At 61.6% G+C, this 136,631-nt stretch overlaps 7 protein-coding genes across 12 annotated transcripts in view; 4 read left to right on the top strand and 3 right to left on the bottom strand.

Annotated features, from left to right (window-relative positions):
* Positions 1-18,766, bottom strand: part of TMEM145 (transmembrane protein 145) — a 22,403-nt gene extending 3,637 nt beyond the window's left edge. The window contains exons 1-13 of the mRNA XM_074938968.1: positions 18,623-18,766; positions 16,130-16,204; positions 15,960-16,037; positions 7,285-7,371; positions 6,608-6,709; positions 6,443-6,527; positions 5,565-5,636; positions 4,501-4,569; positions 4,088-4,168; positions 3,442-3,520; positions 3,072-3,165; positions 2,565-2,737; positions 2,022-2,142 (exon numbers count right to left, since the gene is read on the bottom strand). Coding sequence (XP_074795069.1) covers positions 2,022-2,142; positions 2,565-2,737; positions 3,072-3,165; positions 3,442-3,520; positions 4,088-4,168; positions 4,501-4,569; positions 5,565-5,636; positions 6,443-6,527; positions 6,608-6,709; positions 7,285-7,371; positions 15,960-16,037; positions 16,130-16,204; positions 18,623-18,748 — 1,242 coding nt within the window. The 5' untranslated portion in view covers positions 18,749-18,766. The remainder of the gene's footprint in view (positions 1-2,021; positions 2,143-2,564; positions 2,738-3,071; positions 3,166-3,441; positions 3,521-4,087; positions 4,169-4,500; positions 4,570-5,564; positions 5,637-6,442; positions 6,528-6,607; positions 6,710-7,284; positions 7,372-15,959; positions 16,038-16,129; positions 16,205-18,622) is intronic.
* Positions 18,767-21,537: 2,771 nt separating this feature from the next.
* Positions 21,538-25,758, top strand: LOC141977453 (uncharacterized). Its single transcript, XM_074938967.1, has 2 exons — positions 21,538-21,543; positions 22,021-25,758. Exon 2 carries the CDS (start codon positions 22,066-22,068, stop codon positions 24,928-24,930), a length of 2,865 nt encoding a protein of 954 aa, XP_074795068.1. The 5' UTR covers positions 21,538-21,543; positions 22,021-22,065; the 3' UTR covers positions 24,931-25,758.
* An 8,290-nt stretch (positions 25,759-34,048) lies between these two features.
* On the top strand, positions 34,049-55,839 carry PRDM9 (PR/SET domain 9). The gene is made up of 11 exons (XM_074938623.1): positions 34,049-34,126; positions 34,970-35,086; positions 35,559-35,682; positions 36,165-36,269; positions 37,271-37,344; positions 40,619-40,751; positions 42,540-42,665; positions 43,369-43,640; positions 51,237-51,304; positions 51,894-52,084; positions 54,490-55,839. Exons 1-11 carry the CDS (start codon positions 34,049-34,051, stop codon positions 55,635-55,637), a joined length of 2,436 nt encoding a protein of 811 aa, XP_074794724.1. The 3' UTR covers positions 55,638-55,839.
* A 2,517-nt stretch (positions 55,840-58,356) lies between these two features.
* CD79A (CD79a molecule) lies at positions 58,357-62,365 on the bottom strand. Of its 2 annotated transcripts, none has more exons than XM_074938632.1 (5): positions 62,051-62,365; positions 60,205-60,728; positions 59,741-59,859; positions 59,445-59,513; positions 58,357-58,906 (listed from the first exon to the last, which is right to left on the bottom strand). In XM_074938632.1, exons 1-5 carry the CDS (start codon positions 62,176-62,178, stop codon positions 58,793-58,795), a joined length of 954 nt encoding a protein of 317 aa, XP_074794733.1. In that variant the 5' UTR covers positions 62,179-62,365; the 3' UTR covers positions 58,357-58,792. The 2 variants fall into 2 exon arrangements, with proteins under 2 accessions (XP_074794733.1, XP_074794734.1); XM_074938633.1 differs by having other exon boundaries at positions 58,358-58,906; positions 60,205-60,675.
* Positions 62,366-64,460: 2,095 nt separating this feature from the next.
* Positions 64,461-85,464, top strand: ARHGEF1 (Rho guanine nucleotide exchange factor 1). 3 transcript variants are annotated; one of them, XM_074938620.1, is made up of 32 exons: positions 64,461-64,543; positions 66,027-66,154; positions 67,072-67,143; positions 67,380-67,463; positions 67,623-67,736; positions 68,139-68,237; positions 68,542-68,584; positions 70,177-70,282; positions 70,497-70,637; positions 71,174-71,203; positions 71,590-71,692; positions 72,031-72,124; positions 72,623-72,661; positions 73,084-73,242; positions 73,418-73,499; positions 75,420-75,604; positions 76,546-76,692; positions 77,710-77,792; positions 78,006-78,131; positions 78,962-79,076; positions 79,208-79,308; positions 79,476-79,553; positions 79,679-79,754; positions 79,971-80,138; positions 80,529-80,616; positions 81,557-81,667; positions 81,992-82,059; positions 82,375-82,533; positions 82,719-82,886; positions 83,791-83,942; positions 84,378-84,474; positions 84,795-85,464. In XM_074938620.1, the coding sequence occupies exons 3-31, from the start codon at positions 67,117-67,119 to the stop codon at positions 84,453-84,455; spliced, it is 3,024 nt and encodes a 1,007-aa protein (XP_074794721.1). In that variant the 5' UTR covers positions 64,461-64,543; positions 66,027-66,154; positions 67,072-67,116; the 3' UTR covers positions 84,456-84,474; positions 84,795-85,464. The 3 variants fall into 3 exon arrangements, with proteins under 3 accessions (XP_074794721.1, XP_074794722.1, XP_074794723.1); XM_074938621.1 differs by lacking the exon at positions 72,623-72,661; XM_074938622.1 differs by lacking the exon at positions 82,375-82,533.
* A 1,741-nt stretch (positions 85,465-87,205) lies between these two features.
* On the bottom strand, positions 87,206-120,598 carry ERFL (ETS repressor factor like). 3 transcript variants are annotated; one of them, XM_074938627.1, is made up of 6 exons: positions 120,519-120,598; positions 95,846-95,927; positions 89,525-89,759; positions 88,656-88,836; positions 88,419-88,542; positions 87,206-87,882 (listed from the first exon to the last, which is right to left on the bottom strand). In XM_074938627.1, the coding sequence occupies exons 2-6, from the start codon at positions 95,907-95,909 to the stop codon at positions 87,350-87,352; spliced, it is 1,137 nt and encodes a 378-aa protein (XP_074794728.1). In that variant the 5' UTR covers positions 95,910-95,927; positions 120,519-120,598; the 3' UTR covers positions 87,206-87,349. The 3 variants fall into 3 exon arrangements, with proteins under 3 accessions (XP_074794728.1, XP_074794726.1, XP_074794729.1); XM_074938625.1 differs by lacking the exon at positions 120,519-120,598 and adding an exon at positions 97,431-97,527; XM_074938628.1 differs by lacking the exon at positions 120,519-120,598 and having other exon boundaries at positions 95,846-96,028.
* A 2,358-nt stretch (positions 120,599-122,956) lies between these two features.
* Positions 122,957-136,631, top strand: part of LOC141977248 (cornifelin homolog A-like) — a 21,615-nt gene continuing 7,940 nt past the window's right edge. Inside the window, exon 1 of the mRNA XM_074938638.1 lies at positions 122,957-123,011. The gene's annotated coding sequence lies outside the window, so the exon portion shown is untranslated. The remainder of the gene's footprint in view (positions 123,012-136,631) is intronic.

The raw sequence follows: 136,631 nt of genomic DNA, 5'->3' as shown, positions 1-136,631 counted from the left end.
GCACTGGCAGTGCCACCCCCACCGGGCCGCCGAGCTGAGCACGTCAAAAAGGGGGCCTGGGGGCTCCTCCAGCTCCTCGGCGCAAACTGGGGCCTGGGGGCCAACCCCCTTTAAAAGGCCCTGGCGTGGCCCGTGGGACCATGGGCGGGGGCCCAGTAATGGCCTTATCTGGTGAGGAGGAGGGAGCAGGTGCGGGTGGTTCTGTCACCCCCGAGACCTGCTCAACAGGACCCTCCTTCAAGATCGGGCCGACCAGACGGGTCTGTTGCACAGTTGTATCCATGTCCAAAGGCAGGCGAGGGGCCGGGGCCAACGGGTTCCCGTGTCCCTGCGATGGCTGCAGAAACCCCCTGGGATTCCAGGGATGCCGGGGTGGGACATTGGCCCTGGGGCCACAGTACGAGTGGCGGTGCCATGGGGGGGTCGGTACTTCCGACGACCAACCCTGTCCTGCTGGTAGCGACTCCTGGCCCTCTGCAAGCCCGACGAGGAAGGGCCACGTCTGGGGGACCAGGACGGTGCCGAGGCCGACGATTCACCATGGTCCCTTCAAAGCCAGCGCCGGAGCTGCGACTGGGACCTGCATGAGGGCACCAACCAAGGTTCCCAGGACTGCCAGCTTCCTTCACGGGACCACGGGGAACAGCTACGGTGTTCTTGGTGCCGGGGTTTCGGGGATGGGCGCACCGCAGCGGGCCTGCGCCATTCCACCGGTGCCCTGCGCCTGGAGCCAGATGAGCAGTGCCCTGAGTCCGGGGCCCGACGCCGGGATTTCGCTGGGCTGGCTGTCCCGTTTCCGAGGCGTGGTGGCTCTGGGCAGGCGAGCGTTGGCGGAGGCTCCTGGAGGCGAGCAGCGATGCCGCACTGAGGGGGACCGTTGGAAGGGTCCCAAGACAGGCTCACCCCTGGACCGGGGTGCTGCCGGCACCGGGAGGGACATAATGTCCTGCGCCGCCTGCAGGGATTCTGGGGTCGACGGCACCACCAGGCGCCGGACTCCCGAGCTGCTGTCTGGGGTAGCAGCCGCGTCCTGGGGTGGGCCCCAACTCCCGCAGGGAGGTGACGAGCTGCCCCTCACGGGTCTTTGCCCCTCTCCTTCCCTTCACAGGACGTGGGAGGTGGACCCCACGTGGCCTTCACTTTGCAGCCGGTGCCGGGGGGGGGGTGATGGACGCCGGTCCGAAGACGGAGCCGGTGGAGCACTCCGCACCAAGGCCACGGTGCTCGGTGCGGAGTCCGAGCGGGGCGGTCCCGGTGCTGGTGTCACTGCCGACTCCATCAGGAGAGCTCGGAGACCAACGTCCCGTTCTCTCTTCGTCCCAGGCTTGACACTTTTACAAATTCGGCACTTGTCACTGCTGTGGGCGTCCCCCAAGCACCTTAAGCAGCTGCTGTGGGGGTCACTCACCGGCATCGGTTTCTTGCAATGGTCACAGGGGTTGAAGCCCGACTGGGACTAACAACTAAGTAGCTCACACACGAAGGGAAACTACCTAACAACCTGAATAACTGCACAGGAGAGAAGTTCACACCAAACCGATCTGGACAAGGAGCTTTGCCGAAGCAGGGAACGTTCCCGCACCGGCAGTGCTGGCAAGCAGGAACCGAGGGTGGGGGGAGCAGAGGGGGCCCCTTACACCGCGCTGTGCGGGCGCCGCTCCAGACGGCGCCAGAGCCGGGAAAACTCCCAGCACCGGGGCACGTGGCCAGCGCACCCCTAACACGAATGGACCGGAGCAAGCACTCGAAGAAGGACACGGCGTGCGCGTACAGGGGGCAGGGGGCGGCAGCGGGCATGGGGAGCTCACCAGGAACATGGCGTGCGCATACAGGGGGCCTGGGGGCCTGGCGGGAACCACAGGGGTCTCACCAGGAACACGGCGCATACAGGTATGGGGGGCTGGTGGGGGGCACAGGGGTGGCAGGGGGCACGGGGGGCTCACCAGGAACATGGTGTGTGCGTACAGGGGGTATGGGGGGCTGGCGGGGGGCACAGGGGGTGGGGGGCATGGGGGTCTCACCAGGAACACGGCATGCGCGTACAGGTGAATCCCCAGCTGGATCCCGTTGACGATTTTCTCGCGGGCCCAGCGGGGGATGCCGAAGTTGGCGATGAGCGCCGTGACCGGCACCGCGAAGAACCTGCAGGGGGGGCAGGGTGGTGAGTGGACAGAACTCCCCCTCCCTCAGGTCCCCCTACCCCAAAACCTATCCCCTTCCCCGGTCCCCCTGTGACGCTCTGTACCTCGGGGGAACACCCTGCACCCCCATGTTCATCTTTATAAAATGACTGTACGGTACCCAATGCAGTGTGTCATGTCGGGGGTCTTCGGCAGACTCCTGATGCCCTGGGCACGGCTGTAACAGGGATCTTGTCATAGGGAGGCCGTAGGTTATCATTTCATGTATGCAGTTATGAGGTTGAAAGTGAACCCCCATGGCGTAAGGCAGGGTCTCAAACACGCGGCCCGTGTTTGGTTTGAAGAGTGTCAGAGACTCCCTGTGCAGGGTATGGGGGTTCCTGGGGGGCTGCGGGGGTCCCTGGAGGGGGGCCGGGTACTCACCAGAGGGTGTAGGCAGCGAAGAAGGGGACATAGAAGGGCTGTTTCTCGGGGCACTGCTTGAGGGTGGTGAGCACGGCGTAGCAGAACCAGACGTAGGCCAGGAACTGCAGCGCGATCAGCCCATAGCCGGCCGGCGACTCATACGTGTACAGCACCTGCGCTGGGTCAAAGAACTGCCCCCCACCTGGGTCAGCACCCCCAGGGCCCAGCACGGGAGTGGGGCTCCGCCCTGCACCCCCAATTTCCGGGGGCCGAGCTCTCGGGTGGGGCTAACGGGAGAAATTCAGGGGGCATGGCCCCATCCCATCCTGGGCTAAAGCCCAAGCTGGGGGCTACAGGGAGATGGGCCTGGGGAGGGGGAAATCCTGGGGGATGGGGGGGTGCCAGGGAGAGGGGGACAGGCTCGAGGGAGGGTCCCTGGGTTGCGAAGGAGTCCTGGAGGGGGTGCAGGGGTGGGGTCAGGGAGGGGGTCCCTGGGGTGAGGGGCGTCCCTGCAGGGGGTCTCACCTCGGCCTCGTAGATGAAGAGGACCACATGGGTGATGGTGTAGAGCGTCATGTACACCGACAGCTTGATGGAGCCCGTGTGGCTGATCCGGCCCCTGGGGCGGGGGGGAACCATGAGCTGGGACCCCCACCCCTCACTGCTCCGCACCAGACCCCCTTCACTGCCCCCACCCCTCACTGCCCCCCACCACCCCCCCTTCACTGCCCCCACACCTCCCTGACCCCCACCGGCCCCCCTTCACTGCCCCCACACCTCCCTGACCCCCACCGGCCCCCCTTCACTGCCCCCACCCCATTACTGCTCCCCACTTCTACCTCCCCCACACCCCCAAGCCCCGGGCGGAGCCGGGGGAGCCGGGGCCTGGCGGTACCTGGTGACGGTGAACCCCTTCCCCAGCAGGATTAGCATCAGCAGGAAGACGAGGAAGCTGACGGAGAAGAGCAGCTTGGCTGGGGAGAGAGGGGGGGTGAGCTGGGGGCCAGGCATGAGCCCCCCACATCCCCCCAGCCACACTCAGTCTCCATCCCCGGCCAAATGGGACCCCGCGACCCACAGCACAGGCCAGGGACCGGGATGGAGCCCCGTTACCCTGGGAAAGGGCTCCTGAGGGGGAAACCCCCAACTAACCATGGGGCGCGTCCGGCCTTTTGCTGCTGGAGCTCCGGGTGCCGGGCCAGCACCAGTTGTGGGGATCGTGGGGGGCCCAGCACCAGGCCCGGGGGCCACGGGGGGCCCAGCTCCGGGCGCAGGGATCGCAGAGCCCACCAGCGGGCACAGATCCAGCCGCGTGGCCCCCAGCCCAAGCCCAGATGGGAGGTCCCCTCCCTGCCCTGCTCCAGGCCCCGGTGGTACAGCCTGGGACAGCGCCAGCCCCTCTGGCATCGCCGGGGGGTCGTGTGCGGCTGGTGCCTCCCAATGGCCCCCCAATCTCTCCCACCGCGGCTCCCCCGGCACAGCCAAGTCCTCCCTTCCCGGGGCCACGTCCAGTCTGGCTGCAGGACCCGCCCAGCACCCACCCAGGATCTTGAGACTGCCGTTCCCAACACCGTCGCAGGCGTATTGACCCCAGTAAATGCAGAAGAAGAGTAGGCTCAGCACTGGGGGGGGAGAGACAGTGAGTGAGGAGCCCCCTCCCCACCCGGCATCGACCCCCAGCCCTGCGGTGCCCCTCACTCCCGACCCGCAACCCCCTGCTCCCCCAGCCCTGCTGGTGCCCCCCACTCCCGACCCACAACCCCCTGCTCCCCCAGCCTTGCCGGTGCCCCTCACTCCCAACCCGCAGCCCCCTCCTAGCCCAGCCCTGCCCCCCCCAGCCCTGCCAGTGCCCCCCACTCCTGACCTGCAGCCCCCTCCTAGCCCAGCCCTGCTCCCCCCGCCCCGCTCTGCCGGTGCCCCTCACTCCCGACCTGCAGCCCCAGCTCAGACTCACCCTCCACGCCGGCCGCTGTCATGAACATTTTGTAGGTGGTGTGGAGCAGCTGGCGTCCCTTGAGCAGATCTGAGGCAGGGGACGGGGGTTTAGCGAGAAACCCTCCCCCCAGATTGTGGCTCTCCCTCCCTGCAACGTGCCTCCCTTGCCCTCCCCTCTCCCACTTCCACCTGGGGGGGGGGGTCATCCCAGATCACAACAAGCCACCAGCTGGGAGGAGCCCCCAATTCAGGGCTTGATCTCCCCTCCCCAGCCCCAGTTAAAGCCCCCAGCAAAAGCTCCCTCACCCCCACCCCCCGGGACAAAGACATTGTGTGACGAAGTGGGACCGTTCTTAATATTTCCTCTGAATACTGTAGGGTGCCTCAGTTTCCCCTAGGCAGTTCGTAAGTCTCTAGGTGGTGGGATAAGGGGATGTAATTGTTGGAGAGCAAAGGGCCAGGGTACATAAATGGCTGACACTCTGTCTCCTGGCCACTGATGGCCTGGGCCCTTCCCCCCTGCAAGGTGAGAGCTAAAGGTTTGGAGAACAAAGGAATCTGGTGACCTCCTGGCCCGGGAAAGGGACAAAGCCCAGAGGAGAAGGGGCTGGAGGGAGTTTCAGTTTGGGGCTGGCTGGGACATGGAGTGAAGGGCAGACGGGGTTGTCTGGCTCACTGCCCCCCAAAATGGACCCAGCTGAGGGGTCCTGTTCTCTGCACCTACAAGCTCTGTGTTAGAGGTTTATTAGACGACAGGGACATGGTCTGTTTTACTGGCTGGCTGAGAGTCCCGTCTGACTGCGGAGTTGGGGGGCAGGACCCTCTGGCCCCCCCAGGACCCCGCCTGGGCGGACTCGCTGGGGGAAGCGCCCGGAGGGGCAGAGGAGGCTGAATGCTCCGAGGTCAGACCCAGGAAGGTGGAAGCCGGGTGAGCTGTGTGTCCAGCAGACAGGCTGCTCCCCAAGAGGAGACTCCCCCAGAGTCCTGCCTGGCTTCGTGGGGAGCAGTTCCAGAGCATCGCCCAGGGACTCCGTGACACACTGACCCCTCCCCACCCTCCTCCCCTGCACCCCCAGCACTCACAGCCGAAGTAGCAGGAGATGAGGAGGATGAGGAGAAAGATGAGGAGGAAGGTGATGTCTGTCTCCAGGATTCCTGGGGAAGAGAGGAGGGGGTGACGGGGTGTGCATACCCCGCCCAAGACAAGAGAGGGTTGACCCCACATGACGGGCGGCTAAGTCCCACGCCTCAACCGTGCTGGGCATGGTATAAAAGGGAGCAGCCCAGGCAGGCAGCTGATTTTGGGCTGACCCCCGGAGGGGAAGGACCCTGGGCGGGGACTGCAGCTGAAGAACCCAGGGAGCTGGAGACCCTGAGAGCCGGACTGGAGATTGGAGCCTGGAGACCCCGGTGCTCCTAGACGGCTGCCAGTGACCCAGGGAGGGGGCGCGAGCGGTTCCTCCCACCCGAGCAAGGTCCGCGGGTTCCGGTGGGATTCCCGGCTGACCCATGGGGGCCCGCTCCACCACTGCAGGGCCCTCGGTCGAGGCCCAGTGGAGTTGGGTGGGCCCGGGCCCCCCTACCCGGGCCTCCACCCCCCTTGTGGTGGCCCCTTCCTTCCTCCCCCCCAGGTACTGGCCATTGGCCCACACTGCAGCTACGTTGACTCTGGCTGCTAGGCCGCGCTGCCCTGAATGCAAAGGCCACCATACGGTCTCCGGCCTCTGGGCCGCCCCACTTTCAGCTTCAAGACCATCAGGGAGATGGTAACTGCGGTGGTAACACTGCCCTGGCATATCCTGCGACAGGGGTTAGTGCTGGACGTGCTGGACCCCCCCTCACTCCGTGGGCAGGAGACATGGAGGGGCAGAGGGAACCAGTGGGGCAGACCGGGGGGGGGCAGCACGCTCTGCCCCCCCAGCTCCTCTCCTGCTGACCCCCACCCCCAACTGAGGACCCACCGAACTCGTCGGCAGAGAAGTGCCGGGTCCAGAAGGATTTGCCGTTGGTCAGGATCATCTCGTACTCCAGCTCCAGCCCATCGCCCTGCGGGGAGAGGTCAGAGGTCACAGCCGGGGAGGGGGGCATGGCCAGAGGGCTGTGGGGGGGGACACGGCCAAACTCACCCCGCACTTGCTGAGGGCCACGTACCACCAGCGCTCGCGGACCGAGCGGAAACTCCGGCCGCTGGCACAGCTCAGGTACCGCACGGAGTCCTGGCTCAGCACCTGGGGGCGAGATGGAGGGACCGGGCCGGGGCGGTGGGAAGGGGGCAGAGAGATGAGATGCAGGGGGCAGCAGAGCCAGTGGGTGGGTACCCGTGCACCCGTCTGTTGCCCCCAGGTCCGTCAGGCCAGACACCTCCCACAAGCGCTGGCAGCTGCAGGGTCCTCCTCTCGCGTCGAGGCGGGGGCCTGGGCTGAGCCTCTCCGGGTCCGGGGTCCAGCCCTATGGCTGAGCTGCTGGGGGATGCTTGGTCGGGGTCCGGCACAGGGCTGAGCTAGACCCAAGTCTGGGATTGGGGAGTTTCTTACCCCCTTGCTCCACTGCAGGAACGGGCTCCAGGGGGCCCTGGGGGGTTACAGGGCCTTACCTGGCACCCGACCAGGCTTATGGTGGGGGGGAGCTGCAGGGGGAACCTGGGGAGTTATGGGGCCCTTACCTGGCACCCCAACCAGGCGTACAGTGCGGGAGGCCTGTGGGGGGACCCTGGGAGGTTATGGGGCCCTTACCTGGCACCCCAACCAGGCATACGGTGTGAGGGGGGCTGTGGGTGGATCCTGGGAGGTTATGGGGCCCTTACCTGGCACCCTGACCAGGCGTACTGCGTGGTGAGGTTAATAACCTGGTTGTTTTCTGGCCGAATCACAGACTCTTTCATCAGGCAGTCCTGGGGGGGGAGTAGAGGCATCAGCACTGGAGATCCCGAGCCCCCCAGAAACCCACTGCAGTGAAGAAATTTGCTAACGAGTGCCTCCTCGTTAATGAAAGTGTGTGTGTGGGGGGGTGTCATAGACTCCAAGGCCAGAAGGGACCATCTAGTGTGACCGCCTATAGGACGCAGCACTGGAGCCGGTCTCTCAGGGAAACATACCGGCTGGATTGAAAGCCTGCCCCCGATGGGGGTTAATTGCCCTAGGCCTTATTTCCATCCGGGTGGGTCTAGCTCCCACATACGGCAGACGTTCTCTGCCCTACATGGGACATCAAGGTGTAGCTGTGTTAATACCCGAGTGATCCCGCTCCTGCCTCTTCAGTATTTACCCCTCGCCAGATCTTTAGCCGTCTGCAGCTGGGAGGATTTTGGGTTGGTTTTTTTCCAGGACACTGATACAAATGTGAACTGGCGCAGGGCCAAGAACCGACCCCTGCGGGCGGCACTGGAAACCCACCTGCGTGAAGACGAATCTCTGAAAGTGACGTTTTGAGACCATTTTTAACCCAGCTAACGAGTGCTGGGTTCGTTTTATATCATTCTGGTTTTTTAATCCAACCCTTGTGCAGTGCCACGTCGAATGCCTGACAGGATCTATCACGTCAACACTGTTAACTTTATCCACCAGACTTGTACATCTCACACAACAGATGTCAGATTAGCTCGACAGGCTCGATCTTCCATGAACCCTTGTGGATTTGCATCAATTATATTACACTCCTTTTGTTCTTCATTACTCGAGTCCCATATCAGCTGCCCCATTATCTTGTCCAGGATCAATGTCAGGCCAGCATGCCTATAATTACCTAGGTCATCCCATTTACCCTTTTAAAATATTGCCACAAAATTTGCTTTCTTACAGTCGTCTGGAACTTCCCCAGGGCTCCAAGACTGATTGAAAACAAAAATCAACATTAATGGTCCAGCAAATGCCTCAGCCAACTCCTTTAACACTCTTGGATACAAGTTATCTGGACCTCCTGATTTAAACATGTCTAACTTTAGTAGCTTCTGTTTAACATCATAAGAACATAACAGCTGCCACACTGGCTCAGGCCATGGTCCATCTAGCTCAGTATCCTGTTTCCGACAGTGGCCTGTACGAGTTTCAGGGGGATTGAACAGAACAGGACAATTATCAAGGGATCCACCCTTCTTCCACTCCCAGGTCCTGGCAGCCAGAGGCTTAGGGGCACCCAGAGCATGGGGTTGGATCCCTGACCATCTTGACTAATAGCAACTGATGGACCAACCCTCCATGAACTTATCTAATTCTTTTTTGAACCCAGTTACACTTTTGGCCTTTACAACATCCCATAGCAATGAGCTCCACAGGTTAATTGTGCACTCAATGAAAAACTACTTCCTCTTGTGCGTATTAAACCCGCTGCCTACTCATTTCATGGGGTGACCCCTGGTTTTTGTATTGCATGACTTCCCTATTTATTTTCTCCACGCCATTCATGATTTTATAGACCTCTGTCACATCCCCCCTTTGTCCTCCCTTTTCTAAGATGAACAGCCCCAATCTTTTTAATCTCTCTTCATGAGGAAGCCGTTCCATCCCCTCTATCATCTTTCTTGCCCTTTTCTGAACCTTTCCCAGTTCCACTGTTTCCGGTTTTGAGATCGGGTGCTCAGATCTGCGAGCAGCATTCCAGGCGTGAGCGTACCATGGATTAGTACAGTGGCATTATGATATTTTATCTTATTTTCTATCACTTTCCTAATCGTTCCCAACATTGTTTGCTTTTTTGACAGCTGCTGCACAGTGAGTGGAATGTTTTCAGAGAACTCTCCACAATGACTCCAAGATCCTTCTTGAGTGGTAACAGCGAATTTAGACCCCATCATTTGATATGTATGGGGGGGATTATGTTTTTCAATGTGCATTACTTGCATTTATCAACATTGAATTTCATCTGCCATTTTGTTGCCCAGTCACCCAGTTTTGTGAGATCATTTTGTAGCTCTTCACAGTCTGCCTGGGTCTTAACTATCTTGAGTAGTTTTGTACCGTCTGCAGATTTTGCTGCCTCACGGTTTACCCCTTTTCCCAGATCATTTATGAATATGCTGAACAGGACTGGGCCCAGTACAGACCCCTGGGTGACCCTGCTATTTACCTTGTTCCATTGTGAAAACTGACCATTTCTTCCTCCCCTTTGTTTCCTATCTTTTAACCAGTTACCCATCCATGAGAGGACCTGCCCTCTTATCCTGCTTAGTTTGCTTAAGAGCCTTTGTTGAGGGACCTTGTCAAAGGTTTTCTGAAAGTCCACGTACACTATAGCCACTGGATCCCCCTTGTCCACATGCTTGTTGACCCCTCAGAGAATTCTAGTGGATTGGTGAGGCATGATTTCCCTTCACAAAAGCCCTGTTGACTCTTCCCCAACAAATTATGTTCATCTCTATGTCTGACAGTTCTCTTCTTTACTATAGTTTCTACCAGTTTGCCTGGCACTGAAGTCAGGCTTACTGGTCTGTAATGGCCAGGATCACCTCTGGAGCTTTTTTTAAAAAAAAAACAAAACAGTGTAACTTTAGCTATCTGCCAGTCATCAGGTCCAGAGGCTGATTTAAGCGATATTTTACATGCCACAGTTAGTAGACCTGCAATTTCACATCTGACTTCCTTCAGAATTCTTGGGTGATACCATCTGGTCCTGGTTGTTCATAGAGGTTCGGCTGCGTGTGTGTGTTCTCCCCATGTGCTGCCCCAGCTCTGCGCAGACAGCCGGCACAGCAGACCTTGAGCGACCCGCCCAATGACCACAGGATCCGAACGAAGGCGCCAGGCCAGGTTTATTGTCGACAAAGCACTGTAATAGCCCCTGGCAGACTCTGCGAGGAGACGACGACACGTCTGCCCGTGATAAGGGACGCAGATCAGTCAGTGGTGGGTTTTTCCATGCCCCCCGTGGCTGGACAAATACACCCCCCCTGAGATACATCTTTATACCCTGATACAAACAAGTCACATACGGCCCCTGACATTAGTTAGTTACGGCCCCCTGACCTGGCTAGTTATCACCCAGCTGCTTGTATGTGTTGGTTTGATCAAAACATCTCTATTCATCACCCTTCACCCTGACCTGAGCTTTTGGAAGGGCCAGTGTGTTCCTTGGGGAACAGTTTTGTACCATCCTTGATCGCGGGGTACTCCGGGTCCGCTTGATCGCGGGGTGCTCTGGTACCACTCACAGCTTGACTTCCGCTCACTTTGCTTTATAGCAGCAACGCTTGCCCACGGCTTTAGCTCCGGCCTCTGGTACAAGGGCTTATCTCTCAGGTTCTCTTCCTACTGCACTGGTGACTTAATGCTGTTTAGTTTATCAATTTGTTCCGAAACCTCCTCTACTGACACCTGAGTCCGGGACAGTTCCTCAGATCTGTCACCTGAAAGGAATGGCTCAGGTGTGGGAATCTCCCTCACATCCTCTGCAGTGAAGACCGATGCAAAGAATTCAGTAAGTTTCTCTGCAACAGCCTTGTCTTCCTTGAGTACTGCTTGGGCACCTCGCTAGGCCAGCCGCCCCACGGCCTGTTTGCAACCTCCCTGCTTCTGATGCACTTTACAAAAATTTACTGATCGTATTTGCGTCTTTTGCAAGTTGCCTCTCAAACTCCTTCCTGGCCAGCCTCATTAGCCTGGTACATTTTACTTGCCAGTGCGTGCGCTGCTTCCTATCTCCTCATGTTTTACAGGGTGCCTTTTTGCCTCTAACGGCCTCCACCACTCTGCGGTCGCCATGGGGCCATTCTCTTGGGCCTCCTCTGGTCTTTTCTGCTTTCGGGGAGACCTGTCGCCAGAGCCTCTATGCCGGAGTCTTTCAGTAGCCTCCATGCTGCTCTCTGGCATTTCCCCGGCGGCTGCTCTTCCACATCTGTCTAACTAGCCTCCTCTGTGTAGCGTAGTTCCTCTTTCTAAAGTTAAACGCTGCTGGGAGGTTTCTTTGGTGTTTTCTCACCGCCGTACGAGGATGCTAAATTTATTTACATGATGGTCACGGTTACCAAGCAGCCCTCTTGGACCCGATCCTGCACTCCACTTCGGAGTGAATTGGGAATGGCCTCTCGTCTTGCGGTTCCAGCTTCGCTGCTCCAGGAATCAGCCATTTGGGATGTCGAGACGCGGCCTCAGCAAGTGTCACGCCGGCGCGTGTGACCCAGTCAATAGGAGATCAGCAGTGGACCAATCACCACATGATGAGACTACGGTGTCCCTGGCCTCTGTTTGCCAGCAGCTAGGAATAGCCAACGGGACGGATCACTGGATGATTCCCTGTTCTGTTCATTCCCTCTGGGGCTCTTGGCACTGGCCACTGTCAGAAGACACGACACTGGGCTAGATGGACCTTTGATCTGACAGAGTATGGCCACTCTTATGTTTTTCCCACAATACAGAACAGAAATATTTACAGAACACTTCTGCCTTTTCTGCATTATTATGGCTAATTGTACCATTTCCATCTAGTAATGGACTAACACCAATGTCAGGGTTCTTTTTGTTCCTAATATATTCCAACTCCTTATTTTCTTTAACTTTGCTGGCCATAGATTTCTCCTTGTCTCTCTTGGCTTCCCTTATCAATTTTCTACAATTCCTAACGTCTGTGTTCTGGGCACTAAAGGCCTAGCAGGAATGCTCTGGAAGAACGAGGCCTACACGCAGCAAAGCAGCGAGTTATTGGCTTTATTGAAGGTAAGTGACACACCCGCAACAGGGACTCCAAGCATTGATGCAGGTGATGCTGGTTTTGTGAAGTGCCACCACCTGCCCTTTCACCCGCCCGAACCTTCCTACTTAGGTTATAACCATCAATGTGAACATTCCAGTCTTGTCAATCACCCAACCAGGTCTCAGTAACACCAACTAAATCAAAATTTATGCTCATCAATCAGCAATTCCCATTCCTCTTGCTTGTTACCCAGGCTCCCAGCACCAGTGTCCAGGCAATTAAAGAATTTCTTCTCTTCCTGTTGTGACGAAGCGGGACTGTTCTTAATGTTTCCTCTGAATAGTGTGGGGGTGCCTCAGTTTCCCCTAGGCAGTTCTTAAGTATCTAGGGGGTGGGATAAGGGTGTATGATCATTGCAGAGCCCTAGAGGGCAAGTATGTGCAGGGGTCTGGACACAGACAATGGCCGACACCCTGTTTCCTGGCCACTGATGGCCTGGGCCCTTCCCCCCTGCAAGGTGAGAGCTAAAGGGTTGGAGAACAAAGGAATCAGGTGCCCTCCTGGCCCGGGAAAGGGACAAAGCCAAGAGGAGGAGGGGCTGGAGGGAGTTTCAGTTGGGGGCTGGCTGGAGACATGGAGTGAAGTGCAGATGCGGTTGTCTGGCTCACTGCCCCCAAAATGGACCCAGCTGAGGGGTCTGGTTCTCTACACCTACAAGCTCTGTTTTAGATCTGTGTCACGGAGTCCCCGGGCGATGCTCTGGAACTGCTCCCCATGAAGCCAGGCAGGACTCTGCAGGAGTCTCCTCTCTGGGAGCAGCCTGTCTGCAGGACACACAGCTCACCCGGCTCCACCTTCCTGGGTCTGACCCCGGAGCATTCAGCCTCCTCTGCCCCTCCGTGTGCTTCCCACAGCCAGTCCGCTCAGGCGGGGCTCCTGGGGAAGCCAGAGGGTCCTGCACCCCATCTTCGCAGTCAGACGTGGCTCTCAGCCAGCCGGTAAAACAGAAGGTTTATTAGATGACAGGAACATGGTCTAACACAGAGCTTGTAGGTGCAGAGAACAGGACCCCTCAGCTGGGTCCATTTTGGGGGGCAGTGAGCCAGACAACCACGTCTGCCCTTCACTCCATGTCCCAGCCAGCCCCAAACTGAAACTCCCTCCAGCCCCTCCTCCTCTGGGCTTTGTCCCTTTCCCGGGCCAGGAGGGCACCGGATTCCTTTGTTCTCCAGCCCTTTAGCTCTCATCTTGCAGGGGGGAAGGGCCCAGGCCATCAGTGGCCAGGAAACAGGGTGTCGGCCATTGTCTGTGTCCAGACCCCTGCACACACCTGCCCTCTAGGGCTCTGCAGTGATCATACACCCTTACCCCACCGCCTAGATACTTAAGAACTACACAGGGGAAACTGAGGCACCCCCATACTATTCAGAGGAAACATTAAGAACAGTCCTGCTTCGTCACAACCTGTCCTCTGGTTCCCTAACTCTGTTCCCAACACCTTGCTTTGCAGCTGAGTTCTCAGATCTTCCCGCTTTTCACCCTGCCCTCTTGCTGTTCATTTATCCCCCTCCTGACTACGAGGGCCAGCCTGGCCCCGAGCAGTTCGGCCCTCCTTCTGCTGAGGTGGAGGCCAGACCGACTACGCAGTCCCTTTCCCCATAGAAACTGGACGAAGGCGCCACAAACCAAAACCCTCCACCCTGCACCACGATTCGCGTCCACAATCCTCTGTCTCCCTCTGCTTGTGGGACAGGAATGATCTCCAAGAAGACGACTTGGACCATCATCCCCTACCTGCGAGATTCCCTGCCACGCAGCGTCTCTGGTGCCGGCACAACCCGTCGCCAGTGAAGCCTGCCCAACCTCAGAGTGAGGTCTCCTGGCTCCGGGAAGGCTCTGCCCTGGTGCCCACCTGTCCCTCGCAGAACATTCTTTCCATGGTCTGAGCATGGAAGCCCCAACAAGGACCATCTGCCGGCTGGAGAACCCTTCGTGGGCAAGTCTGACTCTGACAGGTTGGGCTGAGCTGCCATCCACAGGTGTCTCGAGAGGAGTCTTCTGCAGAGTCCACGCTGAGGACCTGGCGTCGATTTGAAACGTCTGGCTGCATGGAATTCGTCCTGTTCTCTCTGGGGCCCACAGCCTGCTCCCGCCCCTTGCTCGTCTGCCTGCCGTGGCTACAACCCACCAGGCCTCTCTGACTTCCTCTCTCTCTCTAACTCCTTGGTGGCCAGCTCTCTTCTTCCTTCAGCCTGGGCTACTGGGGTCTCCTGAACCTGGCTGTCTGGGAGCTCCTCAGCCTCGGAGTCTCATCCGCGTCTCTGCCCACCCCTCAGTGCTCCAGCACATCAGGGTCTCTCTGTGGGCTTCACGCAGGAAAGAGAACATGGCCGGTCCGTTGCGTGGCCATCTCGATCACAGGTAGGGCTGATCCTGCCTCCCACTCTCCCTCCCAAGCTCCTGTTAGCGGCCTCTGTTCACGGCTCTCGAGTTCACCTAGCAAGTGACCAAATCTTCCAGCTTCACTCATCTGCGCCCCTTCACTACTGGGAGATTTCGAACAGCGGGCTGATCAAAGCGCCAGTGCCTCGCAGCCTTTGGCAAGGCACCTGCTCACTCTGGGCCCACGTACCCAGACCAACAGCCAGGGAACCGAACAACCCCCAGCCAGACCGAACGCACCTGCCCTGAGTCCCACTCCCGCAAGCACTCTGCACCTCCGCCCTTTGTTCCTGGCTGTATGGGTGTTCCAGGTGTGCATTCAAACACCTCCTGTCTGCTGGAGCCCAGCACTCAATCAGTGGCCCGGCTGCTTCGTTAATTACCAACCACCCAATTTTTGTGTCATCTGAAAACTTCATCAGTGTTTGAGTTTTTCCAGGTCACTGATACAAGTGTGAACTAGTGCAGGGCCGAGAGCCAATCCCTGTGCCCCCCCGCGGGATGCACCATCACAGACTGAGAACATCTGAGAGCCAGCTTTCCGTCCATGCCATGTGCGCCTGTCACGGGTGCACAGGGCCGGGGCTACAGCCCAGCTTTGGAACAGGCTCTGAGAGGAGCCCGTCAGTGGGCCAGGCGCCGTAGGGGTCGCCTGCTTCACCGCCTCTGATGGGACCTCTGGGCCATCAGCCCCCCAGCTCCGCCCGGTGAGCTCCGGGCAGGGAGTGTCAGGGAGTCCCAGGGAGACAGACCCCAAGGGCAACTTGTACCATCTTTGGGAGCAGCGCACCCTCTGCCAGGGGCTGCAGGGACTCCCAGCCAGCACGGGCCCACAGCCGGGTTCATTAGCTGCCTGGAGCCCTGGCAGGATGTGCTTCGTTAGCAGAGAGCAGTGACCGTTCCAGCAGAACCGGCCCGGTCAACCAGAGCCCAAAGCTCTGAAGCTCACTCTGATCTCCGGCAGCCAGCGCCTAGCTCCCACCTCCCCCCACGCCTTTGTCCCCGAGCTGGGGGACACGGCTCAGCACCCTGCAGAGAGCCGGGAAGTCCGTCTCTCTCCAGGTCCCTGGTTGCCAGGTGTCCATGTGCAGACAAGTGGATTTGCTGTTGTCTTCTCACTGCTCTCCTGATACGGGGATTAAGGCCTAGACAGCAGGGCGACACCCACACCTGCATGTTAGCCTGCCCGAAACACAGACCTTCCTCTCTCCCCCCCAGCCCAGGGACCAGTGCTGCACAGGGGAAAAGGAGGCACTCAGAGGCTTCATACCAATATTACAAAAAATTCCCACTGAGTCCCAGTGCCACGTTCATTTGATATCTCTCTAGTTTTCATGCCTTGCAGAAGGCTGGAAGGTCTCCCTAGACACCCCCCCCCCCAAAAAAAAACCAGCCCAGGCACCCCCTGTCCCTGACCTTGTTCCCCTGCTTGTAGACGGCCGGCCATTGTGATGGGTCATCAAAATACAGCAGGATATTCTCACAGCACTTGGCCTGCAGGGGGGAACCAGAGAGAAGCAGCTGGTAAATAGGGGAGTCAGGCTCAGCAGGGACCCAGGCATCCAGGCGACTGGACCGGCACTCACCTCGGGGTAGCGGAACCGGAAATCAAGGCGTCCATAGTCAGAGAGGAAGCAGAATCGGGTGAGGAACACCCAGTCCTGGGAAGACAGGGAGAGGCCTGGTACGGGGGGGTGGCAGGGAAGGGCCAATGCACACCCCCTACGAGCAAAGGGGGAAGGTCTCACCCAAGGTCATAGAACCCAGAAGTCCTGGCTCCTAGCCCCTCCTCCCCCTCTACTCCTCTGGACCCCACTCCCTTCCCAGAGCTGGGGCCAGAACCCAGGAGTCCGAGCTCCCAGCTCCCCCCCCCCCCGCTCTAACCACTAGACCCCACTCCCCTCCCAGAGCCTGGTAGAACCCAGGAGTCCGAGCTGCCTCCCCCACCCAATCTCTGTCACCCGACACCCAGTACAGGATCATGTCACCAAGGTGCAGCTTAGTAGGACAATATCATCACCATGACGACCAGGCCTTCTTCCCCCCCCTGCCCCCCAGCACAGGCCATCCTAGGCCACAGGACCATTGGGGGCAGGCAGCCTCGGGGTGCGGGGGATGGGGATAAGGGGTACAAGGAGTGACCGGGGTGCAGGCTCCTAGGCGAGGGGACCTGGGGGGGTGGGGACTCAGGGACTGATGGGCTGGGGGGGTCCCAGGATGTGGGCCATGGGGGGTTGGTTTTGACCCGGCTACGCTGCCCCCCCAACCCCCTCTCGTTCTCATGCTCCAGGTTTCCACGGCAACCGCGCCGCAGGCTGAAGAAGGCAAAGAAAATACGAATAATCCGGGAATTGGGGGTGGGGATCCCATCGGCCCCACGGCCCCCCCACCCCAGCCCCCGATAGCCTCCCCAACCCCCCGCCTCAGCCCCCTGCCTTGCACCCCATAGTACCCCACCACCTCACCCCCGATAGCCTCCTCAGCCCCCTGCCTTGCACCCCATAATACCCCACCACCTCACCCCCCACCTCAGCCCCCTGCCTTGCACCCCATAGTACCCCACCACCTCACCCCCGATAGCCTCCTCAGCCCCCTGCCTTGCACCCCATAATACCCCACCACCTCACCCCCCACCTCAGCCCCCTGCCTTGCACCCCATAATACCCCACCACCTCACCCCCTATAACCTCCTCACCCCCCACCTCAGCCCCCCTGCCTTGCACCCCATAGTACCCCACCACCTCACCCCCTATAACCTCCTCACCCCCCACCTCAGCCCCCCTGCCTTGCACCCCATAATACCCCACCACCACACCCCCGATAGCCTCCTCACCCCCCACCTCAGCCCCCTGCCTTGCACCCCATAATACCCCACCACCTCACCCCCTATAACCTCCTCACCCCCCCACCTCAGCCCCCCTGCCTTGCACCCCATAGTACCCCACCACCTCACCCCCTATAACCTCCTCACCCCCCCACCTCAGCCCCCCTGCCTTGCACCCCATAGTACCCCACCACCTCACCCCCTATAACCTCCTCACCCCCCACCTCAGCCCCCCTGCCTTGCACCCCATAATACCCCACCACCTCACCCCCTATAACCTCCTCACGCCCCGCCTCAGCCCCCCTGCCTTGCACCCCATAATACCCCCCCACCTCACCCCCTATAACCTCCTCACCCCCCGCCTTAGCCCCCCTGCCTTGCACCCCATAATACCCCCCCACCTCACCCCCTATAACCTCCTCACCCCCCGCCTCAGCCCCCCTGCCTTGCACCCCATAGTACCCCACCACCTCACCCCCGATAGCCTCCTCAACCCCCCACTGCCCCCACCCCGCCTCAGCCCCCCCACTGCCTTGCACCCTCATATACCCTGCCCCCCCATAATACCCCACCACCTCACCCCCACCTCAGCATCCCAACCCCCTCACTGCCTCGCACCCCCATAATCCCCCCACCTCCCATAATACCCCATTGCCTCTCACACCCCATAGCTCCCCACCCCTATAACCCCCACGCTCCCCCCATTCCCATAACTCCCATGTCCCCATTCCCCTCCACCTCACACCTCCATAACTCCCTTTTGGCCCTGCTCCCCCACATCCCACCCCTCTAGCCCCCCCAGACCCTCTCTGGCTCAAGTACCCCCCCCCCGGCCACCCCCTGCGGCCCAGCTCCCCCCGGCCAAACAGAGCAGCAGCAAAATCCTGTTTCAAGCAATATAAACAGTGACTCCCCCGGTCGGGCCAGGGGGGCCCTGAGCCCCCTGCGCTGGGGACAGGATTTGGGGGCAGCTCTGCTGAGAGCCCCCCGCTGCAGGGACCGCCCCCACCCCCGTTCCTGATGCAGTGATGGGGCTGGGGGGGTTGAATGAAGCCCCCTCCCCGCCTAACCGCAGCCAGGTCCCTCGCCAGGCATCAGCCCCACTGGGCGCTGCGTCCCCCCCTCCACCCCCAGCTGTGTGAATGGGGGGGAAAGGCCCCGGGGGGGCAGGATCCGCCCCCGGCCGGGGCCGTCGGCCCGGTCCCCGCAGAGGCGGGGCGCGGGAGAGCGGGGCCCGGGTCGGTCCCGCACCCACCTCCTTGGTGCTGATGTTCCCGGTCACGTACTTGGCCCCGCAGCCCGCGGGCAGCAGCAGCAGCGGGAGGGCGGCCAGGAGCCGCAGGGCCCGTCCGGACCGGCCCCGGGACCGGCCCCGCTCCATGGCAGCCGCCCGGTCCAGCCGCCGGCTCGCTCCCTGCGCGCTGCCGATTAAAGACCCAGCCCCCCCGCCCCCCCCATGCCGGCTGGTGCAGAGCCTGGCTGGCAGGGACTGCCCCCAGGCCCCCCCGCACCCAGCCCCCAGCCAGGGACTGCACCCCCCCGCACCCAGCCCTCAGCCCCCCCCCCAGGGACTGCCCCCCAGTCTCCCCCGCACCCACCCCCCAGTCAGGGACTGCCCCCCCGCACCCAGTGACTGCCTCTTAGCCCCTCCCCAGACTGCTCCCCACAGTCAGGCAATGCCCCCATCACCCAACCCCCCCGGGACTGTACCCCCAACATTCAGCCCCCCAATACTGGGCACATGCCTGCACAGCAGAGACAAGGTGCCCTCTCCAGAGCAGAATGGCCCCCCAAAGGACTGCCCCTTAGCCGCCCCCCATGCACCCATCCCCCCCAGGACTGCTCCCCATCACCCCACCTCCCCTCACCCAGGCACTGCACCCAGCTACACCCACATCTGCAGCTCCCCCCCTTACCCAAATGTCTGCCCCTGGCATGAAGCCACTGGCCCTGTGCTACACCCCCAGATCCAGAACAGCCCCTCGCGGGTCCCTGCAACATACCAGACCCTCAGGAGTCCCACCCTTCCCTCAGGGTCGCCCCCATGCCCCCCATCTCTGAGACGGGCAGGAGTCTCGTGCCCGCAGTAGGGATTGAAGCCTAGGGGGGCCCTGACGGTTGCCAACTTTCTACTCCCACAAACCCGAACCCCCTTGCCCCGCCCCTTCTCGAGGCCCCGCCCCTCGCTCACTCCATCCCCCCTCCCTCTGTTGCTCGCTCTCCCCACCCTCACTCTCTCACTCATTTTCCCAGGCTGGCTCAGGGGGTTGGGGAGGAGGATGAGGGCTCTGATGTGGGCCAGGGATGAGGGATTTGGGGTGCAGGAAGGTGCTCTGGGCTGGTATCGAGGGGTTTGGAGGGTGGGAGGGGGATCAGGGCTGGGGCAGGGCTGGGGATGAGGGGTTTGGGGTGCAGGAGGGTGCTCCGGGCTGGGACTGAGGGGTTTGGAGGACAGGAGGGGGATCAGGGGGATGGGGGGGCAGGCTCCAGGGGGCACTTACCTGAAGCAGCTCCTGGCTCCTGTGGAGGCATGGCCAGGAGGCTCTGCGCCCTGCCCTGTCTGCAGGCACCGCCCCCGCAGCCCCCGTTGTCCGTGGTTCCCAGCCAATGGGAGCTGCAGGGGTGGCGCTTCGGGCGGGGGCAGCATTCGGAGCCCCCTGGCTACCCCCTACGCATAGGAGCCAGAGGGGGGACATGCCGGCTGCTGTCTGGGCGCTGCGCGGCACTGCCAACCGGACAGTCAAGGGCCTGGTCAGCAGTGCAAGGTGTTCACCCCGGTCACCTTAAGGTCAATGCAGAGTCCGGCCGGGTCAGCCAGAGCCCGGCCAACCTGCCACGACCCCAGTCAGGCTCCATCGGTCTGATCTCCACGGTCAGATCCCAGGACCCCCCCTTGCCTCTCTCAGGCCTCAGTCTCCAGCTGGGCCGGGCTCAGCTTCCCTGCTGATTGGGGGGAATCCAGGGGCAGCATCGTCTCTTGATCTGGGTCGGGTCCAGCCAGTTCCTTAAGGCCCCTTTACTTCTCTCCCCTATGTCTGTGAGTCTGCCCTGAGAGCGGACACAACTAGGGTGACCGGACAGCAAGTGTGAAAAATCGGGACGGGGGTAGAGGGTAATAGGAGCCTATATAAGAAAAAGACCCAAAAATCGGGACTGTCCCTATAAAATCAGGACATCTGGTCACCCTAGACAGAACCCCTCTCCCCCGCTGGGCAGCCCTGCGTCATGCAGGGGAAACCAAGACACACCCAAAAATGCAACAGAAAATTCCCACTTTGTTCCCCCCGCCCCCGAATCAGCTGCTGTGGGAGCAGGTGGCCCCTGCACTCGGGCTGCGGTTTGCCTGCCTGCAGCATGCTGGGTCCTGTCAGCGGAATCGCAAGCTGCAGTGGGAAGGCAGGACCCCGCAAAGGAGAAGTGAAAGGGGCCGCAGCTGAGGACGATGCAGGATTCCCTCAGCCTGTTCCCAGAGCGCATCACCCCTCCCAACAGGTGCTACCTGGCCCCCTCAGAGATGGCAAGGGAGGAGTGGGCCTTGGCTCTGGAGCAGTAGGGTCCACAGCAGCAGGGTGCGGGGGAGGAAGCTCTCCTGGGGGCAAACCCACATGCCAAATCCCCGTCTTCTATCTGTCCCCCAGCCACTGCTCTACCGAGTGCTTCCTCCCTCCCTCAGTCATGGCAACACAGATCATTGCACAACCGTCCCCTCCCAGAGCCAGGTAGAGAACCCAGGAGTCCTGGCCCCCAGCTCCCCCTGCTCTAACCCACTAGACCCCCCTCACCTCCCACAGCCAGGATAAAACCCAGGAGTCCTGACCCCCAGCCCTCCCTGCTCTAACCCACCAGACCCCACTCCCCTCCCACAGCCGGAATAGAACCCAGGAGTCCTGCCCCATTGCTGTGGGCCTTTCTGCAGCATTGTCCCTAGCTCTGTGCAGCTGTAACCCCACTGAGTGTCAGCTCAAAATGTGACTGAAAATGATACTCCCAAGCACTTCCTCATTCAAAGTCTCAGACGCCTCCTTGGCAAAACTCCCAGCACCCCTCACTGCCTCCTCCAGCAAGGAAGAGAGACGGACCGTGCCCTGGCGCTCAGCTCAGAGCCTGCCAGGATCCCGAGCCATTCCCCAGCCCTGCGCCGGGGAGGGAGGGAGCTGAAGGCGTGGGACACACCAGGTGAGAACCATCCCCCAGTGGTACCACAAACATCCCAGGGGCTGCTGGGAATAAGACAGGAATTTGCAATGGGGTGCAGCTACATAGAAGGCCAGGGCTAGTACCCAGGAGTCCTGAGTCCCAGCCCAGCCCCGCTGCTGTAACCCACAAGATCACATTTCTCTCCCAGAGCTGGGAGAGAACCCAGCAGTCCTGGCTCCCAGCCCCCCTCACTCTAACCACCAGCCCCCATTCCCCTTCCAAAGCTGGGGCAAGAACCCAGGAGTCCTGGCTCCCAGAGCCCCCTCTAATCCAGCAGATCCCACTCCCCTCCTAGAGCCAGAATAGAACCCAGGATCCTGCCGCCCCCTGCCCCCTCCCCCCACCCCAAGGGAGTCCTCATTCAGTCTCTGAGGCCCCCCAGGTCCCTGTGCTCAGCTCTGCCCCTCTGTCCCAGGCAGTTCAGAGCAGAGGCTCACACTGACCGTCTGGTTCTAGGTCTCTGTGCCAGTGTGGAGAGCCCCCAGTCCCCGGGGAGGCAGGATGGGCCCCGTTTTTCCCCTCCTGGCCTCATTGCTGCTCCTCATGCCCGGGGCGTCTGCCTATGGCTTCAGGAACTGTATCCAGTCCATGGAGGACCCACACAGCTTCCGGTGCATCCAGCGCTTCCTGAAGGACATAATCAGCGCTGTGGGCGACCTGCCTCCCGACGCCACGTTCGTCAACGTCTCCCACAACTCCATCTGCCGCCTGCCTCCGGCCAGCTTCCACCACTTGCCACAGCTGCAGCAGCTGCAGCTGGTCTCTAACCACCTGGAGACGATAGAGGACGGGGCTTTCGAGAACCTCAGCGCCTTGGACACGCTCAACTTGTCCGACAATCGCCTGGCCAAGCTGTCCAAAGGGGCCTTCCAAGGTCTGGGTAACCTCACCCACCTCTCCCTGCGCAATAACCCCCTGAGCACGATTCACCCCCGCGCCTTGCAGCCCCTGGGCAACCTCCGCACCTTGGACCTGTACTCCTGCCGCCTGGTGAGCTTTGCCGACGTGGCCTGCAGCCTGCAGGGGTTGACAAGACTGCAGGTGCTGAACCTGTCCTGCAATAGCCTGCGTTCTCTCAATTCCAGCTGTCCACTCCCCCCATCTCTCTCCACCCTGCATCTGTGCAACAATTCGCTCCGGGCCGTGGACGGTGGCGGCCCACAGCTCCTGCGCCACATCAGGAGCCTGGACCTGTCCTATAACAACATCTCCAACGTCACTTCCTTTGCCGGCGCTGGGCTCCAGAACCTCAGCTACCTGCTGCTGAAGGGGAATCCCTTGGATGTCTTCCATCTTCTAAATGTGTCCAGCCTGCCGCCGCGCAGCCTGGACTACTCCGGCCTGCACTTAGGCAACGAAGGCGTGAGCAAGGTCTGCCAGCGTTTGGGCAATCACCAGCTCAAGCACCTCCTGCTGCAGAGCAACAACATCTGGGAGCTGAGGAACGTGTCGTTCTCCCTGTGCCCGCCGATCCGGACTCTGGACCTCTCGTGGAACAAGCTCAAGTGGCTGGACTGTGTGGACAAGTGGCAGCACAACCCTCTGGAGAGCCTGGTGGTGGAACACAACCTGCTGAACCGACTCAGCACCTGCCAAAACTCCTCGTTTTTGGAGGCATTGCACTTCATCAGCTTCCGCTACAATCGCATCCTCTCAGTCAAATACTGGGCATTCAGATACGCCCCCAATCTGCGCATCCTCCACCTCAACATCAACACCATCTCCTACCTGCACAAACATGCCCTGAAGGGGCTCTACAACCTCACTGAGCTGCGGCTGGATAACAACCTGCTCACCGACCTCTACGAGGCCAGCTTCACGAACCTGGTCAGACTCCGCACCCTCAACCTCCGCAATAACCGCATCTCCATCCTCTTCCCCTGCGTCTTCAGGCACCTCAGCCTGCTCCGGATCCTGGATCTGGGGGGCAACAACATCCGCCACTTGACCAGTAGGTCGTTCAGTGGGCTATGCAGCCTCTCCAAACTCTACCTGGATGGCAACCGCATCAAGGAGATCAGCAGTGACATTTTCCACCTGGTGCAGGCCACGCTGGAGGTGCTGGATTTGACGGGCAACAAACTGCAATACATCACCAAGACACAGCACAAGAGCCCACCCTTCAGGCACCTGCACAAACTCTACGATCTCAAGCTACAAGCTCAGCAGCCGTACGGCATGAAAATAATCCCCGCCAAGTTCTTCCAAGGCCTGGCCGCACTGCGCTCCCTCTATCTGTCAGAGAACAAGCTGCTCTCCATCTCCCCGGATGCCTTTGACGACCTTGCTCAGCTGCAGTACTTGAGCTTGGCTGACAGCAGCAATGGCATGCAAGATCTGCCACCTGGGATCTTCAAAAACCTCAGCCGCCTGCAGAAACTGAACCTGGAGAACATGGGGCTCCACTCGCTGACGCTGGAGGTCTTCGGGAACCTCAGCAACTTGACCTCACTGCTCCTGGCCAAGAACCAGCTGCAGACCGTCAATGTGAGTGTGGCCAATGCCCTGGGCTTGCTCAGGTACCTGGACCTACGCAAATGCCCCCTGAGCTGCACCTGCGAGAACCTGTGGTTCCAGAACTGGCTGGCCAACAAGTGGGTGCAGGTGGTCTATCTCTACAATTACTCCTGCGACTCCCGCCAGCAGCTGGGCTACGTGTACAGTTTTGACACACACGTCTGCTTCCTGGACGTGGGGCTGTACTTGTTCTCCGTCACTGCCCCGGCGCTGCTGCTTCTCATGTTGCTGCCCCTGATCTACCACCGGGCCTACTGGCGGCTTAAGTACCATTTCTACATCCTGCGCTCCTGGGTGAACGACCGCTGGAGGAGGCAGGATGGGGAGCACTTCCAGTATGATGCCTTCATCTCCTACAACTCCGCTGATGAGGGGTGGGTGTTGGAGCAGCTGGTGCCAAGCCTGGAGAGCAGCCAGGGCTCCTTCCGCCTCTGCTTGCACCACCGGGACTTTGAGCTGGGGAAGAGCATTGTTGACAACATTGTGGATAGCATCTACAACAGCCGCAAGACCGTCTGTGTTATCAGTCGCAGCTACCTGCAGAGCGAGTGGTGCTCTCTGGAGATCCAGCTGGCCAGCTACCGGCTTTTCGAGGAGCTCAAGGACGTCTTGGTGATGGTGCTCCTGGAGGCCATCCCCGACAGGGAGCTATCCGCCTACCACCGCATGAGGAAGGTGATGCTCAAGAAGACCTACATCAGCTGGCCCCTGGAGCCTGCAGCTCAGAGGCTCTTCTGGACCAAACTCCGTAAGGCTCTGAAAGGCAGCTACGTGGAGGAGGAGGAGGAGTTGTATCCATTTGATGAGGAAGATAAGCCGCTCCTAGAGTCCACATCCCAGCTTGGCTAAGGAAATGGGAGTTTCCAGTGGTTCTATACCACTGCCAATCCCCATCCCCTGCAGCCCATTACTTCCTCTATCACCAGCAACTTCCCCACCTCACAACCTCACCGCCCACAGCAAGCAGCCCGCCTGTTTCTATCTCTGAGGCTTAGCCTGGCCCTGTCCCTTGGGAGTTTTGCCACTGGCTTCCCTGGGAGTAAGAGTCTCCAGTCCCCACCTGGCCTCGTGGTCGAATGAGCCTCCATGAGTGACAGAACTGGGCAATGGGACCCGAGCCCAGTTTGAATTCATCTAGGGACACGCTGGAAGCAACAGCACGAGAGGAACTTGTAGGTAAATTCTGACCTGGGATGTGGCAGCTGCCCACTGGAGACAGCCAGGACCTGCGGGGAGGACAGGAACAGAATTCCCTCTGACAGCTGAACTGTCCACAGAGTGCCTCAGACAGGAACTAATTAACCTTCCCCACCCCCCCACCAGGAGGTGACTTTATCCTGTTCTATGGAGGTGACTTCTCTGAGGTCACGCAGCCAATCTGGCGTAGAGGACTCCTGGACCCTCCTGCTCTACCCCACTGGACCCCACTCCCCTCCTGGAGCTGGGAGAGAAGCCAAGACTCCTGGCTCCCAGCCCCCTCTGCTCCAACTCACTAGACCCCACTCTCCTCCCGGAGCTAGGAACTGAACCCAGGAGCCCTGGCTCCCAGCCCTGCACTCAGAACAACCTGCCTTCTGTTCCCTCCATCTGGGAATTCAGTATCCCTCAACCCGGCCCCTTAAGCTGCTGCTGGAGTCCTCACCCTGCCCTCGGCTCCTATGGAGCCAGCAGCGTGCACCTTCCAGGGCCCCGGGGTGAGTGACGGAAATGGACCCTGCAGAGGAGCGCTGTGTGGCTCAGAAGCTTGTCTCTCTCCTCCACAGAAGCTGGTCCAATAAAAGAGATCCCCTCCCCCACCCTCTCTCTCTAATTTCCTGGGACCCACAGCCTACTGCTACACTACATCCACTAATGGACCCGGCAGGGGAACTAAGAGACAAACTCCCCAGGAGGAGCAGGTGGGCCAAGGCCCAGGCAGCTTCTGGCCTGGGGCTGGCCCCGGGCTGTGAGACCTGCTGTCTGCCTGGGCACATCTGACCAAGGTCCCCCCTGAACCTGGAGGACACAGGCTGGAGACCTGCAGGGGAAGGGTTCAGGCACTAGGGGCGATGCATGGCAGTTCTGTGAGGGGGGCAAAGGGAGCTGGATCTATGGTGGGGGTCCAGGGGCTGGTGGGGCGGAACGAGGCAGAGCAGGAGAACTGAAAATTACAGTTCCTGGGTGCCCAGAGGGAGGTTGAGCAGGGTCAGAGCGGTCCCGACTCCTAGTTAATACCCTCCAGGGGCAATGGGGCTGGGGGAACAGCCACTACGAAAGCCATGAGTGATCTGACCCTGACTGGGGGGAATCCCAGCGTGACGGCCTGGTCACGGGGACTCAGTGATTGAGGATCTGTACAGGGGCATAACAGAGCATTCAACCTGAGGGGAGATCTGTCTGTCTGTCTATCCCTCTGTCTCTCCAGCCAGCCAGCCCCCAGCCCTCTGGGTCCCTGGTTTAGTTTATGGTTTGGAAGGCCACTGGCCCTGGAGAGGGGCGGGCAACTAAGACGACCCCAGCGGGAAAGCAGAGTGGGATGCGCTCAGCCAGCTATCTCCTTGTGCGGGCGGGAGGACAGGTCATGCTGCCTATGGCAGCAAAGCATCAGGGGTGGAAATCCCACTGCCTGAGGCTGCTGCGGACCCTCCAGGGGGCATCTCGGGGGCGATTTTCTTAAAGGCAATTCTCTGCAACGGGGGCTCATGGAGGGGGAGTGACAGGGTTCATGCAAGGCTCCTGGCCCCAGGCCTTGCTCTGGCTCAGAAGGACAATGCATCCATGGCTGCCTTGGCCTCAGAGAGCCTCTGGGAATGGCCCGCACTCCTGGGGGCTGGAGGCAGTGACGCTAACCCCAAGGGGGCGCCTGGGAATGGGGCTGGTGAGAGGGAGAAGTGGAACCTGCCCCCCAGCCTGGCGTGGCTGTGAATTCAAGGAACTCTCTCACCTCCAAGGAAACCCCCACAGTGCCGCTTATTGACAACTGGCCTTTATTGAGGAGCCTCTAACATGGCCTCGGCTCTGGGGGAGCCCCCTGCTTGGGAGGTGGCCTGGGGGACCCAAGAGGGGTGGATACCCTGACCATGACAGAGTTGGGCTGCGCGCAGGCCCCTAAAGCCGCACAGTTGATCCCAGTACTGACTGACGCCGCACAGGGCTCCGAGGAAAGGCAGCTGGGAGCCGGAGGGACCAGTGAGTGCCCCAATCCAGCCAGCGGTGCCAGGGCTCCCAATGCATTTCCTCCCCCTGCCAAGATCTCTCAGTACAGCTTCATGCGGGGGAAGACCCAGGCCTCAGGGCTGCCCTCCTCTAGCAGGTATCCGTGCAGAGTGGGCTGCGGCGAGCGGCTGTGCTCCAGCGCCTCTGAGGGGGGGAAGAAGGACATGGGCAGCTGCTGGAGTGTGCGTAGCTGCTGGGCCCCCCCCAGGGGGAACCTGCTCTCCCACCCCCCAGCACGGGGGCAGCCTTCCCCACTGGCTTCTGGCAGATCCCAGGTTCTGGGAGCGGCGGCTCTGGAGTCCCATGGCTGATAGCAGTTGGGGGCTCTCACTGGCTCCATGGATGCCGGCTTCTGACAGTGGTCTCTGGGCTTCACCAACAGCCTGTTGGCATGCCTGGGCTTTTGAGCTTCTTTGGGGGGCAGGAGCGGTTCCAGGTGAGGCCCCTGCCTATCCAGCGAGCAGACCTGCGGGAGGAGTGCTGGTTCTGAGCACAGCTCCCAGGAGACAGCCCTGTGCCCTGGACAAGGCCATGCCAGCGCTCGGGGGGCCAGGACCTCTGCTGCCTGGCTGGGCTGGTTGGGGCTCCAGATGCTTTTCAGGACATCGAAGGAGGTCTGCATCTCCGAGGCGGCTCTCTCCATGGTCTGGGAAGTGTGTAGCTCCAGTGGGGGCCGCTTGCTCTGGGTCTGGGTCTGGGTCTGCAGCACCTGCCACAGCTCTGGGCTCAGCCGGTGGGCACAGGGATGCTGGAGGGGCCCAGCCAAGGGGCACTCCGCAGGGCTCCTGCTGTCCAGACCCAAGGTCCGCACCGAATCCCCAGCTGCGAATGGCATCCAGTGCCCTTGACCATGTCCCTTGGAGGCACACTCCTTTCGGGCCAGCCTAAAGGCCATGCTGGCTCTCTCGAGCCTGGTCCTGGGCTCCCAGATGGCTTCCCAGGATCTCCCGCAGCACAGAGCAGCTCTGGGCATGGGGCCTGGGGCTTGCGGGACGAAGGTGGCTATTGTGCATGAGTGTAGGGCCGAGCCGGACAGGAGCGCGTGGTGGGACGGAGCTGCAGTGGGGTGCATGCTGTGCTGGCCAAATGGCTCGCATGCGCCAAGGGATTCCAGGTCCTCCCTTCGGGTCGCTCTCCTCTCTCCCTGCATGGAAAGAGAAGGGGGCTGGCTTGTCCAGCCGGAGGAGGACAGCACGCCAGCTAACAGGGCAAATGCTGGGAGTGGCAGGGGCCATCTGCCGACTCTGCCCCTTGTGTGGGCAGTGTGCTCTGGTGTATCTGGCTCCGATGGGTTATTTGGGGCTGGGCTGGGGCACTCCGCACTGGGGTGCTCTGCAATGGGACTGGCTTAGATTGCAGCCCATCTCCGAGGCTATGGAGTCATGGCCCACACATCCCTGCGAGGTAAGGCCAGCTCTGCCTGACCAGAGGTCTCCACCTCCCCATGGGCAGAGGACCTTTGCTCTCATCTTAACTAGCTAATCTCTGTCCCTCTGTCTGTCCCTCACCAATGCCACATGCATGCTGCCATGCACACAAGTCAGTAAGGCAAAGACCCCACCTTGGAAAATCACTGGGTCCTCTCCCTGTCCCCTGGAGTCCCACTGGAAATGGAGTAGGCAGGCCTAGCGACAGGCCTTTAGATTGACAACCCAGCAGGCGGGAGGGTCTGGGCCTGGTGTTGGCTGCCCCAGTGATGGAGGAAGGTGCCTTTATGGCCCTCCAGCCACTAGGTTCTGGGGTAGGGGGCTTTCCAGGGACCACAGGGCACTCACCGTTTTAATGACCGTGTGCACAGGGCTGGGGCTGCTGAAGGCCAACACGTCCTGTCCCCTTCTCCTCTTCCCCGAAATGCCCTGTTCAGAGCTCCAGCTGCCACTTGATCCCGGACCCAACAGCAGCGCCTGCCCCCTGGCATCTGGGCTCCTGAGAGCTGAGGGCAGCAGAAAATCAGGAGGCCGCGCAAACCCAGGAATCAAACGCAGTGTGGGCCAGGCGCCTCTCCAGAGCGACGGGACAGAACACGACTCCGCCCTCGCCCGGCCCTGAACCGCAGGGTCACTGCACCCGCCTCTCCAGAGCGACAGGACAGAACACGACTCTGTCCTCGCCCAGGCCCAGAACCGCAGGGTCACCTCACCCGCCTCTCCAGAGCTACGGGACAGAACACGACTCCGTCCCTGCCCCCGAACTGCAGGGTCACTGCACCCACCTCTCCAGAGCTACGGGACAGAACACAACTCCGCCCTCGCCCGGGCCCAGAACCGCAGAGTCACTGCACCCGCCTCTCCAGAGCGACAGGACAGAATACGACTCCGCCCAGCCCCGAACCGCAGGCTCACTGCACCCGCTTCTGGGGGGAATGCACCAATCGGCCCCCCCGGCCCAAAACCGCAGGAAGCTAGTACAGGAAAGTCATGGCACCCGCCCCGTGCGGGACCTGGGATGCCAACTAGGGAAACTGCAGCAGGGAGATGAGGAGGCAGAATGGAACTGCACAAGTTGGGCCTGGCCCGGGCAGCAGGGCTAGCGCCCCAACTCCGGGGGACAGACCCCAGGGAACTTGAATTAAAATACAGGGGGCTGGGGTGTGCATTTGAAAGACTTAGTGCTGCATTGGGGCCGGCACTGACTGCCAGGGGAGAGCGGCCCCTCCTGAGCCCCCATCCTGCTCCCTGCATCACAATGCCCCCTAGCGCCCCACTGGGGCCAGCACTGACGGTGAGAGGGGAGAGCGCCCCCTACTGAGCCCCTGACCCACTCCTGGCAGCACAAGCCCCTAGCGCTGCACTGGGGTCAGCACTGACTGCCAGGGGAGAGCGCCCCCTATTGAACCCCACACCCCACTCCCTGGGACAATCGGGAGTCTCCCCTCCAAGGACTAAGCAGGCCTGTCCCTGCCTAGCTTATGACAGCTGTAGTGATGTCATGAGTTTGCTGACCCCCACCCCGCCGCACACCCTTGGCCACAGCCCTTACCTCCCTGGGCAGAGCCACCGCACAGCTTGTTATGCGCCATTAGGGCAGAGAGATCGGGCAGGGTTTGGTGCCGGTCCAGCAGGGTGCTGAGTATTGTCTGGCGCCTTTCGCTGATCAGATTGCGCCCCGGGAACATCGACGTCAGGTTGAGATGGGTTTGGAGTTCCTGGGCCAGCTTCCTCATGGCGGCGGTGGCACCGCCTGGCTCGGCCCCACTCGGGGGGACATTCTCCTTCTCGTCCAGGGGAGCTGGGACCTCAGCCTGGGAATCTTCTGTCTCCACCACCGCGGTTTCAGAGTGACTTGGGCCCAGCTCCCTGGCAGCGGGGGCAGCTGTAGGTTGGGGCCCTTCGCCCATTGCGTGGGGTACAGGCACGCTGGTCCCATGCTGTCTGTCTGGAGCGCATGTCTGACCAGGGGCGCAGAGTTCCCAAGCCTGGCTGATTGCGCCAGGGATTGCAGCACTTGTCTCCGTCTCTCGCTTACTTCGGGGATCCAGCAGCCTCTTGATGTCAGCTGATTTCACCTCCCTGTTAAACATGCCCAGGTGCTGGCTGAGCCTGTGCTGGGTTATGATGACCGGCATGGAGCCGGAGTCCCTTTTGATGGCTGGTAGAGGGGTGGACTTGGCGTAGCCAGCACAGTGCGAGCTCCAGCCCGGGGCCGGCATCCTCTGAAGCGTCCTGCAGCCAGGCCTCTGCTCCAGACCTCCGACCGCAGTGTTCCTGCCGAACTTGGCGGAGTTGCGCTCCCGTTTGGTTTTGCGCCGCTTGACTCGGCCAGGTCTCTGCCCGGCACCGTGGTGTCCCAGCTGTGATGCTGTCAGCTGCGGGCCAGAGCGGGCAAGGCTGGGGTCATCGCCTGCCCTTCTGCTGCAGGGATTCATGCCGGCTGCTGCTCCTGCTGCAAGGAGCAAAGTCAAAGAGCTTCCAATACTCCCTCTGCCAGCCACCCCAGCTCTCCCCTGCCTGCTTCCCCAACGCCATGCAGCTAACAGGGAACGGAGCCACAATGGCCTCGAGTGGCTGTTTGGGGGAATGCAAAGGGTGCATCTTCTGATTACTACAGCTACTTGTCTGGCTCGGTGTCTCCTGCGCCAGGCTCTGTACAAACACACCACACAAAGCTCTACAGGGACACGAACTTGTTCATGGCTCCAGCCGTCATCTATTCCTTCTCAACCCCCAGGTCTTCTTCTCTTTAACTAAAAAGAAAAGGAAGACTTGTGGCACCTTAGAGACTAACAAATTTATTTGAGCATAAGCTTTTGTGAGCTACAGCTCACTTCATCAGATGCATTCAGCTGTAAATCATGAAAGCTTATGCTCAAATAAATTTGTTAGTCTCTAAGGTGCCACAAGTCCTCCTGTTCTTTTTGCAGATACAGACTAACACGGCTGCTACTCTGAAACTTCTCTTTAACTGCGACCTTGGCTTTAGCATTCCTGGACGGGAATGGTTTCCAGGCTGCTGGGTCTGCCTGGACGGGAACAGCTGTCCTAGTACTACCCTGCGGGGAAACCCCCAAGGGCTGAGGTGCAGGTGCAGGGGTCCCATGGCCCGTTCAGCCCTCAGCCTCTCTGCTGGTGAGGGGGCCAGGTAGCACCCCCGTGGAGGTGTGAAGGAAAGGAGGCCTTCACCCAAGGGTGACAGGCCCTAGCCCGGCAGGAGCTTGTGCTGAGACCCCAGCAACTCAGTTCACAGAGTGTGTGGAGGGAGCTGCGGGTAAAGTGAGGGAGAAGGGGCAGGAAGGAGTGGGGAGTCAGTGAGCTCCCTCCCCACTTCTCTGAACTGAATCCATGGGCCTTTCAGGATTGGGGATCTGGGTCTGCACCCGGATCCCCTATATCAGTGTTTCTCAATCTGGGGTCCGGGGCCCTCTGGGAGGCCGTGAGCAGGTTACAGGGGTCCACCAGGCATGGCCAGCGTTAGACTCACTAGGGCCCAGGGCAGAAAGCCAAATTCCTGCCACATGGGACTGGAGCCCGGGGCACTGAGTCCCACTACCTGGGGCTGAAGCCAAAGCCTGAGCAACTTAGCTTCGCAGGGCCCCTGTGGTGTGGGGCCCAGAACAACTGCCTGGCTTGCTACCCCCTAACACCGGCCCTGGCTTGTATATGCAGAAACACAATTGTTGTGGCCCAGCTGGGCCCTGGAGTTTTTATAGCACAGTGTGTGTCTGGGGCGAGGCGGGAGGGGAGGGGGGGGCAGCTCAGAAAGATAAAGGTTGAGAACCCCTGCCCTATGGGTTCCTTACCCAGCACCCTCTTCTCAGGGCGCCTGGGATTCTTCCCTCAACCCCCTCTCCTTAATCCCACCCCAGAGACCCCTCCCCTCAATGCCCCTAGAGACCCCTCGCCTCTGACCCCCCTCCCCTCAATCCCACCCCAGAGACCCCTCCCCCATCCTATTCCCCTCAATGCCCCTAGAGACCCCTCCCCATCCCACTCCCCTCAATCCCACCCCAGAAACCCCTCCCCCATCCCACTCCCCTCAATCCCACCCCAGAAACCCCTCCCCCATCCCACTCCCCTCAATGCCCCTAGAGACCCCTCCCCATCCCACTCCCCTCAATGCCACCCTAGACACCCCTCCCCATCCCACTCCCCTCAATGCCCCTAGAGACCCCTCGCATCTGCCCCTTCCTCAATCCCGTCCTAGAGACCCCTCCCCCATCCCACTCCCCTCAATGCCCCTAGAAACCCCTCGCCTCTGACCCCCTCCCCTCAATCCCACCCCAGAGACCCCTCCCCCATCCCACTCCCCTCAATGCCCCTAGAGACCCCTCGCCTCTGACCCCCTCCCCTCAATCCCACCCCAGAGACCCCTCCCCATCCCACTCCCTTCAAACCCCCCTAGAAACCCCTCGCCTCTGGCCCCCTCCCCTCAATCCCACCCCAGAGACCGCTCCCCATCCCACTCCCTTCAAACCCCCCTAGAAACCCCTCGCCTCTGGCCCCCTCCCCTCAATCCCACCCCAGAGACCGCTCCCCATCCCACTCCCTTCAATCCCACCCTAGAGACCCCTTGCCTCTGACCCCCTCCCCTCAATCCCATCCTAGAGACCCCTCCCCATCCCACTCCCCTCAATGCCCCTCGAGACCCCTCGCCTCTGACCCCCTCCCCTCAATCCCACCCCAGAGACCCCTCCCCATCCCACTCCCTTCAAACCCCCCTAGAAACCCCTCGCCTTTGGCCCCCTCCCCTCAATCCCACCCCAGAGACCCCTCCCCCACCCCACTCCCTTCAAACCCCCCCAGAGACCTCTCATCTCTGACCCCCTCCCCTCAATCCCACCCCAGAGACCCCTCCCCCACCCCACTCCCTTCAAACCCCCCTAGAAACCCCTCGCCTTTGGCCCCCTCCCCTCAATCCCACCCCAGAGACCCCTCCCCCACCCCACTCCCTTCAAACCCCCCTAGAGACCCCTCGCCTCTGGCCCCCTCCCCTCAATCCCACCCCAGAGACCCCTCCCCCACCCCACTCCCTTCAAACCCCCCCAGAGACCCCTCCCACCTCCATGCCCCTCTCCTCCAACTGCCCGAGCAGGGCTTCCCCCGCCCCTCGCGGAGTGGGCGTGGCTGACCGGCCCTTCGGGGCGGGAAAGCCCCGCCCTTCTCGCCTAGGGGCGGGGCGGGGCGGGGCAGGTTTCCTTGCCTCTCCTCTCCCCTCGCCTCGCGCCGCAGCCGTTAACCACGTTCTGCCGGGCGCGAGACCAGCTCTCTTTCCCGCGCTGCCCGCTGATTGGCGGCCGCCGTCCGTTCGCCCCGCGATGATTGGCCACAATATACCGATGCCCCTCTATGATTGGCTAGAGGTTTTGGCGGGCTCTGGTAGAACAAGGCAAAGGGTTGTGGGGGAAGAGGCTGGTGTAGCCCAGTTCGACCAATCCAGTCATTGGGTGGGGGGTGACCCCAGAGCCCCAGGGCCGAGGGGAGAGACGCCAACCCTGGCTGAGCCCCAGGGCCGAGGGGAGAGACGCCAACCCGGGCTGAGCCCCAGGGGCCGAGGGGAGAGACGCCAACCCGGGCTGAGCCCCAGGGGCCGAGGGGAGAGACGCCAACCTGGGCTGAGCTCCAGGGGCCGAGGGGAGAGACGCCAACCTGGGCTGAGCTCCAGGGGCCGAGGGGAGAGACGCCAACCCGGGCTGAGCCCCAGGGGCCGAGGGGAGAGACGCCAACCCGGGCTGAGCCCCAGGGGCCGAGGGGAGAGACGCCAACCCGGGCTGAGCCCCAGGGGCCGAGGGGAGAGACGCCAACCCGGGCTGAGCCCCAGGGGCCGAGGGGAGAGACGCCAACCTGGGCTGAGCCCCAGGGGCCGAGGGGAGAGACGCCAATCTGGGCTGAGGGTCAAGGGGAGAGACGCCAACCCGGTCTGAGCCCCAGGGGCCGAGGGGAGAGACGCCAACCCGGGCTGAGACGCAGGGGCCGAGGGGAAAGACGCCAACCTGGGCTGAGGGTCAAGCGGAGAGACGCCAACCCTGGCTGTGCCCAGGGGCAGAGGGGAGAGATGCCAACCTGGGCTGAGCTGCATGGGATGATGGGGGTAGACCCCAAACTAGATTAAGCCTGTGAGGCAGGAGATCCCAAATTGAGCTGAGCCTGTGAGGCAGGAGGACTGCTATTCAGGCTGAACCCCAAAGATCCCAAAAAGGGCTGAACTCCAGAAAGGGAAGAGACACCTGTGGGGCCCTCATTTCATTGTACCCTTACAGAGTTTACTGGGGTGGCAGGACAAATTGTCAGGCACCATGAGTGACAATGCTGGAGAAGGGAGAGCATCAGAAAAGAGGAAAGAGCAGAAAAGCAGGAAAGCAGGGGAGAGTTCCAAGGTGAGGAGCCCAGGGGAGCAGCTGCTGGGAGCAGGTGACCCCCATGGGGAGCTGGGAAATTTGTCTCATCTTCCCCATTGCAGGAAGGGAGAGCATCTAGGATTCCACCTGCAGGGGAAGGAGCACGTGCCCCTGTGCCTTGGGAGGCAAGAGCCGTGGGGCTGAGACCCCCAGCACCAATGGAAGGAGCTCACTCCCTGTCTCCTGGCCAGAGATAATAATCAGGCCCAGGAGATTAATTTAAAATTAGACCCTCACTTTTCCATTCCAAATGGTCAGTCAGTGGAAAAGGTAGGAGATGAGATGCTGCACAGGGCCAATTTCCATACACATTTCTCTGCCCAAGAGATTTGCTGCTATTGTTCTAGGGTGGGTGGACAGGGAAGGAAGGAAGTGTTCCCTTTTGTTGAGAAAATTTGGACAGTGACTAGTGAACATAACACACCTGTGACACTTTTCTTCACTTGACTAGGTGGAAGATGAATTCAGAGAGCTGTCCATCTATTTCCCTAAGGAGCAATGGGCAGAGATGGGAGACTGGGAGAAAACCCGCTACAGGAACATGAAGCGGAACTATGAGTTTATGGTTGAACTTGGTGAGCGGGCCAGCTGGGGGTGAAAACGGCAACTCCAAGTGGCACAAGCAGCTGGAGAGTTGAAGATGTTGTATTTAGTCCTCCTTTAAGTCTCCTTCCTCGTTTTGAGAGGGAAGAGACATTGAGAGTTTGTGTCTTTGGGGCAGAGAGAAGCCAGAGTATAAATCCAGTATAGAAAACACTCACGCTCTGTACCTCCCATTTCAGACCTTAGGCTTAGGTGAATGCCCTGGCTTCTCCATTTGCTGTTTCTGTGATGAGCCTTGCAGGCACTTGAGGCTTCTGCAAGGCCTCTGGCCTGGGCAGTAGGAGTCCTGAGGTGCCAGGCGAGCATCACAGGTCTTCCAGATTAGGACACGTGGCACTGCCACCAGGTTCCCATGCCTGTATTCCCAGTGCAAGGTGTTGGGAAGGGGTGTCACTGCATAAGCAAGACTCAGATCATGTCAGCTGTTATTGCTTATAATGGATTTCTTTGTTAGGCCTTCCTACCCCGAAACCTGCATTTATGTGTCGTGGTCGACGTCCCCCAAACCCCATCATATACGACTCTGAGTCTGATGAAGACTGGACACCAAAACCTTTAGGTAACAGAGCAAAGAATTTTCAGAGTAGCAGCCGTGTTAGTCTGTGTTTGCAAAAAGAAAAGGAGGACTTGTGGCAGCTTAGAGACTAACAAATTTATTTGAGCATAAGCTTTCGTGAGCTACAGCTCACTTCATCGGATGAATTCCGATGAAGTGAGCTGTAGCTCACGAAAGCTTATGCTCAAATAAATTTGTTAGTCTCTAAGCTGCCACAAGTCCTCCTTTTCTTAGAGCAAAGAAGTGACTCTTCATTTTAATGAGCTATCATTACTGGGCATCTCCAATGACTGAAAGATCCTTGGGGGAATCAGCTCCTTGCCACATAGTCCCCAGCCTCAAAGGTCTCATGTTGCCCTTTCACCCTTCTAGCTGTGGAGAACTGGAGAAGATTCACTTTGGAGCTCCTTAACATGACACTTTAATTCACCACAAGGGTTGCAACTTGAGGCTCTCCTTGCTCTAATCTGGGGCATTCAGGTTAAAAGTGAACAGTTTATTTTTTATTCACAAACATCCTGTATCAGCAGCGAGGCAGCATGAAATGTGGAACATGTACAGAGAAGTTCAAAGGGTCTGAACTACTCTGTGACACCCTGGGGCTTATGGGTTCAGATAGATTCAAACTGCTGCTAAGTCAAAGGCTGCTTCAAGCACTCACACTGTATGTTATTTATAAATATTAAATAATTTTATGATGAGTGAATAGCAGTTTCTTACATAACAAAGCATTAACCTAACATCCTGATCTCTACACCTTGCTTTGTTAAATTGTTACCTTGCACAGTGAAACCAGTTATATTGTAACAGGTACGTAGTGGTTGGGGAGGGCTGAGATGACTTTCTTAGAGCTTCTCTATCTCTGATTTCTGTGATTCTGGGACAGTAAGTCAGAACATGAAATGGCTGGCAGCTTCCTGCCTGTGACATTTACAATTTCGGTAATGTTGGTCGTGCAGCATTTGGGAACGTGTTTGGTTTGTTTGTTTGTTTTACACTTACAGTTAAAACCTTCAGGCCACCATGTAAATCTGGCAGTATGAAACAGGAAAAAAAGAAAAGGCAGAACGTCAGTCAAGTAAGCTTACTAAGTACTTTTTGCTTAGATGAGGAATCTTATAGAGGAGGTGAACCCCATTTTTAATTAACAAATGCCTCTACAGTGACATGAAAAGTGCTTTTTATGTGCTAGTTATACTGCTGAGTCAACTAATAATGAAATAATTATTGTGACACTTCCTAGGGGTACGAGGGCTGTGGGGCACCTCACTACCACCTGCTCTTAGCATGAGGCAATCTTGTCTGTACCTGTTGTGGATCAGCTCCCTGATTCCAGGAGCCCCAGGCACCACAAGCACTCCCCTCTCAGCCTATGCAGGCTTTGCTGTCCCTCTGCAGGGCAGAGAGAGGCACTTTCCAAGCCCTCTGTGCATCCCCCTGGAGCGTGCAGCCCCTGTTCCACTGGCCACTCACAGTTGTCACAGTCACAGCTGTGGCACAGGACACCCCAGTTTACCAGTTACACCTCAGATCACCGCTCTGCTTAACATGCAGCAGAGGTTATAGTGAGAACAAATCCAAGTTCAATCAAATGATAGCAAGTAGAAATATTGGAAACAAATGGTTACAGATAAAATCATAACACACTTTTTAGAGCCTAGACTTAATTAAGAAGATACCCTCAGCTTTAATAAAGTATCGATCACCAGCACTTTTCAATCAGGTCGGCTGTGATCCCCTTTTCATGAGACAAGCCTCTCCATCAGCTTGTCCCCTAGATGCCGGATATGCAGCCCCAAATATAGCAAAACAGTCCTTTAATCTTCATTCATAAACCAGATGCTCTCCTGCTGTGAGTCCCTTCGATTTTGGGATCCCTTGTCTTTTTCACAATCTTGATTGGCTGGTGGCTCCGTATGCAAATAGATGTACCTTGTGAGACACACATGATTGGCTAGAGAGATTAGGGCCTCCGACCCTGGCTGAACAGAACTTGTCTGAGGCCTGTCACCGCTCAGTGACCTGCTTTTAACTTCAAGGCATTAAGAACATAATTTCCAGTATAGATACCTAACTTCTTAAATATTATCCTTACATACCTTTCATGATTATGATGATCTACGTATTGGCACCTGGTAGAGACCTTGCATGCTACTCTTTGTGAACTATGGTGCATATACTTGTCGCAGGGATCCCTGTAATACTCTATGCCCCCTCTGTCCTCGGCCAGTTGACACAAAGAGGTTCTTGGACCACAATTATCAATTAAATAATTACTTTAATGTTAAATGTAATAATTAAAACCCAGAACCTCAATCAAATGATTGTAAAAATACTTATATACACCAATAGGATACATATACAAGATGGGAAAGGGGAGAAAAAAGCATTTATATAAAAGGCCAAGAAAAGCTTTAAGACTGAGGATCATTTTTCAGAATATCTCAGTGGAATTGTTGAGTTTCTGCCACTGGACTTAAATACATTGCAGATAGAAACAAATTCACTTCAAGGCTGCTTCTTGATGTGGCAAATTTCAGAGGGGAGATGTCTAATACAGGCAAGCCACAAACTTTCTGCCCAAATGGGAGTCCAGAGCAACATCAACAGTTACATCAGGATTGTAACACTGGGACAGAATACTTCCTGCTAAGACTGATACGCCCCCTACTGGTTGGTAGAGGGTCTTACGATGGTAGAGCACAAAATTTTTTATTCCAAAGTAGAGCTGGCTGAAAAATGGAAACATTTCACTAACTATTTGGGTAACAATTTCAAAAAAAATTTCAAAAAAATATTAAAATGTTATGAACAATGTAACAAAAAATGGAAAAGTCAACTTTTTTGTGAAACAATTTATTTGTTTGTTTGTTGTTGTTTTACACAAAGACCATTTTTACATTCTAAAATTTTATTTAAAAGCTTTTGACTGGCTTTATACAGTAGACACAGTATCAGATTAGGCAAATATCAAATCACCTTAGTGAAGAGGTCAGTAGGTAAATATCTGTATTTTAAGCCTTGTAGATAACTTGCTCCTTGCCTCTCACCCTCCATATATCCCCTTTGGATTATCAAAGGCCACCAAAGAGAATATTCAAGTCAAATTGTATGAGGTCCTGTGATGGGGTGTGAACCCCACATTGGCCCTGAATGGATTAATGTGGGCCTGAGAGGTGAGTTATATTACCTTGGTGCACCTGGAGGGAGAGCCAGAGGTGGCTGATCATGAAGCCCAGCTGGGCAAAAGCAGGTTGGTTAGGATAAAGAAAGGAAGCAACTTGTAGAGTGAATGTCTATAATTGTTCTAGGGGATTAAGGAGGTGGTAAGGTAGAGGCCAAGTAGGAGAATAATCTAAGTCCTGGCATCCTAGTGGGAATAGAGGAGGCTGGTAAGCAGCTGGGGAGAAGGGAGCCATGGAGAGGAGAAGGCACTGGGGGTGTGCCCTGAAAGAAGGGAGGGATTTGGAGTCAGACTGCTAGGAAGAGGAGAGAGTGCTTTGGATGGGGCTCTGTGGAGGAACAGACTAAGGGCCTTAAAAGGCCAAGCCTGAGAGAGGCTGGCTAGGAAGGAGTCCAGGGAAACAGCAGCAGCAGCAAGGAGTAGAACTGAACCACTGGCTAAAGTAGGCGTAGGGAACCTTTTTTCTATCACCGGGCCATTGACTCACAGAAAAAAATCAATCATGGGCCACATACAGCCCTGTGGGGGGGGTGCCAAAGCTTCCCACCCCTGGTAGCTCGAGCAGGCACTCATGGGGGGGCACTGAGGCTCGGCGCTTCCAGCCTGTGGTGCTGAGACTTGCCATGGGCCAGATGAAATTAAACAAAGAGCTGGATCTAGCCTGTGGGCTGTAGGTTCCCCGCCCCTGGGCTAAAGGTTCCTGGGCTGGGACCTGGTGTAGTGGAATGGCCCAGGCTCCCCTATCTGCCACTGGTAAAGTGTCATGAGCCCAGAGAAGGGGACAAGGACACTGGAAAACTTTGAGGTAAGGATGTGAGGACCAGAGGCCTCATGTTGGAGGCCCAAAGATCCTTTGGTGAGGATGTTGGGCTTTCTGTTGCCCTGGAAGGGGTGGACTAAAGTGTGACCTGGCAAGAAGGCCAAATTATGGGAAGAGAGATTGCTGTGGTGATGGAGCGACTGTCAGCAGGGGGTGCCATTTGGGGAGAGCTGCTGTGCCATGTCTGACCTGGAAAAGGTACTCCATTGCTGCAGTGGTCAACCTATTTTTTACATGGCCATCTGCTCCTTGTAGTCTTTTGTATGTTAGTTTCTCCACATGACAGGCTCTGGGTAGAGAGAACCAGAACAGTACAATTATTGTAATGGAAAACAACTTTCTGTGCAGAATGAAAAGACAATGCTGGAGAAGGCCTCTGAGAAGGAAGTCTCTGAAAATCAAACCAATGCTGAGAAATTGGACAAAAATTCAGATGTGGGCACCAGAATCCCTGTCACTAATGTTGTTGATCTGAAAACTGGTAAGCCCAGAATGTGGGCAAATCTCCTCTGTATTTTCATGGTCGGTCTGAGGAGTATTAGGTCTGCAGCCTATGAGATTTGGTGGGAGGAGCTCTCTGCATGCCAGGGGTTACAGAGGGACACGTAAATCTCATTATCTGTAGAAACATGGAAATATCATAGAATATCAGGGTTGGAAGGGACCTCAGGAGGTCATCTAGTCCAACCCCCTGCTCAAAGCAGGACCAATCCCCAATCAAATCATCCCAGCCAAGGCTTTTTCAAGCCTGACCTTAAAAATTTCCAAGGAAGGAGATTCTACCACCTCCCTAGGTAACACATTCCAGTGTTTCACCACCCTCCTAGTGAAAAAGTTTTTCCTAATATCCAACCTAAACCTCCCCCACTGCAACTTGAGACCATTACTCCTTGTCCTGTCCTCTTCTACCACTGAGAATAGTCTAGAACCATCCTCTCTGGAACCACCTCTCAGGTAGTTGAAAGCAGCTATCAAATCCCCCCTCATTCTTCTCTTCCGCAGACTAAACAATCCCAGTTCCCTCAGCCTCTCCTCATAAGTCATGTGTTCCAGACCCCTAATCATTTTTGTTGCCCTTCGCTGGACTCTCTCCAATTTATCCACATCCTTCTTGTAGTGTGGGGCCCAAAACTGGACACAGTACTCCAGATGAGGCCTCACCAATGTCGAATAGAGGGGAACGATCACGTCCCTCGATCTGCTCGCTATGCCCCTACTTATACATCCCAAAATGCCATTGGCCTTCTTGGCAACAAGGGCACACTGCTGACTCATATCCAGCTTCTCGTCCACTGTAACCCCTAGGTCCTTTTCCGCAGAACTGCTGCCTAGCCATTCGGTCCCTAGTCTGTAGCTGTGCATTGGGTTCTTCCGTCCTAAGTGCAGGACCCTGCACTTATCCTTATTGAACCTCATCAGGTTTCTTTTGGCCCAATCCTCCAATTTGTCTAGGTCCCTCTGTATCCTATCTCTGCCCTCCAGCGTATCTACCACTCCTCCCAGTTTAGTATCATCCACAAATTTGCTGAGAGTGCAATCCACACCATCCTCCAGATCATTTATGAAGATATTGAACAAAACAGTCTGATAATCTCTGATTATAGTGAAGTCCAATTCAATACCACAGCTATTCTTACTGCTGCTTTTCCCTTGAGCTCTCAGTCCCTGAGTCCATCCCTCAGCACCTCAGCTCACAGCCACCAACCTGATGGGATTGCCTTCAAATCTTGTCGTGCTGCTCTTTAACTGGTTGCTTAGGGTACTGTTGGGTGACGCAAGGCAGGGTGAGTCTCCATGGCACTCCTGTTGTTGCCATAGGAAACCAGCACTAGACATCTAACCCGGCCTGAGTCAATCTTGCCAATGCGAAGCATGGTCATCAGGACACAGACTGGCCTCTTTTTGCTATTTTGCTTGGGTCTGAATTCTCGCATACCAGCCCACCTGAGGCTGTTGGCACTAAGATCAGAGGACAGTGAGCTAGACACAAATTTAAGGAGACAGTGTCACTGCTTAATCAATTATAGTCAGGAAGTGTCAGAGTCAGCAGTGGTTTTCAGTGCTCAGCTCCTAGAAACTGTGGTATGGCTCATATTTATATATGTTTTCATGTGCAAAGAGCCTGATTCTTACATATTCTGTAGCCACTTTGCTGTGTAAAGCAGCCTCAATATAAATGAGATTTAGGTCTGAAAATGCCATTGCCTATTTATTTCTATAAGTTCTGGTACTGCACAGACTAACCTACTCAGTATAATTCCCCTTTTAGATCTACCCAGGTTAGCAGTTTCTAAAACCCAAGGGCAGAGCACCCAAGTTAACACATACAGCTTACGAAAGAGAGAGAAAAAAGTGTACGTTGAAATAAGTGAACCACAAGATGATGATTACTTATGTAAGTCACATGGTTTCTTTCTCTTTGAGCCCCTAATATTTTTCCTTATATGGCCCCCCGCACTATAGTATCTGAGCACCTTAAAAGTATTTAAGAATAGGAATAATCTGTATCTCTTTATTCCTTTTAACCATGCAGGAGAAATAGCGGGAGGAGGAGTGGTTCAAGATAAAAGTTTTGTATTTAATTCTGAAAGTCCTCCTTAACTCTTGTGGCACTGAGTTCCATAGTCTTGGCCTAGCTCCTGTGATAGTTCTGTCTCCTGAACTCATGAAACTCTCCTCTTGGTCAAGAGTTTCATTGTTCTGATGGAACGTAACTCTCTCCCACGGAGGGCTTTTAATATGAGGAGAGACCTGGAATTGGACTTTCTATTCTATAAGGAGCCAGTGCAGAGCGCTAAGCATTGGGTGACATGTTCACAGCGACCTGCCTAGCTAAACAGGCTGCTGTGTCCACTTTCCACTGAGTGCTTGCTGGAAGCAATATACCACCTGACAGAAATTCTCTGAAAATGTGCCTCTGAAATGTGGGGAAAAACTTCAGACTCTCTTCAATTCAGCCAATGTGCAGCAGCTGGAGTGCAGCTATCTAGTATGTAACCCAGCCACCTGTGTGCACTAGGGCCTGTGTGATGGGGTTAATGGTCTGGTATGCAGATAGGGGAGATGGAGCTAATGTTCTGTTTCTCTTCCTCCTCTAGTTTGTGAGGATTGCCTGACATTCTTCATTGATGAGTGTTCAGTTCATGGCCCTCCAGTTTTCATCAGAGACCCAATAGTAGAAACAGGACAGGAAAGGAGAGCAGCTCTCACTTTGCCCCCAGGGATGAGAATTGGGCTTTCAAGTATCCCACAGGCGGGGCTTGGAGTCTGGAATGAGGCAGACACCCTGCCGGTTGGAGTTCATTTTGGCCCATACGACGGAAGGATAACAGAGGAGGAGGAGGCAGCCCACAACGGCTATTCTTGGCTGGTATGAATTGCTCATGACGCTTTTGTTTCTATTACGACACTGTGCTATGTTCTAGCTTGTCAAAGTGTGAAAGGAAGGAGAGGAAGTATGCTCCTTGGCACTGAACTCTCACTCTGTTTTATTAATTCATGTTTTATTAGTATGATGATACATCAGCATTTCTCAGTGTCTGTCAGGGAGGTGGCATGAGGGGCTTGGGAAATGTAGCCATTAATATGTTTAGGCCTTTAACACATGGCACTTTCCTAGTGGGGTGCAGTTGCTTTAACTTTCCTGATGCTGGTGGCAGGCTCAGCTTTCAAAGTTTGTTGGGAGACACTGTTTGAAGACCCAGGTTCTGATCTCAGGCTTTGTCTACGCTACACGCCTGTTAGTGACACAGCTGTGCTGCTACAGCCATGCCACTAAAAGTTGCGTGTTGTAGCTGCTGTTTGTCGGTTGGAAAGAGCTCTCCTGCTGACAAAATGCTATTCACACCAGTACTTTTCGTTGGTAAAACTTTTGTCCTTCGGGGGGGAGGGGGGGTTAACATCCCTGAATGACAAAAGTTTTGCTGACAAAGTTCCAAGTGTAGACAAAGCCTCAGTTACACTATGCAGCCTCCTTGAGTTCATTGGGATTGTCACTGTGAGCACTGTTTGGCCCTGTGTCACGGAGTGTGGGGGAGTCCAGGCCCTGCACCCCTCTTCCTGGGATTCACTGAGACTCTCAGCCAGCCAGTAAAACCGAAGGTTTATTGGACAACAGGAACACAGTCCAAAACAGAGCTTGTGGGTACACCCAGGACCCCTCAGTGAAGTCCTTCTGGGGGAGCAGGGAGCTTAGACCCCAGCCCTGGGGTTCCCTGTGTTCCTCCACCCAGCCCCAAAACTGAAAACTAAACCCACCGAGCAGGTTCCCTGCTGCAGCCTCCCTCCACATTCCTGGGCAGAGGTGTTACCTCCCCCTCCCCCTCCTGGCTCAGGTGACAGGCTCTCAGGTCTCCCGTCCCCAGGGCACATTCCCAGGTCAACACTCCCCCCTCCCTGCTGCGTCACATCGTCACATCTCTCCCCCCTTCGAGACTGAACTGAGCGGGGTCACTGTGACCAGTGACCTGGGGAAGTTCGGGGCCCCCTCTCCGGGACAGCGCATCCGCTATCAGGTTGGCACTTCCCTTCACGTGGACCACGTCCATGTCGTAATCCTGCAGGAGCAGGCTCCACCTCAGGAGCTTGGCGTTGGCTCCTTTCATCTGGTGCAGCCAGGTCAGGGGAGAGTGGTCGGTGTAGACGGTGAAGTGTCGCCCGAAGAGATAGGGCTCTAGTTTCTTGAGGGCCCACACCATGGCCAGGCACTCCTTCTCGATGGCCGCGTAGTGTTGCTCCCGGGGTAGCAACTTCTTGCTCAGGTACACGATGGGGTGTCTCTCCCCCTTTTCATCCTCCTGCATTAGCACCGCCCCCAGTCCCGTGTCGGAGGCGTCGGTGAACACCACAAAGGGCTTGTCAAAGTCTGGGTTTGCTAGAACTGGGCCACTGACCAGAGCCTCCTTCAGCGCCCGGAAAGCCTCCTGGCACTGCTCGGTCCAGACCACCTTGTCTGGCTTCCCCTTCTTGCATAGCTCAGTGATGGGGGTGGCTATGGCGCTAAAGTGGGGCACAAATCTTCGGTAGTATCCTGCCATCCCAATAAAGGCTTGGACCTGCTTTTTGGTGTGGGGAGCGGGCCAGTCTCTGATCACCTCCACCTTGGCCGGTTCCGGCTTTAGGCGGCCGCTCCCCACCCGATGGCCCAGGTAAGATACTTCAGCCATCCCCACCTTGCACTTCTCCGCTTTGACAGTCAGCCCAGCCCCCTGGAGTCGGTCCAGCACTTGTCTAACCTGGGACACGTGGTCCTCCCAGGTCTGGCTAAAGACACAGATGTCGTCAATATACGCCACGGCAAAACTCTCCATCCCCCTCAGGAGCTGGTCCACCAGGCGCTGGAAGGTGGCCGGCGCTCCCTTGAGGCCGAAAGGCAGGGTCAGAAACTCATAGAGCCCCAGAGGGGTGATAAAGGCCGATTTCAGCCGGGCATCTGCATCCAGCGGCACTTGCCAGTAGCCCTTTGTAAGGTCCATGGTGGTAAGGTACCGAGCTCCTCCCAGCTTGTCTAGGAGCTCGTCCGGCCTGGGCATGGGGTAGGCATCCGATACAGTGATGGCATTGAGCTTCCGATAGTCCACACAGAACCGGACTGACCCATCCTTTTTGGGGACCAGCACCACCGGCGAGGCCCAAGGGCTGGCCGATGGCTGGATCACCCCCAAAGCCAGCATGTCCCGGACCTCTCTTTCCAGGTCCTGAGCAGTTTTCCCTGTGACTCGGAAGGGGGAGCATCTTATCGGCGGGTGCGACCCTGTCTGCACCCGGTGGACAGTCAGATTAGTGCGTCCAGGCTGGTTGGAAAACAGCTGTCGGTACGGATGCAGCACCCCCCTGACCTCAGCTTGCTGGGCAGGGGTGAGCTGATCCGAGAGGGGGATTGTTTCCAGGGGGGAACCAGCTCTGGTCCCAGGGAATAGATCTACTAAAGGGTCATCTCCCTGCTCCTCCCACTGACCACACACAGCTAACACCACATTCCCCCTGGCATAATATGGCTTCATCATATTCACATGGTACACCCGGCGGTGGTGGGCCCGGTTCGACAGCTCCACCACATAGTTTACCTCATTGAGCTGCTTGACGACCTTGAACGGGCCCTCCCAGGCGGCCTGTAGTTTGTTCTTTCTCACGGGGATGAGAACCATCACCTGATCCCCGGTGGCGTAGGCACGGGCCCGCGCCGTGCGGTCATACCAGACCTTCTGCTTCCTCTGGGCTCTGGCCAGATTCTCCCTGGCCAGGCCCATGAGTTCAGCCAGTCTCCCTCGGAAGGTCAGGACATACTCCACCACTGACTCTCCATCGGGAGTGGCCTTCCCCTCCCACTCGTCTCTCATCAGGTCCAGGGGGCCCCTCACCCTCCTTCCATATAACAGTTCGAAAGGCGAAAATCCGGTAGACTCCTGGGGCACCTCCCTGTACGCGAACAGCAGGTGAGGTAAGTACTTGTCCCAATCCTGCGGGTGCTGGTTCATAAAGGTTTTCAGCATCATCTTTAGCGTCCCGTTAAACCTCTCCACCAGCCCATTGGACTGGGGGTGATACGCTGAGGCCCAGTCATGCCGGACCCCACATTTCTCCCACAAGCACCGGAGCAGGGCCGACATGAAGTTGGAGCCTTGGTCTGTCAAGACTTCCCTGGGGAACCCCACTCGGCTGAAAATGGTCAGGAGCGCATCTGCCACGGTGTCTGCTTCAATGGAAGCTAAGGGCACTGCCTCGGGGTAGCGGGTGGCGAAATCTACCACCACCAGAATGTATTTCTTCCCCGACCGGGTCGTCTTGCTGAGAGGCCCCACGATGTCCATGGCCACCTTCTGGAAAGGCTCCTCTATGATGGGCAAAGGTCTCAACGCCGCTTTCCCCTTGTCCCGGGCCTTCCCCACCCTCTGACAGGGGTCACAGGATCGGCAATACTGCCGGACGGTGGTAAAGACCCCGGGCCAGTAAAAGTTCTGTAGCAACCTCTGCCGGGTGCGCCGGATTCCCTGGTGCCCTGCGAGGGGGATGTCATGGGCCAGGGACAGGAGCTTGCGGCGGTACTTCTGGGGGACCACCAGCTGCCTCCTGATCCCACAGGACTCCCCTTCCCCTGGGGGAGCCCATTCTCGGTACAGGAACCCCTTCTCCCACAGGAACCTCTCCTGGCAGCCTCTCCTCATGGTCCGTCCCTCACTGAGGTCGGCCAGGTCCCTGAGCTTCTGCAAGGAGGGATCTTTCCTCAACTCGGCCTGGAACTCAGCGGCTGGGGAAGGGATGGGGCCCGGTTCCCCCTCCGTGGCCAGGTCTGAGGCCGCAGCCTCTCTGAGCCGTGCCCCTCGGCGCTCCCTCCCCACCCGAGTAGGGTCTCGCGCCTCCAGTGTGGTACCCTCCCCAGGGTCAGGTCGCAGTGCCCCTCGCCGGCTCTGGCTACGGGTCACAACCAGGGCGGTCTGGGGGTCGCTTGGCCAGTCCTCTAGGTCTCCCCCCATCAAAACTTCAGTGGGCAAATGGTGGTGTACCCCCACATCCTTGGGGCCCTCCTTGGCCCCCCATTTCAGGTGTACCCTTGCCACGGGCACCTTAAATGGGGTCCCGCCCACCCCCGTCAGGGTCAGGTAGGTGTTGGGCACCACCCGATCTGGGGCCACCACCTCGGGCCGGGCCAGCGTCACCTCCGCGCCCGTATCCCAGTATCCATTGACCTTCCTCCCATCCACCTCCAGGGGAACAAGGCACTCTCTCCGGAGGGACAGCCCCGCACCCACCCTGTAAACCGAGCACCCTGAGTCCAGAGCCTCCAGCCCTCTGGCGGGGCTGGCTGGGGGTACTCTTCCCTCCTGAGCAGGTGGCAAACTGGTAGCCCCCCTTTCCTGGGTCGCCTGCCCCTCGTCCAGCTGAGTCCCTACCCAGTTAACCCTGGGTAGGTTGGGTCTGCTCAGTTTGTCCCTGAGCCCGGGGCACTGGGCCCGTACGTGGCCTCTCTGGCCACAGTGATAGCAGCTCAGGTCACGTTGGTCCCCTCGAACGGGTCGGAGGGGCCCGACACCAGGCGTTCCCCTTTGGAGGGGGTTCTCCCTATTTCCCCGCTGGGAGGCCCCATGGTGACTCTCTCTCTGCATCGGGGGGGGCCTGTTCTTTTGGGACTCCTCCCGGCTACCCCCTGACCGACTGTTCACAAACTCGTCGGCCAGCTGCCCTGCATGCTGGGGGTTCGCGAGCTTTTTGTCCACCAGCCACAGCCTCAGGTCGGAAGGGCACTGTTCATACAGGTGCTCCAGTACAAACAGGTCAAGCAGGTCCTCTTTAGTTTGGGCCCCCGCTGTCCACTTGCGGGCATATCCCTGCATCCTGTTGACCAGTTGTAGGTAGGTGACCTCAGGCGTTTTACGCTGACTCCGGAACCTTCTCCGGTACATCTCGGGGGTCAGCCCAAACTCACGGAGCAGAGCCTGTTTGAACAGTTCATAGTCCCCTGCCTCTGCCCCTGTCATCCGGCTGTAGACCTCCACGGCTTTGGGGTCCAGTAAGGGGGTGAGGAACTGGAGCCTGTCTGCAGGGTCAACCCTGTGCAGCTCGCAGGCATTCTCAAAGGCCGTCAGGAAGCTATCTATGTCCTCCCCCTCCTTCCGCTGGGCCAGGAAGCACTTATCAAAGCTCCTTGCAGTCTTGGGTCCCCCCTCACTCACCGCAGCCGGGGCCCCACTGCTCCTCAGCCTGGCCAGCTCCAGTTCATGCTGTCTTTGTTTCTCCTTCTCCTGCTGCTCATGTTGACGCTCCCTCTCCTTCTCCTGACGTTCCCTCTCCTTCTCCTGACGCTCCCTCTCCTTCTCCTGACGCTCCCTCTCCTTCTCCTCCTGCTCATGTTGACGTTGTTTCTCCTTCTCCTCCTGCTCATGTTGACGTTGTTTCTCCTTCTCCTCCTGCTCATGTTGACGTTGTTTCTCCTCATGTTGACGTTGTTTTTCATGATCCTCCAGCTCCCTCATTTTCCTCTCCCTCTCCCATTCCAGCCGCATCCGCTCCAGGGATGGGGAGCTCCGCTGGGAGGATCCCCTGCTGGCTGCTGGGGTCAGGGGGCCCTCGGTATTCGCTGGGCTTCCCACAACCCCTCCCCCAGGCATAGGTAGGAAGGGTCTCGGGGTGTCCTGGGCAGCAGTCTGACCCCTCCCAGCCTGGTCAGGCCCCAGGGCCCACGCTGCGTCCGCCGGGCGGCTTCCCTCAGGGACAGGGATCGGGTCATCCAAGCGATCCCTCTCCTCCAGCTGGGCAATCAGCTGTTCCTTGGTGGACCTCCCGACGCGCAGCCCCCTCTGCCTGCACAGCTCCACCAGGTCGCTCTTAAGGCGTTTAGCGTACATCTCCCGGCTGGCCACTCGCAGGCCGGGCAGCTGTCCACGGTTTCCAGGAAAAGCCCCTAGTGTGCCAGTCCTTCTTGAGGTCACCACCTCTTTGCCAGGGTCGAGTTGCAGACTCCTCCGCCCCTGGGACCGCTCGCTGCAATCCCCCGGGGGACCCTGTTACTGCAAAAGTCCTTCTCTCTGGTCACACACTCCCAGGGGTTAACCGCCCCCTGAAACCGTCTCTCTCTCTGAATCTTCAGCACGCCTGGTCCCCGTCAATCCCCCTTCGTTTTACTGTTCCCCAGTCACTTACTGCAGGAAGCGCCGTTCACGGGGTGCAGTAGATCCCACCGCTGCCACCAGTTGTCACGGAGTGTGGGGGAGTCCAGGCCCTGCACCCCTCTTCCTGGGATTCACTGAGACTCTCAGCCAGCCAGTAAAACCGAAGGTTTATTGGACAACAGGAACACAGTCCAAAACAGAGCTTGTGGGTACACCCAGGACCCCTCAGTGAAGTCCTTCTGGGGGAGCAGGGAGCTTAGACCCCAGCCCTGGGGTTCCCTGTGTTCCTCCACCCAGCCCCAAAACTGAAAACTAAACCCACCGAGCAGGTTCCCTGCTGCAGCCTCCCTCCACATTCCTGGGCAGAGGTGTTACCTCCCCCTCCCCCTCCTGGCTCAGGTGACAGGCTCTCAGGTCTCCCGTCCCCAGGGCACATTCCCAGGTCAACACTCCCCCCTCCCTGCTGCGTCACATCGTCACACCCTGTCTGTTCTGTGTGTATTCACACTTGCAGGATTTCTTCTCAACTGTGTTCAGGACACAATGAACCCAAAGCATGACACTTGTGTCACGGAGTCACCGGGCAATGCTCTGGAACTACTCCATACGAAGCCAGTCAGGACTCTGGGGGAGCCTTCTCTCTGAGCAGACTGTCTCCAGGGCAAAAAGCTTACACGGCTTCGACCTTCCTGGGTCTGACCTCAGAGCATTCAGCATCCCCTGCCCCACCATGCGCTTCCCACAGCGAGTCTGCACAGGCGGGGTCCTGGGGGGGCCAGTGGGGCCTGCACCCCACCTCCACAGTCAGACGTGACTCTCAGCCAGCCAGTAAAACAGAAGGTTTATTAGACAACAGGAATATGGTCTAACACAGAGCTTGTAGGTACAGAGAACAGGACCCCTCAGTCAGGTCTATCTTGGGTGGCAGAGAGGCCAGAGCTCCTTCTGGGCCTCCCTCCATTTCCCCAGACAGCTCCAAACTAAAAACTCTCCCTCCCCTCCTCCTCTAGCCTTTGTCTCTTTCCTGGGCCAGGAGGCCACCTGATCTTTGTTCTCGAGCCCCTTCAGTTGGCACCTTTGCAGAGGAGGGGCGCAAGCCATCAGTTGCCAGGAGACAGGGTGTCGGCCATTCTCTGTGCAGACAGCATCACACTGGCCCTCTGAGGCTCTGCAACAATCACACACCCTTATTCCACCACCTAGATACTTAAATGCCTAGGGGAAACTGAGGCACCCACACAGTATTCAGAGAAAACATTAAGAACATTCCCACTTCGTCACAACTTGTCACTTATTTATCATATTCTCTGTATGGAGAATGCCTTATTGATTCCTGTGTGTCTTGTTTGGTTCAACTCCAGATCACCAAGGGAAGAAACTGGTATGTATACATTGATGGAAAGGATGAAACGAATGCCAACTGGATGAGGTAAGTCCCTGTACTCCTATCCTCATCAGTACGATCATAGAATGTTAGCTCTGGGATAGTCAGTGTTTCAGGTGTTTGAAGACACAGGATTCATTTTTACAGGCTGCGGCACACCCAATCCATCACTAAGCATGCAGTTATTTACCCAGTCCTGTTAGCATTCACAACATGATATTCTCAGCATTAAGATTGCAACACAAACCCCAAAACAAAGTGCCCGCCTGGTTAGGGAGAGAGACAGCATTAGCCCTCCAATACCCAGACACAGAGAAGCATATTGAGGAAGCTTCATTCATCAGAATTTCCTTTCTATAAAAGTTGTACAGATTTTTTTTGGCTCCAAGTCATCTCACTTTCATAGACTTAGTGGGAGTGGATGAGCTTCCAAAACACCTGACGTAGCTTTCAAATGTTACTGGCTAGGCTCTGAAATCTCCTGGCATGGACCAATAACCTATTAATCCCATTAAGGAAAATACAGAAGTATTGTGGTTATTTCACTGTTTGATTGCCTAGCTTTCAGGTTGGCACTTCCCTGACTGAAGACCATTGTATTTAACAAATCACTTTCCTAACTGTGACTGTCCAGGTATGTTAACTGTGCTAGGGATGAGGAAGAGCAGAACCTTGTCGCTTTCCAGTATCGTGGGAAAATCTACTATAGAGTGTGCAGAGCCATCCTGCCCCACTGTGAGCTTCTGGTCTGGTACGGGGATGAATATGGCAAGGAGCTGGGCATCAAGTGGGGCACGAGATGGAAAAGCACAGCACCACCCAAAGGTACCAGACTGTAGCCTTGCTCTAGCTACAAGCTTCCCTTGGCTTGTTTTGAGATGACACAATTTCTAATAACCAGGAACTTTCATTTCTTATCCTGACATCAGTCATGAATGCCCACGGGTAAATGCTTATGCTAGAGAGCCCATCTTGAGTGCAGATGTGCTGAGGGAAGCTGGTGAAAGGAGATGCTGCACCTGCCACTAGTGGTCGGAATGAGTCTAATTATGGGAGCTTCCTGCTATCCCTAGAACAGGCGTAGTCGGTTTGTTTTGGTCAAGGTCCACGTCTCTTGGTCCAGACTCCAGAGAAACATTTTTTCACATTGCAGTAACAATAATGACAAGTAAAAAGATTTCATGGTCCATTCAAAAGCATCTAGCGGTCCAGATTTGGCCTGCAGTCCGCCTATTGACTACCCCTGCTCTAGGTGATGGACCAATTTAGAGCAGCTGCTGCCCTGAATCTCCCTCTTCAGTTGCCTTTTGCTCAGCTACTGACACCATCTCTCCCCCCTACACACACACACCCGGGGGGGGGGGGGGGGAAATCCTCTAGCTCAGTGATTCTCAATGACCAGTCTGTGGGCTAGCACCAGTTGCTGGGATCTCCCTGTCACGGAGTGTGGGGGAGTCCAGGCCCTGCACCCCTCTTCCTGGGATTCACTGAGACTCTCAGCCAGCCAGTAAAACAGAAGGTTTATTGGACAACAGGAACACAGTCCAAAACAGAGCTTGTGGGTACACCCAGGACCCCTCAGTGAAGTCCTTCTGGGGGAGCAGGGAGCTTAGACCCCAGCCCTGGGGTTCCCTGTGTTCCTCCACCCAGCCCCAAACTGAAACTAAACCCACCGAGCAGGTTCCCTGCTGCAGCCTCCGTCCACATTCCTGGGCAGAGGTGTCACCTCCCCCTCCCCCTCCTGGCTCAGGTGACAGGCTCTCAGGTCTCCCGTCCCCAGGGCACATTCCCAGGTCAACACTCCCCCCTCCCTGCTGCGTCACATCGTCACACTCCCTGACACAGTTTAGGAAGGCAGCAAGCAGGTCCCTGATATCAAAATGGTTGAAAAATTCTTGGATTCATGAGGAGACACAAAGACTAGGAACTGCTCAGCAGGTCAGTGCAACAGCTGAAACACTGTCAGTTGCCCCTCCTGCTCTGTGTGTGATTTATTACCCAACCCTCTCCGACCCCAGCATCTGCTTTATATTAAGAGGTGAAGGCTGGGACTAAAAACAGTAGTTAAAGTTAAACTAAGCAACCAGGCTAGAGTTTCTCTGACTGGCTATCGGATGATCTGGACAGGGTGGCTAGAAACAGCATAAATGTTATGGTGGGTGCAAAGCCACCTATCACCCTCACTGTATAGAATCCCAGAGTTCAGAAATTAAACCAGTAAAAGATGGCTTTTTTTTTTTCTTTTTTTTTTTCTTTTTTTTGTATCTCCAAAACAAGCTTAAAGGTGGGAGAAGGCTTTGGAGGATGGGGTGTAGTGAGGGGCCGGTCAAAGCCACTATGTCTCTACTGCCACTGAAATCTGCAGTAGAGCCTCCAGGGTCACACAATGATCCTCGGACTAGGCAGAGCTAGCAGAGTGCTGACCAGTGCACTCCCATCACTGGGAAACACCCAGCAGGGGTTGTGCCTACAGCCTGTCCCACACAGTGAGGGGGGGAAGGAGGCTCCAGGGGGCCACCAGTGTGAGGAGACAGTCTGCCTTTCGTTTTAAGTACTACAGGGACGGGCAATACAGGCTATGTCTACATTACACAGCTTTTAGCAACATGCCTGTATTGCAACACCCATGCCGCTAAAAGTTGTGCAGCATAGCCACTGTTTGTCAGCTCTCATGCTGACAAACTTCCACCCCTAATGAGTAGCATTTGCATTGTCTGCAGGAGCACACTGTTCACACTGGTGCTTGTTGTCGGCAAAACTTTTGTCTTTTTGGGGGGGGTTAACACCTCTGAATGACAAAAGTTTTGTTCAAGTGCCAGTGTAGATATAAATGCTTATAGATACAACTCTTTGCCATGGCTTACTCCGCTGGTCTTGGGACAGAGGAGTTGCCCGGGACCAGAACCCCCAACAGCTGGGAGAGGAGAGAAAGAAAATGACACTCATAGCAGGGACCTAGAACAACCACGCACAGTTGTCCCAGCTTTAGGTCTGAATCTGGCCGACTGTCAGGGGATAGAACTGAACCCTGGAAAGGAGTCCCACATTAGGTCTGGTACTACAGGGAACGGTTTATTTAATATCCTAAAACTAAAGTCTGAGTGTCACTAATTGTCTGGTGCTCTTGGCCCTTCCTATGTGGCAGGATAGTAGTGCAAAGCCTCTGGAAGGGCCAGCATGTTGGAACAATTGCCATTTCCTACCTGAATTCTGGTTTGTTTTTTGGACAGTGCATGGGCAGAATCCACACTGCCATCCATGCCCTCACTGCAGGCTGGCTTTCAGCAGCAAAGATTACCTCCGCCAACACTTGAAGCGTAAGCACCTGCCTACCGAATTGCAGACTGAAGAAGACAAAGGTGCTCTGGGAGGGGAATCTTGCCTTAAAACCAGAGGTCTTTCCTTCCCGGGGAATCCACCATCACAGCAGCTCGCACCAAACCCCAGCTCCCTCAGCAAAGGCACATGGGGAAAGGAACCACACTTGCAAGGGCAGAGGGAAGGTGTTGGAGGTAGAGAGGCTTTTGGTTTACTGTCAAACCTGCCTCCACAGCAGTGGAGGGACACAATAGGGGAGCCACATGCACAAAGCAAAACAGGGGAGGAGGGAGGTGGCGGTTGCAGACAGAAGTGGTATTCCTGCGGTGAGTGTGGGCAGAACTTCCACAGGCCATCGCATCAGGTTAGACATCAGCAGAGCCACACAGGAGAGAAGTCCTATCCTTGTGAGTGTGGGAGGAGGTTCAGCCAGTCATGCAGCCTCACCAGACACCGGCGCATCCACACGGGAGAGAGGCCCTTTCAGTGCCTGGAGTGTGGGAGGAGGTTCAGCCAGTCATCCAGCCTCACCGGCCACCAGCGCATCCACACGGGAGAGAGGCCCTTTCAGTGCCTGGAGTGTGGGAGGAGGTTCAGCCAGTCATCCAGCCTCACCGGCCACCAGCGCATCCACACGGGAGAGAGGCCCTTTCAGTGCCTGGAGTGTGGGAGGAGGTTCAGCCATTCATCCAGCCTCACCAGACACCAGCGCATCCACATGGGAGAGAGGCCCTTTCAGTGCCTGGAGTGTGGGAGGAGGTTCAGCCAGTCATCCAGCCTCACCAGACACCAGCGCATCCACATGGGAGAGAGGCCCTTTCAGTGCCTGGAGTGTGGGAGGAGGTTCAGCCATTCATCCAGCCTCACCAGACACCAGCGCATCCACATGGGAGAGAGGCCCTTTCAGTGCCTGGAGTGTGGGAGGAGGTTCAGCCAGTCATCCAGCCTCACCAGACACCAGCGCATCCACATGGGAGAGAGGCCCTTTCAGTGCCTGGAGTGTGGGAGGAGGTTCAGGCAGCCATCAAACCTGACCTGCCACCAACAGACTCACGCCTAGAGGGGAAATACCCTGCAGACCAAACAACTGTCAGAGCTGGCAGCTGACTGACATGAGGGCTCTGTATCAATCATGTGGGATTCTGGGTAAAGCAGGGAGCTGTACTGATGGACTCCTTAACCTTGGGGGCTTTTGGTTCCTTTGCTTCATACTGACTGCGGTGGTCAGTGTAACCCCCTTCACCTTTCCACTCCTGGGCTGACTGGAGAGAAGCATCCTTCTTCTACTTGCGGAGGGTTTTGTTACTCACTAAAGCTGGGTACTGCCCCAGCCCCTTTGCTGTCCTGAGTGGCCTGTTGGGTCTGCCTCTCCAGAAGAGACTTGGCCTGTGGCCAACAGGAGCAGCACAGGAGATAAGTGGGCCAGGAGCAGCAGGAATTAAAGCAGTTACTGTAGCTGCTAGGATTGAGTATACAGTAATCTCCTTATGCTCCTCTCCACACTCTGCTGCAGCCTTGCTACTGTACAAGGTAGGGCTAGGCCAGGGCGGGAGCAAGGTGGGCCTGCTACAAGACCTCCACGTGGTCCTTCGCAGGACCCACCTCCCATTTGTCTCACACTATGTCTAGTGCAGTGGGAGCCAAGCACCTGGCATGGGTTAGTCAGACTTTAGTGATGGGAGGTCCTTATTGCTCAAGAGAGCAAGGCAAGGATGTGGTGACTAACTCCGAATGGGTACCAGCAGGGCAGTGCCTCGAGCTCGGTTCAGACTCTCACCAATGCACTCCTAAGGCTGGAAATGCCTTGCCTGCCTATTAACACTCTGTTGTTCATGTTTTGTTCCTATTAGTTCATTCTCTCCCTCTTGAAGATATTTTCCCTCCACGTTTCTTCTTTAAGCCTGTGTTAATAAAAGGGGCTTCTCTGAGACTGATCTTATCCTGCACAGTGATCCCTAGCAGTGGGCAGTGACTGAACCCAACCAAGGCAGCTGGCTCTCAAAGCACAACCCTCTATGCCTGACCTATTCTAAAGGACCTGCTCCAGCAAGTGCAGCAGCAGGCTCATAAACTTCTATTCACTGCCCTGAAACGTTGTTAATGCAGAGTGAAGCTTGCCCAGCCCCCTCTCGTTCCCTCCCAGACTACAGAGGCTAAACTTAAACCTCTGCAACCCAGGAACCACAGGATTAAGGTAGCTGCGCCTCCTACCACATCACCTTAACTGTGTTACCCCTTACTCAAAGGATGCAAATCGGGCCTACTCACCCTGCCCGCCTGCCCCCACCCCATGAGGCAGAGCCCTCACACAACCCAAGGAAGCATGTGGATTGCAGAGCATTTAGAAAAGTCCTCTGTTAAATCTCAACCGTAACTACCTAGAGCTGCTGCTCCACTCTCATCCTGGCCTTACTCCTGCAGGGGGAAGGGACTGGTTTGTACAACCCCCATGGCTCCTGCTCCTTGACTCCCACTCCTAGATGTTACGCCAGAGGCAGGGGTGTCCCGGGGCATGGAAACTTTATTACAATTAAAGCAAAGTGCATGGAAATGTAGCTCTGCTTGTAATCAGTCTTGTCCCACATCGTTTTACTCTTGCAGGTACTAGGAGGAGGGGTCACGAAAATGTTGGACTTTGGGCGGAGACGGGAGCCTCACTGACCTCAGTCACTGAGCTGAGCTCGAACAGACACGGCTCTGTTCCCGCAAGCCCTCCACCCTCTGCCTTACACAGCCCCAGCCTGCGGCGCTCGATAGCAGCCGCTCTCCTTGGAAAATAAACAGCTTGTTGTTTGATTGAGCATTAAATAGTCCAGTTAGCGAAGCTCAGGGGGTCATGGGTGCTGCCCCACCCCACAGGGAGAGGCCTGGGTTCAGACAGCGTACCCAGGGGCAGCTGGAGCAGGTCCCGAGGGGTTAGTCCTAGGGTTTGGGCAGAGAAACGGCCCCTGGGGCTACACTGACTGGGCAGGCGGGTGAGGGCGATTGCTCTGTGTCTGAGCCAGACAGTGCTCTACAAACGACCCCCCCACGCCCAAGGGCTCGTCTATCGCTCTGAGCAGAGCAGCCCCCGACCGTCCCCCGGTGACCCGGCTGTGTGTGTGAGCGAGGCAGGCAGAGGGGGTGTCTTGCCTAGTCTGAGTAGGGCAACACAACCCCCTCCAGGCCAAACTCCCCAAGAATCTGAACCCAGAGAAACCCCCCGGGGGCCTGGAGTGAGGCCAAGCCAGGAGAAACTCCAGCTGGAGCCCTGTTGTGTGAGGCGCTGGAGAGTAGCCCAGGCTTGGAGCGAGTCAGCGCAATCTGGAGCCTTTCCACCTCCAAATCCCCTGAGAAGCCCCATGGCAGAGAACGGCCTTGGCAGCAGAGCCCCCAGGGAAGCCGCTGCCCTTTGCCACCGCTCAGCCCCCAGCACAGCCCTTGGTTTGGAGCAGGGGTTCTCAAACTGGGGGTCAGGAGCTGCCAGCCTCCACCCCAAACCCCGCTTTGCCTCCCGCATTTATCAGTGTTAAATATACAAATTAATTGATAAGGGGGGTCGCACTCAGAGGCTTGCTGTGTGGAAGGGGTTGCCAGTACAGACGTTTTGAGAGTCGCTGGTTTAGCGAGAGAACACGGGCACGTTTATTGAACAGACTGGAGTGACAGCGAGAAGCAGAGAGAAATGGCTACATGTAAAATAAACTCATAACATGCCCAGCGGGAAGTGACAAGACACTGCTGCGCTAATGAAGTTTAGCTCACCCAAATTAACGACTCAGTCGGCTGCGACACCCCCCGCCCCCCCATTGTAAGACAAGCGCCCCGGCAGTCTGTCCCCAGGTGGAGGGTACCCGGGTGGATCTCTGCACCCTCCGCCATCGGTCCACACTTCCCGCTGCTGCGGGGTCTGCCGAGATCTCCCCGGCGAGTTCACCGTGCCTCGCCCCGCACTTTGCTCAGTGGGGAGCGCAGCCCGACAGGTGAATAAGCGTCTCCTGCCTGAGAGGAACTCAGTTCTCCCCTTGGGGAGAGCACCCGGCTCCCAGGCCCCCAGAGCAGAACGGTCCGTGTAAACGCACAACTCCCCTCCCCTCCCAGCGTGGCGACAATCAGGGTGACGCAGGCTTGCGGCGGAGGCCTCGCCCAGCAGCCTGGGACAAACGGCTGTGGAGAGACCAGACCCAGGGACCCAGCTGGCACCAAGAGGTCCCCGGGTCACGGCCGGTGCCCCCCTCACGGCTTCTCCAGCTGCATGTCGAGCACGTGGAGGTTGGCCACGTCCTGGTAGGTGGCATGCAGGCCCCGCGAGATGTCCTCGTACATGGAGCACTCGTCCAGGTTCAGGCCCTAGTGCGGCAAAGCAGAGGGGGCTGGCTCGTCTGGAGACTGAGGGAGGGGCTCAGCCCCCAGCACTTGCCCCATAGGGGCCATGTGGGGAGGGCGGGGCCCAGTCACAGCGGCTGATGCTTCCCAGCCCCTCCTGCCCCACACAGACCCAGAGCACTTCACACAGCAGTGGTGGGGTGTCCAGAACCACTGGGTGACCCCCTAGCGCTTCACTGGGGCCGGCACTGACTGCAAGGGGCCAGCGCCCCCCGCTGAGCCCCCCACACTGCGCCCTGCAGCCCAGTGCCCCCTAGCTCTTCACTGGGGCCAGCACTGACTGCCAGGGGCCAGCACCCCATACCCCGCTCCCTGCAGCCCAGTGCCCCCTAGGGCAATCTCCACATTACCCCACCCTGTGCTTTGCAGCACTGGGGGGCCTCCCCTCCATGCAGGGATCCTGGCTGACCCTTCTTAGCTGTGCTGGGCAGGGGCCAAAGGCTGGGACCCCCCGTTCCCATAACCTCCCTGACACAACCCCACCTGCGCCCCCCCGGCTCACCTCGTACAGATTCTCCTCTTCGTACTCGTTCTTCTTGGACTGCAGCAGCCGCTCATTCTCCCATCTCTTCTGCAACAGCCAAGGGGGAGCAGGCGTGAGGCAGGGGCCGCGCGGCGTTCACCCCACCCCACCCCCACAGTGAGCCTGCCCATTTGCCTGCCTGGGGATCACACTGCCCCCCCCCAATCAAAGCAGCCCGTAGGCACTAGGGGGACCCTGATGTAGGCTCCCCAGGGCGGGGGGCCAGGCCCCAGCCCACGGTCAGTGTCTGGGGGTCCCGGGGCCGAGGGGCTCACCCTGAAGAGGAGGAAGATGCCGGGCCCCACGGCACAGAACAGGAGCAGGATGCCCTCGGCGGTGATCAGCTGGTTCTTGGTGGATTCCCGCATGTTTAGGAAGGGAACCGGGATGGGTTCTGCAACACCGGGGGGAGGGGGTCAGCTCCGCTCCAAAGTCCCCAGAGCCTCCCCCGCCACTGCCATGCAGCCCCCTCTGGGGTGGGACGAGTTTCACCACCACGCAGCCCCCTCTGGGGCGGGACGAGGTCCCACACACACCACGCAGGGCCCTCTGGCATAGGGCAGGCCAGCTGCACAGACTCCCCCCCCCCAAGCTGTTTACCAGCAGAGAGGCCCAGGGGGACTGAGGGAGGCAAAGGGAACTGTCCCAGCTGGGGTTTGACTGGGGACCCCGCAGCCACCCTGGGCCAGGTGGCTTCTGTTCTGCTGCATGCCCCCGGTGACCCCCGGCCCTCACTCACTGCGAACCCGCAGGTAGGTGCCGCACGACTGGCCCCAGGCCTTGTCGGTTTGCACCTGGCAGAAATACAGGCCGATGTCGCTCTTCCTGGCGGAGTGGAAGGTGAGGATGGAGACGCCGGTGCCTGCGGTGATGGCCACGCTGTGCTGGGGACCGGTGCCATTGGCCACCAGGATAGGCTCGCTGCAGTTCCGAGAGGCTCGGCTCCAGGTGACCCGGGCCCCAGACGGGGCTTCGAACCGGCACTCCAGGGTCGCCCGGCCCCCCTCAGGGACAGTCACAGAGGTGAGGCCGGCCTCCACCTTTACAAGGCTGTTCTCCGCCAGGAGCTGGGCGGCCGGGCTGGTTTGCACCCTGACCACGGGGCGCCTGGACCAAGGGGTGCTGGGGGCCGGGGGGACCTCGGTCACATTCGAGGTGGTCCCATTGCACAGCGCTGTCGTGTTTGTGCAGGGCTCCTGGCAAAGATGTCCTGTGGGGGTGGGGACACACCACAGCTCACCAGCCGGAGCCTTGGGGATGGGCCTGGTGGATTCAGGGGGATACCAGGTGGAACAAGCCTAAGGGGACAAGCTGGGGATACTGTGTGGGACAAGCCTGGGGGACAATCTGGGGGGGATACCGGGCAGGACAGGTGTGGGGGATCTGGGGGGGGGGGATACTGTGCGGGACGAGCCTGCGGGGATGAGCTTTGGGGAGGAAGATCTGGGGGCAGCAGGGGGCGGGCGGATGCTGGGCCGGGTGGGGCACTGGTCTGACCTAGGGGGAATACCAGGCTATCCAGGGTGGGGAGCCAGCAGGGTGGGAGGGAGGCTGCCCTGGCCCCCCAGGCCCTCACTGACTCCAGGCCCCCCGGAACCTAGCAGCAGAGACTGCAGGTGAGGGGGCCTATTCTGCTCCTACAGCCCTCTCCCCCCTCCGCCACGGCTCCCGATCACCCCCAGAACCCAGAGCAAGGAGATTGTGGGTACAGAGTGAGATGGGGCTCACTTCTAGTGGTTAGAGCAGGGGGGCTGGGAGCCAGGACTCCTGGGTTCTCTCCCCGGCTCTGGGAGGGGAGTGGGGGCTGGTGGTTAGAGCAGGGGAGGCTTCCCCCCCTTGCTGCCAGGCATTGCAGGGCTGGGTGGGTGTAGCTCTGTGACAGATGGATCAGTGAGTTGCACCTTCCCTGGATCAGCTCCCCCCACCCCGTGCTGCTGTCTGTCCCTCTGTCTGTTATATCACAAATTTGCATCCGACCCCACCCCGGAGATTAAAAAAAAGGAACTAACCCTCAGCCCCCAAACCACCAGGAACAATCAGCCAGCCCCAGAGACAGGCCACCCTGCACAGCGGGGATGGGGCCAGGGGCTCAGAGATGCCTGCACCCCAGGGCCACCCCCCCATTCAGATCACTCAGCTGCAGCCCCTGATACCAGAGCCTCCAGATGCTTTCAGTTCCTCCTTTCAGTCTCTGTTGACAGGAAGCGAAACTAGCAAAGAAAAGGCCAGATTCTACACCTGACCCTGTTCTGGGGGTTTAGGGGCTGGCCTGGCTCAGGGGATGGGGGGACAGGCACGGGGCCTTTCCCCTCTAGGGGGCGCTGGCCCCGATCCGGTCCCAGAGCAGGGGGGACTGGCTTGCTCAGGGGATGGGGGGATGGGCATGGGGCCTTTCCCCTCTAGGGGGCACTGGCTGATCTGCCCCAGGGCAGGGCCTGGGTGCTTGTGGGGTGCGGAACGGAGAGCTCTACCCAGCCAGTCCATCTCCCTCGGCCCAGCGCTGCTGGCAGATTACTTAGCTCCAGCTGTGATTCTGCCCCCTTGCCAAGGGCTCCCCATCCCCCCAGATCCCTGGTGGAACCTACCCGGCAAGAGGCAGAGCGGGAGCAGGACACAGACCCATGCTGGCCCCGTCTCCATGGTGATCGGGGTTCACGTCTCCTGGTGCCGGGGTGCGGAGGAGAAGCCCTGCGTGCTGCAGCCGGCTCTGCATGTGCAAAGCGTCCGTCCGGGTCCTGGCTTTTCTCCTCGGTGCCCATCAGCAGGAGATGCGCCCCACTGCGTGCCCGCCCCCGCGGGTCCTGCCCAGCTCTGCAGCCTTCCGGCCTCACACACTAGCTCAAACAGCTGCTGGCAGGCTTCACGCTTGGCTAGGAGACTTCCACGGTGCTGGGGGACTGGGATGGGGGATTCGGGGGCGGGGGGGGTACTCTCTGGTCCCCAGGGCCAGCCGAGGGGACCTGTGTTGCAGGGAGTGGGGTGGGAATTCTCGGGGCTAGTAGGGATCTGTGTGCACCACACAGGCCACAGCCCGGCCCCCGAACCATCACCGGAGCAGATCTCCGACAAATGGCCGCTCAGGGATTTAACATGGTCAGGGACAGGGGATCCGTGGTCCAGCTCGTGGTCTCCCAATGCCCCGTCCGACCGGGTCTAGCTCCCCCTCCCGGCCAGGGCGCGTCTGGCCTTTCGCTGCTGAAGTGAAGAGCCCCCGACCCCGGGGCCAAGAGACAGGGACCAAGTCCCCCACAACCCTCCCTGGGCCCGGCTGAACAGCGGGAGCTCCTGGCGGCTCTGGCTCCGGGGCAGGGCTTTGAACCCTTGAATCATCCTCAGGGCTCTGCTCCGGCCCCTCTCCAGCATCTCACCAGCTGGCAGAGAGCGCCGGGGGCCCAGCACCAGCCGCAGGGAATGTGGGGGGCCCAGCACCAGGCGCGGGGTGCGCAGGGCCCAGCACTGGGCACGGATCCAGCCACGTGGCCCCTGCGCCAAGCCCAGAGGAGAGATCCCCTCCCTGCACCTGCCGAGGCCCCTGTCGGTCCGGCCAGGGACTGCGCTGCAGGTGTGTGCGTGTCCCCTGGCAGCCAGTGCTGACCCCAGTGCGTCACTAGGGGGCGCTGTGTGGCAGGGCGTGGGGTGGGGCCTCCGGGGGGTCAGGTCGGGACCCCTGGGCCAAATGCCACTTTGCTGCCTGTGTTTGGCCCCGGCCGCGTCAATGGGATGCAGGCTTTTCCTCTTCAGCTTCTCTCTCAAACTGCTGTGTGGGGAGATTTGTAACCAGCCCCCGCCCCACCCCAGAGGCAGCTGCATGCCAGCGCCAGGCGAGGGGTCCCTGTATAACTGGCCCCTGCCCCACCCCAGAGGGGCCACGTCCCTGCCACTGTGTGAGGGGTCCTTGTACAAACAGCCCCCGCCCCACCCCAGAGGCAGCTGCATGCCAGCGCCAAGCGAGGGGTCCCGGTACAACCGGCCCCGGCCCCCGCCCCCGCCAGGCCGCGCTATTCTGGGCCGCAGGGTTAGTTCCCTGCGCGGTAATTTCAGACGGGGCTGGAGAGGCAGGCGCAGCACCCGGGGTTCGCCGCCAGAGGGCGCGCACGCAGCAGGTGGGGGAGGGGCGCAGACTCCAGGCCCAGCTCAGACCCCCCCCCAACCTTCCCGGGGGAATCGGGCCTGGCACGCGGGGGCGGGGCTAGAGTGCAGGGCAGGGCGGGCGATCATTAGGTGCTCACACTGGAAAGTTTGTACCCCAAACTTCTGGGCCCGGGGTGTGTGTGTCCAGGGGAGTCGGTGGGGTAGAGGTAGGGGTACGGGGGGCTGGGCAGGATGCGGGGGAGGCTGGGGGGTGCAGAGGGCAGCGTAGGGAGTGCTGGGGTTGCAGTGGGGGGCTGGGGTGCAATCAGTGGCGGTGAAGGGGGTTGGGGCGGTGCAGGGGGGCTAAGGGATGCAGTGGGGAGCTGGGGGTGCAGTCAGGGGGCGGAGCAGGGGGGCTAAGGGATGCAGTGGGGAGCTGGGGGTGCAGTCAGGGGGCGGTGCGGGGGGGCTAAGGGATGCAGTGGGGGGCTGGGGGTGCAGTCAGGGGGCGGTGCGGGGGCATCTGGGGGTGCAGTCAGGGGGCGGTGCGGGGCAGTTGGGGGGCTGGGGCGGTGCAGGGGTATCTGGGGGTGCAGTCGGGGTGGTGCGGGGGAGTTGGGGGCTGGGGCGGTGCCGGGAGATCTGGGGGTGCAGTCAGGGGGCGGTGCGGGGGCGTCTGGGGGTGCAGTCAGGGGGCGGTGCGGGGCAGTTGGGGGGCTGGGGCGGTGCAGGGGTATCTGGGGGTGCAGTCAGGGGGCGGTGCTGGGGGTGCAGTCAGGGGGCGGTGCAGGGGAGTTGGGGGGCTGGGGGTGCGGTGAGGGGGCTGGGGGGGTCTCGGTCTCTAGTGGCCCGGGCAGGAAGCGCTGCAGGGAGCGGGGGGGGGGGGAGCCCGGAAAAGGCAGCGGCTTCCTGCTCCCGCCCCCCCCCCCCGGTCCCGCCGCCGGAGCCGAGCGCAGCGGAGCGGCCTGACCTGGCCGGTCCCGGTCCCGGTGCGGAGCGAGGGGCCGGTAAGACCCCGCCCCCAAGCGGGCCCGGGGCCGGGGGGCGCGGAGCGGAAGTGGCGTTTCCGGTGGGAATCCCCCGGACTCGCGTCGCCCCCCGCCTCCCCCGGAAGGTGCCCGGGTGGGGCTGGGAGGGTTCGGGGGGGGGGGGCGCTGTGGGGCAACGGGGGGTTCTCGGGGGCTGGGAGGGCTCTCTGGGTCCGGGGGGGCTGGATCTGAGCTGTCCCCCGGAGGGGTAGGGACCCATGTCCGCCCCCGCAGGCCAGTCCTCACCCCCGCCCCAGAGGTGGCGCCCCCTAGAGGGGGAAGCCCCCCCGCACCCCGTCCTCCTCCCGCTGGCTGCTGTGCTCCACGGGGCGGGTGCTATGGGGATATTGGGGGGACAACCCCCCGTTCCGCTCCCTGCACCCCCAGCGGCCCTGGCCCCACACCAGGCAGCTGGGGTGAGGGTGCCCCTGTAGAGACATATGGGGGCGGGGAACCTGGGGGGGGCAGATCTCTCCTCCCCCCCGCCCCCCCGATTCCTGCCACGTCTAGAATTGGTGAAATATTTCACTGGATTCTACCTGCCATCTCTGACCCCCCTGGGAGAGGCTGGGCCCAGGCAGGGACCCACTCTGGGGGGGCCCAGGGCCCCCCCCCGCATCCTGCAGACACAAAGACCCCTCCCCCACTTGCCACCTGTCAGGAACAGCTGGGAGCAGCCGGAGAGATCCTGGGAGTCACCAGCAGAAACTGGAGCCCCCGGGGGAGCAAATGTGTCAACAACTCCCAGAAGGGGGGGAGCTGCAAGGGGCTGCGGGTCGGGAGTGAGGGGCACCAGCAGAGCTGGGGGGCGGGGGCAGGAGCCCAGGGTGGGCTAGCAGGGGCTGCGGGTCGGGAGTGAGGGGCACCGGCAGAGCTGGGGGGGCAGGAGCCCAGGGTGGGCTAGCAGGGGCTGCGGGTCGGGAGTGAGGGGCACCGGCAGAGCTGGGGGGGCAGGAGCCCAGGGTGGGCTAGCAGGGGCTGCGGGTCGGGAGTGAGGGGCACCGGCAGAGCTGGGGGGGCAGGAGCCCAGGGTGGGCTAGCAGGGGCTGTGGGTCGGGAGTGAGGGGCACCGGCAGAGCTGGGGGGGGGGCAGGAGCCCAGGGTTGGGCTAGCAGGGGCAGCGGGTCGGGAGTGAGAGGCACCGGCAGAGCTGGGGGGGCAGGAGCCCAGGGTTGGGCTAGCAGGGGCTGCGGGTCGGGAGTGAGGGGCACCGGCAGAGCTGGGGGGGGGGCAGGAGCCCAGGGTGGGCTAGCAGGGGCTGCGGGTCGGGAGTGAGGGGCACCGGCAGGCTCTCTGTGTCCCTGGGAAGTCAGTGCTCCCTGGCTGGTGACCGGCACCAGGGGATTGTGGGTCGGTCGGGCCCTGGGGGGGGGATGTGGCCGCGGTTCATCACTTCCTGCAGGAAGCCAAGTCTCTGAGTCTCTCGCTGTAAATAATCTGGGGCCCTTGCTTTGTTTGACAGCCCAGCGGAGCCGCCTTTCCGGCTGAGGGAGGGGGCGCACCGAGGAACCCAGGCGTCCGGGCCCTGCAGCCCCAGGGAGGAGGGGGATTTGCTGCTTGTGGCCTCGTCTTGGCATCACCTGGAAGCAGGTACCAGATGGGGAGGATGTGGGGGGTGGGGTTGCCAAACAGGCGCCCCGGCTGGGGGGATGAATTGGCCCCGCGCCCCCATCCTGCTCCCCCAAGGCCGGCTCAGGCTGTTGCCTGCTCCCCCCTCCGTGTACCCTAATCCTCACCTCCCCATTCCCTACCTGCTGCCCCATCCCTGCCTTCGCACCCTGACCTCCACCGCCATCCCCCTGCTCCCCACCACCTGCTGCCCCTCAGCCCCGCCCCCCCCCAACATTTTCTGGCAGCTTTAGGAACGTGAGGGGACCAATTTCCACCCCCCAAGGGAGAAGAGGGGGTGAAAGTACCCCTCACCCAGTTGCTTTTGTGCTCGGCCAGGCCTGCGGAACTGACAGCCACAGGATCCAGCTGGGGCTGGGGGGCGCCATGCCAGAGCCGGCCACCAGGGGGCAGTGACTCCAGGGCGAGCGCTCTGCAGGCTCAGACAGACGTGCCCCCGCCCCCCTGCCTGGCTCTGGGCTCCCGCCCTGTCCCGGGGGTGGGGTGTGAGTCAAGCTGGCAGCCAGGAGCCCCCCCGCCCGGCCCGGTCGGGGATCTGAGGCTCTTTGTGCCACACAAACCCTGTATTCATCCCGCGCTCACCTCCAGCTCGCGCTGGAATGTCTGGGCCGGGCGAGGAGGGTGGGGTGTGCAGGAGACAGCCCCCCACACGCAGCCCCCCCAGTACCACCAAACATCCCCCACGTACGTGCAGACTCCATATCCCCTGGGGGGGGGGCGGTTTGTACCAGTGGGGGGTGGTCTTTCCCATGGGGGGGCTGAGCTAGGCTCAACTGGAGTGGGGGGCAGGGAGGGATTGGGGCTGAGGGGGGCAGGGAGGGATTGGGGCAGGGGGTTGCTGTCTGCACCCCCGTGACCTATCTTGGTGTCCTTGGCAGGTGGGTCCCCCCAGAGCTGGCAGCTGGGACCTCCCTAAGGGCAGGATGGAGCCGGACAAGCCATACAACGGGGTGAGTGGCTGGGGGGAGTGGAGGGCCCCCCGATACCCCATCGCTGAACGGTCTGCTTGGCCCCAGCCCCCTTCCCCCGCCCATGCAGGTGGGGGTTGGAATTGGGGGTGAAGCTCCCCCAGGCCCTTCCCTCCTGGGCCCCTCAATCCCTCCCCCTTTCTGTTCCCCCTGGTACCCTCTCTGGGCCCCTGCCCCTCCCCTACAGGGCCCAACCCACTCTCTCTCTCTGCCCCCAGGGCCCGGCACCAGGTGCCCATAGTGGGTCCAGCGTGGCCATCATCGGGGCGGAGGACGAGGATTTTGAGAACGACATCGAGCCGGTGAGGGGGGGCCTGGGGGATGGGGGTCCCAGGGGTGGGGCCAGGGGGGCTGTGTCTTGGGGGAGGGGGGATGGGTCTGAGTGGGGGAGGGGACGGGGGCGTGGGGGGGGACGGGGCGTCCCGGGGCTCGGGGGCCTGATTCCCAGGCTGTCCCCCCAGACGCTGGAGGACCAGAGCAGCCCGTTCCAGAGCATGTGTCTGGTGAAGCAGCATCCGGCCTATCTCATGGCCTTTCTCCAGCACGTGGTCCTGCAGTTCGACTCCTGCCCCGTGGTGAGCGCGGGGGGTGGGCAGAGCGCCCGACACCTGGTGGGGTGGTTGCGCCCCCTGGCGGGAGGTGAAAGGTCACTGACCTCGTGGTGACCCCCCAGGACCCTAGGCTGGTTCAGTGACCTGTTCGCTCTGTCGCCGAGGCAACCGGGGGGGGGCTCCTGAGGGTGGGGAATTGAGGAGGGGGGAGGGGCAGCGGGGGGAGTGCAGGCTGGGGAGGGATCCCAATAGTGGGGGAGGGGCGGCCTGGGGAGAGCAATGGGGGGGTGCCTGGCAGCGGGGGAGGGGGTGGCCTGTGGAGAGCAATGGGGGGGGTACCTGGCAGCGGGGGAGGCAGGCTGAGACTAGCCCGTCCCCCCCCGGCTCCCAGGTGCCCCCCTGTTCTGACCCCCCCCATCCCTCCAGCTCTGCTACCTCCACGTGGATCTGATCCGCAGCATGAGCCCCAAGGAGGGCAAGAAACTCTTCCTGGATTTCTGCCACACGTTCCTGGACAAGGCGGGGGTGAGAGCCCCCCGTGAACCCCACTGGGGAGACCCCCAGAATGGCCCCCCCATCCCTGCAGAATGAGCCCAACACCCCTTCCAGCTGTTTCTTCTCCCAAGAGTGACCCCCTGAGCCATTGCCCCCCCACCCAGTGACTCCATTGGGGCCCCCGCTGGGGCCATCAGAAGTATGAAACCCCCCTCCCCCCCCGGATCCCATTCACTGCTCCCTCCACCTGCAGTTTTCAGGCCCCGGGTCCCCTTGGTGCCCCCCCAGGGGACTCGACCCCTTGTTCTAACCCCCCTTCTCTCTCTCTCTCCAGCTCCTGCGTGTCCCCGTCCCATCGCAGGTGCAGTTTGAACTGGGTGAGCGTTGCACTCGGAGCTTGGGGTGACTGGAGATAACCCACCTCCCAGCCCCCCCCCCCCAATTCCCTGCTTCCCGTCCCTCAGGGTCCCCTCCCGGGCTCACCAACCGCCCCATAGATGCAGCTGCCTCTGGAGTGGGACCCGGCAGCTGTTTGTACCATGAACTGCACGGCAGCTTAGAACAGGGAGCAAGGAGAATCCTGGGGCCGGGCTGGCAGGGGGCTGCAGGGCGGGAGTGAGGGGCACCAGCAGGGCTGGGGGGGGGGGCGGGGGGCTGTGGGGCGGGAGTGAGGGGCACCGGCAGGGGGCGGGGGGCTGCGGGGCGGGAGTGAGGGGCACCGGCAGGGCTCGGGGGGGGCAGGCGGGGGGCTGCGGGGCGGGAGTGAGGGGCACCGGCAGGGCTCGGGAGGGCGGGTGGCTGCGGGGCGGGAGTGAGGGGCACCGGCAGGGCTCGGGGGGGCGGGCGGGGGGCTGCGGGGCGGGAGTGAGGGGCACCGGCAGGGCTGGGGGGGCGGGGGGCTGCGGGGCGGGAGTGAGGGGCACCGGCAGGGCTGGGGGGGCAGGCGGAGGGCTGCGGGGCGGGAGTGAGGGGTACCGGCAGGGCTCGGGAGGGCGGGGGGCTGCGGGGCGGGAGTGAGGGGCACCGGCAGGGCTCGGGAGGGCGGGGGGCTGCGGGGCGGGAGTGAGGGGCACCGGCAGGGCTGGGGGGGCAGGCGGGGGGCTGTGGGGCGGGAGTGAGGGGCACCGGCAGGGCTCGGGGGGGCGGGGGGCTGCGGGGCGGGAGTGAGGGGCACCGGCAGGGCTCGGGGGGGGGCGGGGGGCTGCGGGGCGGGAGTGAGGGGCACCGGCAGGGCTCGGGGGGGGCGGGGGGCTGCGGGGCGGGAGTGAGGGGCACCGGCAGGGCTGGGGGGGGCGGGGGCCGCTCCCCGCTGGCCCAGCCGTGGGAAAGGCCGGACGGGGGGGGGACGGGGGGAGCCGACCTGGGCCAGACGCTGCCAAGCTGGCACAGGGAGCCACCTGGTGGCCGTCCCGCAGCACTGCAGCCAGCTGGGCTGGGCTGTCTCTGAATGGCTGAACACCCCCCATTTGTCCCCCTAGTCCGCCCCCAACCGCCCCATCACTGGTCCTGGACCCCGTCCCCACCTGGTCTCCTAGGAAAGCCCCAGATTTTACTGGGCTGAAGCTGCTGCTCAGATCCAGGATTCACGTTCACTTCCTGTCCCAAACGGCCACACAGCTGGATACCCAGCCCCCGCCCCAAAGGGGCCATGTCCCAGCACTGGGTGTGGGGTCCCCGTATACCCAGCCCCCACCCCTGCTTTGTGTGTGGAGATCGTGAAATCATGTAGGGTCCCGCGGAGGGTGGCTGGGAGCAGGTCCCGTGTGGGGCCATAGCCAGGGGAGTTGGGGAAAGGCCGGGTCCTGGGCAGGGCTTTGGGAGTCTCCTTCTCCAAATACAGAACCAGGATCCTTCACTGGGCGCCAGAAAAGAGTCTCAATCCCTGGCTGGGGGCACTGCTGTGCGGAAGCTCGCAGCGCCAGAGTCCCTGGCTGGGGGAAGCTCGCAGCACCCTGTTCTCTCCCCACAGACCGGAGCCGCCCGGAGCTGCTCTCGGACGACACCCTGCAAGACTTCCTGAACCAGATCCAGAACTTCCAGGAGCCCGACATCTCGCGGCAGCTAGAGGATTTCAGGTGGGTCCTGCCAGGGGCTCCCATTCGGGGGGGTGGGGGGGGTGAAGAGGCAGCGGTCGGGGTAATAGGGGTGGGGTAGTGTGGTGGAGGGGCTGGGGAGATGGGCGGGGGCACGGTTTGGCGGGCCGGGCGGTGCGGCGGGGGCTGGATTGGGGGGGCCGGGCGGTGCGGCGGGGGCCGGGGGCCTGGCTCACTGGGGCCCCCCGCCCCCCAGGTCGAAGCGGATGATGGGGATGACGCCGGGCGAGCAGGAGCTGGCGGAGCTGGAGTCGTATCACACCCGGGATCGCGGGATCCACGAGGCCAAGGAGAAGCAGGTGGCCGAGCTGCTGCTGGCCCGGCTGGACGAGATGCAGTGAGTGACCCCCCCGGACTCTCCCAGCCCCCCCCGGAGCCCCCCTGGGAACGCGGCCCCCAGCTCCCCTCCGCCAGCCTGCCCAGGTCCCTCCACATTTCCGGGCTCAGAGCCAGAGCACTGGCTCGGCTGCTGCGGCCCCCCCCATTTTGGGTGGATGGGAACCAGCTGCCCCCCCCGCCCCGCCCCACTGTTGCATCATCCCCGGGGCTGGATAAAGGCCCCGGTCCGGCCCAGGCGCGGCCACGCAGCGAGCGACTCTCCCGAGCGAGCGGAACATGCTTCCCTGCCCCACGGCCAGCCCCAGTGTGAGCGCCCCCACGCCGCCATGCGGGAGGCCAGCCAGTGAGTGCCGGGCCCCTTCTGGGGTGGGGGGCGGGTTATGCGGGGGCGCACGGGGGGCTGGTTATGCGGGGGGGCAGGGGCTGCCCTGCACAGAGCACGGGACTCGAGGGGGGGTCAGGTGTAAGGATGGGGTCTCCGGAGCTGGTAATTGACCCGGACACCTGGGTTCATGTTTCCCTGTTTCTTTCCAGCCCCACGATCTCCGCCGACGAGGAAAAAAGGTAAAATAAATGCGGGGGGCATCGTGCACCCGGGTCTCTGGATGGGGGGGCACGGGGCTGAACCCGCCCCCCCCCCCCACAGGATGTGGGTTATGGTGTGTGTGGGGGGTGGATCACAGGTTCCTCTCACCCCTTTGGTATCTGGGCAGCAACGTTGGATTCTGCAGCTCGACTCCCCCCCAACCCTCCCCCCAACCCCTCACTGCAGCACCTGCGGGGGCTCTGACACCCCATGGGAAATCTGGGGGGGAGACTGAGCTATTTGACTGGGGTGTAGCCAAGATGTCTGAGATAGAGCCCCAACCCCCCCAGAACAGCCCCCCCCGGCGCCCCCTACCAGCCTCCCCCCCACATACACACCTGCTGATGTGCCCCACTCCCCCCAGCTCCGCGATTTTCGCCGCCATCGTGACCTACATGAAGCACCTGGGGGTTAAAACCAAACTGGGCGAGAGCAAGAAATCGAAAGGGAATTTCTTCCGCAAGAAGGTGATGTTGGGGGGGCACGAGCCAGGACTCCTGGGTTCTCTCTCTGGTTCTGGGAGCGGGGTGGGTTCTCGGGATTAGAGCGATGTGGGCGGGGCTGAGATCCAGGACTCCTGGGTTCTCTCCCTGGCTCTGGGAGGGGGGTGGGGTCTGGTGATTAGAGCAAGAGGGGGTGGGGCTGGGAGCCAGGACTCCTGGATTCTCTCGGCGGCTGGAGGGGCCTCACACCTAGTCCCTTCTGTCCCCACCTTGTGGCTACCTGCGTAGCGGGGGTCAGTTTGGGGATCAGGGGTCAGTCCTGCTCTCTGACCCATTGACTCACCTTCCCCCCAACTCTGCAGATCTCGGGCAGCCGGAGGCCTGAGGAGCCCCCCAAGCCGAGGAAGGGGTTCAGCCTGTTGGACGCCACGCGCTGGAACCGCGGGGAGTCGCACAGTACGTGGGGGTGCCGGGGTCCCTCCCCCAATGACCTCTCTGCACCCCCTTGGCCCCGCCCCTCCCGACACCCTGAAAGCGTTCCCCTTGCTGCCCCTTGTGTCCTCCGACTTCCACAGACCCCGAATCTCCCCTGTGCCCATGGGTCTCCCAGCCCAGATTGTCCTGTCCCCAACCCCCCGGACTCCCCGTGCCCCCCCCGACCCTCCTGGCTGCCTGTGTGCCCCCAGATTTGAACCTCTGGGCGCATCAAAATGCCCTACTTCTGGGATGTTGTGGGGCACCTCGTCCCCCAGCCCTGCTTCCGCTCCCCAGCTGCCTGCACCCTGCTCTCTATGAGCCAGGACATGCCCTGGGCCCCGCTCAGCTCCCCAGAGGCTCAGGGCCCAGGGGGGCCCTGCTAGGGTGCTAGTCCCAGAGGAGCTGTGGGTCTCTGTGGGGGACCCCCCATTTCTACCCCCTCAGCCTGTCGCTCTCCTTCGCTCTTCTCTCTTGCAGATTCCGAGTTCAGACAAAGCAAAGTCCCCGAGGGTGAAGGTACCGGCCCCCCCGGCCCCATGCATGGCCCCCCTGGGGCACCCCAGCCTGGGCCCCTGCCCCTCTAACGCCATTAACTCTCCCCACAAACAGCGTGTGTCCTCCTGACAGGGGGCAGGGGTCTGGGCTGCCCCCCCAATACACTAACCCTGTCACCCCAACCGTCAATCACTGACCCCCCCCGCACCTCCCAGCACCCCAGCATGCAGTTGCTCCCCCGCCCACCCCGTCTGCGTCAGCACCCATCAGCTGCGTGCGGAGTTCAGCAGCCTAGTGGTTAGAGCAGGGGGCTGGGAGCCAGGACTCCTGGGTTCTCTCCTTGGCTCTGGGAGGGGAGTGGGGGCTAGTGGTTAAATCAGCAGTTCATGCTGATTTGGGGGGGTGTCTCTGAGTGACTGACCTGCCCCCGTGTCTCCCCCCAGCGGAGAAGGCCGCGGCCCCGGAACGGAAGGGTCTCAAGTTGTTGGAGCGCAGCGAGAGCCGGGCCAAGGGGGCCGCATCAGGGACCCCAGGGCTTGACCCCCCTGGTGTTTCTGTGACCGTGAACCCCCCTCCGGAGGAGGGGACTGATGGGGAGCTGGGTAAGAGGTGGGGGAGGGGCTGGGGGAGGACATGGGGGACAAGGGACTGGACATATGGGGTGGGTTGGGGGAAGGTCCAAGGGGAAGGGACCAGGGGGAGGGGCTACAGCATGGGGGGGTGCTATTGGCCCCCCCCAGCACCTGTCTCCTGCTCTCCCCACCCTCCCCACTACAGGGTTGGAGCCCCAGTATCCGGTGGAGCCGGGGGAGGCCCCCCACAGCGAGCAGCCCCCGGAGGACAGTGCTGAGAACGAGAGGTGAGTCCTGCGGGGGTGGGGGGGCCACCCTGAGATGCCCCCCCCCCAGCTCCGTGCGCTGGAGTCCCTCCCAGTCTGTCTGTCTGTCCCCCTCCCCACTCTCCACTCCTGCCCCTGCATGCCCCTCCCGCGGGGACCTCACTGGGGGGCCGACTCCCCCGAGTTGGGGGGTGGGGTGGGGGGTTTGACCCTGCTCCTGCTCTCACTTGGCCCCTTGAATACCCCAGGAGTGCCCCAGCTACTGCCCGGCCCCATTCGTGGCCCCCCTGCTCTGGGAGGGCAGGGGTCTGCTGGCTGGAGGCAGGGGGAGATGGGAGCCAGGACTCCTGGGTTCTATCCCTGGTTCAGGGGGGAAGTGGGGTCTAGTAGTTACAGTGCCTCTGTCTGTATTGTGGGGGGGGGTCCCTACTGGGCCAGGCAGCCCCAGCCCCACCCTTAGGTTAACGCTCCTCTTCTCCTGCTCTTTCTTCCTAGAAAATGGAAAAGGTCGGTGACCCCCCTGAAGCCCCCCAATTTGCATGTGTGTGGGGACAGGCTGGTTCCGCGGGGAGAATAATTTAGAAACACCCACGGGCTGAGCTAAGTACCCGGTTCTTACCCTGCCGGGCCCCCCAGCACCCTCCACAGCTGGGGCATCAGGCCAGCCCTGACTGGCAGGGAGAGCACCCCGTACTGCCCCCCACAGTGCCCCCCTACTGCTGGGGAGAGCAGCCCCCTAGCGCCGCGCTGGGGCATCGGGCCAGCCCTGACTGGCATGGAGAGCGCCCCCTACCGCCCCCCACAGCGCCCCCTGCTGAGCCCCCAGCACTGCAGTGGGGCCAGCCCTGACTGCTGAGGAGAGCGCCCCCTGCTGCCCCCCACAGTGCTCACTAGCGCTGCACTGGGGTCAGCACTAGTGCCAGGGAGAGCACCCCCTACTGAGCCCCCCGCCCCACTCCCTGCAGCACGACCCCCTCCCGGAGGCATGGCTGCGGGGCCCTGGTCTGATGCATGAACCCTCCCCGCCACCCCGGTTTTCGCACCTTGTGCCTGATCTTGTCTTCCAATCCTTGCTTCCCATTGGCTGTTCCACCCCCCTCGCTTCTCCCATTGGTCCATTTGTACCCTCTGTGGCTTCTCCTCCTCTGTGATTGGATGATTCTGCTTCCCGTGGTTGTTACGATTCCCCCTTCGTGTCTGGTTGCGTCGTGGGTTCCCTCTCCCCCTTCATGGCTGGTCCCATCCGGGGCTCCCCGTCCACGCCCCCCCCCCGGTCTCGTGGCCCCTCCGTCCATGGCTGGTGCGTCCCATGCCCCCGTCCGTGGCCGGTCCATGTCGCCCCGTCCGTGTCACCCGGTCCGTGGTGTTGCCTCGTCCGTGGCTGGCCCGGTCCGTGTCGCCCCATCCATGGTGTCGCCCCGTCCGTGGCCGGCCCGGTCCATGTCGCCCCATTCATGGTGTCGCCACGTCTGTGGCCGGCCCCGTCCGTGTCGCCCCGTCCGTGTCGCCCCATCCGTGGTGTCGCCCCGTCCGTGGCCGGCCCGGTCCGTGTCTCCCCGTCCGTGTCGCCCGGTCCGTGGTGTCGCCCGGTCCGTGGCTGCCCGCGCCGCAGGCTGCCGGGGAGGCTGGGCCGGTCGGAGAGCCTGCGCGTGGCCGAGCGGAAGCGCTCGCTGCGCGGCTCGGCCAAGGGGAAGCAGCCGCGTTCCCGCAGCGACGTGGACCTCGAGGCGGCCGCCCGCGCCAGGGAGCTGCAGGAGAGACCCCCGCTGGGGCCGGGGCGCCCGAGGCCTGGCAGCAGCACGTAGGTGCCGGGGAGCCCCCAGCCCATGGACTCGCCCTCCCCAGGCCAGCGGGGCTGGGGGGAAGTGGGGGGGGAGCTGAGGGGCGCAGGGGCTAGGGGGGGCGCAGCCTGCCCTGCTCTCACCCCCCCTCTCCCCACAGCCCGGAGCCCGGGGGGGCCGGGGGAGGGGAGCCCCCGCCGTCCTTTCTGCCTCCCCAGTCTGAGGAGACTGAGCCGCGCGTTTCGGAGCTGGAGCCGGAGCCGCCGACCTGGCGCCAGCGGGTCCCCCCCAACGCCCTCCTCAGGCTGAAGAAAGGCGAAGTCAAGCGGCAAGAGGTCATCAACGGTGGGTGGGGAGAGACCTCGGCCCCCCCTGCTTCCTGCCCCCCTGGCCCCGGCCCCCCGACTCCCCCCCCCGCTTCCTGCCCCCCGACTCCCGCCCCCGACTCCTCCCCCCGCTTCCTGCCCCCTCGACTCCCGCCCCCAACCCCCCGACTCTTCCCCCCGCTTCCTGCCCCTGCCCCCCTGGCCCCGGCTCCCCGACTCCTCCCCCCCACTTCCTGCCCCCCCGACTCCTCCCCCCGCTTCCTGCCCCTGCCCCCCCGGCTCCCGCCCCTGGCCCCCCAACTCCTCCCCCCCGCTTCCTGCCCCTGCCCCCCCGGCTCCCACCCTCGGCACCCCCAACTCCACCCTCCCCGGCTCCCGCCCCCGGCCCCCCGACTCCTCCCCCCGCTTCCTGTCCCTGCCACCCCGGCTCCCACCCCTGGCCCCCCCGACTCCTCCCCGCCGCCTCCTGCCCCCCCGACTCCTCCCCCCGCTTCCTACCCCCCAGCCTCCTGACTCCTCCCCCCCCACTTCCTGCCCCTGTCCCCCCGGCTGCCACCCTCAGCCCCCCCAACTCCACCCCCCCCGGCTCCTGCCCCCCCCGACTCTCACCCCCGGCCCCCTGACTCCTCCCCCCCGCTTCCTGCCCCTGTCCCCCCCGGCTCCCGCCCCCGGCCCCCCCAACTCCTCCCCCCCGCTTCCTGCCTTTGCCACCCCGGCTCCTTCCCCAACACCCACCCCTGCCCCCCAACTTCTGCTCCTGTCCCCCAACTACCGCCCATGGCCCCCCAGCTTCCCCACACAGACCCCCAACAACCGCCCAGCTTCCCACAACCCCCCCAGACCACCACCAGTGGTAGGTGGGGCGGAGACCCCCACAACCCCCCAAGTCTGCCCCAAACCTCCAACGCCTCCCTCAGGGGAGGAGAATGAGAGGCCCCTGACCCCGCCCTGCCCCCCCAGAGCTGTTCCTCACCGAACACGCCCACGTGCGGATGCTGCGGGTCCTGCTGGAGCTTTTCTACCAGCCGCTGCTCAGCGAAGGTTTCTTCCTGGAGGCCGAACTGACCAACATCTTCCCCAGCCTGGAGGAAATGACGGACGAACACAGTGAGTGGGGGGGGGGCTTTGGGGGGACATGTACAAAGGGGCTGGGGGTCACAGGCAGGGGCGCTGGGGGGAAGGGCGGGGGTCACAGACTCCCAGGTCGTGCCCACTCTTGGCCCCGTGCGGTCCCTGGGGGGAGCCCCCTTCAGTGCGACAGCCCTTCTCGGGGGGCCACTCTCTCCGGGGGGTCCAGCCCCTCCACCTCCTGGGGCCGCACCTCTCGGAGCCTCAGCCCGCCTGTCTCTGCCATGGGCCCCTCAGGGAGACCCCTCGCTCCGGACCCCCGGGGCCTCCACTCCCAGGGGGACTGCTGCCCCCCCCGGCCCGTTCTCTAGCCCGGGGGGCGACTCTCAGCCGGGGTAACACAGGGGGGTTTATTGAGCGTCTGAACCCAGCACAGGAAACTCTCCGGCCTCAGGCCTGGCCTCCCCCAGCCCAGCCCAGTCTCCCCTGCATCCAGGGGGGCTCTGGCTGCCCCCTCCCTCCAGCCCCGAGCCCCCCTGCTTCCCCGCTGGGCATCTGCTATCACCGGCCCCAAGCCCCCCCTCTGTCCATTGTCTCCTCTCCCGGTAAACAGGGTCGTAAACAGGGTCGCGGGGGGGGGGCCTCTCCCCTCTTCTGTCCTCTGGCCCCTCTGGCTGGACCCGGCTGGTCAGGTCACCGGGGTCCCCGCAGCCCCATGTCCTCCCACTGGCCAGACCCGGCTGCGACTCCCGAGCTGGCCCTCCCAGTCCCCAGTCGCTGGGGTCTCCATTCTCCAGGCCGTTGGCCGGGGCCCCAAGTTTCCTTGCTGGCCCTGTGTCCCCACAAACTCCCTCTCCCCTCCCCTCGTTAAACCCGCAGCACCCAGGGAAACTGAGTCCCACCCTCTCTGCATACAACCCATAGGAAAACCAAGAAAATCCCCCATAGGAAACAAGGAAAAACAAGAAATTTCCCCACTTCGTCACACATGGCCAGGGGAGGGGGCAGGGAGCATGGGCTGGGGGGCGCTGACTGGCTTTGACTGCTCCCCTCCAGCCAAGTTCCTCGAGAACCTGAAGAAGCTTCGGGACGAGAGTGACTGCATCATTGCCGAGATTGGGGATGTGCTGCTGGCCCGGGTACAGGGGGGCTAGTAAGCGGGGGGGGGAGTCCAAGGGGTGGGGGGCTAGGGTGGACGCTGGACGGGAGGCCCCAGAACGGGTGGGGGCGGGGAGCCCAGGGACGGGGGGTGGGGGAGTGCAGGGACCCTGGGATGGGGGCAGGCGGGGGGCCGGGGCTGTGGGGGGGACAGAGCCGCAGGCAGGTGAACGCTCCCCCCTCCGCCCCCCCAGTTTGACGGCACCGAGGGCGGCTGGTTCCAGAAGCTCTCGGCCCGGTTCTGCAGCCGGCAATCCTTCGCGCTGGAGCAGCTCAAGGCCAAGCAGCGCAAAGAGACACGCTTCAGCCAGTTCATCCAGGTACCGGGCCCCCCAGCCTCCCCCGCTCCCTGTCCTGGGGTCCCCAGGTGATGCTCGGGACCTGCTCCCCATGAAGCCAGGCAGGACTCTGCGGGAGTCTCCTCTCGGGGAGCAGCCTGTCTGCAGGACACACAGCTCCCCCGGCTCCACCTTCCTGGGTCTGACCTCGGAGCCTTCAGCCTCCTCTGCCCCTCCCTGTGCTTCCCACAGCGAGTCCGCCCAGGCGGGGTCCTGGTGGGGCCAGAGGGTCCTGCCCCCCAACTCCGCAGTCAGACGGGACTCTCAGCCAGCCGGGAAACCAGACGGTTTATTAGTCGACAGGAACACAGCGTAGGGCAGAGCTTGTTAGCACAGAAATCAGTGACCTTCAGCCAGTCACCTTGAGGGGAGGGGAGCCCAGAGCCAGGGCTCTGGTCCTCTCCCTGCGCCCCAAGCCAGCCGAGACCAACTCGCTTGCAGCTGCCTGGCCCCTGCCCGGCTGGTTGCTCCTCCTCCGGCCTTTGTCTCGCTTCCCGGGCCAGAGTCACCTGGTCGCATCCCCCTCCTGGGTCTCAGGTGGGGAAGGGGCGGCCACAGCATCCCTGCAGGCAGCTGGAGCAGCCCCCACAAAGGTCACAGCCCCTTATTCCCACCACCCAGACATTGGTGCAATACACAGGGAAACTGAGGCGCACACCGCCTTCATGCAAAACAGTCGGACTCCCTTAGGCTCACAACAACATAACAAGGGAAAATCCCCACTTTGTCACACTCCCGCCCCCGGCTCCCCGGCCCTGCACGCCCCTGGCCTGCCCCCCCAGCCTCCCCATCCCAGCGGCCTGTCCCCGCAGGAGGCGGAGAGCCAGGCCCGGTGCCGGCGGCTGCAGCTGAAGGACATTATCCCCATCGAGATGCAGCGACTCACCAAGTACCCGCTGCTGCTGGAGAACATCGCCAAGTACACGGGTGAGGGGCCGGGGCGGGGAGAAGAGATGGGGCAGGAGGTGCCATAGGGTGGGGAGAGCTGGGGAGAGGAAGAGGCGGCGGGCTGGGGGCGGCGGGCTGGGGCCACTGACTGACCCACCCTGTCCCTCCAGAGGAGGAGAAGGAGCGGGGAAAGGTGCAGCGGGCGGCCGAGTGCTGTCGGCAGATCCTCAACCACGTCAACCAGGAGGTGCGGGAAATGGAAAACCTCATGGTGAGCCGCTCCCGCCGTCTGTCTGTCCATGGCCTCCACGTCCCCGGCCGGCCTTAACGCCCTCCACGTCCCCGGCCGGCCTTAACGCCCTCCACGTCCCCGGCCGGCCTTAACGCCCCCCGACCCTGTCTGCCCGGCCGGCCTTAACCCCCCTCTGCCCCCTGCAGAAGCTGAAGGACTATCAGAAGCGCCTGGATCTCTCCAGCCTCAAGCAGAGCACGGACCCGCTGCTCAGCGAGTTCAAGGTGGGGCCTCGCCCGGGGGGGCATTGGGGTGGGGGGAACTGGCTGTGGGGGCGGGCAGCACGAGGAGGTGGGGGCTGGCTGTGGGATCGGGGGGTCTGTTCCCATCTAACTGCCACCGCCCCCAGAACACGGACATCACCAAGCGGAACCTGGTGCACGAGGGGGACCTGACCTGGCGCGTCAGTAAGGACAAGGCTGTGGGTGAGTGATGGGGGTCGGGGGGGCAGGGAAGTGCGGGGCGCGCAGCTGGGGGGGCTGGGGGGCCGTGAGGGGCGGGACTGGGGGGGCCGGGGGTCTGAGTACACTGGGAGCAGGAGGCACATGGGGCTGGGAGGGGTGCGGGGTTTGGGAGGTGGATTGGGGGGCCCCGGGGGCTGGGAAGCGTCTCCCCCACTGAGGCCCCCCTACCCCCCCTAGACGTGCACGTGCTGCTCCTGGACGACATCCTGGTGCTGCTGCAGCGGCAGGAGGAGCGGCTGGTTCTTCGCTGCCACAGCCGCCCCCCCGGCCCCATGCCCGAGCCCCGCCAGGTGCTGAGCCCCATCATCAAACTCAGCTCCGCCATGACCCGCGACGTGGCCACAGGTCAGCGGCCGGGGCGGGTTGGGGGGGCAGCGGGGGGGCTCTGGGGGGCAGCCTAGGAGGTTGGGGGGTCTCTGGGGGGGCAGCCTGCAGCATTCGGGGGGGCACTGGGGGGCAGCCTGGAGGCTCCCTGCCCCCCTACTGTGATGCCCCAGCTGTGTGTGTGGGGGGGGCCCTTGCTGAGCTGGAGCCAATCGCTCCGGAGGCGGGGGGCTGCCCCAGGGCATTCTGGGATGTCCAGTGCCTCCCACCCCGCAGGCAGCCTGAGCAGGTGGGGTGGGGGGGGCACTGGGTGGAGCCTGGGAGGGAGGGGGGCTAACAGGGACGGGAGGGGTCTGTGAACCTGGGGGGGGCACTGGGGAGCCCCCCTCTGATTGGCCCCTCCCCCGCCAGACCGCAAGGCCTTTTACGTCATCTTCAGCTGGGAGAACGGAGCCCAAATCTACGAGCTGGTGGCCCAGACAGTGTCGGAGAGAAAGAAGTGAGACCTGGGGGCGGGGCTGCGGGGTGGGAGTGAGGGGCACCGGCGGGGCTGGGGGGGAACCTGGGCCAGGCTGGCAGGGGCTGTGGGGCGGGAGTGAGGGGCACTGGCGGGGCTGGGGGGGACCTGGGCCGGGCTGGCAGGGGGCTGTGAGTCGGGAGTGAGGGGCACTGGGGTGGGGGGGACCTGGGCCGGGCTGGCAGGGGCTGCGGGTCGGGAGTGAGGGGCACCGGCAGGGCTGGGGGGGACCTGGGCCGGGCTGGCAGGGGCTGCGGTTCGGGAGTGAGGGGCACCGGCAGGGCTGGGGGGGGTCCAGGGCCGGGCTGGCAGGGGCTGTGGGTCGGGAGTGAGGGGCACCGGCAGGGCTGGGGGGGGTCCAGGGCCGGGCTGGCAGGGGCTGTGGGTCGGGAGTGAGGGGCACCGGCAGGGCTGGCGGGGACCTGGGCCGGGCTGGCAGGGGGCTGTGGGTCGGGAGTGAGGGGCACTGGGGTGGGGGGGACCTGGGCCGGGCTGGCAGGGGGCTGTGAGTCGGGAGTGAGGGGCACCGGCAGGGCTGGGGGGGGTCCAGGGCCGGGCTGGCAGGGGCTGTGGGTCGGGAGTGAGGGGCACCGGCAGGGCTGGGGGGGGTCCAGGGCCGGGCTGGCAGGGGCTGTGGGTCGGGAGTGAGGGGCACCGGCAGGGCTGGCGGGGACCTGGGCCGGGCTGGCAGGGGGCTGTGGGTCGGGGGTGGGGGGGACCTGGGCCGGGCTGGCAGGGGCTGCGGGTCGGGAGTGAGGGGCTCCGGCAGGGCTGGCGGGGACCTGGGCCGGGCTGGCAGGGGGCTGTGAGTCGGGAGTGAGGGGCACCGGCAGGGCTGGGGGGGGTCCAGGGCCGGGCTGGCAGGGGCTGCGGGTCGGGAGTGAGGGGCCCCAGCTGAGTTTCTCCCCTCTCCGGTCCCTAGCTGGTGCGACCTGATCAGTGAGACGGCCGGGTCTCTGAAGCTGCCGGGGTCCAATCGCCAGAAATCGCGTCGTGCTGCCCCGAGTCTGTCGGCCCCGCACAGCCCCAGCTAGTGAGCGCAGCGGGCGTGTGGGGCTGGAGCGCGGCCCCTCTGGGGCGGGGCTGGGGGCCGGCAATGGGATGCGGCTGGCTCTGGGGTGGGGCACTGGAGTCGGTTATACGGGGCCCCTCACCCAGCGCTGGGATGCGGCTGGCTCTGGGGTGGGGCAGGGGGCGGTTATATGGGGAGTTACGGAGGCAGGACAGGATGCGGCCGGACTTTGGAGCTCACCCCTAACTCTGGAGGGTGTTGGGGGATGGGATGTGGGGGTTTTTGGGGGGGGGCTGGCTATTCTTCCTTTCTTTGCTGACACGCCCCCCCCCCGCCCCCCTGCAGTGACCGGGAGCGGCTGCTGAGCAGCTCGGAGAACGGGAACTCTCCCAAGGAGACGCTGCATTCGGACGGTGAGCGGGGGGCTGAGGGGGGGCGGGATAGTCTGCAGCACCCATTGCCCCTGGCCTGGGGGGAAGCCATCATGTGCCCCCCACACACACCCCTGGCCAAGGCGGGGAGCCAGGGGGCTTGTGGGGCCAAGGGGTACCTGGGCTGGTGGGGAGATGGGACAGCTATGTGGTGGTGGGGATCAGGACTCCGGGGTTCTGTGGTGGCTCCGAGGGGGGGTCAGGACTCCGGGGTTCTGTGGTGGCTCCGAGGGGGGGTCAGGACTCCAGGGTGGCGTGGTGGCGCCGAGGGGGGGCTGACTGTTCCCTGCCCCCCAGAGCGGGAGAAGGAGGGGGCGCTGGAGGGGATGGAGTTCGAGGAGCGCGGCCCGGAGAAGCCGGAGAAGGACTCAGAGCGGATCCTGGCGGAGCTGCTGGCTCTGCACAAGCCCCGGGCAGCAGGGGAGGGGGGGCTGGCAGCCGCCGCGCTGGAGAGAGGTGAGACCCCCCAACCTGTCCCCCTGCTGACCCCTCTGTCCCACTCCCTGCGGGGGGGGTTGGGATGAGCTGCCTGACCCCTGGGGCTAGGGTCTGACCCCTAAGTTGGGCTGGATCCTGTTGGGTCGGGGGGCCTGGGTGGGACCTCTGGAGGGAATCCCCCCATCTGACCCTCCCCCCCCCAGTTTCTGAGCTGAAGAGGCTGCTGGTCGGGGGGTCCCCCCTGCTGGAAGATGGGGACCCCGGCTCCCCCGAGGACGGCTGGCACCAGGCGCCGGAGAACAGGGGCGCCAGAGACGAGGACAAGGAACGGGACGCGGGTGATGGTGCCGAGAGCGAGGGGGGGGCGCCAGGTATGAGAACAGGATGCTGGGAAATGGAGGGAGGGGGCGATGGGAGCAGGGGCTGGTGGGAAATGGGGGAGGAGAGGGGCATGCTGGGAAATGGGGGATGTCATGGCATCCCCGGGCGATGCTCTGGACCTGCTCCCCATGAAGCCAGGCAGGACTCTGGGGGAGTCTCCTCTCGGGGAGCAGCCTGTCTGCAGGACACACAGCTCCCCCGGCTCCACCTTCCTGGGTCTGACCTCGGAGCATTCAGCATCCTCTGCCCCTCCATGCGCTTCCCACAGCGAGTCCGCCCAGGCAGGGTCCAGAGGGTCCTGCCCCCCAACTCCGCAGTCAGACGTGGCTCTCAGCCAGCCAGTAAAACAGAAGGTTTATTAGACGACAGGAACATGGTCTAACACAGAGCTTGTAGGTGCAGAGAACAGGACCCCTCAGCTGGGTCCATTTTGGGGGGCAGTGAGCCAGAGAACCACGTCTGCACTTCACTCCATGTCCCAGCCAGCCCCAAACTGAAACTCCCTCCAGCCCCCCCTCCTCTGGGCTTTGTCCCTTTCCGGGCCAGGAGGTCACCTGATTCCTTTGTTCTCCAACCCTTTAGCTCTCACCTTGCAGGGGGGAAGGGCCCAGGCCATCAGTGGCCAGGAAACAGGGTGTCGGCCATTCTCTGTGTCCAGACCCCTGCACGCACCTACCCTCTAGGGCTCTGCAATGATCGTACACCCTTACCCCACCCCCTAGAGACTTAAGAACTGCATAGGGGAAACTGAGGCACCCCCACACCATTCAGAGGAACCATTAAGAACAGTCCCGCTTCGTCACAGCGGGCAATGGGAGCCGGGGCTGGTGGGAAATGGAGGAGAGGGGCATGCTGGGAAAGCCGGACTGACCTGACTCCGTTGGTCTCCCGCAGGGGGGGCCCCGAATGGCCCCGACTCACTGGATTGGGGGTCGCGGCGCCCGGACGGGGCGGGGCCCGGCTCCCCCCTTGTGCTGACGCCCCAGCAGTCGGAGGACGTGCGGCGCAGCTGCCAGCACCTGGAGGAGGTTGTCCGCAGGCTGAAGGTATGGGGGGGGGGCGAGCTGAGGGGAACCAGGGGGGCTGGGGGGTCAGTGCTGGGGGAGATGGGGGCTGGGGGTCAATGGGGCGGTTTGAGGGGAGATGGGGGCTGGGGGTCAGTGGGGGAGGGTTGAGGGGAGATGGGGGCTGGGTGGTCAGTGTCGGGGAGATGGGGGGCTGGGGGTCAGTAGGGCGGTTTGAGGGGAGATGGGGGCTGGGGGTCAGTGGGGGAGGGTTGAGGGGAGATGGGGGCTGGGTGGTCAGTGTCGGGGAGATGGGGGGCTGGGGGTCAGTGGGGCGGTTTGAGGGGAGATGGGGCTGCAGGGGTCAGTGGGGGAGGGATGAGGGGAGATGGGGCTGGGGGGGTCAGTGGGGGGGGGCTGCAGGGATGTCTCCACTCTTCGTTTCACCCCTGAGTCATGCTCCCCCCGGCCCCCCAGGACATGGAAGACGACTATTCCCAGCTGCAGCAGCTCCTGGCCAAATGCAGCTGCCCCCCCTCACCCCGCTTCACATGAGGGGCAGCCGCTGCCACAGGTGAGGCAGGGGGCCCCGCGGGGGGCTCTCCCCAGCCCTGAGGCCCAGCGCTGGGAGGCCCGTAGGGGGTGTGGGCCAGGGGGCCCCACGGGGGGCTCTCCCCAGCCCTTGGGCCCAGCGCTGGGAGGCCCGTAGGGGGTGTGGGCCAGGGGGCCCTGCGGGGGGCTCTCCCCAGCCCTTGGGCCCAGTGCTGGGAGGCCCGTAGGGGGTGTGGGCCAGGGGGCCCCGCGGGGGGCTCTGCTCAGCCCTCAGGCCTGGCCCCGGGGCTCTGCATTGACTTTGGGGTTCTAACCCTGCTCCCTGCTGTTTTCTCTCTCCAGACCCTCGCCACGGAGGAAGAGGCCGGGCGGTCTTTGCCCTCCCAGCCGGGGTCTCCTGCAGGGGGGTTGCTGGGCGGGGACGTATGCTGGAGGGAGTTGGGTCCATATATTCCATGGGAGGTGCTGTGGCGATCACATAGAGATGGGATCCTGGGGGGGATGAGGGGGGATATTGGGTGGCTCTGACTCACCCACAGGCCTAGCCCCAAATTGCTCCGCTCTGAAATCCCAGTCTGGCTCCCCCCGGGATGAGACACCCCTCCCCTGCCAGCCACCCTCGTGGGGGGTTCACCCCCAATTCCCTCCAGCAAACTCATGTCCCCCTCCATCCCCAATCTGTCCATAAGCCCCATGTCCCACCTCCCAAGCCAGCCAGTCCCTGCCCTGGGCCGGACCGGGGCCAGTGGCCCCCAGAGGGGAACGGCCCCAGTCCCGTTCTCTGCCCCCGGGCTGCTGAGCCTGGCCAGTGCAGTTTGCGGGGTCAGCCAGCGGGCGGCGCTGCGGCTGCAAGGTTTTTCCCGCCCCCTGAGATGAGTATTTCCGGGGGGGGGGGTTACATTCCACTGCCCCCCATCCCCTGCCATGTGCCTTAGGGGCCAACCCCCGAGAGCTGCTTTTATAGAGAGAGCTATTTTTTACTTTTGCTGGGATATTTTTATATATATGATTTATGGGGGGGGGACCCCAGAACCTGGGGGGGGGGCACAGCGGTTGGTTTGTGCCAACATGGCAGCTGGGCTGGCACAGAATCATTGGAACCAAAAAAAAGGGGGGGCAGGTGGGATGGGGGATGAGCCCCCTAATTCCCTTGTACCATACGGGTCCTCCCCAGATAGGGCTTTTTCCAGGGGCTTCCATTGCTTTTAAAAAGCGGGTAGAAATTCCCCCGAGAATTTCTGGGGGGAGAGGTGTCCCCACATAGACTCCTCCATGCCCCCCCGTTCTCTGCGTGCCACACCCCCCAGTTCTCTGTCCCCCCATTCTCTGCCTGCCCCCCAGCTTTCAGTGAGGTTTTTTGGCTTTTTTAAAAAAAACATTTTCAGAATGTTTACAATTCTGCTTTTTAACAAGGTGTTTGGGGGGGGTGACATGGAGGGGGGAGATCTGGATTTAAATGTGCCCTCCCCCGGGAGCCAAAGGCTGAATTCCCCCCCCCCCCCAAGGGAGAGCTGTTTGTGGGTATGACGGATGGTGGAGTCATGGAATCTGGGAAGGGAGAAGTGGGGGTGGGGGGCACTATGCCCACCCCAGCTGGCTCTTCTGAGTATAACTTTGTGGGGGGTGCTAAGGTACGGGGGGGGTGGTCATTGAACCAAATAAACTGTAAAGATATCAAATAAAACCCGTTCTTGCTTCAGGGCTCCGAGTGTCTCTCGGTCCGTGTGCGCCCCCTTGACCCGTGTCCCACTCCCCTCCCCTCCCCTCCCCCCCCCAGCCAGCTCGTCCGCCACCGGTGGAGATTGGCACTGCTGTGTAGTGAGTTAGAGCGGGGGGGCTGGGGGCCAGGACTCCTGGGTTCCATGCCCAGCTCAGGTCTGTGTATAAATGTTTCGCGCTCCAGCCCGGTGCCTCGAGTTCGCGTCTCTTTGCGGCGGACAGAAAACAGGGGTCCTCCTCCGGCTTCTCCCCCCAGCGCAGCGGCCGGTCCCCGCATGCCCCGGGGGTGAGTTTATTGCTTGCGGGGCGGCAGCTGATCGCCGGCCCCAGAAATCTGCCGGGTTGGGTGGTTTTTTTACACTCCATAAATTAATATTTACAAAAAAGGGGGAATTACAGGTTAAAATCTCATCTCATTTCACCCGGGGGGCTGAACACAAAGACGCACAAGCACGGGCAGGGGCGGGACCCGGCCCAGACGGGGGGGGGGGGGGGGGGGTTTCACACTGAAGGGGGCACAGACAATATTGCACTTTGAGCGTCCGGAGAAGGGCAGGAAACGTTAAAGACTTTGATGCCCTGATCTGTTCCCCTGGAGAACCATAAGGACTGAAGAGCCCCTCCCCGCCGCAGACGGGGAGCCAGGACTCCTGGGTTCTCTCCCCGGCTCTGGGCACAGGCTGAGTTGCCCACAGCCAAACTGGCTTTGCCACATGGCATGTCCAGCAGCCTAGGGCAGATCAGTCCCAGGGCTGGGCTAGCAGGGGGCTGCGAGTCGGGAGTGAGGGGCACCGGCAGAGCTGGGCTAGCAGGGGGCTGCGAGTCGGGAGTGAGGGGCACCGGCAGAGCTGGGCTAGCAGGGGGCTGCGAGTCGGGAGTGAGGGGCACCGGCAGAGCTGGGCTAGCAGGGGGCTGCGAGTCAGGAGTGAGGGGCACCGGCAGGGCTGGGGGGCTTGGTGCCACCCCCCAAGTACCCACCGTGGATGGGGGGAGGGGCGAGGGGTGCTGGGGGGTGTCCAAGACTCCATGGGGGGTTCTGGGTTGGGCGGATCAGGGCCCGTTTTGGGTCAGATCCGGGACATTCTGTGAATAAAACTTTCCTATAAAAATAGAGCCAGGCCTCGCTGGTGCAACCCAGGGGGCTCTGGCTGCAGCTGCCCCTAGCCGGGGTTCGGTGCTCAGGTCCCCGCCGGGCTCTTCCCTTCCTCGGCTGGGCCCCCAGCAGCCCCCGGGCCCCCCTCCAGCGCCCCCAGTTTGAGCTCCAAGCTCTCAGGGCTGGACTCGTTCTCCGAGCTGCATTCGCTCAGATCCGTGATCTCCAGCTCCGAGTCGGAGCCTGGATCCTCCTTGGGGCCCCCTGGAGGGCTCGACCCCCGGTCCCCCAGCGCCTCCCTCTCCCGCCCCACCGGCCCGTGGCCCTCGCCCCTCAGGGGCAGGGCGGCACCGTGGGGGGGCAGGCAAAGGCGTGGCACGGTCGCTGGGCCCAGGGCCCCCCTCTCGGCCCCCTCCCCCGCCAGCAGGGAGACGGGGGCCGGGAGCTGGGCCAGAGGGTTGGGGTAGAAATGGGGGGAGTAGAGGGAGGCGGGGAGCTTGGAGCTGCTGAGGGGGAAGGCGCCGGAGAGGTAGGGGTTAAAATTCCAGGGGTACTCGGGGAAGGGGGACGTCCTGCCGTAGGGGGCCAGCAAGGGGGGCTTCGAATAGCCGGAGACACCTGGGGGAAGAGAAGGGGAGACATGAGTGACCAGCCCCCACCTCAGACGGGAGGAGGAAAAATCAGCCCCCCCCCCCGCCTCCAGTATCCAAACCCGCCACCCCAGCTTCCCCTCCCCCCTCTGCACCAACGGGAGCCAGGACTCCTGGGTTCTCTCCCTGGCTAAGACATTGCGAGGGGAATGGGGTCCAAGGGTTACGGGGGAGGGGCTGGGAGCCAGGACTCCTGGGTTCTGTCCTCACCTATGGCTGACTCAGGCTCTTCACTGTGTGACATCCCCCACCCCCACGTGCAGGGGTAGCAGCCAGCCCTCCCATGAACCCCATGGGGAGGAAGGGGGGGCTCAGCCGCTCGTGGCCCGCCCAGCCTGGGGCCTGCCTGCGGGAGCGACTGTGAGGGGGGCAACTGAGCTGAGCCCCGACAAACTCATACCCCTGCGTCTGAGCAGCCGGGGCAGATGGGGGCTCTATGCCCCCCCATTTCCTCTGTCCCCCAGCTGAGGGGCCCCCTCCCCGCCCCGCGGCCCCGGCTCTCACCTGAGCCCAGGAAGGGGAGGGCCGAGTCCAGTCGCAGCTTCTCGCTCTCGGCCTGGCGCTCGAAGAGGGGGCTGCGTCCGGGGGGCCCCCCCAGGCGGGGGCTGGAGAAGAGGGACTGAAGGGTCTGGGGTGGGGGCAGAAAGAGGGCGTGAGGCCTGGACACCTCCCTGCCCGCCCCCACCAACGTGCCCCTCCCATCTCCCTGCCCCCCACCGGCGAGCAGCCCCCCGCTCGTACCTCGGGCGTGAGGGGCGGGCAGTCGGGGCCGTGCGCCCCCCCGGGGCAGGGGGCCAGCAGCAGGGGCGCGCTGCCCAGCTCCAGCAGCGGGTAATTCACCAGCACCACCTTGTTGAAGTTGAACTTGTAGGTGAAGCGTTTCCCCTTCGTCTTGTGCAGGATCCGCTTGTTGTAATAGTACCTGGGGGGGTCAGGGCGGGGGGGTCAGGGCCGCGCGTCCCCCCAGGAGCCACTGACCTGGACGGGGGGAGCTCCTGGTTCCCAGGGGCCCTGGGCCAGCGCCGGGGACAGCCCCCCGCCGACCCCCCTCCCCTGCTGAGCCGGGCCTCGGCGGAGGTTATTTCCCAGCCAGGGGGCGGGTCCGAGGCCCCCAGTAGCATTTAGCTGCTCATGAATATTTATAAGGGAGGCGGAGTCTCAGGGAGCCCGGCCGGCCGAAGTGAATCAACGCGCCATCAGGTCTCTGGTGGGGGGGGAGGGTGCAGGGCTGGACTCATCGCTACCCCCCCACCCCGCCCACCGTCCTGCTGACTCCACGCCCCAAACCATGGGGGGCTTCAAATAACCCCTCCCCTCCCCCGCTCATTTTACGTGTGGGGAAGCTGAGGCACGGCCCAGACGAATGCCTCAGCCTGGTCTCCCGTGGCTGAGAAAAGAACCCAGGAGTCCCGCCAACCCCCCCTTCGCTAGCTGGGAACTGTGGCTCGGGGGGGCTGGGGTGGGGAGACTCAGGAGGGGGCGCGCTCCGCAGGCAGGGCTGGCCCCAGTGCCCCAGGAGTGGGGGTGCTGAGCTGAGCCTGCACCGTCTCTTGTGCGTCTGGCTCTGTGCTCTGGGGGGCTGCCCCGGGGATCCCCCCCCAGCCCCTCACCTCAGCGCCCGGCTCAGCTTGTCGTAGTTCATGTGGGGCTTGCACTTGCGGACGCCCCACAGCCGCGCCACCTCGTCGGGGTCCTTGATCACGAACTCGCCGTAGTCGCCCTGCCAGGCGATCACGTCGTGGTACTCCTCCTTCTGCAGCAGCTCCAGGATGAAATGCCACAGCTGGATCTGCCGCGAGCCGGGGCTGGACTCGGGCTTGTAGGCCCAGTCGGGGAAGGCGAACCCTGCGGGGCAAGCGGACCCGTCAGCGCCCGGAACGCGCCCTTGGATAGCCTTGGTTTGGAGACGTGGCGCAGGGCGCCCGGGGCAGAGACGGGTCCCCCCAGCTGGGCGCCGGGGGAGGGGCAGCCCCACCCGGGCGCTCGGGGCAGCAGAGGGTTTGCCCGGTCCTGGGGCCATGGAGACCAGCCGGGTCCCCGCTTCCCACCCCTGCGCACAGGAGGGGGGCCGGATTTCCCCCGCCAGCCTGGCGCACGAGCGCCGGAGGTCCCCAGCCCACAGCTCCCCGAGCCCAGCTCCTCGGGACCAGATTTGGCGGGGGGAGGGGCCGAGGCGGCCCAGCTGCTGATTCCAGCCAGAGCCGCCCCACCCCCCACCCCAGCAATAGCCTGTTCCGCGCCCCCCCTGCGCGCTCCCTCCGCGATGTTCGGAACCCGTTTGGCTCCAGGCCCCGGGGATGGCGGGGGAAGTTTCCCCCTAGGGGGGGTCCTGGCCTGGGGGGGGCGGGCGGGTCCGAGGTCCCAGGGTTAGAGCAAAAAAAGCCGAGAAGGGCTGACGTCGCGGCGAGCCCCACCCCCACGGACTCCTGGGCCCCTGGGCTGGCTAGAGACACCGCGGGACTCCGGCCCGGGCAGGGCGGGGAAGCGAGTGTCTTCCAGCCCCTTGGCAGAGTTCGGCGTGGGGGTCCCTGCTGCCCCCCGCTGGAGGGGCTGAGCCGTGGGTGTGAAAGGCGGACAGGTGCACACAAGGCCGCGGGTGTCTGAGGAGGGATCCCGGCCTGGGGCAGGGCCAGGGTCCGTCCAGACCAGGGTCCTGTCTGCGGCCAGTGCCGGGTGCCCCAGAGGGAATGAACCGAATCGGGAACCATCCAGTGACCCACCCCCTGCGCCCATTCCCAGCGCCTGGCCGCCCCAGGCGTGTGAATGGAGAGACAGTACACGTGTGCCTGTGTGTGTAGCAATGTAGAGATGTGTGTGTGTGTGTGTAGCGCAATAGTGTCCCTGCGTGTGTGTCCCCCTGCGTGTGTGTCCCTGCGCGTGTGTCCCTGCGTGTGTGTGTCCCTGCGTGTCTGACTGGGGCGGTTCCTATCCCATGCGAATTTTGCAGATGGTTTGAAAAATGTTCCTTTTCCAAACTGAGACAAAATCACAAATATTTTCATGACCCAAGGAACGGAACCAAAGCCCGGCTGGGTCCACGGAACGTCCCGGGGGCTCAGCGCCCAGCGCGCTGCCGGGACCCGAAGCTTCCGGTCTCCGCTCCCCTGCCCGAGCTACCGGGGCCGACAGGGCGAGGCGGCGGGTTGGTTCCACTCAGCGTGGGACGGTCGGACCCTTTCACACCTTCTAGCCCCCCGGTGTTGCCAGTGGGGAGAAGTGTGGCCCCGAAACTTCCTGGTCTGTCCACAGAAATAAATACACAAAATCATCATAATTCACCAGACAGCTCTGAAGCCTTCCTGGCCTGCTTGCGTGTGTGTGTGTGTGTGTGTGAGAGAGAGAGAGAGACAGAGAGAGTCCTTAGGGACCCCCCCCATTACACGGATATACAGACACACCCTTGTATGGAGCCACGTAGCTCCGGACCGAGCCCGAGCTGCTGCCCAGCGGGGTCCCCGGTTGGTTTGGTGAGTTGTGTTTGCCCGTAGGAAGAACACGCAGAGCGCGTGTCACTATCACGCTCCAATTTGCCAAACTCTCTGTGAAAATTGTGGGTACAATTTGTGTGTGTGTGAGAGAGAGAGGATTTAATCACACTAGCTTCTACCCCCCCCCCTCGCCCCGTTGTCTGTTACCCACACGAGACAATTGTCTCTAGCAGCCAGGGGCTCTCAGACTCTCCAGACCCCTGTCCCCCCGGCGGGAGGCAGATTTGCCTTGCGCCCCCCCAGGTTTCGCCTCACTGAAACACTTTGCTCGCTTACAGACTTACAGGGGTGTCACCGCACGCGGGCACTGGCCGGCCGCCCCTTGCTCCCGGGGCCCCTGGAATGCCGAAGTGACGCGCTTGGCAGACGCCGGCCGGGCAGGGCGCGCAGAGCTTTGCGCGGACCCGGCTAGGGCTTGTCTTGTAGCCTGTTGTAAAACTCGGCAACCCTCGTGCTGAGCTGACGTACCCCGGGAAGAGCCCTGCGTACCCCCGGGGTACCTGGGCCCCTGGGTGGGCCCCGCGGGTACCTTACACGGCTCCTGGCTCCCTCTCAGTGCGCCCCTCCCCCAGGGCTCTGAGTGACTCCAGAGGGGCCGGGTGGGTCAGTCGCTCGTGGGGCTCATGGCTCGGCACTCGAGTTGCGGGGCTGTAAGGAGGCCGTCCCGCAGGCCCCTGGCCCGGATGCCTGACGAAGTGCCCAGAGCGCGGGGCTGGAAGCCCGGACTCCTGGGTTCTATTCTCAGCTCGGTTGCTCCGTGAACTCAGGCAAACCAGGTCCTGGCCTCGTGCCTCGGTTTCCCCAGCTGTAACATAGGGCGAGAGTGACCCCGGCTGAGCGCTGGTGCTGGGAGGCTCTGTGACAAAGGGGCTGGGGGCCCTTCCCCGGGGGCAGCTTTCAGCTCGGCCGGAGTCACAGACTCAGAACTATGGAGCTGGAAGGGGCCTTGAGAAGCCATCAGCACCCGGCCCCTGCGGTGAGGCCAGGCCAAGTAACCCCAGCCCAGCCCAGCCCAGCCGGGGTTTGGCCCCCTGCTCTCCAGCCCCCCAGTGACTCCCTTCAGGAGCTGGTTTTTCCTACTGTCCAACGGAACCGCCCCAGCTGCGGATTGCGCCCAGCGTGGAGCAGACCCGAGCCCCGTCCTGGGTGTAACCGGCCCTTCTCACCCAGCTCCCTTCACTCTCCCCGCGCAGGACGAGCCAGGCCAGGGGGGTAACCTGCCGCCTGGCTCAGGGGCTCTGAACCGCCCCCCGGGTTTGTCGCTCTCCTCTGCCCAGCTCTTCCCTAAAGCGCTGCCCAGACCGGACGCAGCACCCGGCTCAGGCTCCCCAGGGCCGCGCCGTACAGGACACGACGTCCCGGGTCTGACACTTTCCCCACAATGTTCCTGGCTTTTGTCTCAACGGCCTCAAAGTCAGGGTGTGACCCGCCCCGGCCCCGGCCCCGGCCCCGGCCCCTTTCCGCAGCGCGCCCTCCCCAGCCAGTCTGCGGCCGGCTCGCACCTGTCACGGCCGCTCACACCGGAGCAGAGCCCGTGCGTGGCCGGTCCGAAAGCCCCAGCCGCCGAGCTGGAGAAGCCCCTCTCAGTATCCACACCGGGCGTTACACTGGGCTATACGGGGGTAACGTAGCAGGATCATTACACCGGTGCGCTGCTTCCGGAGCTAGCCTGGCTTAGAAACCCCCGGCTCCCCGCAGCCTCCAGCCCCGTCGATCCCGCTGGCCGAGCCCTGGGCTTGATTTCCAGCTCGGGCAGGGCGGCTGTGGCCAGGTCGGTCCGAGAGCAGGTGGGGGAGGGGAGCAAGCCGGGGCATCTCTCTCCGGCCAGGACGAGTCTCGCCTCTCTAGCCAGGTCTCTGGAATTACCGGGACGTGTTAACCGGGCTCTGGGGCTGGCTCACGGGGCCACCAAGGCTCCGCGCTCCGCTGTGGCCTGGGACATTTAGCCCCAAGAGAAGGCCGGTCACCTGGCTGGGGGTCACGTTCATGCCCCGTTTGTAAATTACACTCACGCTGCGTTTCCGGGCCCTGCCCCCAGCTGTGCGGAGAGGTGTGTGGACGCTGCCGGGGCCGGCCCCACCCGGCCATAAGCCGCCCCTCCAGCGACGCCGGCTGGGCTGACAGCGCGATTCTTCCGGCGCCCCGGCAGTGTCCACAGCGGGGCTCAGGGGGTGAATCTCTCCCGGCCCTGAGTGTCCGAGCTCGGGCGAGCTGCGAGCTCCTAGGCTGGGTTCTCTCGGCCCGGCTCTGGGCCTGGCGCAAGGTGTCCGCGGGACTGCAGAGAAAAGCTGAATCTGGCCGCTAATGAGCCAGGCTGGGGGCCCGGGGGCCGCGCCTCCGAAGCGGCGTCCGGCGGGGAAAGGCAGCGGCTTCCATGGGCCGGGCTGCCCCGCAGCCCCCAGCCCCAGAGACCCGCTCCGCCCCCGGGGCGGCTCAGCGCTGCGGCGCCTGCAGCCCGGGTGTGCGTGAGAGAGGACCTGCGTGTGTTTGCGTCTGTGTGTAACATGGAGAGAGGTGTACAGCGCGTGTGTAAATCACACACACACCCCCACGAACCCACCTTCCCAGATACACATGCCTATACCGCCCACATCGAGGTGTGTCCGCTGTATGTCTATCCACACACGCGCAATGGCAGGCTAGACGGGCCAGCCGCTCTGGGGTAATCAGCCGAGGGGACACACCCTGGGGGGCGCAGGGGTCTCCCGAGGGACCTCATCTCCTCTGGGGACTTGCCCCGGTTTGCACCATGACAAGCGGAGTCAGCGCAAACTGCCCTGTCCTGCAGCCAGCGACGTGCTCCCCTAGCCCCGTGCGGGGCAGCTGACCCGTGTGGACACCGGGGACGTTCCAGTTGATTGACTGGATAATGCGATGGGCGCAGTGGGCAGGTTCCCACGGGTCAGTAACCGGGTATTGACCCTGGCGGTTTGGGTCTGGGTTTGTCAGCGAGTCCTTCCGAAGTGAGGTGAAATCTGGGGGCGCACGGGACACCTCAGCCTCTCGAAAGGGGGACAGGTGTCCGGCAAGGCGCCAGCCACTGGCCAGACCCTCCCGGGCAGCTTTGTCCAACCTGCTCTGGAACCTCCAGCCACGGGACCCCCGCCCCGGCGCCCGGCCCGGCCCGGCCCCTCTTCTGCTCTCTGCAGATGCGCTGCGTAAGGACCAGGTGTGAGTGGGTGTCACGGCGGGGACGAGCCAGCCCAGCCGTCATGGCCACAGGCGTGGGGCGAGGCTGCCTGGGCGTGTTACTGTCCTGGGAGAGGTCACTACGGGACGGGGCCCTGAAGAGTCGCGGCCAGGGCCCCAGGGTTCAGCCCCTCCACGGCCCGGCCGGCCCAGCCCGCTTTGTTATTTAACCAACAACTGGAAACTGATTCGTCTTCCCAAAAACCCGCTTAGGTCTCCCGGGGAGTCAGAGCCCGCAGCCGGACCGGGCCGCGCCGGTGGGTGATCTCAAGTGTGCGTGTGTGGGCAGGCGTGTGTGTACGTGTGTATGTGTGTGCGTGTGTGTACGTGTGTGGGCAGGGGTGTGTGTACGTGTGTGTACGTGTGCATGTGTGTGCGTGTGTGTACGTGTGCGGGCAGGGGTGCGTGTGTGTGTGCGTGTGCGTGTGTGTGCGTGCGTGTGTGCGTGTGTGTACGTGTGTGTGCATGTGTGTGCGTGTGTGGGCAGGGGTGTCTGTGCGTGTGTGTAGAGAGCTGGCTCTAGCTCGCTGTGTATTTCTCGGTCTGTGTGTAAATGTCTGTAGTGCGAGGATACACATCTATAACGTAGCTATCAACACACATGCTGTTTGTGAGTGTGTGTGTGTGTCTGTAAACATACAAACAGACGGCATGACAGCTATGTGTCCATGTCAATTCACATGCTACAATACACACACAGAGCAGGATGGATGGGTAAAGGGGGTGTCTGGGGATGGAGTGGTAAAGGGGGGTCTGGGGAGGGATGGAGGGGTAAAGGGGGGTCTGGGGAGGGAGGGGTGGGTAAAGGGGGGGTCTGGGGAGGGATGGAGGGGTAAAGGGGGGTCTGGGGAGGGATGGAGGGGTAAAGGGGGGTCTGGGGAAGGACAGACAGAATCACAAACTCCAACAGCCAAGTGCTAAGTCAGATTTTCAGATGCGGCTCTCATCACACGATGCCACCCCGCAACCCAACGGGCCCGGCGGCCGGGCTGGGGTGGGAGATTTTTTCCCTATGTGCTGAACATCTGAAGGGATGAAATGAAGAGTTTAAAGCTCTCCGGGAGCTGGGGGGAGGACCCCCCCGCATTGGGCCCCCGGGGCTGAGGGACCCCCAGTCTCCCCTTTCCTGGGTCCAGTGCCCCGCTCTTTGGAGCCTGGGGCCGTTTGGGGGTGCGGGATGGGCCCGGTCCCTGTCAGCTGCCTGCTCGGGCGAGGGGCGGAGGCGGAGGTGGGGAGGGGAAGGAGGGTCCTTACCTGGAGCCCAGAGGGCCGGCACCGGGGAGGTGAGCAGTAGATCCGACACGCAGTTACAGTCCATACTGGGCAGAGGTGAGACCTGCAGGAGGGGAGGGGGAGAGCGAATGAGCGAGGTGGAGAGACAGAGAAATAGGAAAGAGAAAAAGAGTGAAAAGACAGAGAAAGGGGGCTAGAGAATGGGTGGCTAAGGAGGAAAAAGGAGAGAAAGAGAGAATGGGTAAGAAACAAAAAGAAAGGGAGTGAAACAGAAAACGAGAAGATACGTGAAAAGACAGCGAGGGAAGGACGGCATCAGTAAGGTAGGGAAAGAAAGAAAGAAAGAAAGAAAGAAAGAAAGAAAGAAAGAAAGGCGCGGGGGGGGGAGGGGCAGGCAGGAGGCCCCGGTGAGGGGCGCTCTCAGAACTTTGGTCTCTCGCCGGGAAGTTTCCTGCTTCCGCGGCCATGGAGCCCCCACCCCGAACCCCACAGAGGGGCCGGCTCACAGGGCAGAAAGCGGGGACCCCTTTCCATTCGGGGGGGGGATTTAAAAGACCCCCGCCCCCTTCATCCCAGGGGTCATTGGATTTGTGGTTCTGGGACCCCCCTGGCCCCTGTGCAGCCCCAAAGTGAACCCCAATTACTCCCATGTGGGGGCAGGAACAAGGATCGCCATGAATTTCCCCAACTCCTCAGTAGTGAATCATTTCCAAGGGACCAGAACCAAACGCAGCAGGTCCCCGACTCGGAGAGAGCCCCTCCTGGGCCCCCCCGGCTGCCCCCGTCCCCCCAGACTCCCCAGTCCCCCCCCCAATCCCCTTCGCTCACCAGCCATATTTTACAATGTAAACTTCAAACAGAAGGGGGGGGGTCTGGGCCAGGGGTTTTATTGCCACAGAGATTAACCCAGCTCGTTAATTAGAGCAAAGACACTTCCTCCCCCATCACCCTCTCCCCAAAACTTCTTCCCCCAGTAGACACCCCCTGCCTGCCATCTTCTGTGTCTTAAATCAGGAATCTCGCTCCCCAAGCCCCCACTTATACTCAGCACCCCCACCAACCCCAACCCCTCATTGTACCAGCACCCCCATATTCCCCTCCACCAACCCCCCACTCCTGGATCCCCCCACTCCATATCTAGCTGTTTCGTTGAGTTTTAGGCAGGATTAAGAACCACCCAAACACACACCCCAGCATCCCCCATAGACCCCCCCACCTCTGCCTGGCCCAATATACCCCAACTCATCTCTTCCCCATTTCCTTTCCTCCAAACCTCTCCCCTGCCCCACACATACCCTGAGATCCCAAATCTGTCCCTCCTCCACCCCTTCCCCAATGTCCCGACACCCACACTCGGACCCTCCTCCACCCTGACCCCCAACCTCCCCCCAAACCCTGACACCCCCATTCTGCCCCTTCTCCACCCTGACCCCCAACCTCCCCCCAATACCCAGCCACCCCCATTCTGCCCCCTCTCCACCCCGACCCCCAACATACACCCCAATTCTGCCCCCTCTTCCCGCCCAGTTTTCTATCTGTATCTGGGCAGGACACATCCCCCCCCACCCATCCTCCCGGGGCGCAGACCGCGGCCGGGGATAATTACCGCTGCCGCGCAGGTGCCGGGCGCCTGTCAGCCGGGCGGGGCCGCTGCATTCTCCATGGCTTCGCCCCCCGAGCCAGAGAGAGGCGAGTTCCCTCCTCCGCTGGCTCCGCCGCGCTCCCCCCTTCCAGCCCCTCTGCCTCGCCTCTGCCACCCCCCCCCCCAGCCTCTATCGCCCCGTCCCCATCAGCGCTGGATGGCTCCGTCTGTCTCCACACCCCCTCTACCTATCCATCCCCAGACACCCCCCTTCTATCTATCTATCTATCTATCTATCTATCTATCCCCAGACACCCCCTTCTATCTATCTATCTATCTATCTATATATCTATCTATCTATCCCCAGACACCCCTTCTATCTATCTATCTATCTATCTATCTATCTATCTATCTATCTATCTATCTATCTATCTATCTATCCCCACACCCTCCCCCATCTATCTGTCCCCATCCACCCCCTCTATCTATCTATCCCCAGACACCCCCTCTATCTATCCCCATCAACTCTTTCTTTATTTTCCCAGCCCCCCGCCCCCCCGGATTGGGTCGGGGTCGCTGGGGACCCGGCTGGCCGGGCTCGGAGCGTCTCTCCCAGGCTCTCAGCAGCTGTGTGAAGCGGCCGGGCCTGGCAGCCACTTACTTTGTCTTCATTAACTCTGAACAAGCGCGTGTATTTCCTCCAACTGCTCCCCCCCCCCGCAGTCCCTGCAGCTGGGGGGGGGGGGGCAGAGACAGACCCACTCGCTACAGCGGGGAATGGAAACGTGGCCAGGCCGCTGCGTGACTTTGGGCAGGAGACAGAAAGTGACACTGGGAATAAAGACAAATGTTGTTCGACCCTCGGGTGCCGCGGGAGGTGGGGATGGGCCGGGCGGGGGGGGCGGTCACGCCCAGGTCCAGCGGGTCAGGGGGCCGCGTGCACACACCCCAACACACACACACCCCAACACCCCCCCCTACACTTATACATCCCAACACTCCCCAGCACACACATCCTAACACACACACACATACACACCAACACACACACATCCCAACACCCCCCAGCACACACACATCCCAGCACACACATCCTAACACACACCCCAACACACACCCCCGACACACACACCCCAACACACACACACCCCAACACACACCCCTACACTTATACATCCCAACACTCCCCAGCACACACATCCCAGCACACACATCCTAACACACACACACATACACACCAACACACACACATCCCAACACCCCCCAGCACACACACATCCCAAAACACACATCCTAACACACACCCCAACACACACCCCCGACACACACACCCCAACACACACACACCCCAACACACCCCCCTACACTTATACATCCCAACACTCCCCAGCACACACATCCCAGCACACACATCCTAACACACACCCCAACACACACCCCCGACACACACACATCCCAACACCCCCCAGCACACACACACCCCAACACACACACCTACACTTATACATCCCAACATCCCCCAGCACACACATCCCAACACACACACACCCCAACACCCCCCAGCACACACACACACACCCCAACACACACACACCCCAGCACACACACACACATCCTAACACACACATCCCAACACACACACCTACACTTATACATCCCAACACCCCCCAGCACACACACACACATCCTAACACACACACCCCAACACACACACACCCCAGCACACACACACACATCCCAACACCCCCCAGCACACACATCCCAGCACACACACACCCCAACACACACACATCCCAACACACACACCTACACTTATACATCCCAACACTCCCCAGCACACACATCCCAGCACACACACCCCAACACACACACATCCCAACACCCCCCAGCACACACACATCCCAGCACACACACACACACACCCCAACACACACACATCCTAACACACACATCCCAACACACACACATCCCAACACACACCCCTACACTTATACATCCCAACACCCCCCAGCACACACACCCCAACACCCCCCAGCACACACACACACCAACACACACACACATCCCAACACACACACACACCTACACTTATACATCCCAACACCCCCCAGCACACACACCCCAACACCCCCCAGCACACACATCCCAACACACACACACACATCCTAACACACACACCCCAACACACACCCCCGACACACACCCCCCGACAGACACCAACACACAACACACACACACCAACACACACACATCCTAACACACACACCTACACTTATACATCCCAACACCCCCCAGCACACACACACACACCCCAACACACACACACCCCAGCACGCACACACACATCCTAACACACACATCCCAACACACACACCTACACTTATACATCCCAACACCCCCCAGCACACACATCCCAACACACACACACCCCAACACCCCCAGCACACACACACACACATCCTAACACACACACCCCAACACACACACCCCCCAGCACACACACACACATCCTAACACACACATCCCAACACACACACATCCCAACACCCCCCAGCACACACATCCCAGCACACACACACACACACACACACCCCAACACACACACATCCCAACACACACACCTACACTTATACATCCCAACACCCCCCAGCACACACATCCCAGCACACACACACACACACACACATCCCAACACACACACATCCCAACACCCCCCAGCACACACACATCCCAGCACACACACACACACACCCCAACACATACACATCCTAACACACACATCCCAACACACACACATCCCAACACACACCCCTACACTTATACATCCCAACACCCCCCAGCACACACATCCCAACACACACACACCCCAACACCCCCAGCACACACATCCTAACACACACACCTACACTTATACATCCCAACACACACATCCTAACACACACACACATACACACCAACACACACACACCCCAACACACACCCCCGACACACACACCCCGACAGACACCAACACACAACACACACACACCAACACACACACATCCTAACACACACACACCTACACTTATACATCCCAACACCCCCCAGCACACACATCCCAACACACGAACACGCACACATCCTAACACACACACCCCAACAGACACCAACACACACCGGACACACACATGGTGTAAATTGTCGTTGCTCCAGTCACTTCACTTGAGCTCCCGCAACGCACACTAGTTCGGGAGCTCTCCGCTGGGGGGGGCGTGTGCACGCTCGCACACCTGATAGTGTCTGCACATCTCTCAGAAACACACCCCCAGAGTGGATTTCTAATGTTGTAAGTAGTTTGATAAACACGTGTCTCTACACACTCAGCCCACACCCAGGCACACACCAGTGCGTCCTCACTCAGCTACGTACACAACAAACACACTCACACAGGCCGGGTGTGTACAGAACAGCCCGGCGCTGGTGTCCGCAGGTGACTAGGAACAAGCACACACGTAGAAAGCACCAGGCAGGTTGTGTCTCACACGCGGGCACGAGCACTCACGCTCACCAAGGTGTGTGTGGGGGGGTAAGTAGAAACAGAGCCTTGGAGGACACAGTGATGGGAAAAGAAGGTTATGGGGGTACAGAGCTAGTTACCGGGGTGCGTAGAGCTAGATAGATCGAGGTGGGGTGGATGAGGATAGATAGAGGGTGTACAGAGGTAGGGAGGGAGGGTGGTGTACAGAAGGTGGTAGGTAGAGGGGGGTGTACAGAGGGAGGAAGGGGTAAGGAGGGGGGTACAGAGGGGGTGTACAGAGGGAGGTAGGGGGTGTATGGAGGGGATACAGAGGGAGGGGTGTGTGCAGAGGGGGGTACAGAGCGGGGTACAGAGGGAGGAAGGGGTACGGAGGGGGGTACGGAGGGGTACAGAGGGAGGAAGGGATACAGAGGGGGGTACAGAGGGGGGTGTACAGAGGGGAGGAAGGGGTACGGAGGGGGGTACGGAGGGGGGTACAGAGGGAGGAAGGGGTCCGGAGGGGGTTACGGAGGGGGTACAGAGAGAGAAAGGGGTACGTAGGGGGTACAGAGGGAGGAGGGAGTACAGAGGGGGGCACGGAGGGGGGTACGGAGGGGTACAGAGGGAGGAAGGGGTACGGAGGGGGTACAGAGGGAGGAGGGAGTACAGAGGGGGTACAGAGGGAGGAAGGGGTACGGAGGGGGGACGGAGGGAGGAGGGAGTACAGAGGGGGTACGGAGGGAGGAAAGGGTACGGAGGAGGTACGGAGGGGGGTACAGAGGGAGGTACAGAGGGAGGAAGGGGTACGGAGGGGGTACGGAGGGGGATACAGAGGGAGGAAGGGGTAGGGAGGGGGTACAGAGGGAGGAGGGAGTACAGAGGGGGGCACGGAGGGGGTACGGAGGGGGTACAGAGGGAGGAAGGGGTACGGAGGGGGGACGGAGGGGGTACAGAGGGGGGAAGGGGTACGGAGGGGGGTACGGAGGGGGGTACAGAGGGAGGAAGGGGTACGGAGGGGGTACAGAGGGAGGAAGGGGTACGGAGGGGTACGGAGGGAGGAGGGAGTACAGAGGGGGGCACGGAGGGGGGTACGGAGGGGTACAGAGGGAGGAAGGGGTACGGAGGGGGTACAGAGGGAGGAGGGAGTACAGAGGGGGTACAGAGGGAGGAAGGGGTACGGAGGGGGGACGGAGGGAGGAGGGAGTACAGAGGGGGTACGGAGGGAGGAAAGGGTACGGAGGACGTACGGAGGGGGGTACAGAGGGAGGTACAGAGGGAGGAAGGGGTACGGAGGGGGTACGGAGGGGGATACAGAGGGAGGAAGGGGTAGGGAGGGGGTACAGAGGGAGGAGGGAGTACAGAGGGGGGCACGGAGGGGGTACGGAGGGGGTACAGAGGGAGGAAGGGGTACGGAGGGGGTACGGAGGGGGGACGGAGGGAGGAAGGGGTACGGAGGGGGTACAGAGGGAGGAAGGGGTACGGAGGGGTACGGAGGGAGGAGGGAGTACGGAGGGGGCACGGAGGGAGGAAGGGGTACGGAGGGGTACAGGGGGGCGAGGCAGTGGCCATGTACGGGGACGGACGGGCTGACCCGTCTCACGGGAGTCTCTGTCTCGGCGCCAGGGACAGCTCCGTGCCGTGGGGGGACCGCCGAGCGCTCGCCCCCCCCCGCCAGCCGTGGGCTCGGCTCCCCCCGCCCCCCTTGGGTTGCAGTAAATTTCCGTTTGATTGGGGCGGCACTGCGTTTTCACAATCAAAGAGGAAGCTGCCAGCCGCATGGCCCCAGGAGCCGGGCCCAGATGAGAGGCCGGATCATTTCCTTGTTAGTTTTGATTTCGGTTACCGACGCTTTCAACTTCCCGGCTACCTCCTGGAGAAACGTTATAACAAGTAGCTCAGGGAATTCCCCCTCCCCCCGCCTGCTGTCTCCCCCTCCCGCTCCCCTCCGCGTCAAGCCCAAAGCCTCACCCGCCCCCCAAAAAAGAGAGACGGGAGCGCGCCCCCGCCCGCCACCAGCTCCCCCCCCCGCGGGGCCCCGAGCCTGCGAGGTCACTGTTCGTGTTACAGAGACTGTTAAAAAACAGAGCGGCGGGGGGGTGGGGGGGCAGAGACCCAGGTTCCCCCCAGCTCTGACTTCTCTGTTTGTCTTTCCGGAGAGCGGGCCGCGCACTTCGCCATCGTCCGGATCGACACACACCCCTGCCTGTGCACACACGGAGCTCTGGGCACGCGTGTCTGTGTGCGCGTGTGTGTGTGTGTGCTCCAAACCCACCTTCTCCTGGACACAGATATACACACGCACGGTGGACACAGACACACACACAGACACATAGAAATGCACAACTCTGTCTAGAGACACCTTCGCACAAGTAAACACACTCACGCGCGCACACGCGCACACACACGTGCGCACACACACGCTTTGCCGCGCGCTGCTCTTCGCAGGGCCGGGCCCGGGCAGAGGCCGGGCGCTCCCGGCGGGGCAGGCGAGGGAGCCGGGGGGGTTTAGTTATTTTTCACTCGAGCAGGGTCGCCCCCCTCCCCCGCCGTCGAGGCTGTAAATTATTCATTGTCATTAATTATCGATCGGGATCCGGCGGCGGCGTTGGCGGGATGAGCCGGGCTCGGCGGCTTCTCTCATTGTTTTGTAACCCGGGGCTAAAAGCGGGGGGCGGGGGCAGCGCGGCCCCTTTCCAGCCCGGCTGCGCGCAGCCCCGGGCCCGCCCCGTCGCCCAGGTCCGGGCGGGCTCGGCGGGATCGATGCGGATCGATGCGGAGCCAGGAAACTAATCGTCAGCGAGGCGCTTTGATCTGAGCCTTCAGATCCCGATTCAAACGCCGGCTCCTAACGAGGCCGCCGGGGCCGCCGAGCGGGGCCGGCCCTAAACGCCCGGCAGAGCTTTCAAGCGGCGCGGGGGGGGCACGTTCCCCAACGAGGCAGGGCCCCGGCCGCGAACCAGCGCCCTGCCGCCGCCTCCCGGTCTTTGCAGCGGGCCAAAGCGGGGGTGGGGGATGGTTTTGGGGCGCGCGGGCAGGAAACAGTCGCCCGGGGGGGGGTCTGAGCTGGGAGGGGGGCGGAGGCCTGGCTCTGTGCGGGCTGCGGGCACTGTGCGGGGTGAGGCGCGCGCAGCTCCTGACCCGGGCCAAACACCGCGCGCGACACTTTGCTCGCCCCGGCCCGCGCGGAAGGCGAGGGACCATGGCCGGGGAGCCAGCGGGCGCCCGTGGCTGGAGGCGGAGGGACTCACGGACTGGGGCGGGACGGGCATTGCTCGATGAGGTGTGGGGCCGGGTGCGGGGCACGGGTCTGGGGCAGCGCAGAGCTCTGGGGGTGTCTGGGGGGCCCGGACCGTGCGGGTGGGTGGCCGGCGGGGGACTTGTGACACTAGCCATGGCCACGCGGCCCGATGGCTCTTTAGCAGTTCGCTGGGCATTTATTAGCCACGCTCATTACCGGTGGCCGGGAGTCTGACGGTGGTTTTCTCTTCTGCGCCCCGGCTCGTTACTGGCCATTCCCCGAGGGGCTGCTCCTTCTCGGGCCGCGTCTGCCCGGGCCTTCCCCGCAGGGAGGGGATTCTCTCCTCGGCGTGTCTCCGGGGAGAAAGGGCCGCTCGCGTTTCGGCTTCACGCTCCTGCCTGCCAGGTCTCACTCGCCCGCCGGAGCAAAGCGTCCAAAGGGATCATTTCTAGCCCCCCCGCCCCGCCCCGCCCCCAGCCCAGCCCAGCCCTTCCCCCCCTTGCTCCCGGCCGCTGGGGTTCGTTGCTCCCCAAAGGCTAAAGAGCATCCGCCGCGTGCCCGGCGCTCGCGCTGTTGGGCGAAACTTCTCTCAATGCGCAGAAACACGCGGCGGGCGGGGCCGACCAGTCGGGTACAATGTATATTGACCATGTAGGTAGAGACAGAGACAGACCCCCACCCCCGCGCCCGAGAGAGAGGGAGGGGGCCTGGTGTGTCTTGCTGAGCGGTGAGATAGCTCGGAAAGAGCGAGTCTCTGTTCTACACACCGCCGCCCGTCATCCCGCCGCTGTTATTATGGACCTAGCGTGTACGATGTTATCTGCTGTACCGCGCCTACACTTGGGGGAGAGGGAGAGAGAGAGAAAGTGTCTCTTCCCTATGGGTTGTAAATCTCCACCTGTAACCCACGTATCTTATCACGGATGCAATGTATTTTGTATATAAAATATGTGCATGGGGGGGTGTCTATAATTATCGACCGTCTCGCTCACAGGGAACGCGCACCGGTCCGCCATTGTACCGTCCCCACGTGTCCGCACACAGGTGTGTCCCTGGAGTGCTCGCAAGGCACATCGGCGATATCTATGCCTGGGACACAATTTACAGGACTAACTTGTGGTAGATACAAATGACCCCGTGACTGTGGCCGATGATTGAAATTAACTCGACAGGTTCTATATGGTCAACGAGGTCTGGGATTTACACGAGCTGTGCCGTGTCCCCGCTGTCCGTGCACGACGGGACGTGTATCACAGTGTCCACACACGCTTCGCAAATCATGGGCCCTAACGATACCCGCGGAGAAACCCTGACTTCCCTGGCTAGCTACAAGAGAATGTAATGTGTATTGATGATATTTAGGACGTTGTACACTTTGATACCTAGCAATCGATGTCATTTCATGATCTCTGACAGTATTTACATTAAGTATGAATATTGTATTAAACACACCCATGCAGAGAAAATATTGTATATAGAGATATGAGCTGTATAAAATACACACACATAGATCAAATATTCCATAGATAGATAGATAGAAGGGGTGGATGGGGATAGATAGATAGATAGATAGATAGATAGATAGATAGATAGATAGATAGATAGATAGAAGGGGTGGATGGGGATAGATAGATAGATAGATAGATAGATAGATAGATAGAAGGGGTGGATGGGGATAGATAGATAGATAGATAGATAGATAGATAGATAGATAGAAGGGGTGTCTGGGGATAGATGGATAGAGAGATAGAAGGGGTGGATGGGGATAGATAGAGGGGGTGGATGGGGATAGATAGATAGATAGATAGATAGATAGAGGGGGTGGATGGGGATAGATAGATAGATAGATAGATAGATAGAAGGGGTGTCTGGGGATAGATGGATAGAGAGATAGAAGGGGTGGATGGGGATAGATAGATAGAGGGGGTATATGGGGGGATAGATAGAGAGATAGAAGGGGTGGATGGGGATAGATAGATAGAGAGAGAGATAGAAGGGGGTGGATGGGGATGGATAGATAGAGGGGGTGGATGGGGATAGATAGATAGAGGGGGTATATGGGGGGATAGATAGATAGATAGAGGGGGTGTCTGGGGATAGATGGATAGAGAGATAGAAGGGGTGGATGGGGATAGATAGATAGAGGGGGTATATGGGGGGATAGATAGAGAGATAGAAGGGGTGGATGGGGATAGATAGATAGAGAGATAGAAGGGGGTGGATGGGGATGGATAGATAGAGGGGGTGGATGGGGATAGATAGATAGAGGGGGTATATGGGGGGATAGATAGATAGATAGAGGGGGTGTCTGGGGATAGATGGATAGAGAGATAGAAGGGGTGGATGGGGATAGATAGATAGAGGGGGTATATGGGGGGATAGATAGATAGATAGAGGGGGTGGCTGGGGATAGATGGATAGATAGATAGAGGGGGTATATGGGGGGATAGATAGATAGAGGGGGTGGCTGGGGATAGATGGATAGATAGATAGAGGGGGTGGATGGGGATAGATAGATAGAGGGGGTATATGGGGGGATAGATAGATAGAGGGGGTGGCTGGGGATAGATGGATAGATAGATAGAGGGGGTGGATGGGGATAGATAGATAGAGGGGGTATATGGGGGGATAGATAGATAGAGGGGGTGGCTGGGGATAGATAGATAGAGGGGGTATATGGGGGGATAGATAGATAGAGGGGGTGGCTGGGGATAGATAGATAGAGGGGGTATATGGGGGGATAGATAGATAGAGGGGGTATATGGGGATAGATGGATAGATAGATAGAGGGGGTGGATGGGGATAGATAGATAGAGGGGGTATATGGGGGGATAGATAGATAGAGGGGGTGGCTGGGGATAGATAGAGATGCCCTATTAAATATGATACACTTTGGAAACAGTACGTAGAGTATGTCAGAGATCTTCATGATATGACTTAGATTGCTGGAGATCAAAGTACACTATATGACCCGTTAATGGCTAGTAAACACACACAGACAGACAGACACACACACAGACAAATCCAAAGGGCTTTTCAGCTCCTCAGTCGTTGCTAACCCGATACATTTTTACGCTCCCCAGTCGAGTTTCAATCGACTCAATCGCCAGCTAAGTTCTTTGCATTTCCCCTGAAGTCCTCACAGAATCGGGTGGTTTAAAAAGGAGGGAAACAAAACAGAGCAACCGAGCCCCCCGTCCCCCGCCCCAACCCGTGGGCGGACTCGGCGTGGTTCGGTTTCAGGGTTCGGGCAGAAGCGGGTACAAAGAAACCAGATTTTCTGCTCGCGCTCAGGCTTGTGTCCAGAGGAATGGCGGGGAGTCAATGGAAGCTAAGGGAGCGTCTCTCTCGGGTGACCAGCCAAGCCACTGTCAGGCTCCGGGCTAAAGCGGGGGGCTGGGGGGGGTTGTATCCCCGGCCCCCTCCCGCTGCGGGGACAGAGCGCCGCGCTGGGAAGGAGCAGACGGCCAAGGTGCCGAGCCTGTTCACACAATCTTCTGAGCCGAAATTAAAATTGATTTCTCTTTTTTCTTTCTTTTTTAAATCATATTTTAGCGCCTCTTTCTTGCACAGGCGGGGCGCGGGGAGGCGAGGCCAGGGGGGCTGTCCCCGGGAGCGGGCCGGGCAATGGGCGGAGGGCCGGGAAGGGTCAGTCCAGCCCCACGCTGCACCCCAGAGAGCAGGGCAGGAGCCCCCTGAGTCCCGCGCTCCCCCGCAAACCCGGCACCTTGTCTCCTGGGCCCAATAGCTCCCCGGCCCCCGATCTACCAGCGTCAAAGGAACCAGCCGCTGAATCTCGGGCTGCTGCGCTCCACGGATTTTAAATCATACAAATAGCGGAATTCCAGCTAAAGACGGGCCTTTAGTAACACGAATAAACGAAATTAGAAGCGCCTTTGTAATCTATCCGCGTGCACCCCTCCACCATCGACCTACCCCCCATGCCCCCCCAGCCATCCCCACACACCCCTCTATCTATCGATCTAATCTCTCTACCCATCTATCCCCACACGCCCGCCCATCCATCTCGCTATCTATCCCCATACACCCCTCTATCTAATCTAATTTATCTATCTACCTATCCCTACCCTGATCACAGCTAACCCAGAACCTGGCTCTTCCCGGGGCTGCGTGGGAGACCCTCCAGCGGGCGCCCCGGGCTGTGGGTCGGGCTCGGGCTGATTCCAGCCCCAGGGCCAAGATCCCGGCAGGACCGCGGGCCGGGGACAGAGGCCCGCAGCGGGGCTCTGTATTTCACACAAACCCCGCAGCGGCTCCCGGGAGAGAGCGGGGGGAGCAGGCTGAGTGTCTAATCTCGGCTCCAGGCACTGGGGGGCAGCGCCAGCTGGGGTTAGCTCCTGCCTCGCGCTCCAGCGGCCCCGGTAATGAACAGGTCCTGGAGCCCCGGAGGAGCATCAATAAACACCCCGCTCCAGGCAAGGGGGGAAGCGCATCCGCATCCCCCCCCCAGCCCGAGCAGGGAGGGAGAGCCTGGAACCCCCACCTTCTCGCCCGCTGGAGTGGGGGACACTTCGCGGGGCTGCTTGCTGGAGCTTCCCGCCTAGCGCAGCCCCCCAGAGCAGCCCCCGAAGCGGCTGGGAGCCGAGGGGCCGCCCTGGGTCGCCACACGCGCCCGTCGACAGCCCTCCGGCCTGGCCCACGCCCTTTTCTGCGCCCCGGCCCTGCAGCTGGCCGGGAGAACCCGAGGCGCGGGTCCTTGGGTGTCTTCTCCTGCCCAAGGGGCGGGGGCGCTGGCCCCGAGATACTTTGCCAGGAAATCAAAGGACCCCCCCTTGCACTGAAGGGATGGGTCCGCCCGCAGCTCAACACCCTCCCCGGGCACGTGGCCGCCCGCTGCCGCAGCCGGAGCGCACCGCGCCTACCAAGCAGCCCGGTGCCCCGCGACTCTCTCTGCGCGCGCATTTCTGGGGGGGGGGGCGTGTGTCTGCATGTGCGTGTGTGCCGAGTGTAAGCGCGAGGTGGCTTTTGTGTGTCCACACGCGGGGGTTTCAGTTCTGGGCCTAACCTGGATAAACCTGCGGGCAGCCGCGTGTGCAAAACAATGCGAGTCTCTCTTCTGTGTTGGCGGCTCGAGGCCGGTGTGGAAGAGTGTGTGACGTGTGCCTGCGTGTGCCAGGGTCTCTGCGCGCACCCGGAGTGGCTCTCCCTGGTGTCTGCCCCCAAGGGGGGAGCGAGGACCCCCCCAGAGGTGGGGCTGCCCCAGCTCTGGGAAACAGGAGCGATACGGCTCCAAACCCCCCACCTCGCTCGGCTACCCCCGCCCCAGGAGAGGGAAGACGGGCCGGGACCCTCCCCAGCCCCCGCAGGCCCTGCGCAAAGCTCTCCAAGCGCGCGGGCAGCGGGGCGCCAGGACCCGGCCCTGCTGGGTCAGCCAGTCCTGGGGGTCTCTGGGGTCATCCCGGGCTGGCAGCGAGAGGGGTTTCCAATAAGACCCATCCCCGCTTTGCCAGCGCGGCCCGCTGCCCTGGGTTTGCAAGGAGCCGGCTGCGGCACGGAGGCTGGAAGGGAGCTGGGGGGCGGGGGCCTGTCTCCCCCCACATCAAGGTTGCGCTCCCGGCCCTGCGCTCCCGGCCACAGGAAGATCCCGCGCAGGAGGAAAGCTGCAGCTGCGCTAGACCGCGCTAAGGTGACTTAACTCCCCCCCTTCCTCTCCTTCGGGGTCCCTCCTGAACCGGGCCCCGCTGCCCTCCACAGCCCCCCCAGTCTCCGCTTTCCAGCCGCACCCCGGAGAAGCGAGCGGGAGGCTGGTTTTAGACGCCCCCGCCGCAATCCCAGTGTTGTTTTTCCCACCTTCATTTGCATTCCAGTGTCTGGAGGGCTGTTTGTGCTCGTGGGTCCCGGGGGGGGGGAGGCGGATGAGGGGGCGGGAAGGGGGGGCTGGCCTCTGGCTGTAGAAAACGGAGTTAAACAAACCTGGAGTGAAGGGGGGGGGCGGTTACAGCCCCACCGCCAGGGAGACGAATGCTGGGTTTGAAACCGAAGCGAGGCCCTGGTGATAAGGGGAACCAGCCCCCCAACTCCGAGGTTTTGGGGTGCCCCCCAAAGCTTTTTCTAGGTGAGGGGGAAGGGAGACTTTACAAAAGCAACTTGTGAAGCGCCTCTTTGGCCAGAGCCCAGAGCCCCCTGCAAGGAGAGCGGGGAGCTCTGGCCCCCCGGGGCTCCCCCAGAGCCGCGGGCAGAATCCCGCCGCACTAACCAGGGCTAGTCGGGGTAATCAAACACCTCTGGGCACCCCCCCCCCCACAGTCCAGCTGCCCCCGAGCTCCTCCGACCCCGGCCTGGCTGGCGGGGCCGGTCCCTGGCGCTGTACCGGGGTTCGGAGGGGTTATGACGGACGCTCCTGCCGTGGTTGGTTTTAGCGGGTTTATGTCTCCAGTGGGTGCCCGGCGCTGTCTATCTGTCTGTCCCGGCCTAGGCGGGAGCTGCGCGGAGCAGCGCCCCCTTCTCTGACTTCCCAGCTTGTCCCTCCCTTTGCCCGGGCTCTGCGGGGCGCGCCCTGAGCCCCGCTTTCGGCGGGGGTTCGCGGGCTTTGGCCTTTCCACTGCCCGTCTAGCTGGGAGAAGGGAGCAGCAGGACGGTCCGACCGGGTGAGGGATGTGGATTTCCTGGGGGGAGCCGAGACATCTCACCGGGGCCTGTTCCCAGGTGCCGGCCCCGGATCCTTCCTTTGGAGGGTCTCTGGTGACCCCCTCAGGCCTGCTCCCAGACACACCCCTGCCCCCCACAGCTCCGCCTCCTGAGGCACGAATACGGGGGGCTCTGGGTGAAGTCAGCCCGGCTCCTGCACAGGGACTGGGCTCCAGACGGACCCGCCGGCTGCTTTCCCTGGTGCTTTAGGGCGGCGCCCAGGCCCCAGGGTTTGATCCTACCCGCCCCTGGCTGATCTTTGTGTCATTACCAGTCGGGGCCTGGCCCTGGGGGGGACGGGGGGGGATTAATAATATCTGCTGGTGACTGGCTTCCCGGCGGGGTCGTTAACACGTGATCCCTGGATTGCGCCGGGCAGGGGAGCGCTGGGCGGTTTGTCCCGGGCCGGTCCCAGCTGCTCCTGGTTAGGCGGGTCTCAGCCCCGCCCTGGGCTCGTTACCTGGGATGGGAGGCGCCTGGGCCCCGCAGCGGGGGGGGGGGGGGATTGTGTTTATGAATAATTATTATGCAAATAACTATTTACTGCGTGAGCTCAGCTGTTCTCCTGGGGGCAGGGCGGGGGGTGACGCGCTTCACCTGCAGCCAGAGAGATGGCGGCTGGATACTAGGACGAACTGCCCCCCCCTCCCCCCGCCGCGGCCTGGCGAGAGGCGGGGCTGTGGGGTCCTGTCCGGGTTCCCTTGGCCCGGCCTCAGCGCAGGGGGTGGGTCGCTTTGGACCCCAAGATCCCTGCAGCGGGATGAATGTACCCCCAAGAACACGGGACTGGAGGGGACCCCGGCGTGTCACCCCCTCCATCCACGTGACAAGCGCCTTTCTCCGCTCTTTGTTCCCCCCCCACGCTCGTGGGGGGTCTGCGCCTGAGCCTGGGAACCCTTCGGGCTCCTGGCCCCCAAGGGAGTTCGGGGCCTGAAAGGCTCCGGCCTGTCTCCAGCCTCCACCGATCCCCGGGGGGTCATTAGTGGGGGGGGGGTTGGTTAAAGACCCGTTTTTATCCTTCTTCCTGCGCGGGGGCTGGTCAGAATCCGGCGAGGGGCCCAGGCCGGGCCCGGAGCGCTTCGGGCGGAACGATTCCGACCAGCCCGCCCCATGGCTCGGCGCCCCAGCCGGGGGGCGTTCGGGGGGCTCTGCCCACGCCGGTAACGGACAGTCCGTTCGTCTCTTTTCAGCGAGGGGCTTTGACTGACCCTAAGAATTCAGGGCCCCGGAGAACTGGGGGGGGCAGTTCCTGGGATTCCAGTGTCATAACCCCCCCAGGGGCTCGGAAAGCAACGGGCGGGTTGTACTTTGTCCCCCCCCCATCTGCACACCCACCCACACCGCATCTACACACACACACACACACACACACCCCATCTACACACACACCCCCCATCTACACACCCCCACAGATCGCATCTACACAACACACACCCCCATCTGCCCACACCCACTCATGCCCACACATCACATCTACACACTCACACACACCGCATCTACACACACACCCCCATCTATGCACCCCCACACACCGCATCTACACACCCACAGTGTATCTACACACCATCTACGCACCCCCCCACAGTATCTACACACCCACACAACGTATCTACACACAGCCCCTCACATACACACCCTCTACACACACACACATCGCATCTACACAGACACCATCTTCATACTCACACATACACCCGAGACCCCCACCCCGCATCCCCTACACACACACACACACAATCTACGCACACCCCCTTTACACACACATCCCATCTCTCTCTCTCTCCTTCCGTTGGCGTCACCAGGTTCCCTCCTCCCGCCCGGCCGGGGAGCCGAGGCCCTGGGCTGGTCCCGATCAAACCCTGGCGCCCCGAGGCGCTTCCCGCCCGGCTCTGTCTGTTGGGAGGAGCCCCGGGAAGACACCGGTGTCAGGCTGTCACGGGCATTTCAAAACACCCGGACGGGGGGAAATGGTGCAAAACATTCGCTTTGCGGTTGTCTGGGACGGGTCCATCCTGGGCCGCTCTTGGGGGCCGGGTGACCCCGGAAGGGGTCGGGGAGCTCTGGCGTGTCCAGCCCTGCGTGAAAATTGGTAAAAACCGAACTATGAAATATTGGGTGAAACCTGGGAGCATTTTGGTACAAACTGAAAATGAAGGCCCCTAAGGCGGGACAATGCGGGGGGGGCTTCACCCAGTGGTTTCCAACGCCCCTGATCTCCTGGAATCAGCTGGGGTCGGGGTGATTCTCAAGTAGCCTGGCGTTCCCCAGGCCCCTGGCCCTGCGATGATTCCGAGCCCTTGCAGAGGGCAGTGTCCCCTTCTAACGCGGGTGCTAACTGAAATCCCCCCTCAGCGAGCTCTGCGCACCCCCATCACTCACCCTCCCGTTGGAACACCCCAATTCCCGCCCCCCCACGCACACACCAGGGGTTTCTTTCAAAGTTTTCAGCGCTCCCCCGCCCGCGGGCAAAGTCGCATTGAAACAAACCCGCGCGTGTCAGCTCCTCTGGGGAGCAGGGGCCGGCCAGAGAGCGCTGCGCCCCGGTCCTGTCCCGGGGAGGGAGCGCTCGGGACGGTCAGGCGGAGCCTCGGGAGCTGGGCTGGAGGAGGCCGCAGGTTCGGGCCCCGCCGCTGGTACATCAGCGCGGCGGCGGGCGCGCCCCATCGCTCATCCTGATGGGAAGTTAATTAAACTTGTAAGGTCGCGCGCCCGGCCGCCTGGGCTAATTGAAGCCCGCGCTGGGGCTGGGGGGAGGGGGGAACCAGGCCTGCAAGGGTTAAACACAACCCAGCAGCAGCCACCCACCCCCCTCCGGCCCACAGACCTCGCCCCGCGGCTTCCTCTGGGCCGGGCCGAGAGCGCCCGGCGCCCAAACCAGCTCCCTGCCGCGCCAGAGACACGGGCCTTTCCTCCGGGGTGTGTGTGTGTGTGTGTACCCAGGGCTGAGTGTGTGACTCTGGGTATGGCTGTGTGCACCCAGAGCTGTGTGTGTGTCTGTGTGTGTTTTGTCCATACCCAAATAGCTCCCCACACCCGGTCTGGCAGGACCTGGGCGCTGACACGTGTCACACTGCGGGCTTGGCTAACAGGCTCAGGCCGCAATGCGGGGTGTGTGGAAGGGCTGGCAGGGACCGCGGGGGGCGACAAACACCATTCAGGCCGCCGGCCTCGAGGAGGGGCCCTAGGCAGGAAGGAAACAAAACCACTAAAGAGTGGGTTATGGGGAGTTCCTAACAGGCGGGGCGTTATGGAGGGATAACGCCCAGGTCGTGTGTGTGTGTGTGTGTGTGTCCCTGCCGCCCCCTGCTGGAGGGGCTGAGCCCGTGTGTGTGTTTATACACAAGTGTGTTCATATATTTGTGTGTCTATTTATAGGCACGTGTGCAGGGATCTCTACATTGGTGTCTTGCAATACTTGTGTTTACACGTGTGCCTTGACAGGTGGCTGTATTTCGAGAGGTGTGTTACACACACACCCCCCGCGCTCTATCCAGTAGTTCGGTGTGTTGGTTGCGTAGCTATTGGTGCGTGATCCGCTGTAGTTTTGTGTTTTCCTAGCTGTGTGTGTGGACACCCCGCTGTACCCACAAACCCAACACGCCGGAGCCAGCCAAGCCATAGCCCCCCCGGCCCCCCCCACTTACTGCAGGCAAGGACGGTCCGGGTGTCTCTTTGCTGAGCAGACAGACGGGATGGGGGGAGCTATTTGGATATGGACAAAACACACAGACAGCCCTGGGTACACACACACACACCAGAGTCACACACACAGCCCTGGGTACACACACACACACAGAGCCCTGGGTACACCCACACCCAGAGTCACCCACACAGCCCTGGGTGTACACACACAGACACACACACACACACACACCAGAGTCACACACACAGCCCTGGGTATACACACACACACACACAGTCCTGGGTACACACACACCCAGAGTCACACACACAGCCCTGGGTACACACACACCAGAGTCACACACACAGCCCTGGGTGTACACACACAGACACACACACCAGAGTCACACACACAGCCCTGGGTACACACACACACACACACAGTCCTGGGTACACACACACCCAGAGTCACACACACAGCCCTGGGTACACACACACCCAGAGTCACACACACAGCCCTGGGTACACACACACACACACAGAGCCCTGGGTACACCCACACCCAGAGTCACCCACACAGCCCTGGGTGTACACACACACACACACACACACACACACACACACCAGAGTCACACACACAGCCCTGGGTACACACACACACACAGACAGCCCTGGGTACACCCACACCCAGAGTCACACACACAGCCCTGGGTACACACACACACACACACAGAGCCCTGGGTACACCCACACCCAGAGTCACCCACACAGCCCTGGGTGTACACACACACACACACACACACACACACACACACACACACCAGAGTCACACACACAGCCCTGGGTACACACACACACACACACAGAGCCCTGGGTACACACACACCCAGAGTCACACACACAGCCCTGGGTACACACACACACACACAGAGCCCTGGGTACACACACACCCAGAGTCACCCACACAGCCCTGGGTACACACACACACACAGAGCCCTCGATGCACACACGTCAGCTCCATGCCCCCGCCCCATCGCCAAAGGGCTGAAGAAAACGGGTGATTCTCCCGCAACTCGGGCTCAGGCCGCCCCAAGGGGAACTGTCCAAGGGGAGAGGAGCCTCTTTTCAAAACAAATTTAAACATCGACAGGCAGATTGTCAAAGGGCTTTATGCGCCGAAACTGCTTTGGGAAACCCTGCTGAATAGAGAGAGAGATGGGGGAGCGGGATGGATAGATAGATAGGGGGGTGCATGGGGATGGATAGACAGATAGATTAGATAGATAGAGGGGGTGTCTGGGGCTAGAGGGGGGTGGATGGGGAGAGAGAGATAGATAGAGGGGTGCATGGGGATGGGGGGTGGATGGGGAGAGATAGATAGATAGAGGGGTGCATGGGGATGGGGGGTGGATGGGGAGAGATAGCTAGTGGGGGTGTCTGGGGAGCGATAGCTGGATAGACAGACAGACATGCGGTGGTTTGTAGCTTTGCAGGTGCCAGGAAAAGCTCGTCTCTCCCCCCAGCAGAAGTTGGTCCAGTAGGAGACATCCCCTCCTGGGCCTTCAAATCCCTCCTCAGACCCCCTTGTGCTGCGATGCCGAGAAAATCTGGGCGCCTGGTTTGGGTGCTGGTGGGCTGCGGCCCATCCCGTCATGCAGGTCTCCTGCCTCATACTTTGCTCGGAAGCTGCCGGGGGCCAGGGTGCGTCTGTCTCCGTGCCGCATTTGTGCAGCGCCTAGCGCCGGGCCTGGCAGCGTCCCGGGCCCCGGCTGCTGCCAGGACCAGGAACGTGTCAGGGCGCCAGGCAGCCGTGCGAGGGTTCTACCCACCCCCGTGCACTGCTGTAAGCTGGACATGCGCATCGTGCTGCCGGCCGGCTGGGCCAGGGGGTGGCTGGTACGGTTCTCCCAGCGTCCGGCTGGGGCGGACGGTGCTGCTCACCGGCCCCCCCGCGCGACGCCCCCACCTCCGGCCCCCGGGCGCTTGCCGGGATAAACGTACGGGACAGACTCCGGCCTCGCCCACGTTCTCCCACTGGCACGAGCTTCCATCACAGCAGCCGGGGCCTTTATTTCAGTGACACTTCGCCTGCTGCCCAGGCTGGACGCGGCCCGTCCGCACTGGAGTTCGCAGCAGCGGAAGTGAAACCAGTTTGAAAACCGAAGGGAAATGGCGCACAGAGGTTGTGCCTGTTAGGACAGAAAGATGGGGTACAGCTAACCCCGGAGCCGGACCAGGGGAGGGGTGTTGTGCGTGGTGTGTGTGTGTCTCAGGGTGTGTTGGGTTCGTTTGTGTGTGTGCACAATGGCTGTGTCCATGTGTGTGTCTGTTTCTGTCTGTGCACACGCACACGCACACCCGCACACTCATGCACATGGGGGCGCACACGCACACTCGTGCACGCACATTCATGGCCCCTGGGCCCTTGTGGGCACCCACCCCGTGTGGATCTCTGCTTCCCCAGGTCTCTGTCCCCCTGCCCCGCGGCCCCATCGCTGCGCCCCCCCCGGCCCAGCTCTCGGCATGTCCGGATCAATTAGGATGGAGATTGGAGGCGCAGCGCGGAGGGTAAATATTAAAGCCGGGCGCTTCGCTAATTCAAACCATCGATCAGGCGGGGATGAGAGCAATAAATTATTGTGACAAGATGCAATCCTAACAGCCGGCTCCTGGGCGCCGATCGATGGGGCTCCGCTCCTCCCTGGGCTGCTGCTAGCGATGCCCCTGCCTGGCCCGGGTCTGCTCCCCACTGCCCTGCACCCCCTGCTCCCCACTGCCCTGCACCTCCTTCTTCCCTGTGCCCCCCAATCTCTGCTCCCCAACTGCGCCCTTCTGGCCCAGTCCTGCTCCTCCTGTGCCCCTGTGCCCCAATGCACCCCCCATCCCTCTGCCAGGCTGGGCCTGCCTGGGCACTATGCAGCCCCCGCCCCCCATCTCCAGATCCTGGGAATGTGGGGCTGGGCTCTAGCCTGCTCTTGCCAGGTTAATATAGGGCAGGGGGAGTGCAAGGGTCAGGGTTTGGAGGACATGGTGGGAGCTACAGGTCAACCCCCCTCCCCGCAAGGGAAATCTTTGTGACTTGGGGAGCATCCCAAGGGAGCAGGAAAAGACAGAGGGAGTCTCCTGGGGGCAGTGGGGACCTGATCTCTAGCGATAGATAGATAGAGGAGGTGTCTGGGGATGGACAGACAGACAGAGGGTGGGAGAGTGGCTGGGGGGGGGTGTCTAGGGGGATGGACAGATGGATGAGGCGTGTGCCCAGGGAGGGATGATCGCTGCCTACACACGGCTGAAGGCTGTGTGCGGCCGGGGAACTGGTGTGGACGGGGTGAGTTCACACCAACAAGTGACTGGTGAGTTTTGCAGAGGGCAGGTGGGCGGATGGGGTCACAATTGATCCCGAGATAAAGGATGAGAAAGTGAGTGACATGAAGGGGAAAAGAGGGAGAAGAGAGAACGGAAGGAGGGAAGGACTCCACAGGGCCGGCCTTAGGGGTGGGCCACCTGGGCGACCACCCAGGGGTGCCCTAGTCAAGGGGGTGCCCTGAGGGGTGTGTGCTGCCCACATAGAGTCAGAAGCTGCTCCCAGCTGCCAGGGGAGCGCCGTGTTGTTGGGGAGGGGCACCCAGATTTCTCCCTGCTTCCTCCTTGGGGGGGGCAACGCTGACACACAGACACTGCTCCCTCCCCCACTGTCCCACCACGCGCCCCAGGTCAATTCCCCACCTGGGCTGGGCTGCTCTACCTGCCCCGACGCAGCCCAGGTGGGGAAAGTGAGCAGCTGCAGGGAGCCCTGGTGTTTTTCCTTGCTCCCCCCCCCTCCCAGCCCCCAGGCGTGCACAGGAAGGGGGAGCAGCCTGAGCCAGGTGCTCTGTGCATCCAGGTCAGTTTCCCCCCATGGGCGCGGGGGTGGGGGGCCCGGGGATCCTGAGGAGCCCATGGGGGCCAGGGTAATGGGGGGCTGCTGCATCCTCAGGGGCCAGGGGCCCCAAAATACAAGTTTGCCAGGCTGCCATTTCCCCTAAGGCCGGCCCCGGGAAGGAGCCAAACCATAGGAACAGGCCCCGTTTCCTAGCACAGGCCCCTGGCTGCTGCCTCCCCTGGGGGTTTCCTGGCCCCGTTTGTGCGACCGGGGCAGATCATAGAGCGAGTGTCCGCGCCCAGGGAGCCGCAGTGGGCCAGGACCCCCCAGGGGCTGGGCCATGCTGGAGAACTGGCCGCGGGGCTGTGGCCAGGAGCTGGAGGGACTTGTCTCCCCACGGTGGCCCTGTGTGGCCGCGCTCCCTGGGGTTCCCCAGCTCCTGGTTAGGCTTCACACGCCGCCCAGCAGACACAGCGAGCCCCGGTTTGGCCTGGGCCGCCCGGGCTGGGAGACGCGAAGCAGACACACGTCCGCACTGGTGTGTGCGTGTCCCCCAGTCACATCCACACAGCGCAGGGCTCGTCCCCAGCATCAGGGACACACGGAGACACACACGGGCAGAGAGCAGCCCCTTGTACCTCCTGTGCACACAACCACCCAAAGAGAAACCCTACACAGATACGCACGCACGACACGCAGACACACACACCACACAAACACACACACCGCATGCACACAGGGCACGCACAGAGCCAGGCACACACACACAGACACGGACACACCGACACTCTCTCACCCCTCCTGAGCCCGGAGTGTGCGGGGGGGGGGGGTGCGAGCGGGAAATTAGCAAAAGGTTGGGGGGGGGGGTTAAGTCTTGCCCTGTTTCCCCTCCCCCCACTTCCCAGCTGGTCTGCTCAGGAGTCGCCCCTCCCGCTCCTCCTTCCTTGGGGGTGGGGGCGGGGGGCTGGTTCCGGACTGGCCTCCCTTTCAAGTATTTCCCTTGGACTCAGGACCCCTCCTGTGCCCCCCACAGCAACCCCCTGCCCCAGACCCCCCCTCAGCCGTGGTCCTCCCCCCACACCCTGCGTTGCACACCAGGCACCCCCCCTCCCCACACGCTGACCTGAACCCCCCCCAACAGGTAAGGGGGAGAAAGTTCTCAAAATCACTGTGAATCTGTTCAACTCCCCCCGCCCCCTTCCCAGGGGGGATATTCTCGGGGGGAGGGAGAGCCCTGACAAACATGGCCCCCCCAAACTGCCCCACTCCCCCTGCCCTCTCAGTGGCTGCAACCCTCCAGCACCAGCGCCTGGGAGTCACTCAGCCTTGGGGCCACGCGGGGGGTGAGAGAAATGGGATATGGGGGGGAAGCTGGGCAACCCCCCAGACCCACCCTGGGTAAGGGGGGGCTCGGGGTCACTCCATTCACAGCCCCCTCCACCGGCCCCTCCTGCCCCCTGCCGGCACGGGGGGCTGCCCGCCCCCCCTGCCCCAGCCCCGGCCCGGCGCAGGGCCTTGGCAGGCCGGGCGCGTCCGCAGGGCCCGCGGGCGGCAGTTTAGCGCTGATGGATACACACACTTGTCTCTTAATCTCCGGAGCCGCGGGTCGATACGCTATTTCCCTTTGTTGCCAGAAACTTCGATCCCCTGCCCTGGAATTAGGTTCCCTGCCTTAATCTAAACGGAAACCGGGCTCCAGTTAGCTCTGGGGAGGGGCGGGGCAGGAGAGGGATGGGGGGGGGCTGGGACAGGGAAGGAGGGGGAGGAAGACAGGAGAAGGCTGGGGGCTGGGACAGAGAAGGATGGGGGAGTGGGGGGGGGCAGGGGAGGGATGGGGGGCAGGAGAGGGCTGGGGGCTGGGACAGAGAAGGATGGGGGAGTGGGGAGGAGGGCAGGAGAGGGATGGGGGGCTGGGACAGAGAAGGATGGGGGAGGACAGGGGTAGGGCAGGGAAACTCACCTCTAGAGGAAGGGACTTGGGGGCAGGAGGGGGAAGTTGCCGCCGGCGATGATAGTGTGAAATATGGGGAGGGGGGAACTCAAGGGTCAGCCCCCCCGTACCCCCGCCGTGTGCCAAGCAGAAAGGAAAATACCCGCCCCCCCCCAAGTCCAGTGTGAAGCTGCTGCCCCCAGAACTGCACCCCCCCGGTCCAGGAGTCAAGATCCCCCCCCCGCAATACAACACAAACTCAGACAAGCCAACTTCCCGCCCCCCCGGCAGGAAACTTTCCCAGCTCGGCTACTCACCGTTCGGTCCGGTCACCATCCGGTCGGTCGGTCTGTCGGCCGCGGGGGGAGGTCGGAGGGGAGGCAGCTGCAGGAGCCGGGGGGTGGTTTTGCGGGGGGCTTCTCTTAAAACGTTTTTCTTTTCATTAAAATTAAATCATTCACCCCCTTATTTGGGGGGGGATTCAGCGCCCCTCGGAACTGGTGGGGGGTGGGTAGGAAAAGGAAAGGAAAGAAGCCGCGAGGAAGAGATGAGGAGAAAGTGGCGGGGGGGGGACGGGACCGGGCAGGGGGCTGGAGGAGAGAGGGGGCGGCTCGGAAGCCGGGAGCGGGGCGGGCAGGGGAGGGAGCCGGGCAGGGGAGGCTGGGGGGGGGTGCAGGAGCCGGGCACGGGGGCAGGAGCCGGGCAGGGGAGGCTGGAGCCGCGCAGGGGGGGCAGGACCCGGGCAGGGGGGGCAGGAGCCAGGCAGGGGGGGCTGGAGCCGCGCAGAGGGGGCAGGAGCCGCGCAGGGGGGCAGAAGCAGGGCAGGGGGGGCAGCAGCCGCGCAGGGGGGGGCAGTAGCCGGGCAGGGGGGGCAGCAGCCGCGCGGGGGGGGGCAGGAGCCGCGCAGGGGGGGGCAGGAGACGCGCAGGCGGGCAGGAGACGCGCAGGGGGCAGGAGCCGCGCAGGGGGGGGGCAGGAGCCGGGCAGGGGGGGCAGGAGCCGCGCAGGCGGGCAGGAGCCGCGCAGGGGGGCAGAAGCCGGGCGGGGGGGCAGCAGCCGCGCAGGGGGCAGGAGCCGCGCAGGGGAGGCTGGAGTCGGCAGCGGGCGGGCAGGCAGGGAGGTGTGTGAGAGGAGACGGTGTCTCGCCTTCTCCTCCCCTCGCCGGCGGGAGGGAGAGGCCGGGGCTCGGGCTGTATTTGTAGGAGCTGCCAGGGCCTCGGATCGATGCATATAATTTTCCTCAAACTCGGAAAATAAAGTTCATAGCTGATCAAATTTGAAAACAGATGTCGAATCGCGACTCTAAATAAGATTCGATCCCTCTGAATGGACTGTAGATAATATTTGGCCGGGCACTTGATGAAAATGACTGATTTCATTTAGACAGGGAGAGGAGGCGCTGCCTGGTTTGCAGAAAATAATGGGGCTGTGTGTGTGTGTGTGTGTGAGTGTGAGTGTGACATACACACACGCTTGTCCTCCATCCTCAAGCCCCTTCAGATGCTGGGAGGTGGCCTGGGGCACCTGAGCCTGGCCCCTGACTCTTTGTCTGTGTGAAGTTGTGAGGGATCCCACTGCTGCCACCAACACACCCACAGGCCACAACACATTTTGAGTGTCATCTCCCCTTTCCCCAGCCTAACTCCCCCCAACCAAAATTAATGAATGACCTGGGTTTGCTAAACATGCGCCCCAGGCTTTGAAGGGGTGTGTGTGGCATAGGGAGCCCATGGCTAGCACCAACACACACAGAAGCAACACCCAGACCCTATATTACATTGTGGGTGTCATCCGCCCCTTTCCCCATCCTAACACCTTCACATTTTAATGGACGGCCTGCAATACCTAAACACGGGCTCCTGAGTGGGGGGAGGGTGGCATAATGATCCCACTACACACACCAGCACACACACAAAAACACACCCCACAATATATTATTGGGTGTTATCTCCCCCTTCTCCTATCCATAGATCCCCTTCAGATTTGACAGATGTCTTTGGCTGGAAGCTGAATGTGGCCCCAATTTGTGTGTGCGGGGGTTGTGGCTGGAACCAATTTTTATGTCACCCTTTTCTCCAATCTCTCCCCTGCCTCCCCCCTTTCTCCAGGCCTGACCTTCTCCCTCACATTTTGGTGGGTTGCCTGTGGCTACCTGAACCCCCTTATGTGTGTCTTATAGCCTGGAGCTCCACCCTTGGGACCAAAACAAACAACACAAGGCACAATGCACAAGTTTTGTGTCATCTCTTCTTCCTCTATCCCCCCCTCAAGATGCATGGCCGAGTGTGTGTGTGTGTGATGGAGGGCGTGTGGGGGTGTGTGTGTGTGTAGTTGAACTTGCCCTTCTAGCTTTGGGGTGGGGGCTGTATCACAGAGTTACACACACACACACACACACACACACACACACACACACACACACTCTCCCTGCAATAACAATTAAATATCGACCTGCAATGCTGCCCTGCCTGGAACCTGCCAGCAACACCCAAGGTGCTGGGCTTGGCCTCCCCTCCTTCATCCCCCAGGCCCTCCAGCCTGCCCTGCCCCGCTGCTCCTGGGTGCAGGGCGGGGGGCTTCCCACGTGTATTTTCTTGTCTCTTTAAAAAGAAAGAAAAATGACCAAGTCATTGTTTATAAAATCCTCGCACCAAATGTCTAGAGGGATCCTTAAGCTTCCTACCCCCCCGGCGTGTGCGCGCGCACACTCACACACACACACACAGAGTCTCTCTCTCTCTCTCTCTTTCACACACACACACACACACACACAGACACACACCTGCTCCCAAGGCCTGACATTCTAGGAGGTGAGTAACAAGTTAAGTGAGGTGTTTGGGGGCGGGGGGAGGGCAGAGTTTACTCCTGAAGTTGCCTGGAGTGTCTTCTTAGGAGTTGGAGATCAAAGTGCACTTAAGGGTGTGTGTGTGTGTGTGTGTGTGTGTGTGTGTGATGAAGGGGCTGAGCCCTGCTCTGTGCGTGTCAGGGAGTGTGCATGACTGTGTGTGTATTTCCACACTCACACACCCATCCTCACACACACAGCTGTGCCCGGTGCCCACTACAGTGCCTCAGCTGCCCCTGGCCAGCACGGGGGGGGGGGGTGGAGTTTGGAAGATACAGGGGCCCAGCATGGTCACCTGGGGGGCTGAGCTAGACTTACTGCCCCCCCCCACAGTGCTTTGGGTTGTGGAGATTTTATATTTGGGGAGGAAAACTATCAGCTGGGGGCAGAAACTAGGCTAGTGTGTGTGTGTGTGGGGTACATATATACACACACTCACACCAGCCCTTTCTGGTGTGGACTCTTTCTGGACAATGTCCTTTTCCTTGTGGGTGGGTGGGTTGAATTTGTCGGGGGATCTTGGGCTGGGGGCGCTCCCTGGGGTGTATCTGGAAGTGGGGGGGGCTTGGCAGGAAGACAGGTCTTGTGCTGGGGGGCTCTTTGCCGGGGGAGCTTGTGGGGGGTGTCGCTGAGGGGGGATGTGTCTCAGGCTGGGAGGGGGCTTTAACAGAACCATCCCCCCCCCGAGGGCGGGCGGAGGGAGCAGGGAAGGAGCTGTGTGTGTTTTTGTATCTGTCTGGTCTCCTGGAATTATGAAAAATACCACCATCGACACTGGGCTTCAGCTTCGATTAAGGCAGATAGGACATGACAGGCCCCGATCAATAGCAGGCCCGTCCTATAAAGTGTCAAGTAATGAATCAATTTCGACTAAATTTTCCATTTTTCAGGGGCCGTTCGCAGAGAGAAGAATATCCTCTTTTGTAAAGATATTATTATCGATTGCGGCGGCAATTTGACATCAGGGGTAGTTAATTCCACTCAGAATAAAATTGAAAACACTTGAGAGAGAAGAGAGAGAGCCAGAGAGCCGAGCAGAGTGAGACAAAGGAAGAGGGGGAAGGAGGGGCAGGAAAGGCAGGAGGGGATGGATGGATGGATAGATAGATGGGTGTATGGGGACGGACGGATGGATAGATAGGACAGGCCCCGTGTCCCATTCCCCATCCCCATGAGCCAGCCAGGCCCTGCCCTGGGGCCGGATGGGGGCCGGTGCTGATCCGGGGGGGTAGGGGGAAGGCCCGTGTCCCATTCCCCGTCCCCGCCAACCAGCCAGGCCCTGCCCAGGGGCTGGATCAGCGCCGGTGCTGAACTGGGCGGAAAGGCCCCTCTTCCAACCGAGTTCACTTTTTTAAATCCCCTTCTGAGTCCAGAATAACCTTGTGACCTGTCTCTGAAATCGCCTTCTCGTCCTGTGGAAAGGGCAAGACCTTGTGGTCTGGGGAGGCGGGGTCAGGGGTGTGGTCTGACCGTGTGTGCGTGCGTGGGCGTGTGTGCACGCGTGTGTGTGCGCATGTGTGTGCGTGCGTGCATGTGCATGGGGGTGTGTGTGGGTGTGCATGGGGGTGTGCGTGGGTGTGCATGGGTGGAGGTGTGTGCGTGGGTGTGCATGGGGGTGTGCATGTGCATGGGGGTGTGCGTGGGTGTGCATGGGGGTGTGCGTGGGTGTGAATGGGGGTGTGCATGTGCATGGGTGGAGGTGTGTGTGTGGGTGTGCGTGTGTGCGTGCGTGCGTGTGTGTGTGCGGACGTGTGTGGACTTCCCCGTCTCAGTGCTCCGGGTGGGTGTGCGGCTGGCTCTGGGGGTCGTTACTGCTCGGGAGCCGTGCAATTTGAAGCCTTTCCATTTATCAGCTGCACAGGTTAAAGGCGAGCGAAGCCCCGGGGAGCGGGGGGTGGGGGGCAGCGCCTGCTGGCCCGTTAGAGGCACGTCTGTCCCGTTACGTCTGGGGCCCGGACAGACAGATGCACAAACCCAGGACACAGCCCGGGCCTGGCTCGGGAGTGTTAAGATGGTGCTCCAGTGGGAATCCGTGGGGCTGAGAGTTTTCCGCTCACTTGGGAGCCTCCCTTGATGTTGGGGGTGGGATTTGAAGTCCCAGAGAAATGAATTGGAAGATACCCCATGACCCCAGTGGGGCGCGAAGGACCTGGGTTGCAGGGAGCAGGGCTGGGGCTCAGCAGGGGGAACTCTCCCCTGCCAGTCAGTGCTGGCCCAGTGGGGTACTAGGGAGCACTGGGCTGCAGGGAGTGGGGCAGCTCTGGGTGGGGAGTGGGGTCTGGTGGGTTAGAGCAGGGCGGGCTGGGAGCCAGGACTCCTGGGTTCTCTCCCCAGCTCTGGGAGGGGAGTGGGGTCTGGTGGGTTGGGGGGGGGGCTGGGAGCCAGGACTCCTGGGTTCCCCACTTCCCTCGGCCCTAGCTGGGCATGGGGGGGGGTGACTGTGACCGGGGGCTGGGGGGCTGTAGCAATATCCCGGGCTGCCAGCAGCTGGCTATTTAGCTGTCACTGGGCCGATCAGGCGAGCGATCAGCAGAGCAATTGCCTGCTCCAGCCTCCAGCGCGCGCTTCATTCCTTTAAATCAAACGAAACCAGCCCCCCCCGCCCCCCATCCCCAGGCGAGGGTCGAACGAGGCGCGGCGCGCTCTGGAATATCAAGTGTGGCCAGAGTAGCAGAGCGACGTGGGGGCCAGGCGGGAGCTGGGGGGGGAGGGGGAGAGACCCAGGAACTCTTTTGGGTGGGGTCAGCCCCCCACCCCATATCGCAACCCCCCAGAGATCCCCCCCATCCCACGGGCCTGCTGACCCCTTCACCTGCCAGCTACTTCTGGTGCAGTGCGACCGACCTCCCTCGTAGCACCCAGGGGTGGGGCAGGGCTGCCGGCTGCCCCTACTGGGGGTTTAAAGGGGAGTCGCTGCTGACTTTGGCCACCCAGAGTGACAGAGAACCCTGCCCCCCATTTCCCCATCCTGCTCCCAGCTCCCAGCCCCCGCTGCACCCCTATGCCCCCCATCAGCACATCTCCCCTGCACCCACCTCCCAGGCCCCCCTGCTGCCAGAGCCCCTCCTGTGCCCCCAGCCCCACCACCACTCTCTGATCCCCAGCTTGGCCCTGCCTTTTGCAGAGCCAGAGAATAAATCCCTGATTAGCCATTTCTCAGGGTGGCATGAGCAGTCTGCCTGGGAGCCAGGACTCCTGGGTTCTCTCTCTTAGAGCAGGGGGGAGGGGCTGGGAGCCAGGACTCCTGGGTTCTAATCCTGACTCTGGCACTGATGAACTGGGTGACCCTGGGCTGGGCAACTCTCTTTGTCTCTCTCGGGGCCTGTTTCCCCTCCCAGCCCTTGTGTATTTACAGGTGTGATGGGGCCCCAGGCTTGGGGCTCTGGGCCGGCTCCGGAGGAAGCCAGGCAGGACTCTGGGGCACCGTCTCCCACCAGGGCCAGCAGCCTGCTCGGCTTCCGGGCCTCCTGGGTCCGACCTCAGAGCATTCAGCCCCCTGCTGACCCCGGGACCCCCCTCAGCGAGTCCCCCTGGACGGGGCCCCTGGGGAGCCTCACACACCCCCAAAGGGCCCTATCCCCTGCAGCCTGTGAGTGACACAGACGGGTTATTAGCCATGGGGAACCCAGCGTAGAACAGAGCTTGTGAGCGCAGGGACCAGGGACCTGCAGCAAACTCCATTGGGGTGGGGGTTGGGGGGATCCAGAGCCCTGGGCTCCCCCCTGAGTCCCAAACCAGGAGACTGAGTCACTTCCTGCAGCCCAGCCCCAGTCACCCCCAGCTCCCCCCTCCGGCCTTTGCCCCTTTCCTGGGCCAGCAGGTCCCCTGGGCTGCATCAGACACCTCCATCTTGCAGGGAAGCAGCTCTGGCTGCCAGTCGCCCGGACACAGGGTGGCCTCCGGTCTCTGTGCCCAGGCAGCCAGTCGGCGTCACACCTGCCCGCTCGGGTCTCTGCACCGATCACACCCCTGATCCCACCACCAAGGCACCTGAGTAACACACTGGGGAAACTGAGGCACGCACAATATTCAGACACAACATTAAGGACATTCCCACTTTGTCTCTGGGACATGGACTCTCTCACTTGGGTTCTGTGCAGGGCCCGGCACGGGTGGGGGGTGGGTCCCAGCTCTTAGCTAGGATCTGTGCAGCTCCTGAGTCCGGGGGGGGGGCAGCTGATCTCAGTCTGCACCTCCATATCCCACGCCCCCCCATCCCAGCGCCTCCTCTGCCCTATGCCCCCCAATAACTACCCCCCGCTCTGGTGCCTTGTTCCCTCCTGCGCACCCCTCGGGACTCCGCCCTGTCCCACGGCAGATAATTTAACAAAGGAGTCGTGGGATCGATGTTGACTCCTCGGCGGAGAGCCGTAGGCCGCGGCCTGGTCCAGCGTCACCAGGCCTGCCCTGCGCCAGACAGCTTGACTGATGACACACATTAAATAGTTAATCCGCCTGATTGAATGTTTGCTTCCTCCAAATTGAAACATTAAACAACAACGGGGCTCGAGGAGGCGGCGACAAATCAGTCATGAAAGATTCATTTTCTCCCGAATAATGTATCTCATGAGCTCGGAATATACAAATAGCCGGGCGGGTGGGACGGAAACCCCCCCTTCCTGCGCCATGGCGGGGCTGAGACCACCCACTGCCTCTGGCAGAGAACCCAGGAGTCCTGGCTCCCAGCCCCCGGCTGTAACCCACCAGGCCCCACTCCCCTCCGGGGAAAGAACCCAGGAGTCCTGTCCTGCAGGCTATAAACACATCCACTAGAGCACTTTGCCCCTTTGCAGGGATCTAGCCTGTTTCTTTCCCCTCACGAGCTTGGAGGGGGAGAGGAAAAGGGAACCTGAGTCAAAGGAGCTTCGTGTTTGGGTCAGGACTAGCTGGCAGGCAAAGGTGCCGGGCAGAGGTGCCGGCCCAGGCCCCAGAGCGGATTAATGCCCACCTGTCCATAGCAGCATTCCTGGGATAATTCCAGTTGGATCCACCCAGGGCAGAGCCCAGCCCACACCCCGACACTTTGGTGCCTTTTCAAAGGAGACCGGAGAGGATGGAAATCGTGCTGAGTTTCCCCGAGTCGGACCCAGCCATTCCAGTGAGAGCCGGGACTGGCAAAGCACAGGGAAACTGAGGCACAGCGTGTGAGGGCTGGCTGGGTGGTGGGGTGTTCCATGCTGTTATTGACCACAGGTCGTGCCCACTCTTGGCCCGTGCGGTCCCTGGGGGGAACCCCCTTCAGTGAGACAGCCCTTCTCGGAGGGCCACTCTCTCTCGGGGGCTAAGACCCTCCACCTCCTGGAGCCGCACCTCTCGGAGCTTTAGCGCACCTGTTTCTCACCGTGGGCCCCCTCAGGAAGTCCACTCGCTCCGGACCCCCGGGGCCTCCACTCCCAGGGGGAATAATGCCCCCCCCGATCCCTCCACTCCCAGAGGGAATAATGCAACCCTGTTCTCTAGGCTGGAGTGACACTCAGCCAGCGTAACACAGGAGGGGTTAGTGAGCGTCTGAACACAGCACAGGAAACTCTCAGGGCCCTCAGGCCTGGCCTCCCCCAGCCCAGCACATCCCAGTCTCCTCTGCATCCAGGTGGGCTCTGCCTGCCCCCTCCCTCCAGTCCTGAGCCCCCCTGCTTCTATCACCAGGCCCCAGGCCCCGCCTCTGTCCATTGTCTTCTCTCCAGGTAAACAGGGTCGCCTGGGACCTCCTCCCCTCTTCTGTCCTCGGGCCCCTCTGGCTGGAACCGGCTGGTCCGGTCACCGGGGTCCTCTCTTCGCAGCCCCTTGTCCTCCCGCTGGCCAGACCCGGCTGCAACTCCGGAGCTGGGCCTCTGGGTCACCAGGTCACCAGTCGCTGGGGTCTCCATTCTCCCGGCCATTCGCTGGTCCTCTGTAACAACAAACTCCCTCTCCCATCCCCTTGTTAAACCTGTAACACCCAGGGAAACTGAGTCCCACCCCCTCTGCATGGAAACCGTTGGGAAAACAAGAAAAAACCAAGAGAACCCCCCACTTCGTCACATGCTCAGTGTCTGTAGGCAGATCTTATGAGCCATCCCTGATTCTAACCCCAACTGCATGAAAAGAGCGTCAACACCCTGATTTCTGAGCCCCAAACTTCAGACACCCTCCACCCAGAACAGTTCTGATATTGGGGGGGGAATTTCTTGTGGGAGGGTTGATCTGAGTGCTCCACCACGCAACGTTCCTAAACCAGATTCTTCAGAGTGCACAAGAGAATTTAGATCCCAAATCTCAGGGTGCTGTGGAGGGCTGAGGATAGATAGATAGAGGGGGTGTGTGGGGATAGCTAGAGATCTATTTATCTATCTGTCTGTCTATCGCTGTCTCTCTGTTTCTATCTTTCTACCTAATTATCGCCACAAATCCCATCTATCTATCTATCTATCACGACACATCCCCCCTCTCTATAGATCCCCTTAAATCCCCTATTTCTCTATCTCCATACACCCCCTCTATCTATCTATCTATCTATCTCCACATACCTCATCTATCTATCTGTCTATCTATCCCGAGACACCCCCTCTATCTATCTCGACACCCCTCTCTATCTATCTAGGGTATGTGGGGATAGATAGATAGATAGATAGATAGATAGATAGATGGCTGCATGGGGATAGAGAAAGAGATAGACTGACTGATTGATAGATTATATATGTCACGAGAGAAAGAGAAAGAGAGAGGGTGTATGGCAATAGATAGATAAATAGATAGATAGACAGATAGATAGATAGATAGATAGAGGGGGTGGATGGGGATAGATAGATAGATAAATAGAGGGCTGCACAGGGATAGATAGGTGATGGGTGATATGTAAAGCCCGCTAGTCCCCATACACAGCACCCATCGGCGTCAGTGATGTTGCAGCGCTCTCTCTTGCTCCACTCCCCCACTCCCTTCCCAGCGCCAGAGTTAGAACCCAGGAGTCCTGGCTCCCAGCCCCCTGCTCTAACCACTAGACCCTGTGCCCTCCCAGAGCGGGGAGAGACCCCAGGAGTAAGTGGGTCAGTGAGATTTAGTGCATCTCCAGAGGGGCGGGGGCCGTGCGTGGCTCCGACGTGGGAGTCTCTCTGCCCAGTCTGGGCCCCCCCAGGCATCTGCTAGAGGGGTGTGCGTGTGGGCCCCGGCGTGGAGAGCACCCGGCCCGTGGCCTGGCTCCCTAGCCCCCACCTAGGCCCGGCCCAGCCCCGCGGGGAAGTGGCTGCGCGTGGCTGGGTGACAGACAGCCGTAATGATCCGCCGGCTGGGGGGGCACGCGGGGGGCTTGAGCGATGGGTCCCGCATTGTTTATCCCAAACATCATCATTAACGACAGCACAATTTGCCGGCGCCGCAACGGCTGATTTACATCAGGATTTAACAAGCCGGGGGGAGGGGGGGGGCTGCCTCCCCCACGGCAAGGGGGAAATGTGTGGGGGCCGCAGCAGGGTTACAGGATAGTGTGAAGTGACTGGTTACGATCTTGTCACACCCTACTAGCTAATTTCCACTCCCCTGACAGAGCCGGGGAGAGAACCCAGGAGTCCTGCCTCCCAGTGTGTGGCCTTGGGCAAGTCACTTCCCCGCTCTGTGTCTTTCCCTTCCTGCCTTTTGTTTGTTTAGACATTAGAGCTCTTTGGGGCAGGGCTTGTCTCCTACTCTGGGTCTGGGCGGCGCCCGGTGTGAAGGGCCCCGGTCCGGGTTGGGGTCTGGGCGGCGCCCGGCGCAAGGGGCCCCGGTCCGGGTTGGGGTCTGGGCGGCGCCCGGCGTGAGGGGCCCCGGTCCAGGTTGGGGCCTGGGCGGCGCCCGGCGCAAGGGGCCCTGGTCTGGGTTGGGGTCTGGGCGGCGCCCGGCGCAAGGGGCCCCAGTCTGGGTTGGGGTCTGGGTGGCGCCCGGCACAAGGGGCCCCGGTCCGGGTTGGGGTCTGGGCGGCGCCCGGCGTGAGGGGCGCTGGTCCAGGTTGGGGCCCGGGCGGCGCCCGGCGCGAGGGGCCCCGGTCTGGGTCTGGGTCTGGGCGGCGCCCGGCGCGAGGGGCCCTGGTCTGGGTTGGGGTCTGGGTGGCGCCCGGCGCGAGGGGCCCCAGTCTGGGGGGGGTCTGGGCGGCGCCCGGCGGGAGGGGCCCTGGTCTGGGTCGGGGTCTGGGTGGTGCCCGGCGCGAGGGGCCCCTGTCTCAGTTGGGGTCTGGGCAGCACCCGGCGCGAGGGGCCCCAGTCTGGGGGGGGTCTGGGCGGCGCCCGGCGGGAGGGGCCCTGGTCTGGGTTGGGGTCTGGGCAGCGCCCGGCGCGAGGGGCCCCGGTCCGGGTGGGGGTCTGGGCGGCGGCCGGCGCGAGGGGCTCCAGTCTGGGTTGGGGTCTGGGCAGCCCCCGGCGCGAGGGGCCCCGGTCTGGGTTGGGGTCTGGGCGGCGGCCGGCGCGAGGGGCCCCTGTCTCAGTTGGGGTCTGGGCTGCCCCCGGCGCGAGGGGCCCTGGTCTGGGTTGGGGTCTGGGCGGCGCCCGGCGCACTGGGGGTTCCAATCTTGGTTGCAGCCGCGGGCGGATGTGCGGAGGTTGTGAGGTTGTGAGGTGCGTTGCTCTGTGTGTCTGGGGTGCAGATCTGTGTCCCGGGGCGAAGCGGGGTGTGGAGGCTCTGGGCGTGTTGGCGTGGGCCTGGGCCGTATGGTTTTATGTTTCGGTGTGTGGATTGTGCTGGGCGTGGCAAGGGACTGGCCCTCTGGGGCTCCCAGCCCAGCCCCCTTTGATTCCTTTCCCTGGAGTCAGTGCTATCCAGCGTGGGGGTGGGCAGGAGGGGGGAGCTGAGCGAGGGCCCTTCTCCTGTGCCCCCTACATCTGGGCAGGGCTGGTACAGCCTCGAGACGGGGGTGGGGATTCCCATGCGTGGCTCTGAGAGGGGCAGGCAGGTCTCATGCTCCCTGGTGTGGCAAGGTGGGTATGTGGGGATGGGGGGTCCCGTGCCTGGGTCCGCAGGGTGGGGTTCCCACGCCCCTAGCTGGAGGGTCCGGCACAGCCGAGCTCTAGACGGGAGGGGCCTGGCTCCTGTGCACCTTTGCCTGGAGGGCAGGGGGTGTCCATGTGCCCTTGTCCGCCAGGGGGAGTGGGGGGTCCCTTCCCCCGTGCGTCCTGGCTGAGGGTGGGTGGGGGCCCAGCTCGGGGTGCAGAGGGTGGGGGCCTGGCTGTGGGTGGGTGGGGTGGTGGCCCAGTGTTCAGGGCGGGGGCCTGGCTGGCGGTGGGGGCCCTGCTGAGGGTGGGGGGCCCGGCGTGGAGGGGGGCTGGTGTGCAGGGTGGGGGCCTGGCTGTGGCGGGAGGGCTGGGGCCCAGTGGGTGGGGGCTCTGCTGGGGGTGGTGGGGGCTGGCTGGGGAGGGGCCAGGGGGGCCGGGCGGGGGCAGCCGTGTGCGGCCGGCTCGGGGCTGATCAATATTCGATTTAGGTGCTAATTCGCCGCTTTTCTGCAGCTGTCAGCGGGTGATGTATCGGGGGGGGCGGGGGTCGCCGCCAGCCCGAGCCGGCTCCGCACTAACAATAGAGACGGGGGAATATTATTTATGGGCTCAGACGGGGGGGTTGCGGCTGGGGCCGCGTGATGCCTCCTTGGCCATGAATGACGGGGGCCGTCGGACAATTTAACACACACCCAGAGACAGACCCAGCGAGGGGGCAGCCCGCCCCATACGGTGCCCTGCCTCGCCCCAGCCGCAGCCCCCCAGCCCCGGCCTGACAGCTGCTGAGAGACACCTGGGCAGGGAACTGGGGGGGGGGGGTTTCCCATGTAGGGGGGGCAGGGAGAGGGAGCTTAAAATTGGGGAGACAAGGGGGGTGGGGGAGCTCCTGGGGTGCTGAGGGGGGCGATGGGTTGATGGTGCCACGGGAAGGAAACCGGGGGGTTGATGGACACTATGAGACAAGGCGGGGCCCCTCGCATGGCCACCCCGCGCCCTCTCCCCCAAGTGCCCAGAGGTTGGGGGCAAAGCTGGGGAGATCCTGTCGGACCAGTTGGAGAAAGGCCCTGCCAGGGTGCTGGGTCTGGGGGGGACAAAGCCCCCACCCCCCATGGGGAGATTTCAGAGCCACAGTGCAGCTGGGCGGGAGGCTGCGTGTGTGGGGTAAGGGTAAGAGGGTACCCCAGCTGCTGAGGGGGGACTGGAGGGTAAGGGGGTACCCCAGCTGCTGAGGGGGGGTAAGGGGACTCGGTTTAAAAGTTGAAACAGGGAATGGACCCCTCAATAATCTGTCTCCATCCCTCACCCCCCAACGCCGAGCTACTAGTGGGGAGCATTGAACAGGGGGGGCAGGAAAATTGGGGACCCCCAATACAGTACTACAATCTGTTCCTGCCACATCACCAGGGGAAACCCTGACACACAACCTGCCCCCCTTTAAAAAGTGGGGTCCCCTTGGCAGCCAAAGGGCACAGGGATCCAGGTCCAAGGCAGGGCCCCCCAAGTGTGTGTGGGGGATCCCAGGGAAGGAAAGTGGGGTATCTCAGCTTCCAATCTCACCACTGACAGGTTTGAATTACTTTTGAGCTGGCTCCGATGGGGGGGGGGAATGGGCCACATTCGCAGGCAGCCCTGGCAATGTTTGACGTGTGCGGGGAGCTGGGGCACCCCAAGGGGCGCTTAGGACCCCGCTGCCCCAGGCGCGGTACGAACACAGCCAGGCCACAGCCCTCCTTGGGGTGTGAGCCACAGAGCCCAGCCCCCCGAAATCCCCAGCCCCCCAAAATCCCTAGCCCCCAGTCTCCGCTGATGCTGGCAGGAGTCGGGGTGCTCCCAGACCCCCTAATTCAGGACTCAGTAGGACTGGGCCCCTTTAAAGTGTCTCCAAGCTGGGGTCCCCTAAATAGGGAGGGGCCCTGATTGTAGGTGTTTGAATGGCCCAAGGCCTACCTGAGATGGGGAATTGGGAGTGGGGGGATATTTATGACAAGGACAACGCCCCCCCGTCCCCCTCTCCCCCCGTGCCCCCAGCGTGGAGCAGGGTGGGATCAGCTGCTCTGTACAGGGTAGGTGTGAACGGGACACACCCAAACAGCCCCTCATGTGCCCGCTCCCCCCACTTGGGAGCCGCCCTCTCTGCCCCGTTCAGCCCCCACAACACCACTGGGAACTGGGCTATGCAAATTGTGGGGTAGTCAATGGGGCCGGATCAGGGAAGGTGCCTCCTAGAGGGGACAGGCCCCGTGCCCCATTCCCCGCCCTCCTGAGCCAGCCAGTCCTTGCCCTGGGGCTGGATCAGGGCCGGTGCCCCCTATAGGGGACAGGCCCCCGCCCCATTCCCCACCCCAGAGGTGTTGGAACTAGGGGGCTGCCGCACCCCCAGGCTGGATGTGGTTTCCATCATATCCAGGGTTTACAGTTGGGTTCAATGGCTCTCAGCCCCCCACTACACACATTTCTCCAGTCCCCCTGTCCTGTCCCCTGAGCCAGCCAGCCCCCCGCCCTGGGACCAGTTCAGAGCCTAGAGGGGAAAGACCCCAGGTCCCCTTCTTTTTAATTAAGGGCCAGGCCTGTTAATTTGTCATTTCCCAGTTCCCATCTCCCCTAGGGCCTTGGCCACCTTTCAGCCCTTGGTGCCAGGCGCCCTCTGTTGCTGGGGGCCCCCCTGTGATTGGGGACCGCCCAGCCAGGTCTCCCCCAGAACAGCTGATGAGGGGCGAATGCTCGGGGGGTTCTGTCCTTCGCCCCATCGGTCTCTCTGCCGGCTCACGCGCCCCTCCTGGCCTGACCTGGGGACAATCCCCCTTCCCTGCGGAGGAGCGATTCTGTCCCGTCCTGGCCCCATCTGCCCGCAGCCCCCATTATGTTCTTCGTTCCCTCTTTTTCCACTCCCCCCTCCCCCCCACTGTCTGCGTCTCTGTCTTCTTCAGTCTGTCCGTCCCACGCCTCCGTTCCCCGTCCCCCCTCGCTGCGTCCCCCCCAGCCAGGATCACATGGAAATCCATCAATGAGGGAAGGATGTTCTCAATAGGCCGGAAGATGGATAAAGGCGCACGCCTTGATTACAATCCCTGTCTGCCGCACTTTAATTAACACTTTAGTTAATTAGTTCGGGCCCATTTACGAGTAAAATGTTTTTATTAGGGAATTTGCATGATGGCCCGGCGTGATGAATTGATGTGTTAGCCAAACTATCCGACTGTTCTTAATAGATAATAAACAGGAATCAATCAGCCGACTCCGACAGCCACCTGACACTCGGCACCACCCCACCGGGCCTCCTGCCCCGCGGCCTGGGGGTGCCTGGGGGCCCGCTCCAGATATGCCCTGACATTCCCCCCACCAGACACCCGGGGTTGAGATGCAGCCGTCTCTGGGGTGGGGCACAGGGGCTGGTTATATGGGGACCCGCCCCCGGCCCTGGGACGTGGCCCCTCTGGGGTGGGACGCAGGGGCCCATGGGGCTCTTTATACAGGGACCCCTCGCCCGGCGCTGAGCGGCTGCAGACACGAGGGGCAGCCCTGGCTGTGGGGGGAAGCCCCCCCCGACCAGAGCCATCCCAGCGGGGCTGGCGGCCGCATCCAAGCCCCGAGCTAACCAGACCCTGAGGGCCGGGTGGCGGAGCCGGGGTCCGGGACGCGTGTGACCCCGCGAGCCGCGGCCAGTGCTCGGGAGAAGGGCGCCACCCTGTGGCCGCGCCGCGCTACTGCAGCTCTGTGGAGGGGGGCCGGGCTGGGAACAGCGACGCCTGGCGGGGACCGGGGGGCGGGGGCAGGACGGGCGAGGGGTCCCCGTGTGACCAACCCCCGCCCCACCCCAGAGGGGCCGCATCCCAGCGCCGGGGGAGGGGTCCCTGGACACTGGCCCTCGGGAATCGCGGATCCTGGACTCGGCCACGCGTTGCTTCCAGAGACACTTGAGGGGCCCCGAGCAGCCCGGCCTGCGCTCTCCGGCCGTGGGGGGCCCAGTTCGAATCTTCCCTCCCCAGCGCCCCCCTGGTGGCAGATGAGCTGGGAGTCTCAGCCCCCTCTCTGGGCTGGACAGGCTGGGGGCCTGAATTACCTCCCTGCCCCAGGGGTCAGCCCAGCGGCCTCCTCACTGACCCACCCAGCCGGCTTTACCCCGGAATGGTCTCTTTCAATTCAGCCCGGGGTGGGGCTGCGAGCCAGGACTCCTGGGTTCTATTTTGGCTCTGGGAGGGGAGTGGAGGCTAATGGTTAGAGCAGGGGGTCTGGGAGCCGGACTCCTGGGTCCTCTCTTGCTGGGGGGGCCCTGCTGCTGACTGTGACACCCCCGCCCCCCACAGGGCGACGTAGGGCTGGCCATGGGGAAACTCTAGGGCAACGACTTCAGCCAGACGACCATCTCCCGCTTCGAGGCCCTGAACCTCAGCTTCAAGAGCATGTGCAAGCTGAAGCCGCTGCTGGAGAAGTGGCTCAATGGTGCCAGTGAGGGGGGGACAGCTGGGATCTCTGGGAGGGAGGCCTGGGGACCTGGGGGGCCCAGCTGGTCGTGACTGGGACTTTGTGGATGGGCAACACAGAGGGGGGGTATCAGGCTTTGGTCTGGGGGGCTCCTGGGGTTGGGTGTCTATGGGCTTTGGGGCCCGGGGGCGGGGCTGGGAGCCAGGACTCCTGGGTTCTCATCTGAC

Source organism: Natator depressus, chromosome 24, assembly GCF_965152275.1.
Source record: "Natator depressus isolate rNatDep1 chromosome 24, rNatDep2.hap1, whole genome shotgun sequence".
NCBI classification, from domain to species: Eukaryota; Metazoa; Chordata; order Testudines; family Cheloniidae; genus Natator; species Natator depressus.
The sequence above is the reverse complement of the archived record's forward strand: the minus strand, read 5'-3'. Positions and strand labels throughout refer to the sequence as shown.

Bases quoted from the DNA above. Each gene is read 5' to 3' on its own strand.
- LOC141977453 (XM_074938967.1), top strand. From the start codon at position 22,066: ATGGGCCCCGTTTTTCCCCTCCTGGCCTCATTGCTGCTCCTCATGCCC.
- PRDM9 (XM_074938623.1), top strand. From the start codon at position 34,049: ATGCCCCTCTATGATTGGCTAGAGGTTTTGGCGGGCTCTGGTAGAACA. The intron at 37,345-40,618 runs GTAAGCTTACTA...CTTTCTGTGCAG, and splicing joins AAAGGCAGAACGTCAGTCAA to AATGAAAAGACAATGCTGGA. The intron at 52,085-54,489 runs GTACCAGACTGT...TTTTTTGGACAG, and splicing joins AAGCACAGCACCACCCAAAG to TGCATGGGCAGAATCCACAC.
- CD79A (XM_074938632.1), bottom strand. From the start codon at position 62,178: ATGCAGAGCCGGCTGCAGCACGCAGGGCTTCTCCTCCGCACCCCGGCA. The intron at 60,729-62,050 runs GTAGGTTCCACC...TGAATCCACCAG, and splicing joins CCCGCTCTGCCTCTTGCCGG to GCCCATCCCCAAGGCTCCGG. The intron at 59,860-60,204 runs GTGAGTGAGGGC...CCGGTGTTGCAG, and splicing joins CACCTACCTGCGGGTTCGCA to AACCCATCCCGGTTCCCTTC.
- ARHGEF1 (XM_074938620.1), top strand. From the start codon at position 67,117: ATGGAGCCGGACAAGCCATACAACGGG. The intron at 68,585-70,176 runs GTGAGCGTTGCA...CTCTCCCCACAG, and splicing joins GCAGGTGCAGTTTGAACTGG to ACCGGAGCCGCCCGGAGCTG. The intron at 71,693-72,030 runs GTGATGTTGGGG...CCAACTCTGCAG, and splicing joins GGAATTTCTTCCGCAAGAAG to ATCTCGGGCAGCCGGAGGCC.
- ERFL (XM_074938627.1), bottom strand. From the start codon at position 95,909: ATGGACTGTAACTGCGTGTCGGATCTACTGCTCACCTCCCCGGTGCCG. The intron at 89,760-95,845 runs GTAAGGACCCTC...CTTGCCCCGCAG, and splicing joins GCCGGCCCTCTGGGCTCCAG to GGTTCGCCTTCCCCGACTGG. The intron at 88,543-88,655 runs GTACGAGCGGGG...CCCCCACCCCAG, and splicing joins GCCCGCCCCTCACGCCCGAG to ACCCTTCAGTCCCTCTTCTC.